At 37.6% G+C, this 144,179-nt stretch overlaps 1 protein-coding gene and 1 long non-coding RNA gene across 5 annotated transcripts; one reads left to right on the forward strand and one right to left on the reverse strand.

Annotated features, from left to right (window-relative positions):
• The first annotated feature begins 17,681 nt into the window (after positions 1 to 17,681).
• Positions 17,682 to 108,544, forward strand: LOC100889572 (rho GTPase-activating protein 7). 4 transcript variants are annotated; one of them, XM_003723338.3, is made up of 15 exons: positions 17,682 to 19,177; positions 34,166 to 34,237; positions 45,091 to 45,172; positions 52,046 to 52,106; positions 65,326 to 67,015; positions 68,122 to 68,494; positions 84,413 to 84,478; positions 90,313 to 90,432; positions 93,536 to 93,768; positions 94,265 to 94,390; positions 104,012 to 104,145; positions 105,816 to 106,160; positions 106,493 to 106,656; positions 106,978 to 107,103; positions 107,565 to 108,544. In XM_003723338.3, the coding sequence occupies exons 1-15, from the start codon at positions 19,048 to 19,050 to the stop codon at positions 107,854 to 107,856; spliced, it is 4,014 nt and encodes a 1,337-aa protein (XP_003723386.1). In that variant the 5' UTR covers positions 17,682 to 19,047; the 3' UTR covers positions 107,857 to 108,544. The 4 variants fall into 4 exon arrangements, with proteins under 4 accessions (XP_003723386.1, XP_030836721.1, XP_030836720.1 ...); XM_030980861.1 differs by lacking the exon at positions 17,682 to 19,177 and adding an exon at positions 31,535 to 31,680 and having other exon boundaries at positions 107,565 to 107,856; XM_030980860.1 differs by lacking the exon at positions 17,682 to 19,177 and adding an exon at positions 31,991 to 33,466 and having other exon boundaries at positions 107,565 to 107,856.
• Positions 38,118 to 39,597, reverse strand: LOC115922268. The gene is made up of 2 exons (XR_004063397.1): positions 39,298 to 39,597; positions 38,118 to 38,801 (listed from the first exon to the last, which is right to left on the reverse strand). It is a non-coding gene; the product is annotated as an uncharacterized LOC115922268 (long non-coding RNA).
• Positions 108,545 to 144,179: the final 35,635 nt, after the last annotated feature.

Genomic DNA, 144,179 nt, shown 5'->3' on the forward strand with positions numbered 1-144,179 from the left:
TGATGAATGTTTAATATTGGACTGGATGAGGGGGGGGGGGGGGTTATAAGCTATTGTTCCAAGGAGTTATCACAGATTGCAACAATATTACTAGATATCATAATAAGTAAATGACCAATGTCAAAGTAATTCCTTGCTGAAGTTGTCATCATCATCATCATCATGCTGCCCATATACTTTTGGACCAAATTTGTTCACAGTTTCAATTGAATTTTTATAAACACCCACATTTTTATTTTGTTCAATTGTATTATTGAGGGTCAAAATTTTAGTAGTCTTCCTCGTTATTTCTTTAATGTCCATTTACAGTTTTTGCACTAATACCGACTTCCAGCACACTATTTCTCCAACAGAGTGCTTTTAGGAATAGATTTTGATTTCTACTCAATGCTGCATGCAACTCTAACTGCTACGGCTGTTTACTGTTCTATGTGATTGCCTCTCATTTGAATAGCTCATTGAAATCATTGATCCCCACAATATTTGTGGGAGAGTGAGATACTGGGAAAATCTATGAGGGATTTAGGTAACAAAATTGTTTGTCATTGAAATGGTTCCGGTCATTTGAACACCTTAATTGGATGCTCTAGTCAAATTTACTTAGCATATGTCTGATTTATTTGAGGATTTTTATCCCATTTGGAATGAAAAAAGTTATCGATGTGAATAACTGGAAATTGATTATTATCTAAATGTTTCTTTTTGTCACATAAAAAGTGACTCGCTTATCTTTTTTGTCAATTTAATTTGTAGTCTGTTTACCTGCAAGATATGTTTTTTTTTTCCTTCTTCATTTTAAAGAATGTAAGTTGGTACTAGCTACATGTAGCATCACACATGTATAATTTACAATAGTCATGACTTCATCAGTCATCCGTGAATACTCGTTTTCTGAGGGATTCGAATAAGCACGACTACAAATCCCCATATATCCTGCATATAAAAACATGGCGTTGAAATGACTGCTGTGCACAATACAGATAGCTAGGGACTCTGATAAGGAGTATCATTGAATTGAAACTAAAATGAAAGAAGAAGAAAAAACGATTGAAATGCAACAGGAATCTTTGGAATTTTACCCCTCCACTACTGTAGGATGTATCACTCATTTCACTGAACCTTCTGGGATTCCTAGTTCTTTCTGTCAATAACTTCCGGTTACCATATATCTAGTCTGATCTACATCATGTAACTTCTGTCTGGGTATGTTTTAAAGGCTCTAGAACTGCACCTCAAGAACCAAAAAATGACTAATGATCTAAATTATTGAAAATGCATTGTATATGCAGTATAAATGTTCAGACATATGGAAATGTGAACAGAACTGTGGAAATTAACAGCCTCATACGCCAGAAAATACATGTATGAATGAAAATTGACAATTTCGTTCACAATTTTTACCCAATTTCCTCCTATTTCTGTGCCCATTTGCTAAGCTAAGAGTACATATTATTTTTAAGTTATTAGGCAGATACATAAAGTTTGGGTAGGTTTGAGCATTCATTGAAAAAATGTCAAATTTTGTGAGAATTCTGTTTGAAATTGTAAATGTCTAGGCCTGCCAAAACGTCTTATTTCTTTTGAATATTTCTTTTGAACTAAGCCTCATAAATAAGTTGTCTAGTTTTGTAGCGGTAATCAGTTTTGGTCGTTGTCATCTCAAGTTGTCTGCTTTGAAATCTCGAGGGCCTGCCTTCTCGTTTTAGTTTTGAAATTAGAGCTCATGCATTCCCACAAGAAGAAACATCATATGAAGAAATGAACTAGATAGAAAAAAACGCTTTTGATGGCTGGAACCCAAGAAGTATAATACGAAGTACACCCTTTCCACTTCCTTTCAAAACTAGCATCTTTAAATGATGTGTATACAATTTATACATGTACACAATATTTCTTTGTAACTTGGTATATATTTAAACATCCCCCTCCCTGTATGCGCCCCTTTTGCCTCATGGTTCTATTACAATGCACATGTAGCATTCTCAATGCATCATTACAGTGCTTTAAACAATGTTTTCCCTTTGTGTAAATGGGACCTAGGATGGTGAAGAAAAAAATTGCAGGGAGACTTCCAGAGAGCATTTGACTCGTCGGTATCACATCTTGCCCAAAGAATTCTCAATTTCAGACAATTTGTGGGAGTTTTAGTGGGAGAATTAGTTTCAGTTGCGGAAAAGCGGGGGCTTGTTGAAACTTTTAAATGGAGCATGGCTCAAAATTGACATGTAAGAATGTTATCAGTGAACTGGGTGCTCCCAAGAAACTGGAATGATAGACGGGATGGAGTTTCTTGATTTTAGATTGTGATTTTGGATGTGAAACCATCCAGAAATTGTGGAAACAGGGATTTAGATACATGGGAAAGTTGTCAAAAGTATCTTTCATCTTCTATGATATACAGATAAATTGTCTCTGATGCAAAAATTTGCCTGAAATGTTAGATGACTACAACAAAATTTCTTGCAAATTTTCTGCTTGTTTTGCATGACTGGCATAGAAAAGATATACAAGGAATATGCATTGTTATGTCTTACATGTATATCAGTGGGAGTACACATTCGAAATATGTTTTAAAAATCCTTTTAATTTGTAAACATTTTAAACTTTATTTGACGAATATAATAATAATATATAATATTAATAATAGGCATTTATATAGCGCCATCTATCTAGACAATTCTATTCCCAGGCGCACAAGAAAAATAGAAAGAATGAGAGAGTTTGGATGAGTGTCATAGTGCCAAGTACAGGTATTGTTAAACAAGGTAACGTATTTACAATTAACAGAAAACTCTTTCATTGACTGACAATTCTGGGGGTCACTACCTGTAGCTGCTCAAGACATTGTCATTCAACAGAACAAGAGGCTTCAGTCAGAGCTATCCTCCGTGCAGACTTTCAAGTGTTTTCAATCTTTTCTGCGGTTGTATTCAGGGATTCAAAACGATTTCAGGGCTCAATTTGTCATTGAATTATCCATGGTGTGGAGTATTGCTCTGTCGGTGTTTTGGATCAGAATAGAAAAGAAGAGAAAATTGGAGATTATGGATTAGAAAAAAAAGAAAAATATCAGTGGGTTCACATTGTTATGAAGTGTCCATGAGATGGGGGGTATTGGCCATCAAGCAACAATGAAAGATCAGATGAGGATCGAAGGGGAAAAAATGAGATGGAAGCAAAGAAAGAATGAGAATAAAGAAGATGAAGATGCAATTAGTGTTGATGAAAGTGTGTGTCATTGATTACAAGTGTGACAAAGTAATGAAATGGGAAATAGCAATGTTCAAGGAAGTTTGATTTTGTTTTTAAATTGAGTCCCTAACTGTTGTTTTCACCTATACAAATGCTTTAGAGAGAGAGAGAGAGAGTTTCATAACTCTGGGAACACTCATTATACATTTTCTTACATACTTACAAACTCATTGTTCTGCATTTGTAGTCTTTAAATCGTTCTTGTTGTCTGTATGTATAAGAAGTGCCTTTTCCAATACCAAAAGCAGGAAGTGGCTTTACAGAAGGAGTTTACTTGAAACTTTTGCAGCAATCCCTCAAAGGAAAAGTTGGAGGAAGTTGTGAAGTGGTGCCTTACAAAAATGTTATCACACAGAAACGTTTTTTCTGCATGAGTTCTATCAGTTGCCTTCTTTTCTTCTGTCATTGAGCATTGAGGTTTTTTCATAACAAAAGAGAAAGCAACTTCTGAATGAATTCATTTGACCAGTTGTAAGAGCTCACCTTTTGAACTTTTATTATGCTTTGCTGAAGGCATTACATTGGTTCTTTGATGAAGTAGACCTGAAAAGTTTCATGAAACTGTTAGAATTCTCACCTTCGTTGTTTATCTGTTTACTCTCAAAGCGAGAAATGCGTAATAGTATAATAGTCTTGTTTAATATTGCCTCTAAGTCTGAAAAGCTGCTTTCTTTAATTATGGTATTGATGGAAAAATAAGAAAGTTTTGTGATTAACAGCATGACTGCAGTATTTTCATATTGACATGCCATTTTTACACAATGTACAAGGAAGGATTGCTGCTTATACATGTAGTCTATGTATTAAACTTAAAACCCTAAACCTACCATTCAGATGTGACTTCTGATAGATATTTGTGTGCTTTTTTATAAAGCAACAATCACACAAAACATAGCTTTGTGCATAATCTATATGCAAAAATTACAATCATTTATTACATGTTTGTAATCAGAGTATGATTTCTATGTACTATGGAAAGGGGTATTGAAATTTGCCTTCAGTTGATTTTTCAAAAATCTTTGAGATCATGTTCAAGGTACATATCCTTTTTGTTATTCAAGAGAAAATTGTGATGAACCAATTTTGAAATAAATGATGAAATAGGCCTTTTTAAAAATCTGATTCTTACACTACAAGGGGAAAGGAGAAAGCTACACATGTAGCATGTGTGTGGATATCTGTGTGCTGACTGTATGGTATTTGAGCATAGAGGGCACTCTTTCATTTGAGTGTCTACTCTCAGCTTGATGCAGAGCTCTCCAGACTTGTCTGTAAAAGGAAGGCCATTTGTGCCAGTCCATGATTGTATTGTTTGTGTGTCCTTATTACAACAGTCTCTGGAATTACATGTAAATTCTGGACAATCATTTGACTTACTCAATGGTAGATTATAAAGATTATTTCAATATCATTTTGATGCAACTTTGCTTCATATGTATGTTGTGAAAAGTCTTACAGCATTATAATTCAAAGATTTTTGTAAAGACCACTTTCCTTCTTAAAGCATTCCACCATTTGTATTGTGTATGAATGCAGCTGGAAAAATAATTCTGTGGACACACTAAAATCTACCAGACTTCTGTTTTTGTTATTCAGGGTTATTCAAACTGGATACAACAATACAAAAAGAACACATAAACACAGATATGTAGATAGGAGACTTGTGGAAGATGTGACAAACAATAATCAACTTGACCCATAAACGGTGCCCTTGATATTCTTTATTCAATGCTGTAAGGACAAATTTATCAAAATATTGGTGAATCACTGTTTTCATAATTGTTCATATATGTTCCTATTTCAATGCATCTCAAGAATCGGTGTTTTCCTTTTGAAGCATAACAAGAGGGAAACATTGATGATTTTAACTCCTTGGTTCATCTGTTATTCTTTCTATTTTGTGAGTCTCTTCAGAAGTGTCATATGTCTGTCTCCCTCTCTCTCTCTCCCTTGCTCTCCCCTCTCTCCCCTCTCCCCTTCACTCTCTCTCTCTCTCTTCTCTCTCTCTCTCTCTCTTTCTCTCTTTCGCTCTCTCTTTCTCTCTCTCTCCCCTCTCTCTTTCTCTCTATCTCTATCTCTCTCTCGCTCACACACTCTTTGTTATCTTCCTGATTCTCTAAGGTTTGTGCATATGTGTTATCTCTTTTTTTCTTTTTCTATCTTGTTCTGTCTCCCTCTCTTTCTCTCTGTTTTCAGTGTTTTTCTCAAATATGCTCTCTCTCTTTTCCATCTCCCTTTCTCTCTCTCTCTCTCTCTCTCTCTCTCTCTCTCTCTCTCTCTCTCTCTCTCTGTCTTTCTCCCTTTTCCCTCTGTAGTACAGTCTTAGTTAAACGTTTCCTTATCTGTTTCACTCTTTTTTTCTTCTCTCTAGTGCTGTCTCCCCCTCTTTCCGCCCACCTCTCTCTCTCATAATTAAGAAACATGCATACCTGGGCCCTGTTTCATGAAACTAGTTTTCAATAACAAGTAACAATGACTGTTATAAGCTACTGAAATTGTGATATTTGATTGGCTGAGAGATAATTTGCCATATAAATTTAGCATTTCCTATTGATGACAAGTTTTATGAAACGGGGGCCCAGATCAGGCATGGTAGACACATTAAATATGATCCCAACATGTAATAAACATTAAAGGCCTATATTAAAACAAAAGATGCTTCAATATTATCTGCCAACAGCCAGAATGATATTAAATTGTATAATTTAACACAATCTTAACACTCTTCAGACTTTCAAGGTATGAAATATCAAATTCAGCCTTTCTGACACCTTTATACTGGTACCTTTACTACAAACCTTTCATAACATGAAATGATGCAACCAGCAGTTTTCTGCTAAAAGTTCATTAATCGTTGACCCCATCCAATCATATTTTTTTTTTAGAAAATGTGGGAAACCCATAGGAATGTTTCATTTGGGATCATCAATTTGGAATTCCATTGATCAATATCAAAAACATATAATGTAGTTGTGTATTTCATTGTTAAAGTCATTGTCAATGTCAAATCTTTTGCGGAAAACACACTTTTCCTGAAATAACACATTATTCCTTTTTGCCAATGATTCATTGTTCGTAAATCTAAACCTTGATGTAAACCATACATCCTTTTCACAAAAAATAAATGAACAATAGGATGACACTGAAGTAAGCACAATGTTTATTTTAATGTTGGAAGATTTTTAAGTATTGATCAATTAATTTTGTTGTCTTTGTTTGTTTCACAATGCCCTTCTCTCTTTCAAAGAAAACATACTCAAGTAATCACTGACGTGACTTCCGGGGGGAATTCAAATTTAGCGGAAAAATTGAAAATTAACACTATTCTGTTTTTGAGAGCACTCTAAAATATATCAATGTTCACTTCAATATTCACTACTAGATTACTAGATCGATCGTGTTCACTGATGTGAATTCTGGGGAAGTGAAAAGTACAATGACAATTCCCTCTGTTTGAAGTTGAAGTATCATCTGTTCAAATGGCCAAAATTTCATTGACATTGACCCTTACCATTTAACAAAATGATTTAATTTCTATGGTTCTGATAAACACGCTATTTAAACCCTCATAAATACTGGTATTTTATTTCCAGAATGTGAATGGAAATTGTGAGTCACGTAGGAAAAACTTTTCAAACATTTTTACAAATTCACATGATATGAAAGTTAAACCATACAGTGCTGTCGTTATGCATTGGTATTGAATCTATTAAAAGCTCAAGCCAAAGCCTCAGCCATAGGCCCCTTTTACACATCCCAAACTCCATTTTGAAAAATCACGGATTTTGGGGTCTACCATTTACACCACAAGAAAAAGCCGTTGAATATTGCTCATACAGGGGCCCGTTTCATGAAACTTTTTATCAATAACAAATGCTAAATTTCTATGACAAATTTGCTCTCAGCCAATCAGATGCCATGGTTTCAGTAGCTTATAACAGTAGCTTGTAACTTGTTATTGATATCAAGTTTTATGAAACAGGGTCCAGATTTTTTAGTGAGGAGTGTGCATGCGCGACTCTTCAGTTGGTACGGAAGTGAAGAGAGTCATGTGAGCAAAAATCGGTATCTTATTGAAGTTTGCTTTTACACTGCAAATAAATTGGTAAAACTTTGGCAGGCTTACCAAATACCCACACTTCAGAGCCATGCAGAGGTGTTTTTGGTGTTGTATTGTTGATTTTTTTGTTGCTGTCTTGTTTGCCAGTAACTACCGGTGAAACACTGGAATGTGAGAAAAATTTATGATTTTAGGTTGCAGTGTAAATGCAGCTATTGTTTTTGCTTTGCTCAGGTATTGAATCTGAAGCTCAATTGTCCAAGGTGTCGGCCACAATTAATTATTATTTCAGTCTTCCAGTAACCTTCAAAAAAAGGATATGGTTTATGGTAATGCCAGACAAAGGCATTTCCTAATTTCAAAATGTCTGATTAGTATTTAATCAGTAGATATGCCCTTGTGGAATATACATGTACGTACATTGACTGTGAGTTCATTTGGTCAGAAATCAGTACATGTAGGCCCTTTTACACAGCCCACTACTCTGCATGCGATCGCACAGAAGCGAGGAGAGTAACATGACCAAAAACCTGATTTAAAAATTTTAAAAAAAAATTAAATTCAAATGATTTTATTTTTCATGCAAAAACATAATACAATGAATAAGTATATTACAAAAAATATACAATGAACCAACAAATATTGTAGAAATAGCACGAGAAAAGAGGAACTAACTAGAAGCAGAGCTTGTTGAAGTATAAGTTCCTCAGATGCTGTTTTACAATATATCTTGAACAAAGTATACTTATCATTCACTGATGTCTCGAGAGCGTGCATTTACATTCCCAAAATAATGAAATTTCTGCCTATGTTTAAAAAAACCACACTCCATAGGTGTAGATTTTTTTATTCGGTTTTACATCGTGTTTGCTGGTAGTTGCCAAGGGCACACACCGGATCATGAGAAAAACAATGATATTTTCCTTGTACTGTTAAAGGTAAAGACCAGTTATTGTCATGCGATTGCATTGTGAAAGAAACGTTGTGGAATCGATCAGAAAAGGTTGATCATCTAGCATCTAGCATCTGCAAGGTTCTGGAATCATCAAAATGATAAGAAATTTGGCCCATTCTTCGTAAAGTTACAGCACTATACACAGAAAGATGTATATGGGACTACCCTATATCTCTCACAGACCATGAGAGAAACAAATTTACCAAATATATGAATTAGTAGGTGGTTTCCCGGCAAATTATTTATCATCATGTATTAGTCAAAACATATTCTTTCACATGATTGGTAATGAGAGCTTCCATTTCATTTTTTGAAATTGGGACGTTTCCAATACTGGTCTTTACCTTTAATGCAGCTAGTGTGAACTTTTTGGTGTAACATCATTAATCTTGTTTGTTCATCACCTTTTTGTCAGTTTTGTTCAGGAAATGGATTATTGTTATTTACAGTGTCTCTAAGAAAAAAACTGAACAATGGTATATTCCGATTGCTGCATCCTGGTGTTGTATAGGGAAAATGGACCGACTTTCTCATTAGTTGAATTGCCGATGGAACTACATGTGCTATCTATAGCCATTTCCAACTAGAGGTCCATTGAGTTGCTGCTTTATTTCACTTCATTCTCATACTGCTGACTTAAAATTGTCATCCTATTTGTATAAAAAGGAGCAACTTCTCAGATGCATATTGTGATTTATCATTGTCTTACTGGAGTAATGATTTGTAGTTATTTGCCTTGCGTGAAACAAGTATTTTTCAGTCAGGATTTGATAAAACGATGGAATATTGAACTCAATTTTTGAAACGGCGATGTGAAAAAAGTGTGCGTTTCTTTACCTGTTAGAAGTAGAGAGTGGATGATTTCGATAATTTCAAGACACCGACAGTCATCTGTTCGTTGAAGAGAGTTTCTGTATTTCTAATTTACGCTGTGGAAACGTGCTTCTATCACAAATCGATCCTAAAGAAAATTGTTACCAAAGGAGATCAAAATGCCTCACCTTAAAAAGAGAAAGAATATGATTTTGAGAGGTAAGTCCGGTCTTGATTGAGTTCTAACAAAACTACATTATTTCGTCAGTGACTGTATATACATGTAAATGGTACTTGGACTAAATCTATGAAATTCATTTTTGTGAAAGAAATCGATCCAAGAGTGATTTCTTTAAATTAAGTTGTCAGATGCGCTTTGAAAACAAGATTTTTGGTTCTGTTTTCACGTTTTTTTTTTTCTTCTTTTGTTTGTTGTTGACAAAAATATTAGTTTTATACACTTTAAGCATAATTAGGCAGGAGCAAGGGAACTTGAAGCGTATCTGCCATAGTTTACAGGAGGGATTAGACTGCCCTGCAAGGTCACTGGACAGGTGGTTATCTCATTAACTCAGCTCTCAGTTAACATAAGAAAAAGAGGATCATGGGGGACCAATGGTCACCGATTAGGCATGGTTTGTTATATAGAGGGCGCAAGTAGCTACAAGTAGTGCAGTGGGCCTTTAAGATTATTTGATAAACTGTCCTTTATTGTATGATATTCCATGAAATTTAGGTTTAAATGCCCGTTCTAACTTCTAAGAGTATTTTCCTTAATGGTGCAGGCCTATAGATTTCTTTATACTGTTTTATAATGCGAGAGGGACCACGCACTGCCTTCCAACTGCACAGGAGCCTTTTCACTAAGAGTCAGAAGAAAGTAAACTGCACTAAGGCAAGCAAAAGAGTCCAGTAAAGCGGCTTAACTGTCAAAAAAAAGAATGAAGAGAATTAGAAGAAACGCTGAATGGAAGAACCAAAAATAACTGGTGCTTGTTGCCTCTTGAGATTTGCTTTAGAATTAAGTTAAATATCTTAGGTTCCGCCTCATTGGTGTTCATAGTAAGCTTTGATATTCTTTGAGCTGTGTAAGATAACTGGGTTATTATTGCTTTTGATACCAGGGGTTGGCATCATGCATTCAATCTCAGAAGTCGTTATGCGGGCAAATTTGCACACTAAAGATTAGAAAATGGCAAAAATATCACTTGTAAGTGGGTGTAGTTTTATTATTCCCATTTTATTGTTGCTATGCAGGACCATATATTTAAATGGGTTTTCCGATTCGCTTCATCAAGTATTTGTCTGCATGATGTAAAACATGTATAGGTGTATGGTTATTTAGACATCGTAGACGGGCATTACAATTCTCTCATGTAACGCAAGGATTGCCTTTACCCATGTTACAAAGTTACTTTCGTGAAATTATTCTGATTTAGGCGTACTGTACCTTAGAGCTTAGAGACTTCGGTGGTAAGCGCTTTATAAGCAACGTTTTTATCATTATTATTATTATTACCTTATAATAAACTTATCTATATTGCTTACTTTGAAAAGGGAACCACATGGGCAGTGTATTAAGTCCAAGGGAATTAGAGAATCCAGTAGTTATTGGGTTTATCCCTGATAATGCAACACATCTTTTCACCAAGTTTCATCTTCAACGCAATAAAATAGTTACTACCGGTATACAGTAGGCTTGCGGGTGCACCATGTGAGAGAGAGGGAGGATCGAGGAGTCCTGAAAAGGACTCTCGGTAATCTTTCTTGAGGGTGTGTAGTCCTAAAAAGGACTGTTGGTGTAGTCTTGAAAATGACTGTTGGTTATCTTTCTTAGCTTATAGTTCTAAGGAAAACTATAGCGCTTGTTTATATGTTAATTTTGATGTGTTTTATTTACCGTAAGAAATTTTGCCAGGTTCGTTGCTTTTTCCTCTCTTCTCTTTTGCTCAATGCTCTGTAATGGGATATCAGATTTAGCACTCCAAATCCTGATTAAATCCTTTCATACCCCCAATCACAGCCTTTGGGGTCAACATTGCGAAGCTTATCATGTACTGCAATAAGAAAAATCTCTTGCAGTCGTGTGAAAAACGATACAAAACATTCAGATATTTAGCTATCAATTACAGATCTGTGTAGCCAACTCCACTTTCTGTCCGCGTCTGTCGACTCTCCCATTCGCGTTCATTGCCCTTCTCCTTTCTGTATTACTTGTATAAGAAGTTGTGGTGTTTATTTACAGTCAACATGTTTTGCCCGCATTGGAAAGTTCATGCGCAAATCAGGATGTTTTGAAATTCTATATTGGCATCGGAAAGGTTTCGTCAACTTAGTGAGCGTGAATTATGTCAAGACACTTTCTTACATGCCTACATGGAATATATGCACACCTGTACATGAGGATTGTGGAGCATGTGTTCCTATGGGACTTTGGGGGAGTTTTCTTGAAAAATAAAAACGCCTTTGCCAATGGTGTCATGCGGTGTCTTTAAATCATCTGGAAGATCCATTTTCTTTCATTTATAAAATCATCTTTAAGTTCAATTTACCTCAATACCTATGAAAATTTCAGGGAGGTTCTTCTTGTGAAAAGTTGTGTTATAAATTTGTGACTTTTTGGGGAAGAGAGATTTATAATGGTATGCCACTTTGGCAGTATAATATTGTGTAAGATCTGATTCTTATATAGTTGTTTGTTGTTGAAAGCAAAGAATGTTTTAAAATAGCCGTGTTTTCAAGAAAAGGGCTTCTTTGCCTGTTTGTTACATCCAGAAATAGCTAAGCAAGAAAATTCAAATTAAATATTGATAAAGTGTGACGTCAAGATCCTAGGCAGGTGCTACATGTAAATCAAGAATATTTCCAGGGTCTTCTCAGTCTCCAGTGAGAACTTGAGTAGTTTTGTTGCATATATATTTTGATAGAGTTTGGTTTATGAAGATTCAGAATTTGAGAAAATTTGGAAATGAGAGTAAGAATTGAAATTTATAAAGTCTTGCATAAATTCGTCTGCCTTCTGTATTTCGTTATAAGCATTAAATTATTTAATCTATACTGAATGTCCCTGGACGTTTATCGGGGCATCTTCTTTCATAAGATTGGTTGCAATTTCTATTAAATCCCTTTACCGAGTCTGAAAGTGTCTGAATTTGGAGACTGATTGCAGTCGGTCTGTCTCCGATGGGTCACTAGCTCTTCCGCAGTCTATGGATATTCCCAGTGACGTCATATGTGCATCATTCCAAAGCGCTTTGGGGATAGGAAACCCTTCAAATGTTTGTGCGGCTTCCAATGATCGTAATGGTAATCTCTTTCTATTTCTGACCAGGGAGACGATGCACAAGAGGTGTCTCCATTTCACATCTGATACATGAGGCCTGTCCTCATCGGCTCGAGATTGCCAAATAGCCCGCTATTTCTCATTTGGGAAATAAGCCCGAAGTTACAAATCGCGTCCTCACAAGCTCAATTTAAGACTCAAGCTCAAGATATTTTGCTCAACGTTCACGCATAGTGCGAGTCTTTCGGGCTGGTGAAGACGCACCGGACAAATAGCGGGATATTTTATAAACTAGCCCAAGATATCTTGGGATGATTATCTCTACCAAATATCCCGCTAATAGTTAAAAAAGCGGGATATTTAGCAATCTCGAGCTGATGAGGACAGGCCTATGAATACCTACAGGGGATACCAGATATGGGAACACTGTAAGAAATGAAAGATAACACAATGTTTTTAAAGTATGCCATCATGTGCCTAAAACATAGTATGAGGCATATGAGCGGCAGTTCCTCTCTTTACACAGGTGATGGCAAACTGAGTGAATCGTTTGCAGCATAGAAAATTTTCTATGCTTAGTTAAATAAAATCAATTTAATAATCCTGGATTCATATACAGCTTTACTTTTCATATATTTCACAGTGGTGCCATTTACCCAAGTTAATTACCCAAGTCTTCAAAGTATGTGTACTCGGGGTAGGGTACGCCAGAATTCTAGAGCAAAAATGCTAACAAATATGCTTGTTTCGAAAATCTATAAAATCACGCCTCTGGTTATCTTTAGGGACTGGGGAATATTAAAACATGATTTTAAAACGGCATCTAAGGAGATAAATCAAAAGAGTAAGACCCCATCCCCTCCCTTACTCTATTACAAAGATCTTGACAACCAACCCAGTAGTAGACTATAGTCGGACTGGCTTAATTAGTATAATATGACTGCATAGAAGTGGAATCGCTTTTAAAATGTGAATCGCCCTCGCACTGTCCGGACAACCTTTCCGAATCACCTCTTGCGTGAATCCCCCAACACCATTTTGGTTTAATTAACAACCAACCTCTATTTATGTCTTTCTCGCATCTCCGTTTAGCATTGTCTAGTCCAGTCCTGATCCTATATTTAGAAAGCTGCATCCCTCCCCTGTGTTTTTTCTGAAGGAGATTGTGAATATGTAATTAGTAGTGTGTTTGTGACTGAAGTGTTCCAGAAATAGATTTCTTTTCTCTAATTAGTCAACAAACGGCCCTGTCCTGCTTACTACGTCAGTAAAGAAAAAACCTCTGATTGCCCTTTCTTTTGTTACATGTTTGCAGGCGCGTCTGCTTTTGGATAAATTTTAATTCTGAACTTTTAAAATGATATTTTAGCTTGTTTTTCTTCAGAATGTTTTTTGTTTGACAATGTATTGTAAAATTAGAAAAGGATTGAATGTGAAAGAAAATATTACTTAGAAAAAGTGTTGTATGCATCTGGAAGTTTTGAAAGTAAAATTTGTGTACAGAATTTGAAAAAAGGATGAGTTTTTTAAATTTCAGAATAGCAGCATGAACACTCATTTGAATATTGTAAAAATCTTTTAGAATTTGACGCATTCTAATATGTAGTACATGACTTAAACTTCCTTAGGGTCTGCCTTTGGCACTCGCCCAAAAAGTGGGAGCTTCGAAAATCAATTACGCATGAAAGATTACAGGATTAAAACAAATCTTCCAATTGTTCTGAATCAAAAGGGAAAAATTTGCTGGGGTCAGCTTGTCTGTTGACAAAGCCCTCCCCATTGTCTATCGCTATTAGGAGGCAAAGGGAGATTAAGGGCAGACCCGTTTCGTTAACTTTCCAAAATTGTCTCATGGGTGAGAAGTTACTTCGAGGAAAGTGCAGTCATCATTGATCCCTCTCGCTGTTCTCGAATTTGTTGGTAAAACCCATTAATTTATTTGTCGTTTCTTGTGCCAGAACAACCTAAGTATACAATAATAGTGCACTTCTTTTGCCAGCACAGGAGGGAGTTTTTCCTCGGAGGTTGAAGATAGTTCAGGGAAAGAAAAAAACATCACTTCAACCCCTCCCCATTCATTCATTCATTCATTCAATCAATTTTGGAATTTTTAAACCCATTAATTCATTTGTCACACCTCTTGTACCCTAATTTATTTTGTTTATCAACACAGCAGGGAGTGTTTCTATCAAACTTTTAACAAAAATGTCTCCTAAGTAGGCAGATACTTCAGGAAAGTAAAACCATCTTAGCACCCTTCTCCATTCATTCATTCACTTTAGGAGTTGTAAACCCATTAGGTCATTTGTTCCATCTTGAACCAAAACAAGACAAGTGTACTTTAAAGCTAATGTATTTCTATTATCTGAACAGCAGGGAACATTACCATTGTCCCCATATACCCTTCTAAATTCTTACTTTTGACTCAGGAATACTTGTAGAATCTGTTTTGTACTGTAGGCCCCTTATTGGTATTGGTATCAGTGATGACCCACTTCCAAATCCATCCTGGGGGTGTTTCACAAAGATCATAAGTAGAACTTAACACTAAGTTGGACTTAAAAATTATGGACAGCCATTGGAGCCTTAAAATGAAATATATTCAAAAGCAGAAATTCAAGTATTTTAGACTTTTTATAAATGCCACATCCATGACATGAAATCTCCTTGATGATAGAAAATATGAATGATTTGAATCAACATTTTATGCCTTTCAAAATAACTTTTACAAAATATTTTCAAAGATGCTAATGGCTTTCCATACCTTTTTAGTCCAACTTTGAGATAAGTTCAACTTAGGATCTTTGTGAAACACCCCCCTGGAACGATAAAAAAATCAATACTTTGGTGTCTAATTGACCCAGCATTCTTTTCTACATTGAGTGGGAACGGAATGTGATCAATAAAAAGAAAAGAAACAACAAACAAAGGAACAAATAATCACTTGTTCGTTTATAAAGTGCCTGTTCAATAAGTTTGAAAGAATTTTTCTAAGTTGGTATGTTATGAGGGCCGTGGGGGATCCAGTGGGCACTGAGTGGTAAATGGTAAAAGTTGTCCATGTTTCACTTTTTATGCCTCCGTTACGAAGTAGCCGGAGGCATTATGTTTTCGGGTTGTCCGTCCGTCCGTCCGTCCGTCCGTCCGTCCGTACGTCTGTACGTACGTCTGTACGTACGTCCCGTTCTCGTGATCACGTTATCTGAAGAATGGATCAATGGATTCCTACCAAACTTTGGTCATATATGTATCTAGCAAAGTCGATGAACTGATTAGATTTTGGGGTCACGAGGTCAAAGGTCAAAGGTCACAGGGCTCATTATGTATGCAAAAACAGCTCGTGATCGCGTTATCTGAAGAACCGATTGATGGATTCCTGCCAAACTTTGGTCATGTATGTATCTTGTAGAGTCGATGAACTGATTAGATTTTGGGGTCACGAGGTCAAAGGTCAAAGGTCACAGGGCTCATTATGTATGCAAAACGGCTCGTGATCGCGTTATCTGAAGAACCGATAGATGGATTCCTGCCAAACTTTGGTCATGTATGTATCTTGCAGAGCCAATGAACTGATTAGATTTTGGGGTCACGAGGTCAAAGGTCAAAGGTCACAGGGCTCATTATGTATGCAAAAACAGCTTGTGATCGCGTTATCTCAAGAACCGATTGATGGATTCCTGCCAAACTTAGGTCATGTATGTTACTTGCAGAGCCGATGAACTTATTAGATTTTGGGTAACGAGGTCAAAGGTCAAAGGTCACAGCGCCCATTATGTATGCAAAAACAGCTTGTGATCGCGTTATCATTAGAACAGATTGATGGATTCCTGCCAAACTTAGATCATTTATGTATCTTGCAGAGCCAATGAACTGTGTAGATTCTTGGTTCATAAGGTCCAAGGTCATGGGCTCATTATGTATGCAAAAATAGCTTGTGAACGCATTCTCATTAGAACTGACAGATGGATTACTATTTAACTCTGGATATCTTGCAGAGCCAATGAGCTGAGTAGATATTAGGATCATGAGGTCAAAGTTCAAAGGGTCATATATGTATATGAGAAATTGTTTGTAATCACGATATTCTGAGAACCTGTTAATGGATTACAATTGAACTTGAATTTGAAAAATTTCTTCTGTTTTGGTTTGTAAAATTGCTCTATGACGGAGGCATCATTTTCGACTGCGCGCAGTCGAATTCCATCTAGTTTACATGGCATCTGTGTTACACCATGATTTCTTTTAATATATTTTGGCAATTTTGTTATTTTATTAGTCTGTAGAGTGCATTTAAGTTCTATAAATGACATACAATGTCATTTGAATACTGTGAAATATTTTTTATTCATTTCTAGTCATGCAGTTATTCAGGTTCTTTTGTGAAAACAGTCATGTTCAGAAACTTTGAGAACAATTACCCTGGATGAAAGATTCCATATAACCTGGTGATGAATTCAGGTTTTCATTTTATATCCGTGTACGATAGGCAAGAAGCTGCCTTAGATTGGGGGGGGGGGGGCAAATTGCCACTGGCCCCTTTTTTCCTATTTTTCTCCTTTATTTTCTTCCCATTAAATGAAGCTACAGAAAAGTTAAAAGAATTTTTAAATGCAATTGTGGGATTGGAATTCAATGATACCGTCTAGCCTTGATAGCTCTGGTCATTTTTAAATCTGTGGCTGAAACCACAGATTTGTGTGATTCACTGGTTTCCATGGAAACATGAAGTTGTGGCCAGGTTATATGGAGTCTTGAATACAGGATAATTGCTCTCGAAGCTTATGCATATAATTGCATACAAAATATGGAGCCTACAAGAGCCAGCCAATGGGTGAATGGAGATTAAAAGAGATATTTTGAAGAAGAAAAGTTATTTTTAAAGGTTTCCCTTTCATCATATAGTATCAAACTTCTTCCTCAATTTACAAATGAGTTAGTTTTAAATTTTGGAGAAAGAATCTGTCTTTATGTGCCATTTACATACTCCAAATGAATAAATAAAGGATTTTAACAAAGTTTAGTTATGAGACGGTCTTTTGAGCATAATTCTCATATTCAAAGGAGTGGGGGATAGGTGGAGACAGAGATAGAGGAGAAAGAGGAAGGAAAGAAAAAGAAGTAAGGGATGATGGGAAAAAGCTTATCTCCTCGTCATGTTAAGCTCTATTGTTGGGCCAGTTCCCATTGTTGGTCCCCATCTTCGCGTGAAAATACTTCCAAAGCAGTGGAGACAGGTGGAATGGCACTTCATTCACTCATGCTCCTTGGAGCGTGAACCCACAACCAATTCATAGTTCCCGGCATGGGCGGGTGAGCGGGCACTGCTAGCTGCCAAAACCAACTTCCTCCATGACAAGTGGGTGAGAAGGGGGAGAGAGCAGGAGAGAGAGACACTTAAAGCGGAGAGAAGAGAATAGCTGGAGAAAAAACACCTTGCCTTTTGAGTGGAAGGGAAATCTTTATCCCCTTCTTTTTTATCCCACTGGCCCCAGCTATTGTGGAACGTCCATGTCAAAGCAGACCGCATTATAGTGCAAAGAGCTCTTTTTGTTCTCCTTTATACCGGCTCCGATACTCCTTCATACCTTTCACCGGTATAGTGAGTACCCAAACAGTTTGGGCTGAGTCCTTCTGTGTATTGATAAGCATACACAGTGGACAACATTCCAGCAGCTACTGAAAGTTTTATACGCCTCTTGTGGGATAGTTGGCTTGGCGAGGAACACCAGGAACTTTACCTAAGTAAGACAGGAGGGGGTGTGTCCTGTCATCAAGCTTGTGGTACGTTACTTCTTTCTTCATCATCGTTATTTGCTGTTCCAGTCTACTGCCCGAGTATGAAGGATTGTTGAGGGGACCCATTGGAAACAGTCAAAATGCAGACTATGGCATCATAAAGTAAAGCTCTGTCTAGTACCAGACAGACTCTCATGGAATTTGTGCCATTTTGGCTATTTCTAGGACAACTGAGCTGCTGAGAACTTAGATCTGAGGAGTAATACCATAACAATGCCTATGAGTTTTGTAATGACATTGTATCTATCCGAGGCCTTCAAGTAATAGAGACACTACAAGGCAAACCTGACGGTGATTCACAGTCTGCTATGTGGACATATGGAAAGATAACACCAAGAGAGCAAACACCACCAAGGATATGTTGGAAAGATACCCACCACATTTATGCCAACTGTGACCATAGGGATGTAGCTCACGTACACTACGGTGGAATTTCCTCTCCATTGTAGCTCCTCGCACACATGGTTTAAGTTTCCCCCAAAGTAAAAATTCTCAGGCACTCTGCCTTTGGTTCTGAAACCAGAACGACCAAGCTCAAGTTCCACCCAGTTAGCAATAGCAAGTGGGAGTGTCTCTTTTCAGTTGTATTTATCATCGAGCGGCGTGAGAATACCCCGTCGTCACAAGACCGAAGTCCTTCATTATTCGCAGCCTAGGGATCAACGATAGAACCTCAAAGATTATAGTTCAGCCAAACCGATCCAGGATTTTGGATTTGTGGACATTGGTTTTGGTGGGCACTGCTTATGACTCGTTTTCCTGCATGCAAATGTGTCTATGAAATTCATGTTGGAGGAAATTTATAAATCATTGTGGAAAATTGGATCCATGTTTGGAGTCCAACAAAGATTTTAGTTGAGGAAATCTTTTGAATTGGTTTAAGATGCAATGTTCCTGTCCTGTCGTGAGAAGATAGAAACGGACTTACTCCTGCCATGCAAGTGTTTGCCTGTCTGGAAGATGGCATCCTATAAAAATGTTCGTTTTCTGAAACGACTTCGCATGCGCTACATTGCTGGTAAGATCAAATTTAATTTGTTAATCATTGTGTAAGTGTGCCATCTTTGATTCATAATGAAATAAATGTCTTTTGAGAAGAACTTGATTGTTCAATTTGTTAGTATTTCTGAACTGTTTATCATGGAATGCGTTGGATATATTTGTACTGACAATATTCATTTTTGCACAATACACAACTAAATTATTCATTTTCTACCTGTACAAATCAGGACATATTTGTACCATTTGTTTTGTATTCATGAATATTCATGTATGTTTCATTTAAATGTAAGTGAACCTTTGACAAATTCTCTTTGTTAACGAAAGTTTATTAATTTTATGACAGGAAGTCGTGTGGTCAAATTTAATTAACAACATGACAATTACAAAAAGCAGCACATGATCTAAAATCAATATTTCGTAGAAGAAACGCTTGATCCGGATTGGAAATGTAGTCTAACCGGGCAAGAATGTTTCAATTATATGTTTGCATCAATCAACACAAGGGAAAACCAACAAACAATATCAATAAATCAATGTCTACACACGTGGGTTAACATGACTGTCGATTCATTCACCTCTGTGGCTCTCTCTTCTTTGTTTTTAAAGATCTGAGCGCTATATGTACATTGTGCACCACATATTACAGAATGCATGCATATATTCAAGGGTAAATAGTGCATCCACATAGTATTAATTATAAATGCAATCTCCTTGCTTTAATTTTAGCCTGTGATACGTGACTAACATGTACTTGAATGGGTGTACTTGATCTCAAGGACATGTCGAGAACCGGACAATGCACGTAGCTAAATTGATCTCTCTTGTAACTTTGGCTGGTATTTAACCACACGGCATGATGTGCATTATTGAATTGTTCTCGCTGCATACACCTGTATGGTCTAGGTAGAACAGCTTGATATAGATCTATCCTGCATGTATATATGTAATACAAAACATGTGTGACTTTGTGACAAGGCTAATCGTGCATGGTCCACCTGTGTTCGGTTGTATCAAGGTTAAACTTGGAGTCATGGAAATTTGAGTGGGTGGGAAGTGTACTTTTTAGAATAAACTGAATAGTACCGGTACATCCCTATATGTAGGCCTATGAGGATCAGACACGTAGATCTATCGTCTACAATATAATTTGTCTTCAGTTTGTCCTGGTTTATCTATCAATCTTATTATCCTTATTGTACCTTTTTTTAGGATGTCTTTCTTGTCCTGTAGTTCGGGACTGTTTCTCTTTTATTTCTGTATACCCCCCCCCCCCTTTCACTTACAATAAAATCTCCCCCCTCCACTTACATGGACATGTATGTCCTGATCAGACATAAAGTAATAGTTTACAAGGTAGTACTTTAAATCATCGTCTGTTCAGAGTCAATAGGCAAGGCCACACTAACTTTTTTTCATAGGGGGTATTGATCACACGTTTTAGGGTTTCCATGCATGCATAGGGCCCCTGTTTCATTTGTGATATTCAGGGAGTTCAAATTTGGGGGCCCATGAATGCTGGATGCCTGCTAGTATCGAGCCCTGCAGAAGGACGTTCACTGATGATAAAGGCCTATAACCTCCCTGCCACCAGTTCACTCTTCATGTGGGGGGGGGGGGGGGGGACGATCATGACCCTCTAAAAATGTAGACTATGCAAATTATTCATTCGGTTTCATGCTCGTCTTTGCCAAGGGGGGCAAAAATGGGTCTAGCCGAAAGTTTGGAATATTTGTTGGCGACAAGAGAGTAATTATCCGGACACGCTTTTCAATCTCACGGGTGGCGAGGGTATAGACCCATCATTGAGTATGACGAGAAACACTCGGAAGGTGGAATGGAGTCTGGGGAAATTTCCCTGGTTGGGGTAACAGCACAGCAAGAGTCCAAGCAGTGAAAGTATCAGGTGACTTCAAGTTTAAGTGGTTGTGCCCTAGATGCTGGTCTACAACACGTACTTGAAAATATCTGTCTAGAGTGAAGCATAGATAAGCTCAATGTAGAGATGAGACGGTATCCAAATTTTAAGAGATACAAGTATGGCAAAATGAATTGTAAAAAGTAGTCACTTTTGTTTTCATCACAATCAAACAAACAGTTTTCATTTACATCATGGCATCGGACAATGATTTGTGCTTGCAATCTTATTTACCGGTAGTTTAATTTGAATTGACAAACCCTTGTATTCCTGAATTAAAAAAAATTAAATTAAAGAATAAGATGAGAAAGATCAATCGGTGTTGATGTTTACATCATTTGTTTAACGCTGTCTTTTACAGAGACAGAAGGTAATTTACCAGGACGTTTGCCTATGTGATGCGATCTGTGCTTAATCTAATGCTTCATATAATTGTAATAAGTATCAGTGCTACTCCAATCTTGTCATATTCTGTAAATAGGAAATTAAATTTCATTATGTGTAGGGAAAAACAACTAATTATTTATTCAAGTTTGGGATATGACCCGACATAGCCTTGCTGTGCCAGGAATATTTCATTTGAATCCTCATTGTGATCATTTGTGTTGATTCTTAAACTCATTTTGATGGGTGCGTTGAATCGAGTGATGGTTTGACTTGATTGCTTTTAGCCTTATCCGTGATTACATCAGGTTGGGCGCATTCAAAGGTCATGAATACCGTGGTATAACATGTGCATTTCTCCCGTTTGTTTTTTAAACATATTGGTGCATTGATAGGGTTTCTGTTTATTATAGCTGGGAGTTCAGTGTACTTTCCTTGAATGTTTTCTGCATTATAAAGACTCCATACACTGGTGCTTATTCGTAAAGTTTAGGCATTGATATTTTTTTAATGTGATTACTACAGTGATCACCGATTCTTCTTGATCCGGCTCGCTTATCATGAGCTGTCTTGATTGCTGTGACGATGGGACTAATCAGGGATTAAAATCCTAAAGATTTAGATTGCCGGCCTTCCCATTTGGGATAAAATGTCTTCAGATGTCTCCAGGGTTTGATCAATGTAAAAACTGTTAGGAATGACATTACAAGTTTTTATGTAAATTTTTGAAAGTACAAACGATGTACATGGAAGCCTAGAGGTTGGGGGAGGTGGAGAAGGATTTAAAATTCAAGCTAAAAAGGTAAGTTCTGGTAAATTGCCTGAATTGTAATGCATTACTAATGGATGGTTCCTGTACGGAATCATGTATGGGAACAACATAATTCAGTAGCCAACATGTACCAGACTTTGCCTGTGATGTAAGTCGGTTACTTTCCATTATAAATGTGTGTTATCTATTCATGAGACGCAGACAGTGGACATCTACTGTCTCCCTGAACAGACAAGATACTGTTTGTTGTTGTTTGGTTTCAATGGCGTTTTCCATCCTTGTTGGATGATTTTCATCATGTTTCAATGTCAATCACTTTTGTTGCCTTAATTGCCTTTGCCTACCAATTACTTCTTGTCTAAGCTTCTATAGGAACATTAACGCTGGCCCCTTATCATGATAAATGTTTGACTAGAATAAAGAATGAGAATGAGCTCGATCATGTGATGTTATTCCTGTCATCACTGTGTGATAGTCCCAATGGATTATAGTTGAAGGGAAAAGACAACCCCCTTTTGGCCCACCTTAACTAGCCGATTGAAATCCCCTTTTTATCCATTGGCAAAGGCCAGGGATCCATTATTTCCTTATCAAAGGGAGAAGAAACCCCATCTTTCACAGCTCAGGCTTTAATTCCAGAGCCAATACGGATTAAGACTGACTTATGAAAAGGGATAGGGGTTTGCGGGATTAAAATGGGAGGAACGCTGACCCGCTAGAGATTATAGTGGAGGCTCATCACTCTCAAAATTGTTATTGAAGTTGAACAAAGAGAGAGTTGCCTTTTCAGCCAGGTGTCATCTTAGGCCCGTTTACACACCCCAAACACTGTTTTGAAAAATTATCGATGTTGGAGACAACCATTTATACACTACTGCCAAAACCCATAAAAAAGTTGCTGTATGCAACTACCAGAATGTGAGAAAAATTGATGATTTTTGGTTGCAGTGTAAATGTAGCTCTTGCCTACTTTCACATAGGCAGGATATGTTCACACGGAACGGTCATAGTTTTAAACTCAAAGTTTGCAAAACGTCAAGATCTAAAGTGGAATATGTTAGATCTTGGAAGATAGATGCAAGGGAATACCTTATCAAAGTAATGTTTAAGTTGCGTACATCTCTGTACTGGTCATTTTCCATCCATATCCCACATATATTTGCATGTTTTTTGTGTATTATAATAATGATGAAAATGTGTTGCATGAGACTGGTGATATACTCAACAGACAGAGTCAGGAATAAGCTGCCTTACATAACAAATACTAGCAAAGGATAAATTTTTATTAATAATGAATAATGAGGAGAAAGGCGTACCTACACTGTAAATGACCTGTACTTTTTAGGATCATACATATGACTTGGTAACTCATGCATAATATTCTTTATCATTCATGTTGTTTCCTTCGATCGTCCCCACATTTTGCTTCCTGCCACTCCTTTGACTCACTACAAAAACAAAAGGAATTCAAAGCTTTATCACAACATAGCTTATGAATGAATCACGTTTGATCCCCCCCCCCCCCCCCCCCATCCCAATTGCTTTTTTTCCCCTGGAGAAATTGGAGGAATTATTCCAATCACAACCCACATCCCCAAATTTATACATGTGGGACTACATCAAGAACATAATAGGCTAAGCATGGACCTGGGCTAAGTCTCGACCTTTACTCTCTATATTTCTCCTCAAGCATAACATGTATCCCTTGTATGTGTTTAATGAAGCAATGAAAGCCCCTTTGTTAGGAGCAGACAGTTCTTTGCTGGCTTGGTCATTGTCTTCGGTCAAGAACCACTCTGTCTTCGAAGAAAACAGAAAAATGGATCATCAGGTGTCATTACATGACCCCATTGTTGCCTGTTTCCGGTTTTCAAAAGGACTTGATGAATGGATGGGGTTTTAGTCTTAAAGGGATCGTTTAACAATGTTAAATCTGAGATACACGGCCCTACGTGTTATCAGTGTCTGTGATATGGTGTAATATTGAAGCCCTAAAAAAATTGCGCTTCAAAATGATCCAGAAGTGCCTCAAAAAAGTAAAAATCTTTGAGTGACCGGTTTTACCATACTCGTTTTCCCCAATAGACTGTAGTGTTATGAAAACCGTCAGGCGAACGGTTTTCAAAATTTGTAATTTCAATCATAAATATCTTGATAATCAGACAGGCGATCGGCTTGTAAAAGTCATGGGGTTCCTGACTGACCTAAAGGTTTATAATTATCATTGCATCATAAGCTAAATCCAGAATGTTATTTCAGAATCTGAGACAAAGTTACCGGATCCCTTTAAGGGAGATTGGAGGTTGTGACAGTCGACCACAAGCTTTGTAAAGTCAAGATATTTTTAGAATGGAAAAATCATGACAAATACTGTAAAGATACCGATACATGGTTATCAGACCCAACAGTATTTCTCATACCTTCATAGTACTAATAGATGAAAAGCTATAAGCAAACATTGTATTATTTTGTAAAATGGATTTGTAACCCGATTCCTAGTCTTACTTTTACCAAGGAGGTACCTTCTTGCTTTGACCAAGATGTTGGCATGACATAATGGCCTGACTCGGACTCCAAAAATATATTATAACTTCCCAATATCAAGCAAAGATGGTCAACTTCATGACTAATAATAGTGTTGGGGTTCTTGACCTGAGGATTTTTATGTCTGATTGACTCTTTTGGGTTTGTTACAAAGCGCCTCAAACCACATTTTATTCACCGGTTATGTCTATTTATCCAGTGTGTTATTGTACACGCTATGTGGTAGGTAATCTCCCTCAACCAAGGATTTACATGATGAGACGAGAGAGAGAAAGAAGAGGAGGGATGGAGAGGGGGATGGAGAGGGAGATGGAGAGGAGAAAAGGAAATGGAGAGGGAGTATGGAGTCGTAGAGCAACAGAAAATGTTGAGAAAGATGAGGAGAGAGAGACAGAGACAGAGACGGAGAGGGAGAAGACAGATAGAGAGAGTGAGAATTGAAATAGCACAGAAAAAAAGAAGAAATATATTTGTGGGGGAGTGGACGAAACTGACACAAGAAAGAAAATGACTGAGAAAAGGATATGAATCAACATGCATTGAGGAGAAAAGGGTAGCATAGATATGGTTATCATGGGGTCATTGACCTCTTCAAGAAGGGTCACCGACCTGGATAACCATTAGACTTGACATAAGACCACAGCCAGAAGGTCATAAGTCACTCTATTGACACGACCCTCTGTTGTTACATGATAGGAAACAGAATTTAACAGTAGCCAGCCATGACTTGTTCTGATAATTGAGAGATATTGAGGGACAACCAAAAAGGAAACAACAAAAAAATGATTGGCATATATATATATCTGTGATTAGGATGAGATTAATATTCTGGTTCCAGTCGCTATTTCCTGTCCTTTATCAGATTAGTGGTCAGAAAAATAAATGTTTGTCGACGAATAATGCCACCAGAATACAAGGTTTAGGGTATCAAGTGACATTATGGTAGCTAATAGGCAAAAATTACAAAATATGATATCAGTTCGCTGATAAATATTTTGTAACTTATGTAAATTATATTTTGCACAGTGGAGAAAGGAATTAATATAAGATAATGTAATGAGAAATGGAAACATGTAAAACTTGTAAATCATATCCTAATAATGAATAAATTGAATTTGTTCATTTTATTTTTTAATAAATGTTGTTGTTCCTCTCTCTCTCTCTAAATGTACTTCCTCTCTTTTTTTCATATCATTGTTCCGCAAACCTTAACAATTATGGAAATATTAACTTGTTGCATTCACTTAATGGTGTAAACATCTTATCTGCTGGCATCCCTAATATGCATGCGTAAACACAAATACGCACAGACAAATATCTGTTTCACATATTAAACATGTAAACAACATATTTTTATCGTTCCATAGAGTATTCCTTCTTATTTCAACTTTCTATTATGCACCTTCCAGAGCTATTTTAAATCCAGTACAAGCACAAAAGTGTTTATTTTATATTTATAACCTCTATTCACTGTAACATATATGATATTCAATAGCGTTCCTCCTTGAACCACCTTGACGTAAACAAGAAAATGCTGGAGGGATGATGACGAACAAGTCCCCTTTTTTTCTCACCCTGAATAGAAGCATTGTGTGATGGATGTCATGCTACTTGGAAAAATGAAGGAAAATACAGATTTTTTTCTTCTTCTCAAAATAGAAATATCTGATAAACACATAGGAGAATGATGGAACAGCATCGGAAGGGCATAAATGTATGTTGCAGTGAAAGAAAACACATTGGAGTGGAGAGTAGTTAGATTTGGTGAGGTTTAAAAGAGCTCTGAAAATTATAGCTCTTTTGAAAATCTTGAAACATTTTTTCTCATACTGGAATGTTGTTTTCGTTATTTGGAAATTTCCTCTAGCTAATTATTCGGTATGTAGGGCCTTCATGCATCTCTACACTTTTATTCTTTCTCTTCAGAAAGAAAGAATTTTGTGTTTATTATAAATGCCTTGTTTATTACAAATATTACATTGAAGAAGAAAGACAATTAATTCCCATCTTATCCTCAAAACGTTATTTTCTCATGAAATAAACTTATAGCAGTTTCTCATATTCTGGTTTTACAAAATTGAAATTTTCCCAAATAAATGTTGATATAGATTCTCACTGAATTCTCACAGGACCCCTAAAGATGTATTGCAGCATCCATTTGAAAAACGCTGGTACAGTGTAAGGACAATGAGAAATAATTAGGTCATATTCATTGAAGGCTCTGCATATGTTCCTCCCCAGTATTGTCCAATTCTTACTGTATACATTTATTGTCCTATGTGTATATATGTCACCTAAATCAACTTATTAAAAGGATAAGATACATGTACATGTAGGTCGGGTGTACCATAGTCTTTGCTTTCCTTATCTTTGTAAATATTTGCCTGTACGTGTTCCGGAAAGGTTTGTGGACAAGGGCGATATTCATATGAATTTTAGATGCCTATCACTTTTCAAGCGTGTTCCGCACCATATTTTCCTCTTTTTTTTCTTATGATAAAAGGCCTTACTAAATTATTCAGTAGTGTAATCATATAGCTGTATCCAAGTTCTGTTTTATAAGTTATTATGTAGGGATGTATAAAATCAGCAAATACTTGATCCATCCACACTATCTCAAATTTCAATACCACTTTTTATCTTGGGTTCATTCAAAGTGAAAGAAACTAAAAAATGGGTTGTGAAAAGTTGTTGTTCCTAAATTTTTATTCACTTTGTTGTTCTGTAAAAAAAAAAAGTGCCAGACCTTTTTAAAATGTTTTACTAGCACTCATCAAGACCACTCAACGACTGACTCTCTGATAAGAAGCCTTTATCCACTGTTATTCTTAACCCCACTCATGTCTCTCAAGAAGGCCTAACTTTACAAACAGTGAGATGGAGATTTGGGATAAAAATCCATCCATCCAGAATATGGCTTGAAGCCTGAAAAGGGGGGGGGGACAGGGTAAGGGAATCAGGACACAGGATTTGTTTTCCTTCTTTTGTTGATCAATGCAAAAGTTGTATAACGTAGGATCATGTTTAAAAGCACAGTATACATTAACTAAACCTAGAAATAGGGCGTAATAGGCCAGATAAAAACATTTCTAATTGTTACTCGAAGTATACAAGTATAGCGCTTAGATACTTTGTTGGTTAATGATTTATAAAAACACCGTTATTATTATTATTATAATACTGTACTATTGATCAGTCAAATACAAATTTTATCAGAGATCTGGACACTTTCCCTGTATTTTATACAGATGTTTAAATATTACAGAAAAGGTTATTCATTCAAGCTTTTCCTGTGTGTCATACAACTCTGTATGTATTACAGAATAGGATATGAATAATGATGCTGAAATAAACATATCTGTATTCTGTAGATTCTTAAATCCCCAAGTCTTCATTTTATTACAGATGTGTTTGTAATTAGGAAAAGGATATTGTAGGAATAATTCATTGGAATCAATAAACGGATCTCTAATTTCTTGAAGTCCTGAACCATTTCCTGCATTTTACACTTATGTGACATCGTCAAAAGATGCGAAGGTCAGGGTCAGTAAAGCCCTGGATATCCTGAGCTTCCTGCAGTGATGTAGAACTAGAAGTATGATTCAAGCAAGACATGTCATAGGATATCCTTGTACATTACTTGAAGAAACTCTTCGTCGAAACCGGATCAGGAAAAGTGATAATCCTGATATTCACTCTGAGTAATTGTTAGTTTCATTGCAATCATTGGTTATTGTTTCTTGTTAGGATGACAAATCATCTTGCAATTCCTTTTGCCATAGTTTGTTGTTAAAAATGTGTTCTTCTTTAGGTTTTTTCTGATCTAGGGGAGACAACTATCTTCCCTTTCTTGTAAAGCTCAATTCAAGATCAATCAATCCAAATCGTTCTATTGTTCATTATGTGAAAATGAAGATTTTACATAGGATTTAGATTCCAAAATTCAGTACCGGTATGTTTAAATGCCTTTCCTTATTATTCACCTTTTGCACAGTAAAAATATTAGTTTTTTACTTGTACATTTCAACAGCATCTCATTGTTTACAAGTAAAGAAATGGGATTTAGATTCATGGCATTCTGAAAAAGACAGTAACTGCTACAATTACATTCAATGATCTGATGTGAATTGAGTATTCTAGGTTGCTTTATAATTGGTTGGATAATTTTCATAGTCTTCCTGGTTTTTCTCCTTCCTCATTTGAAATAGGGTATTAGCTCTTTTTTATTCTCAATTATATGAATTAAATATTGCCCTTCTGGCTTCAAACGGGTCATATTATGATACCAGTAAATAATTAAATGAATCAGTCATAAGACAGTTACAATTTTTCTTGGAATTGGATTGCGTGCATTTATACCACCTGCAGAAATCAGTCTACATAACCTTATTCACAGTGACGATGGTTTTTATGGCTTTATCCATGACCGATTGGTCTTAAGACAAAAGAAAATGAAAGAAGTCACAATTTATTAATTTCTCAAGGGAATGATATTGAAAAAGATGGAAAGTGCATTCGGTCATGTTAATGACAGTCACTGATGCCTGACTGTGGAAAAAACAGTTAGTTATAATAATATCTGTAAAGCATCTAGAGACTAGCATTCTTCATTAAATTCTATATAAATCCAGAGTTATTATTTATTATTTATTCAGTAAACCATTTTGCCTTCTAGATTTTGGACATAAAAGTGTCACTTTGCTTGAAGCATCTTTAGCCTTTTGGCGAGAGAGAAAAAAACAAACCTACAAAGTTATTTTGTTTTCCGCTAATCCACTGTGGCCTTCTGTACCCCACATTTTCCTTTCATAAACAAGGCTCTTCTCTTTGAACTTCCGTTAGCACTTTTAATAACGTGAACAAAGTGCCGAATAGGTTCCTACCCACGACCCCATTTACATGTACATGTAAATAACTACACGATGTAGTACAGGGTCGCTTATTAAATAAAGGTGATTATCTACTAGAGTACACAAAATGTTTCCTGTTTTAGGATGAAGGTCACTTGCCATTGTTTTAATTACATGCAGAGGAGTTTTTTTAGAAAAACAAAAGGTCTCTGCAGAGGTGGGCTTTTTCGATTTTTGTTTTGTTTTGTGTGTTTATGGATAGTTGCCAAGCAACTTCCAACAAAACTGTAGAATGTGAGAAAAACAATGTTTTTTGGCTTGTGGTATAAAGGGATCGTGTAACAATGTTAAGTCTGAGATTCACGGCTCTACGTGTTGTCAGTGTCTGTGAAATGGTGCAATATTAAAGCCCAAAAAAAATTGTGCTTCAAAATGATCAAGAAGTGCCTCAAAAAAGTAAAAATCTTTGAGTGACCGGTTATACCATACTCGTTTTTCCCAATAGACTGTAGTGTTATGGAAACCGTTTGGCAAACAGTTTTCAAAATTTGTAATTCCAATCATAACTATCTCGATAATCAGACAGGCGATCGGCCTGTAAAAGTCATGGGGTTCCTGACTGACCTAAAGGTTTATAATTATCATTGCAGCATGAGCTAAATCCAGGATTTTGTTTCAGAATCTGAGACAAACTTACCGGATCCCTTTAAATGCTGCTAGTGTGAGGTCAAAGACCTTCTGGTTCTCATCATAACATGCATTGTAGGATAACTGTAAATGCAATAAGGATGTAAGAGCTACATTACTGGTATGTATTTTAAATGGTACTGTAGTAACAGCACTCTGCCTTTCTCGACATTGTAGCGTACACAAGGCAATGAATTCAGATTCTAAAATGCCCCTGCCTATGATGATTTGATTTGAATTCTTATTTTAAGCCCTACTTACTACTTGAAGCTACATCCTCCCTCTAAAACAATGCCTAAGCAGTGCCTGTTGGTCCCACATGATCCCCTTTTCTCATGTTAATTTAGAGCTGATTTGATGAGATAACCTGTCAGTTACTTTTCAGGGAGGTCTAATCCCCCTGGCCAAACTAGTGCAGACAGGCTTTAAATTCTTATTTAAAGAATAAAATCATCTGTTCAGAGCCAGAAGGGCACTACCTCTCATTGAGCAAAAGTTCACCTCTCTTCTAAAGTTCTGCCTCTCATCAGACTGACATACCGTGTCACCTTTACAATCAATTTTTTGCCAAGTATGGTATTCAAAGAAAAAGTTTGATCAAACAAGAGTCATGTCTGCTGACATGTATTCAAACTTGACCCAAGGGCAATGGGGTTTGCCCACAAACTTGTGGTTAGCGGATGACTGACAGATATCATTCAGCTGCGAGATATGGCACCATCTTTCGCCTTTACGTCAAGACTTTGGCAGAAACAGGACCTGAAGAATGCAAGCCTACATTCATCATGTCAATGCTCAGAATGTAGGCTGACAGGAAGTCAGGAACCTAGAACTGGGGGTAAAGTTGCTTACCCCCACCTGAATTTGTTGGAAGCCACATGAACATCATATAATGTTACCTTATTGAGATTCATGTAATTGAAAATTTGAATAGAGCTTAGTTTTTTTTAAGGTTGATTTATATGTAAAAAGCATTGTAGGAGATAAGGGGTGGAGGCAGTTTGCTTGCTTTTTTGGATGAAAAAAAATGAAAACTTAAATTTAAAATCAGATGGCCTATTTTCTTTCCGACAATGAGAAATTTGTGGCTGACTTGTTAGCCATTTGAGCTGGTACCCCCTAATTTAACTTGATCATGTGATGACCTGACAGTAACCACGCATCAAAAGAATGTGGTGGTTCATGTTTGTGTAACGGAAAGGAACATAAGAGACTGGCCCACCCTTATATGTAGTTTTGTAGAGTGGCTTGGAATACTGGTCGATGATGAAAGAGGTGTTTTGTTAGTACTTCAAGTTCCAACCCATAACATTTCCAGTCGTTCACCGACCTTGTGATTCATAATGATACGATTCGGAACACTAAAGGTTGGTCTATTGCCCTGTCTCTCTTTCTGTCTCTCACCCTCTCTTCCCATGAATGTGTGGCTCTGCCATTATTTATCTTTCTGTTATTTTTCCCGGTTATTGTTGATAGTGTGAAGTTTGTGGCAATCAAAATATCCTCTCATTGCACGTTGCACTTGGCGTCAGAGTCAATAAAAGCTGACACGGTTCATGCCGTTCAGGATTGGCGCGAATCTGGCACAATACTACCCATGCTCTTCAGCTAGCTCGCTTGTTTGTTCATGTACTACGTAAGAAATCAAGAACCTTTGAAATTCTCTCTCTCCGGTCATGTCATAAAAATTTGATGACCCTCTTGATGGCTTTCTGATTACATAACAGGAACTGAAGTGCATGACTTCTCCAGCTGCATTGAATATTCATTGCCATACATACACCAGGTTATTAATAGGAGATTGAACGGACCGACGGAGAGCCATTGTTGCAGGCAGTGACGACAAGGACGATAATTATCTTGGATCACTCGATATCCCTGGTTACTTCGCTCAGCAATGGCACCAACAAGCAGGACTATTGTTTGTTAATTTACTCTGGGACTAATTAGCAAGGCTTGTTGTTCCATTCTTGGATGGCAGCTATAGTTACTGCAGTGTGGGTCCATAGCTGAGGATCCATTTACAGGGGGACGACTCTGGGAGGGACGGACGAGATAAGACCGTGTTGGTTGCCTGCCTGTCAAATAGACCCTGATATCGACAACATACTGTCTTGTTTCTGGTCCTGCATAGTCACGGAGGAAAGATAGATATGAAGTGAAGTGTTTGCTGTCAGGATTAAAATGTCTTGCTCACTGTTTACAAGAGTTAAAACTGTAGCAGCCAGGAAGCGACGGTTTTAGCTTGAGACCAAGGGATGGGGGAAGCGTGTGGCTGCTTCTACAACCTAACCCAAATAGCCTAATGACGCTTACCGTTTTGCAGGACTAGCAACGTGCTCGGTTCAAGTTTGGCGCGAACATGTTTGAAATAGCATGGACCAATTCCTTGACTGAACCAACTTGGTGACTGGATCCCTGGATTCATATTGAAAATCGTTCCTTTGCTTAATTTTTATCTTGTGTATGCGACTATGTGCATGGACTCTTCAAGTACCTGCAAGTACATTTTGTACAGGATTCAATACCATTTTCCAGCTCTTTGAACTATTAAAATGTTCCATGTTGCGACTAGCCAGATTTCTAACTAACAAAGTGCATGGATGGTCTAAAGCAGACTAGCAGATATTGTAATTCATTTGAATAATCGTCTGCATTATAAAAAAAAATGGCCTCCAGTAGACATAAGGCCATTTTGTAGAGGAGATATTGCTCAAGATGTGCATCGTAAAAAGAAGCGAACAAAACAGAGAAGGACGTCTATTTCTATGCATGGTCCCAAACGTTTCTTTCATCCGTTCGGATATCATGTCAACAGAGCAGAAGACAAGCCCCTATTTAGCTTCACTCTAGTGGCCTGCGAGCAAAGAAAGTTTTGAAAGCAAAGGACTATTTTAAGGAAGAAGTGATGCTTGAAGACAGAGAAGTCTCTCAAGAACTGAAGGAATATTTACTCCTTTTGGGGGAGAAAGATAAATAGTGGTTGTTTTTCTTTGAATGTATTCTCTAAAAGCTTGGAAAGTTTGTAAGACTTTGTGATGGCTCTCTACACTGAAGGACACGAGCCCAGTCGAGTGGCTCTCTTTCTCGAAGCTGCGCTCCTCAAATGTCCAACAGGACTTAATCGAAGGCTGGTCAATTTTAAAATAAGAGGTAGTTGACTTGTATCATTCAATAACCTGTCTGCATAATGTCTACATACAGTGAGGGCCTTTGGGAATCACATTAGCAATAGTGATTAAAAAGGCTAGCTAATTTGAAGTATGTAAATTCTTGCTGCCTGTTGACTCTTCTTTCTCCTTGTTTATTCAGTGATTCATTGAATAAATACTGACATTTTATTCATTCCTCTGTATTTGTTCAATCATGTGAACTAGATTGTCTTCAGTATGTCCCTAATAGACATTTGTTTTATATGATTTTCATTGAATATTTTGCAAAGGATTAGCTAATTTGAAGTATGTTCTTGCTGCCTGTCGACTCTTCTTTCTCAGTATTTATTCTGTGATTCATTGAATAAATACTGACATTTTAATCAATCTTCTGTATTTACTCAATCATGTGAACTACATTGTCTTCAGTACGTCTTGGCCTCCCAATAAACATTTGTTTTATATTACGATTTTCATTGAATATTTTGCAAATGATAATAAACAACAGTTTATTCATTACCCCAAAAAATCATGTATTGTCATCATTTTTTTCAGCTAACACTCACAGATAAGATTGGGAAATTTGTTCTTGTTCGTTGAATATTTAGACTTGAAATCAATGAATTATCTGTTCAACTATTGTAATTTGTTCTTGATCTTCTTCTTAATTTTACTTATTTTTCTTTGTGTCTTGCTACAGAAATTGAGGCTGCAGATACATGCCAATGGCTCAGAGCAACAGGATTCCCACAGTATGCACAAATGTTTGAAGGTAAGTGCTCTTCAGTTTGCAACTGATCTCAAAATGGTCCAAAATAATATTTTCATGAACAAGTTTGGTTAAAAATTGCTGTGTAGGCCACAAATTGAAACTTTACTTTACCCCGAGTGCATGTATACACAAGTTTATTAGCAGAAATAACGATTCCAAAATGGATGTATATATGTATTCATTCACGTTAATCCAAAAATTAACATTCAGAACGAAAAGCATGATTGCAATTACTTGGGAAAAGTCAAATTCAGACCATTTCAATAGCCTTGTGCGTCACCTATTGAAAAGTGCAAACATTCTGAAGGACGTATTGCGTAATCCTACCAGGATTTCTAAGGGACATACAATACAGTATTAAAATTGCAATAGAGTTAATTTGGGGGAAATAGCTAGATGCGATTGTTGTGAAAGTAAATGTGTGTTGTGCACAGTAGTTATAACTGACTACAAGTAATTCATTGTTGAAATAGTTGTTACATATATAATTTATATATACATTGTGTTTCATATTGTACTGTTGCCCAGGTCGAAAATCCCATAGAAACCAGTAGAGAAAACCAGTACAGATTTCTAACGGTTTCTAGTGGTCAATTCTCTACTGGTTTCAATATGGAAAGTGGCGCTTTTTCCATTAGAAACCAGTAGAAAAAAAATCGTACTGGAACCAGCAGAAGACCAGTAGAAGACCATTAGCAAATCCTAATGGCACCATTAGGAGACCAGTAGGAATCCCAACTGGAACCATTAGGAGACCAGTAGGAAACAAGTACAAATCCCCACTGGAACCAGTAGGGGACCAGTAGAAATCGATATAAAAACCATTAGAAGACCAGTAGAAAAGAAGTGCTGGAACCATTAGACAAGTAAAAAAGAAGTCATGGAACCATTAGGAGACCAGTAGGAATCCATACAGAAACCATTAGGATACCAGTAGAAAACCAGTAGAAAACCCCAATGGAACCATTAGGAGACCAGTAGGAATCCCAACTGGAACCATTAGGAGACCAGTAGGAATCCATACAGAAATCATTAGGATACCAGTAGAAGACCAGTAGAAAACCCTAATGGAACCATTAGGAGACCAGTAGGAATGCCAACTGGAACCATTAGGAGACCAGTAGGAATCCATACAGAAACCATTAGGATACCAGTAGAAGACCAGTAGAAAACCCTAATGGAACCGTTAGGAGACCAGTAGGAATCCCAACTGGAACCATTAGAAGACCAGTAGGAATCCATACAGAAACCATTAGGATACCAGTAGAAGACCAGTGGAAAACCCTTATGGAACCATTAGGAGACCAGTAGGAATCCCAACTGGAACCATTAGGAGACCAGTAGAAAACAAGTATGAATCCCCAATGGAACCAGTAGGAGACAAGTAGAAGACAAGTAGGAATCCTCAATTGAACCACAGCATTGGTTACATTACATGGTTGACATTTTTTTGATCAGTTTAAATTCTACTACATCAATGCACTTCCAACACAGTACTCCTCACAAAATCTGCCAGCCCTTGTTTGTTTTTTTGTACTTTAAAAGGGCATGCTGGTCTGCAAAGTAGACACGAAAATGACAGGAGCTGGCATGAAGTTTGCTTCCAACACAATTAACTATTTTCTTGAGGTTCAGCCATTTCTCTCGCAAACGTCTGTTAACAAAAGACATCACAATCAGGTTGGGTCATCTTTATCATATTTAACACTTAACAGTGTATCCTTTAATTTTCTGTCAGAATATCATACATCATATAGTGATTACAATGACATCAACGTTTAAAAGCAAGGTTAACAGCTTAAATGAAAAAGGATTTTTTTTTTTTTTTACACATTTCAACAACAGAAGAAGAAATATTAAAAAAAACAATGTTAAATTGGCTAATTATTGTCTAGAAATTATGGCCAGTTTTAACAAAGAGAAATCAATCTTGAAAATTTGGAGTAGATGTTTAAAAGAGTAGGTTTGGCAATTTGCAATAGTTATCTTACGGTAGCCATCATGAGTAGAAACAATGAGAAATAGTTTTTGCTGAGAAATTTCGTTTGTAATTTTCCACCATGGAGAATAAGTTCATTTGCACAAATTTAAGTACTTCATTCATGTATATTAAATAGAGAATAATTCACAAATGATTATGCAAAGCATGATTTTGACCTGTAGATTGTCATAGTACATGTAAAAGATTGATATGAAGTTGCAGCAATTGGAAATGTAATATTGTGTACTACATAATATAAGCCTACTACATTCACAAGCAAAACAAATTCATTTACGGTCTTACTATTTTGACAAGTGCTGTGATATGCTGTTCATCAATAAATGTAACTTGATAGTACAGTGTATTATGACAAATTATGACAAATCGATAAACAAATGAAATATGGTCCATATTTAAGAAGGGTTTGAATTTAAAAATGAAATAGATTTCATAATTACGAAAAATATAAATGGTGCATAATTCTGGAATTGAAAAAGGGGCGTTAATAACGATATTGAAATAGGGTTCATAATTCGGCAAATGAAATGGTATTATTTTGAATATGAAATAGGATTCATTATATTGACGGTTCGTAATTCCAAAAAGGATAAAGGGTTCTATTTGCATTTTCAGAATAATAAACTTTTGGAAGTATATTGAGCCCTATTTAATTTTCTGAATTATGAACCATATTTCATTTTTGGAATTACGAATCCTAGTTCATTTTCAGAATTAGGAATCCTACTTCATTTGTAGAATTATGAACCCTTTAGAATTTATAAAATTATAAACCCTCAGAAAACGACATATAACAGTTCAAAGATGATTTCCTATCCATATGAATACATGTACTGTACATAGGTCATTTTCGTATTGTAATCAAATTTAATGAATACGGTAGGTCCTTGTTAAGTGCCTCATTACCAATTATTAAATTCACCTGTTACGAATAAATGTATTTAAATAGTCAGAATACAAATTGAATACATTACGTGTTGCTAGTACTATAGGTAGGACAAACATTATGTCTTGCCCTACCTAACAACACATAATGTTTGCATATCGCATTCTGACTATTGAAATACAATTATTCTTAATAGGTGAAAGAGATAATTTGTTCCGCGGCACTTTGATTTGATTTATAACGAAAATGGCCTAATCACATTATGTTACATAGGGCTTACCCTTTACACTTTTTAAAGGGAAATCCAACCTTAACAGACAACTATACTTTTAAAAAATAGCAAATTAAATCTGACAGAAAATAAGGTGGTTATGGATTGTTGAAAGCTGTAATCACTAAACCTAAGGGCATTTTAAATTGGCTGAATCGGTAATGTCAGTATGACGAGCTGCTGGACTACTTTCCCATTTATTTCAACACACAAAATGATTTAAATATTTTTTTTCTTCAAAATGTATGATTCACGAGTGGCTTTTCTATGTAGAGGACCTGTAATAATGTGCTATTAATAATATATTTTGAGTAGTTCTCAAAGGGAGAAGGCACTTATAATAAAAAGAGAATTTATTATATTTCATTAACAAATGGGAGAGTTGTCCCATGACTACAGGTGTAATAATAATAATAATAGTGGGCTCTTGTGTAGCGCTCATGTCAGTCAGATTTGAACCTCCTGGCGCTCCCGATTATTACCCTGGCTTTAGCACGGCTGCCATACGGCGCTCTAGCATTTCATTGAGATATGCATGGATTTAGTGATCTCATATTTATATATTATCACAAGTCCCTTTATATTGGCCCGATTTATTTCAAACTTTCGCCTTTCTATTTCTCTTATTTTTCAGCTTCCATTTCAATGAACTTATTACAAGGGTTGGATTGTCTTTTAAAGCTCGTTCAGATATGCTGGAGTTGACATAAAGTTCTATATGCTTTACATTTCTATATATTATAATACAGAGATCACTGAATATGCGCAGTCCAAAATATACAAAAACATGTAGGTCCTTTGTTACCGTTCTCTTTAAACATAAAACAAAACTGCAGCATTTTTGGAATTTTTTGGGCGGTTCACGTGCCATACCTGAATAAAGTCTTAAGTGCTTAATATTGGAATCAATTTGTATTGCATCTACCTCATTCAATTTTTCTCTATTACCAACTTATATAATTTGCCACAGGTTTTTAGGAATTGACATTGTGATATGAAGGGGGTGGGGTCGAGTATGAGACTGATCTACTACATAAGCATTATGAAACAGGTCTACTTCATAAATAGTAATAACAAATTTATGCAAATACAGAGATCTTTTACCCAAAGTGTTAATATGTATGTTTGTAAACCCTGGAATTCATTAAAATGGCAAGTGACATGAATGGGCATCTCAGTTCTACATCTAAGCTATTCAGGTTCGTGGCTATAACTCACTCCCCCCCCCCCCCCACCCATCTCTCTCTCTCGATATCTCTATAATGAAGGGGAAAGTAACCTCTGTGTGTGTGTAGACCTCATTTTGGAAATATTCCTCTTCAGCTTGGACTCATGGTTTAGATGTTGGGTGGAATCTCCTGTATAATGCAAGTGCTGCTTGATCCAGGGTACATACACGCAAAGAATTCTAATGCATGAATATAGAGCAAAAAGAAAGGAAAACAAATTAAGAAAAACTTTTATCCATTTTAAAACTAGAATGTAAACAATGAATTAAATAATGAATTCTGTCAGAAAAGTGCAGTTTCAAAGATTTATCAGAAATAAAATAATCTCTCATTGCTCACAAACATAATATAAAACATACCTTTGCATTTTAAACATTTGTTGTCAATGCAAACGTGAATCAGGATTTTTTTGCAAATAATTATCAATACAATTCTAGTTTGCTGATGAGAGTAGAATCCAAGCTCTATTGCTAAGGAGGGAAAAGAACACTGTTTGAAACTCACAAAATATGGTCGGTTATTGCAATATACCTGCAGGTTTTAGTGATTTAAAATTAATTGAATTTTATATATTTGAAACTTAGGAAAAATAAGCATTTCGAATTATAGTGTCATGATCAGGGAAAAATTAAAAATATATGTACAGAAATAATACAAGTACATCTACACAATTACCGATAATGGCTTCAACTGTGTCACGTGGCTGCTGAATGCTGATCCAGGAGGTTGAGAGAAAGTAGCATTTTCTGCATGGTCTCACGTCAATATAGGCCTACTGTGTCCACAATATGCTTTGAATCCACTGTTTGGCAAAAGATGTCAAAAGATGCCTACAATTAATAAGAACAAAAATAAAGTTAAAACAAATTGAACGGTTGATGCATGTGCAACACACATACATGTAGGCCTACTACAAACTTCTTTGTACAGCCTGCGGGGGAGGAATTTTGTTTACCATTTACGGGTCTAGCTGTTTATTTCCAGATGACGGCTTCTGTTTATATTGTGCGAAACTGCGAACACACCATAAAGTGATTAAAGCCCCCTTCCCCGCTTGTCTTGAAATTAGGGTGCGTTGCAGAAACGGAGTACCGCCTTAACGCACTCTTTCGGGATAAACGCGGGGGGGGGGGGATGGCGGCTTGTCTGATTATCAAGATATTTATGATTGGAATTCAAAATTTCAAAAAACGTTTTCCCCAATGGTTTTATAACACTACAGTCTATTGGGGAAAATGAGTATGGTAAAACCGGTCACTTAAAAGTCAAAGATTTTTACTTTTTGAGGCACATCATCAAGTTCATGATCATTTTGAAGCGCAATTTCGTTAGGGCTTCAATATTACACCATATCACTGACACTGATAATACGTAGGGCCATGCATCATAGATTTAACATTGTTAAACGATGCCTTTAAAGCCATGTGTAGGTGAATGCACAAACTTGCATCAAGATCTAACATAAAAATACATGGATGGGACAATACAATACATTTCTCATCTTTGCGGCAGGCGTTGAAAGCACTCCTAGTAGACACGATCATACATTAATTACTACGTTTCAAAACAGAAAACAGTTACTGCACATACATGTATTGCAAATAAATTAGGTAAATCTAAGACTTGCCCATATTGAAGAATAGCTGTTGAGGATAGGAATGGCTGTCTTGCTGTCTCGTGTGTGTGTCATAAGGCATGGCCTGGCTGAGTACACGCACACACTGCATGCATTGATTACATGTGCACACACACACAGTGCTAGTGTAGCCCAGAGAGATGCCAGCTGTGCATGTAGCCGTTTAAAAAAGGCGGCAGTCGCATTTTGGGGTTTTGGGGCTTGTATAGTCTTGATCAATATTGCAGACCTTACAGGGCATATGTCAAGATGTACGTTGCACAATCTGTAAAATAAAACTATTAATATAATGACTAATGACATTTTAGAGTTTTTCATCCCTGTTTTGGGGTTTTTAAATAAATATAGTCAGACTGATTCAGAGGCGGCGCTAGATCTTACTGATTTATATTTGTTTCAACTGGTTTTCAAATCCATTGACATGGGCTCGATCTGCTGGTTTGTACAGGTTTCTAATGGTAATTGACTTAAGATTTTTACACCCATGTTCAAACCATTAGAATCTACTGGTTTCTATCGGATTCTAGTGGTCTTCAAAACCGTTAGGCTCTACTGGTTTTGTAAAGGTGTCTAATGGTTTGACTTAAAATTTGTGCATCCATGTTCAAACCATTAGATCTTACTGGTTTTTATTGGTTTCTACTGGTCTTCAAACCATTACAGTCTACTGGTTTGTTAAGGTTTCTAATGGTTTGACTTAGGGTTTTTACACCCATGTTAAAACCATTATATTCTTCTGGTTTCTATCGGATTCTAGTGGTCTTCAAAACCATTAGGCTCTACTGGTTTTGTAAAGGTGTCTAATGGTTTGACTTAGGATTTTTACACCCATGTTAAAACCATTAGATTCTTCTGGTTTCTATCGGATTCTAGTGGTCTTCAAAACCATTAGGCTCTACTGGTTTGTTAAGGTTACTAATGGTTTGACTTAGGATTTTTACACCTATGTTAAAACCATTAGATTCTTCTGGTTTCTATCGGATTCTAGTGGTCTTCAAAACCATTAGGCTCTACTTGTTTTGTAAAGGTGTCTAATGGTTTGACTTATAGATTTGTGCATCCATGTTCAAACCATTAGATCTTACTGGTTTCTATTGGTTTCTTCTGGTCTTCAAACCATTAGGCTCTACTGGTTTTGTAAAGGTGTCTAATGGTTTGACTTATAGATTTGTGCATCCATGTTCAAACCATTACATCTTACTGGTTTCTATTGGTTTCTTCTGGTCTTCAAACCATTAGGCTCTACTGGTTTGTTAAGGTTTCTAATGGTTTGACTTAGGATTTTTACACCCATGTTAAAACCATTAGATTCTTCTGGTTTCTATCGGATTCTAGTGGTCTTCAAAACCATTAGGCTCTACTGGTTTTGTAAAGGTGTCTAATGGTTTGACTTATAGATTTGTGCATCCATGTTCAAACCATTACATCTTACTGGTTTCTATTGGTTTCTTCTGGTCTTCAAACCATTAGGCTCTACTGGTTTGTTAAGGTTTCTAATGGTTTGACTTAGGACTTTTACACCCATGTTAAAACCATTAGATCCTACTGGTTTCTATCAGATTCTAGTGGTCTCCAAAACCATTAGGCTCTACTGGTTTGTAAAGGTGTTTAATGGTTTGACTTAAGATTGGTGCATCCATGTTCAAACCATTAGATCTTACTGGTTTCTACTGGTCTTTAAACCATGACAGTCTACTGGTTTGTAAAGGTTTATACTGGTTTTACTTCACAGTTCCTCCTGATCACCATTAGACTCTAATGGTTTCTTGAAAACCAGTAAAACCATTAGAATGTCTCTACTGGTTTCTACTGGTTTCTAAAGGAATTTCGACCTGGGTGAGAAGGAAATAAATGTTAATAAATACAAATACAAATACAAAATTCATATTCTTAACGGATATAGGTGTGTTATACACAGTTTTCAGATTGAGGAAATGCTACCTGAGCCACTTGGTTTGCTTCATGCAAAAATGTCTGAATTTAATTTTTAAGGTTAGAAAGAATGCAAAAACCCCAGCGGCAGTCCCAGACATCAAATAAAAAGTGCACATTTATCAATCTATACTCTCCTGAAAAAGCTCCAAACGTTTGGTAACTATTATTGCCGGTCTCATTCATATGGAAGTTCATCAATACCAGATATACTTTTCAATCACGGTAGCTGTGCTTTGTGCCTGTTAGTTTGGCAAATAGAATATATTGTTATGAAAAATGCACATATCTCTTTCTCCATGTCACTGTGCTAGCTATCCCCCGTATCAATGAAATTCGTTATAAAGGTATTTCACGGGTGATTTGTTTGGAAATATGCGTTTTATGTCAGATTTATTCCTTTTTAAATGGCAATGGAGGGGGGTTCCTATAGTAGGTTGATCATTAGCATTATGGAATGATTTATTGTGAGCCTGGAGTGCCTGGGAGGTACTATTAATACATGGCTAGTGATTTCATTTTGGTATACATGTAGCCGCGACAGTTCATTACCTTATGAATGTGCAATGTACTTGTATCACCCCTGGACATAATTGCTGCAATCTTGTCCAAAACATGTTTGACAATGTGAAAAGAAGATCTTACATGAGATATCATTATCATACTATTTTAGAGAAAAACTCTGGTATTAATACGAAACACAATTCTGCTTTGATCCTTGTAGATTATAGTCTAGTGTAATTATTTGTGCTGTGAAAGCCCACCCCCCCCCCCCTCCCCGACCCTCCCCGACCCTCCCCCCCCCCCAAAAAAAAAAAAAAAAAAAAATCTCAAGGTTTTCAAATTTCTAATGGAGCATTAATTTAAGAGCAAAAATGTTTCACTGCATGTGTATTTTTAACTTGAGACAGGCCTTCATATACTTTTTGCTCGACCCCCTCCCCAAACCAACAAAAACTTGCATGTACATATTTAATGTAGCTGCTATAATTTTAATGAATATATAATCTTGTTTAAAAAGTACTTAATCGTTATGTAGTGCAGACAGGTTTACACTTTATAAACTACTTAAACTACTTCAATGAATAGACAAGTTCAACTGTTACCTAATCATCTTTATTAGATTTTTTGTAATCATATCATATTCCTAATTAACATTACATTTCAGAGATAAGCCATTTATACAATACATACAGCAGTTATGATATTTGACAACATAGTCAATATGAATGTGATCTGTAGAGGGCAGCAAACAGCATTATTGTATATCATGAACATACTGATAGTCTATTCAATGCAACATACAAGTTTGGACAAGTGGTAATTCGATTTGAATTTCAGTCACCATAGAAGAGAACTTTAAAGGACAGAAATAAAGCAAATGAAATGCAGTCTTTGATTCATCTGACCTAATATTCTTGAGAAAGTTGAGATGATGGTTTTCTTTCTCCTCTTTCACAGTATATTTACGATTTAAAAGATAAACTGTTTCCTCTTTCACTGTATATTTATGATTTAAAAGATAAACTGTTTCCTCTCTTTACTGATTGAAAAGCACTCTATCAAGTACATCAAATGTAAAACAGATCAGATACAGATTTCTTTTAAAGCAGGTGCGCAAACAAATGAAAACAAATGAAAACAAATTAGTATAAAATGTACCGGTATTCAAAATTGTGCCTTTTCCCTATTTATAATCTCCTCCAAGTTGTCCCTTTTTTCCTGCTTCTTCATAAATGTAGATAAGATTGTCTAGCTCTGTCATCATAACTGACTCATAGAATCTGATTTATTGGTCTAAGTTTCAGTTATTACCATAAAAATAGATTCCCTATCTATATCCTTGAACCCCCCCCCCCCCCCAACTGACAGAAATATTTAAAGGTGTGCCACAAATAGATCTTACCCCTTGCTAAGAACAAATTATGGTATGTTTCAGTTATTCTTTTGATCATGATCATAGGGGATAGAGAACAAGTTTATTTGACCCCCTGCTCGCATTTGTTCATAATTCTGGTCGCACAGGTACTATTGCAATAAAAGAACTCAGGTATGCAGTCACAAATACTAGAGAGCAAGAGGTCAAAGATGAACTTATAAATTGATCAATGAATTTTTTTCTCCTTTAAGTGGCCACATTCTGATCCAGTCGTTTAAATTTTAGTTAAAGCTGTTGAAAAGAAACCGGGATGATGCTATACCTCTGAAATGTTTGTCTTATTCCCCCCCCCCCCTTAAAATTCTAATAATAATCTTATTATGTTGTGTGAATGACCGGTGTTGGAAGCTTTTCCAGGTTTCTTGAGAATTTCGTAACTTTGAATGTGAATACAAATAGTTTATCACAAACTGTTCTCCACTATCAAAGCTTTATCAAGTCCTATGGGGTGCTGATAGATCATTTTTGAAGGGGGAGGGGGTGATTAACCAGGAAAATGAAGGTCATCAATTTAGGGGATTTGCAATCAAGAGTAGAACATTCAAAATTTGAAGACAGGATTTTTTTTTGTTAATGGGGGAGGGGGGATGAGAAAGGTGTCCTATCACCAGGAATAATACCCCATACGGCATAAAACATTAGCACACCCCCACCCCCCCCCCTCCCTCTGCCTCTCTTTGATAGCAGGATGGCAATGAAACAGAATTGTTCTATAGCTTCTTTGTGGTCTGTTATTTGAGGTAAACATAGTGTTACCAGTATGCTGTTTGGGGGCCTTCATGTGACAGTTTTTTTTCCAATATCATTTGTGGGATTTCTTTAAGAGCCCTGTTGCATTGTGCATTCACCTCTCTCCTCCTTGTATCATTTTATTTAGAGGTTATCATACTTTCCTTAATCCATATTACTTGTAATTAATTCCCTCATTCAATTATTTATTGATGTCTTTTGTTTTGTACAGAAGGACGGTACCCAATAGACTTGGAGCTAGTGCAGAAAGACCATGATTTTTTGGACCAGGATTTGCTAGATTCAGTAACGAGGTGAGTTAGCTTGAAATCCATTGTCGATATTAGCATATATGACAGATAATCTCGTACTTGAAAGATATCCCTTTCCCTTTGAAATTTTGATAGTTGATTATTGTTTCACCTGACAACTAAGAAAGCATGTATATGGTTAAGTAAGCAACCGGGGGACCGATGGCTTTAAGTCCTCTTTGACGGCCTTGGTAATGAGGATTCCAGTTTTCCAGTGTTTCCAAAACTTATGGTAAATGAAATATGATTATTTTTGTTGCATGAAACTTTTCGCTTATCTCAACCACTTGTGAAAAAATCATGAAAATCTCTGGTTTTTATGGTATGTGAGTCATTGTGTTAATACGGTGTGGTTATAAACAGTTGTTCTTTTATAGCAGTGTTTGTGTGGTTGTAAAGTGTGGTAATAGTATCTACAGTTGAGAGCTAATTAGCATAAATGACAGCAACAGAACACCAACATCCACAAGTTAACAGACTTCCAAGTATCACCCAACAATAACAAAGCTAACCTTTATACTAGCATGTCTATCTGCAGTTTGTCCCAATAACCTTTCACCATAAAGGAAACCTATGTGAATGAAGTAGCAATGTGCCAGTTGTATCACTCGGGGAAACTCAGCCCTTGTCAATTTCAAGGGAAAGAGGTCCTCCTCATAAGATAAGCCCTCCATTTGACACCCTGGTGTCTGTAAACATTGCACCCCTCCAATGCACTTGATCACCTATGCTGACCCTCTTTCCCTATTCCTCTCTTCACTCTTCCCCTCTTCCCCCTTCAGACTACCAAAATTCATTGTATAGTTTACGAAAACCGTATCAATTTTGAAATATACCGTAAGTTTTTTTTTTTTTTTTTGTGGTGTGAATGTCATATAATGAAACGTCATTCATGTATAGCAAAACAGATGTTTGGGCAGTGTTTTGACTTCGGAATGCAGACCCAATTAATTAATCGGGGTTCACTCGTAGTGTGAATGCATAAGCATACACCAAATGTATGAAAACGGAATATCATGAGTGTACTTTGATGATTGACCTCCTTTTAGCTAAGCTGACAATTAACATTTGACAACTGACCTCTTTAAAACAAATTTCATTGTAAGGATAATATTTCATATCTCGTGTCCACACCCATTTGACATTGTGATGATTCTCTATACGCAGTTTCTTTGTACGAGTTTTGTATGAATTTCCTACCGTGTGAACAGGCTGTCTCTCTTCACCCCATGACTTTTGAAGATTCTCACCTGGATTAAGCTTAATCCTTGAGGGGGATAAAAGGAAACCCTAAAGTAATTAGAACGAACCAGGTGAGGAGGGTGTGACGTACGTCTTTGATGACCCCCTTGTTCACCTCAATGTCAGCGCTAGCATCAGGAAGAGTGAATCGGGTCTATATAAAGAAACCAATTATGGAAGTTCTGCAAAATCTTTGGATTAGGTTCATTGACAGAAATGAGGTAGATCGTTTCATCGGATCCTTCTGAGATTGAATCAGATTGAATTTTTATAATGGTGTCATTTCAATTCAACAGGTGAAATCCACAAACATTTTCATGACCATTTTTTGAAATGTGAAACACAGCAAAAAGGAATTTCTCTTCAGACATTTAAAAAAATAACTTGATTACAAATCACTTTGCGTGAAAGATCTCATGTTGTCCTGTCAGGCATTTAGGATAGATTCATTGACAAATATTGAATGAACACGATCGCAAAGACTTTCAAGAAATCAAATCGAGGGCAATTTCTGTATCCTGCTGTCCATGTATATCCCTCAGAAATCATATTCAGATTATATAATATCTTGGCCCTGTTTCACCAAATTTGTTATTGATAACAAGTTACAATAACTGTTACAAGCTACAGAAATAGTGGCATTTGATTGGCTGAGAGCAGATTTGTCATTGAAATTTATCATTTTTTGTTGATAACAAGTTTGATGAAACAGGGTCCTGGTCATTCAGTAGGTGATGGACAAGGCTAGTGAAATTGCCGAAAAAGTTTGAGTATATATATAGTCTAAGCATGAAGCGACTGATATTAGGAGGTCAATGCATGTTTGGGGGAATGACCACTGACCAGTGATGCATTGGACATAATCACCTCATTATCTCAAGCCACTTTAACCGATCAAAAGAAAGAACCATGAGCCTTTAGTTTACACTGTACAGGTGTATTCTTGCTCCACAAAACATTCACAAAAGAGCATCGTCATCACCATTATTCTTCAGAGTCCCTCAATTCTCCAGTGTTTTTGTTATCCTCTATTGACTCTTAAATGGGTGCCAATAGCATTTCCATTGAGATAGTAAGCCAGGAGGACAACGGGTGATTATATAGATCCTTTCATGAAAAGAATGGAGCAAAAAGGAAATCAATAGAACAAAGTAAGGATTGGGTGATTTGTCCCTATTGTACGGGGCCTATTTTAAGAAACGAGAGATAAACATAACCCCATGACCACACTTAGATTTTAATAATTAATTAGTTTTCAATCTATTTTCTGTGTATTTTGTGGTAGGATGCTATCTAACTTATATAGAAATGAACAACGAGCAGGTACCATTCGAATTGCATTTCAATTCCAATTCAATTCAATTTTATTTTGTCCAATAATGACATGGAAATTGTGGGATTTTACATTCAAAATCGGTGAAAAATATGACATCGACACAATGCAAAAATATACATGGTAAAAAGGCCTTAATATTGTCAGCTTAACGTGAGTACACAGTACCCCGGTCCCTGCACACCCCTATAGGATGTACTTTTTAGCTGAAAATAAAAGTGCATTGATACAGCAATATATAGAAATTCATCATATTGATAAAATCAATTGTTACTTTTTGAACAGAAGTGGTTCTTATCTGGTTCCTGTATGTTTTGGTAAGGTACCGGTAGTCATTTCCCGTATTTGTCATTTAAATGGTGTCATCCAAGGCCAAACTATCTTGTTTTCTTTTGAAAATCTAGATGCTAACATAGATCATGAGTAAGATCATGGCACTTTTGTTGTTTAGCCTATGATACAATAACTGTAACCATGGTTACAGTGAACGGATGTTTGTCCTCTTTTAAGAGGTCTGCACATTAGACTACCAGCATCAGATGAACAGACTCCCACTCGTTGTTTGTTGTTTTTGTTTTATTTTTATTTTGTTGAACTCTCAAATGAAGTACTTGCGTGGGATGCAGTGCCACTGCCACCACAGTGCTGTTTTATTATCAGCAATTTATGAGAACTGGAAAAGTATCCATCGAATGCCTTCTCCTCGAGTCGAGATAGGGCCGAAGCATCGCCCACCAGATATTGACAAGAATTCATGTCCACGGCGGGGGCAGCAACATCGTAAAATTATCAGAAAATAATGAGGGCTGAATGCAGTAAAAGGTGCAATTAAAATAGAAATGACATTTAGTCAAATGTCAAATGTGAAAATGTGAAAATGTTCAAGGATCTTGATCAGTTAATTTGCCCACATAAGAGACAAGAGTCATTCTGATTACGGTAGGTTTGGAGGTACTACAGTCACTAATTTGTGAGGTACAGTGGTCTCACCGGAAAACAAACTAATTTCCTTTTCTTTTGTCTTTCTAAACTAGATTTCCCTCAATCATTTTTATGTTATTCAGCTACCTGTATACATATACCTATGATGAAGAGAAAATTGTACTGAGACCATACTGAAAATTGTAAGATGAGAAAAAACGACCACATATCTACTTCCTCACATCTACTTCGTACATCTACTTCGTGAGGAAGAAAAAGAACTTTTCCCTCAATTAACCTTGTACACAAAGACCCATTAACCAACCTTTCCAGCGAACAAGTCCATTTGACTGCCAAAAATAAAGATTAGTTCTTCTTTTCTAAGAATAGCATGCAATATGACATCACTCAGTAGGTCTTTCCTCTTCATCCAAAAACAAACCTCAAATCCCTGAATGCTGAATCATCAAACTCATCAATTCCAGTCATTTTGTCCAAAAACCATGAATGGAAACCATGGAGGACCCCACGTAGAGTATAAATTACTGCCCACTCGACCACAAAAGCCAACAGACTTCCAAAGTTTGGAACCCTCAAGTTTCGGCATTTTATTAGGTTTTTAATAGCTTTTGTTAGCAGTTATCTTGAAATTTTCTGGCTGGAAAGAGATTTCAGCCTTTGTTACAAACAGGTGGCTTTGTTATAAGCCTGATTGTTCACTTGTTCTCTGCTTATTCATCTGATGTTTTGTAAATGTGTATGTTTGTTTGTTTGCTTGTTTATCTTTGCTACTTGGTTGATTGAGCAAATTGGTAATGGCTAAGGACCTTTAAAGATAACTTGACAAAAGGTTGTAAGGAGAAAAGGGGATGATGAGTAGATTAATAATGAATCACACTTAAACTTAAGGTTTGCCTTTAAAATAGGCTTTTACTGAAACAGGCCATCCTTTAAAAATGCTTGAAGGTGAATGGCCTCTTTCAAGAAAAAAAGAAAAGAAAAAAGAAATCTCATTGCTGGCAGCACAAGCAAATGCCAATCATCGGAGTGGTCAGTAGTGTGAATACTATAAGTAATAGATCCATCATTCCTACTTTATTATGAACTGCTATTTGAAAGTACCATTGACAAATTTGAATGAAAAAGAAAACATAAAGAAGTCATACATGAGTAACTGCAAGTAGGTACATTTAATCTCTTTTTTCTAGGTTGATGATGATGTATTGTAAATAGCTGTAAAATTTGATTGTTACAGAATGATAGAAAATGAGAACAAATCGTCCTTATTTTCACGAAGTGACGGTAGTGAGGAAAATCGTGACGCAAAGTGAATGCAATTTTTTTCACTACCGTTACTTTGTGAAAACAGCGACGAAATAATTATTTAATGATTCATTTTGAATATTTGAATACCGGTAGTCATAAATTGAATATGCAGGAATCATTTGTTTGTATTTGTTGTTATATTTAAAATTTAATTCTAATTTCTGGCATTTTTTTAAAATGTCTTTTTGCTTTAAACTGTACTAGATAATACTGAATGATTAAATCCCTCTTTCAAATTGCATGTACTGGATTAATGAACCCCCTATCAGTGACCACAATGGACTAGTCCACTCTCTGGGGTTTTGTGTGTGCAAATGCAGAGAAATACATATTGTGTGTCCAAGAGATTTGTGTGTGTGTTTTTCAGACTAGTCTGTGTGTCTTGAGAGGGGTGACCCCTTCCCAAGCCCTTCAATCCATTCAAGTGCCCACAACAAACTTTTAGTAGTCTACCTCGGCCGTAGTACCAGCCTCTATTAGAAAGTGTGACAGTATTATTTTTCACATACTTATAATTATGGTCCAGTGGTCCAGACACAAGTGAAAGTTCCTTTCAGATGAAAACATTTCATATCATGCAAAGTAGCATGTACCTACTAAAACTCAATTCTATCATTTTTAATACTTTGAAATGTTTTATTTCATCTTAAATCACTAAATATGTTCTTTTATATTTTTGAACATTGAAGTACATACAAATTTACAAGGCCAGAAATGTTTCATGTAGCTTTTGTAAGAAGCTTCTACAAATTTTGCACAAGTGGTCTAGAGTCGCAAAGGTATCAGGTTTTGTAGTATGTCAATGTAGGCCTAAAATGTAGGGTTTGTGAGTGCTGAGTCTCCCTGTGGATATATTCAAAGGGCTTCGGACCAGCTTATTAGGGTTCTAATCCCAGCAGAGGCACAAATGGCCACCCCTTTACCCCCCCCCCCCCCCCCCCCCCCCCCCCCCCCCGGTAAAAACAAATCCTGGAATAAATGAAGTGCCATCCTTTCAATTGTATGTCACAACCCGTCTATGGCCAGAGTACTATAAGGGCTTGTAAACATGCAGTTGAGCATGTTCATATGGCAATGTATAATACGACAAAAAGGTACCAATATGCCCGATGGTTAGGAAATGATAAGAATAGGCCAGAAGAGTCTTGACGTCTGAGACTATTATGTAAGCACTCCACTGCACTGTGTAAATCAAGCCAACGGAGCGTGTATGTGTATACCCATGGAAGCCAAACACTGTGCTGCGAGCACCACAACCCTACACAACTCATTCACTGTTCAGGTTTGACGGAGTTCAGCGCTCGCCCACCACTCTCTCGCATTCTCAAAGTCTATGCTCCACGGAGGACAAGCAGTGCTCAGTCAGACGCCAGACAAGGCACAAGTAGCAATCATCTCACTGTTTCTCTTGCTATCCTCCTTACTTCATGCGGTAGTACTATTAGGAGAACTAAGTTACCCAGCGGTGGCCAATTGACACCTTGAACAGTGTGGCAGTTTAGACCTCAATCCTCGGTGAAAGAACAATGTGCAAGGAAACTCACACACGGATCAATCGGAATATAATATATATGTTTTATTTCTGTGAAGACATCAACCTGGGATTCGTGAAAGATTTTTTTAGCTGTTCCTAAGTTGGGATATTATATTTCGTGTTCCATCTTATCTGTGTGCCTTTGGATTATTGCTGATGATGATGCATTTGTTTTTATTTCATGAGAACAAGGTGACTAATTGATTTGCAGCTTTTAATCTTTTTCAATCATGAATAAATTGTACCTATTAAATCAAACCATTGTTTCATTGTTTGACTTATTCAATACCTTTCTAAATGCTGAATTGTATATGTTCTATCCAATTTTCGACACAGAGGCAGATGATGGATCATTTATAATTCTGATTGTTCAATTGAAATTTTATTTATCTAATATGAATTTCAGTGTTCATTTCCCTTTGTCATTTAAACTATTGTGTGCATATTTTTAAAAAAATGTTTGGCCATTTCACTCATACTTGTTATTTCTCTTTTTTATTTTGTTTTCAACTATTTGTAGGAGACTAAAGATCCTGAATAAATGTGCCAGCATGAAAATAGAAGCGCCAATACACAGATCTGTAAGTATATATTTTCAATTATTATGTAGACGTGGCAAGCCCTAAAATTTAATTTTATACAACAAAATCATGAAGTGTATAAAATCTGCCTATTGTGTTCTGCACCATCATAAACCAGTCACTGAAAGAAATCCTTAAATGTTGAACACTGTGAAGTGCAATTTAGAAAATGACATTTTCTGTTGAACCTTGCAAACTGGAATTTCAGAATCCTTAAATGTTGAACATTGTGAAATGCAATTTAGAAAATTGCATTTTCTGTTGAACCTTGAAAGCGGTAATTTCAGAAAATGACCTTTTCTGCTAAAAAATGTAATTTATAGAATGACATATGCTCTTCATTGATTTCTGACGTGTGCACGTATTCTCATCGATTATGATATTGTCTAATTGTGTGATATTCCAGGCTTTTTTCCAGCCAATATATTGTTCAGTGAATGCATCACTTTTTCACGTGTGGAAGTTGTGTCATGATACTAACAGCTGCAAACACAGATTCCAAACTTCTGACTGTAAATTATGATATAAAAATTCATGACCTTGCGCCTGTAAAGCTTCTGGCTTGCTGTCTGCCATTGACATTTTTTTGAGATATGAAAACAAAAACTGCATACTAGCAGAGATTCATGTATTTATTTTGGATATTTCCCCAGCTCACTTTGCTGTCATTTTAAAAAAAACCTGAGGCAGCTAAATATTTGTATGGTTGCATCAGCATATAGGAATGCATTTAAATGCACTTTCTGGTATGAATACTTTCTATCAAAGTATCCGGCTGTGTTTGCTATTTGCTTAAACCTATACTGTGCTGTGATTATAATCCTGTCGCTACTACACTCCCAAAACTCGCCTTTTATATAGAATGATGGATATGCATGATTAAGACAAACAATACTCTTTGGCATCCTGCGGTCCTGGCGTTTTGACTGGACAGGAAGAGGACCTTAAAGGGAACGGGGGTCAGAATTGTTTTTCTTTAATAATCCTAGCGGCCAGAAGTCAGGTGACCCCCCACCTGCCCGGAGTCAATGAAAACGAGGTTTTGTCTCGGTTTTCATTCTCGCCGGTGCGTGAAAAATCATCCCAAAGGTCCAATTTGCAGCTCTTTTGTAACACCTCTCTTGCGGTATTCCTACAATTTTATTTGAACTATTTTCAGAATTACAATCATGCCGATCAAAATCAGAGGAAGAAGAAAACAATTTTTGTTGTCTTCCCGCTGTTGTGGCATACCGTTCGTTTTGAATTCCCCATGGTCATACAGGCAGTCAGGCAATGGGTTGCTGTACTTTGAGCCGACTCTAGTGTTATGGTTGTATTTCTGTAATTACTTAGTTTTCTATCCAGGAACGTGGATTATGTTTGTATTATCTAGCTTGATAACGGATGAATCGGGCCTACTTGAATTTCAATATTAGTGCAGGCCTGCGTCTTCGGACTTGTAGTTCTTGCTTCATGGAACAATATGATTGTATTGATATTTGGCTTCCTTTTCAATAGGCTGGCTCTTCTCCAAAACTTTGTTATAAAAAGATTATAACATTTGTCAGTTATCTTATCTAGAAAATTAGCTGTGGGAAACGAGTAGTCCATGGACTCTCTCTTGTCAATACATGTTTAGCTTTTTTTCAAAGAACTCTCGTTCAAAGATTTTGAGCAGCTATTTATCATACTTTGGAATTTCTCTGGTCTCTTTTTATCGCTCAACAACCGTGAAAGTTTATACTGGGAAGTGAGTTAAGCAGGAGGTAAAGAAAACCCAAAGGTATTTTTAAAGCATCCTATTTTATCGGCTCGTTCAGCTGCTAGTTATCGTAAAGGGCATCGTTGAACTTAAAGGTAAATGTTTATGAATGTTCAACTGCCCCAATGTTCCAACTTTGAATGAAAATAAAGGCAAAGTAAATGCCCACTCCCTCCCTGTATAAGATTCCAATGTTTGTGCCGGCCTTTCTGAAGACATTGTATGATTTCCATATTCATTATCATGGTCACTATAGTTTGAAAACAGCGGCAAGAATATAAATGAAGCCATATAATAGTACTTTCAAAGAAATGTTTATCAATATCTATTCTTACTCTTCAGAGTAGTAGTGCATTGCATTTATTTTTTGCTTTAAAAAAAAGAAAAGGAAATCAAGGAAATAAAATGACTTCTGAGTAAAATCTTCTAAGTTCTACGAGAGTAATACCCTGTTTACTTCTCGGATAAAAGTGCAATGAGTCGAATGCCAAGGGGTCACCCGGTATACAACTTTAAATGCTCAAATGGAATAAGGGTTTCTCTTTCTCTCTCTTTCTCTCTGTCTCTCTGTCTCTCTCTCTCTCTCTGACTGAGTATTTGCTTGTAACAGAACTCTGTATTTGAAGTCGTGACAACGGTCACAGCCTGATTCAATAAACTTTTCTCTCTCTCTTTCTTTCTTGAACTTTGACAAGAGTGAATGCAATCTAGATATCTAGTGGTTGTAAAACATGGGATGTCTCGTGGGGGTGAGTGGGTAAGGCGGGTTAATTAGGTCTATCCCTTGTCGTCTTCCAGGTATTACAGATCAGCGACATTGGTTAAATGTTTAGTATGTTGATTGGAGGCACACATTCAAAGCGGAGTAATCAACATACAACATTGGAATGTGTTTGTCTTCTCAGAACACGGTCATAGAGAGTCTTTTCAGGTAGCTGTTACAATGACCCCTCATGCAAATCCAATCAAATCCAATCAAATGCAAGGATTTCAGTAGCTTACATGTACATGAAGTATTGTATATTGTTAATGAAACAGGGCCCCAAGACTTCAAAAAGGTTTAAAGGCTGGCTTTACTAGTTCGGCCAGAAGGGATTAGACCACACAGCGAGGTCACTGACAGGTGGCTATCTCATTAACTCAGCTCTCAATTAACATAAGAAAAAGAGGATCATGGGGGACCAACAGGCACCGATTGGGGAAGTTTTCTATATAGAGGGAGCAAGTAGCGACAAGTAGTACAGTGTGGCTCTAAGATAATATGAGAGTTTGTGCATGATGTAAACTTTAATGCTCCATGGTAATCAACTCAGCAAGTGTACTTTTTGCTGGGGCCAGTGGAGAGCAATGAAGAGCTCATATTTCGGTAGAAAAGTTTGTGACCCTACCCCATGCCAGGCTGCGTCTCTTCAGAACCATAAGGGTTTCCCCCACCTCGCATGAACCTGGGTAGCTTCATCAGACACGGCCTACGTGCAAGCTTTTCTGTTTGGAAAGTAGAGAAGAAGATGAGAAGTCTCAAAGTCACTTTATCAAATAATTATTATATCCATCCCCTGCATTCTCACACCAGCCAAGAAAATACAAATTTGATCTGTGCACTTTTCTTCACTGTCTTCACAAATCAGTAAGGTTTTTCAAAATTGTAAATCTCTAACCAAATGATTTAAGATATTATGTCAAATGTAAATCATCACCTACAAACCTTTGGCCCTAGATCAGTGAAGATTGATATTCTCGAAAGAAAGTACCCAGTAAGCCAATTTCTTCATCAAGAAAGGTACTGTACATTGCAGGTTTTGATTACCTGGTATTATACATATAGCACTAAAAAGTAAAAACTTATTCACTTCAATTCATCTCTGAGTTGGAGACATTTTGTTTGTTTTAGTTAAGAAAAGTTGTTGAAACAGTCAAAGTATATGAACATTGGACATTTTGTTTGATGCAGAAAGGGGATGGTCAAATGCTAAATTGCAGAAATTGCTACTTGTGTTCAACTGCCATGTATTGTTTGCAATGAGAAAAGTTTTCTATATTTTCCCCGTCTCGGTTGATCAAAGGGGGCTCCGGTCGAAGCGGCCTACTTCAGTCCCTCCGCGGCTTGGGCCATATGGTTGGGTCACCAGGGGGTATAGGGTTATAGGAACCATGGGGTTGTGGGTAGAGGGGTAAGCCGCTAATAAGCCATGTCTGTGTTGAGATCAGCAATGGAGATTGCAGTGCAGTTTGGTATGGGCATGGACCTACTACCATGGTATGGGTTGTAGGGTTTGTTGGTACCCCCCCCCCCCCCCCCCCCCCCCCTCCTAATAAATCATGCAGTCATCAGTTCATTATCTAGGATTTTTTTTAAACTTTTGGCTGTGATAGATTTTCCACAATTAATCAAATTTTTATATTTTTAAACGATTGCCTTGGGATTACAAATATATTTTAGTCTATACCCATAACATTTTGTTTTTCTGTGTAATCTGTAAACAAAAACAAAAACAAAAACAAATATTGATTGGTGTTTGCTCTTTACGTTTTACAACCATTTTTAAGTCTATCATGCAATTCTGTTGCTTTCTAAAGAGCAATGTCCTATCAAAGGCCTGACCAGTATTCTTTTTTGTAAAATGTACAGGTAATATTCTTAGTTTAAAATACTTCTGATGATTAAGTCATGTAATCTTTTAGTTCACCTGAAGTTACTCTCGAAAAGTCTTCATGTTCAAATACTGGTACATGGAAGTACCTGAGGTGACTGACCTTAATCACTTTGATATTCAAATAGAAATTGACACATGTGTTAAAAACTGGGCTGTTGTTTAAGCCCTGCAGCTTAAATACTTGTAAAGCTGTAGAAGAACACTGAATCGGTTTAGATCGCTCCAATCATGTTAAACAGGGTTTGATTAACCCATCCTGTCTCTTCCGCGTCTATCATTGTTCCTACATCATCCACTCCGCTGCTATCCTAACCTTGCTTTTGAATCGTATTCCATGGGCATTATACCTTCCTTGAAGAAGACGAATGATCAATCAACGCGAAACGGCATCTGATCCTTGTCCAAGAAGCGGGATACCCTCGAGCTGTGTCGCTGATAAGGATCTAGGCCAAACTTTACCAAGACTAAGATAACTTAACGACAAGTTCATCATTGAAATACAAGCGTAATCGCAAGAATTACAAGAAATGATTGATTGGATATCGTTAAATGGAAAACGCTGCAAAGCCAACTAATATCCAGGTCAAAATTTTGAGGGTTTTACTCAAATTGTGCCAAGGTTCTTCATCTATTCTTCGTTTCTTTATTGATTTTTAAGAAGACAATGGCAAAGTGCTTAGAGTAAAATGTTAGTGTCTATGTTCCCTGCTTGCAAACTAAAGAGCTCACACAAGATTATTTATTGTCCTTTTCCCCCTCTTTTAAAAGAAGTGAGCTGCATTAATTTTGACTTCTGTGTATTGTGCTTTAAATTGAATTTTTTATGATTGGTAATCCATGCTATATATCTTTTTACCAATTTCTTAAGAAAGATGAAAAGAATCTCATGAATACAGGATTAACCCTAGATAGTACATAGTTCATATCGATCAGAAGGAACAAAGGAATACACTTGAAACCATCCTTTTAAAAAAGTACTGTTCAAATTGAAAATGGGCTTGCCACTGTTGCCAGAGAAAATTGAAATGCTCCAATTTGATGATTCTGAAGCGTTTTGAGATGTCAAAGGTTTCGAGATGATCATTCATCAAAATTAACTTCTTAAGCTGTCACAATTATGGAATCGAGATAGCTCTGTAGTGCTGCCCTTAATGTCTGTGATTGGAGGTCTGACGATGCTCTCAGGAGCCTTTGAATTAATCATTAATAGGGAAAAGTGGAGAACCCTCAAATGTTTAAGGTAATGTAAACGCATTACAACTTGTACCATATCACTTTAAACTTCAGTGAAGTATGAACCATACATTATTTTTGTTTTGAAAGACTTCATTCATTGGGATATGCTGGTGATGTTTTCTGTTAATATTTGATAAATTTTGCTACTGATTATCTCTATGCACCTAAACAGGAAACTAGCAGTCCTATATAGGTCTTAAGAGAGTAATTTTTTTCAAAATGAAGGACACATACCGGTAATTGATAAGAATTTGTCATTATGCCTCAAAGAATGATCATTAAGTTTGCAGTACTCAAGAATATACAACACTCTTAGAATTAAGAATCGTGTATGAAAAATGCTCTTGTCAAAAAATATTTTTCCTCTATTTATTTCTTCATCGTGCTTCCGGAAGAATTTCAGAAGTTCTTAATTTGATGTCACTAGGCAGAGTAATATTTCATTTATTTTTGGTTCAAACATAAAGGGCATTTAGACTTGAATATTAAATAACAACACGAGGCGAAAGCAACTAGCTCCTTCAGTTCCGCAGGTTGAAAAACAAAAACAGGGGGAAAGCATGTGCCGTTTTTACTCATTTATGAGAGAGCAGCTATTCTGATGTTTCTCTGAGGTAGATGTTACCATGGCAACGGAGGGTGATTTATTTTGAGATGGCATCTTCACCCTCTCTAATTGCTGTTTTCAAGGCTCGAATCTCAATGGAGATGTATTTTAAGATATTGTCGCTATTTGGAGATTCACTTTGTTATCGAGTAATGCTGATTAAGTCATCATTAGCACTGAATGGAGTGGGCTTGGTAGTAAATTTTGTTTACCAATTATGTCTTCTTTCTTACTTTGACTTGACGTATTCTTAGGAAGTGATGTTTGTGGCATGTTATTATGATCACTCGTTAGAACTCATTGATTGTTAAACAGGAACCATTTTGACATTTCAGTTTTAATAGCGGAACATGCTTGAAGTTCCAGAAAATTACTTTAAATGCACATAGTACAAGTGTATGGAATCAACATTCAACTCCCTCACACATTCATTGCTTCCACAATCCACATCTATTTCTGTCTTGGATGGACTATCCATTTGGTGTGAGTCCTATGACGTAAGGAATTGGAAGAAATCTGGACTGCATAACTTGTTTAATAGTGGGAATGAGCACCCACAAGAGCTGTATGATGCGATTACCGGACTTGCACTTGGAACAGAACTCCCATTGTTTGCGTAGGACGTCTATCTCTAGAACAGGCCATCGTTAGGCCGACATTAGTTGGTCTACCGTCTAGTGCCTATCATCTGACATTGAAACATCCAAGAAATATTTTGCGGGGCTCTTTCATCATCAACTAAGGCCATGTCCGTCAGTTTCAATCTTGTTTTCCAGTCTTCACTCAGCAAATTCTAGTGCTCTAGCTAGGTTTCACACCCTTTGTGTTTTACTCATCAAATCTAAAGTCTGACCTGAGCAGTTGAGTGATGAAGTCTAAGCATAAGTATACATCTGGAAAGTCAATCGTTAGAACCTTAATTTGTTCGTCTGGTAGCTTTCAAGCTTGATGAACTTGGTAATCGATCAGCAAGGTTTGGGAATTCGATCAGAAGGCTTCATCCCATCTACCTAAACATTTTCATGTTAAGATCCCTGAAAGCCTTCTATCCCCCCACCAACGACCTCGTTACAGTTTACATAGGATTTGTAAGACCACTCCTCGAATATGCCTGCCCTGCCTGGAACGGAGCATTGACTATCGCCCAGTCCAACAAGATCGAAAATGTTCAAAAACGGGCATTAAGAATTATATTAGGTAGATATTACATATCCTATTCAAATGCCCTATCAATGACCAAGCTTCAAACTCTCCATGCTCGCCGAGAAGAGCTATGTCTCAAGTTTGCCCTGAAAGCACTGAAATCCGACCAATCAGACTGGTTTAAACTGAACGCCAGCACCAGAAACACACGGAAATCACGTATCTGTATAGAACCTAAGTCCAAAACAGAACGTTACAGGAAAAGCCCAGTCCCATATCTCACCAGGTTACTCAACAACGCATAAATTCCCCTGATTCCTGCCCGATTCCACACCTCTTATTCAAATCGTATGCCTTTTGTTGCTTTTAATACTGCTCAACTTTATACCCATCAACTCATAAAGATTAGTGCATGTAATCCACATTGTAATTAATGGATACACTTGAGTTTTTAACTGTCAAACTGATTAATTAGAGAATATATTTTTTATAGTTACGCACGTTCCCATGTACATTCTATGTCTTTACATATTTAAAGTTTTTACGCATATATTATGTTATTGTCTTAGTAATGCATGATTGGTAAATTGTACTGTTTTTCTCTGAAAGGGAAACTTTGTATTTTACTTTGTAATTTCTTTCTAATCGCCTTTTCCTTGTCGTCTTACTTTCATCATCATTCCGCTTCTCCATGTCTTCACAGTTCCAACTGTTCCATTCTTCTCATTCCACTCGCTCCCTATCTCCCTCTCCCTCTCCCATCTTCCGCATGTCTTCCTGTTTTTCTTTCTAACTTAACTCTCTCTCTCTACATCGTTCTCTCCCTAACCTTTTCTCTCCCTTTCGGTAATTGTTTAATCATGTTTCTATGATAAGTCCTTATATATTGTGTAGCTTTATAGACATTCAATGTGCATTACGGTTCGAAGTTAAACAAATCTTCAGTACTTACTTGTTATAACTCCATTAATCAGCCTCAATTTATATTTAAAATATGAATATTCCTCACTTTACAATGATTACAGAAAAAAAGTAACGCCGAATCTATTTTATTTGTTTCGTCAATTTGTTTGTAAGTAGGGAATATGTAATAAGTTATGATCTAACCGACTGTGTATTATGTGTACTTGTCCATATTATCTAAGTTTGTTGAAATGATTTTTAATACATGTAAAACTTGCAATGTAATTTAGCTTTCGAGCTACCATTTTGAAGTTGTCTAATAAAAAACCATTCTACTACTCTACTACTACTACTAAACAAAATACTTCAAATTTTCTTTGTTTGGGAAATCTTCTATTTTGAACCACTTCAAACTCAGAATGATAATTAATGAAAGGAACCTTGTCGATTTACTGCTACTAAACACTGAACAGTAATATCCATTTGAAAGTATAAGCTCAAGTTTAGCGGTGGTTGTTTACCTGACTGCTAAGAAAGCATATTAAATGCTTGTTTAGTAAGCAACCAGAGGACCAATGGCATTAGGTATGAATCAAATCTTTAAAAATGCTTGTACCAATGGCTTTTGGATTGGAGAAAGTCCTTGTACTCTTTCATTACTTCAGCATTAGAGGATATTTGTGAAAATAAATCATTTATTTAGCTTTCCTATTTTAACTAGATATTTATTGCTCCAGAATGAAAAATTTAATCTACAGAATTTAATCATCTTCCAAACCAAACTGCTCGTTATTGTATTGCTTTTATTATATTAAAGGGAGCTCCACACGAGTCATTCAATCAATTCATTGGCTTCGTCCCTTTTATAATAGACGAATTTCCATCCCTCAAATTACATTAGGCAACCTTACCAGTGGATGTACAGATGGTGGGCCGTTACCGGAGGATTGCCTTGCCGTCTCTGCATGCTCGTAAATTGTAATTTAGAGAGAAAATTAGATTTACCCCAAAGGGTTGCTTTTTTCTTCGGCATGCAGTCCTGTTGCTGCGCTTTGTGGTCTATTAAAAACAATGGAGGAGATATCGGAAGGAAAAGAACTAAATGACGCTCCTGGGGCATGTTTAGCTGATATATTTAGTCTGGTTTCTCCGTAGAGGACGTGTAATGAAATTGTCTCTTGCGGGTTATTTCGGAATGATGCGTCATTGCCAGGTGGAAGAGTCAACAATACAGTCTGTGCCAACGGTACCAATACTCTTGGGTCTCGTAAAATCTCAAAAATTGTTATAGATGGATATCTAAAAATAATCGGTGGCTGTCCATGTATCCTATTGGGTATCGGGAAAGTTCACAATTCTTCCACCTTTTCTAATTTTATTTCTGATCCTACTTCCGTCTTGTATTTGGAATTTTATTTCTGATCTTACTTCCGTCTTGTAACTTGTGAAATGAGATCCAAAGTTAAAATGAATATAAGGTAGCCTTATTCTACAGCCTCATGTAGTTGCTGGAGCTAGAGAGAGATACAAAATTGGACTGAGGTTTATTTCAAGTTTTCAACACCCCTCCCAATAACAGCAACCCAAGAAATGGAAAGTGATCTCTGTTCAAAATGATGTCCAGAGGTTTTAATGCTGTAAATCAATGAACTACACTGTACGTAGAGATCGAATCCCATTTGGCAAATAAGGTGCCCTCAATCAAAAAGTGGACCCCCCCCCCCCCTCGATGGGACGGTTGAGTCATGGTCAAAAGCCTGCTGTCTTTTCAAATAGCGTCTTTACATGAATGAGGGGTGAATATCAATTCTTTGTTCAGCCATTCATTTTGCTTGGAGGCTATATCCAGGCACCTGAAGACTCAAAATCTTCAGTTTACTGAGAGTATTCTAATCATCTCTATTTCTCAGCATTTTCACTGTAGGATGTTTATCCCCATCGATCAAGCTTTTGGCTGTTTGGATATTCAAACAAAGAGAGAAATCGGATGTCGGATTCTGCACAATTTCCAGGGATCTATTCACTCCTTGTAAAAAGTGCAAATGACTGTTTAGTTAAGTCCATCATATTTTGATTTTTTTTTTTCTGTACCACCCACGTCTGTGTTTGAGAAGTGCTGTGTATGCCCCCCCCCCCCCCCACTTTCCTTAAACATTACTAAAGAAGATTTGTTGTTGTTGTCCTTTTGCATCTCCTTGTGACCTCATCTATTGAAATAAGAAGATTTTGAATAAATAAATAGCAATAAATGAAAAAAGGAATTTGTCAGTGTAGAGACTGTATCTACATGTTTATCTACATTGTTCAATCTTGGTATGATATCCGCATGTCTCGTACAAGATTTTTTTTTTTTAAGTAAGACTCTCTTGGAAAGCATCACAAATTTTCATCCATCCTACCTGTGCCTATGATCAATTACCATGAATCACATCCCAACCGCTCATGGCCCATTTATTAGCATCCTAACCTTTAGGAGGAGAATTATATTGGGTCGAGGAGGCAATCGTCCAAATTGATTCCTATTGATGCAGTCCTTCTCTCATCTTCCATTCCTTCTCCCTGCTTTTCCCTAATTAAATACCATCCCTTATCAGCCTGATTCTGCTGTTAACCCTCTTGATACTGCAAGTTCATGTTGACATTAAGTTTGTACACACTGACTCTTCCAATAGTATCGCTAGAGTTAAACTGCTTTTGAATTTGTTTTTGTGTCTAAATTTTATGAGATACACACAGGTACCTTTATGATCGGGAAGAGTACTGGGTAGTTAAAAAGCTCAATAACCTCATAAAATCAATTGCCCTTTTTTATGGTAGCTGATTATTTATTTGGTTGTAAATTCCTTTGAATATGTCTAATTAACCACCCGGGACAAGTTACTTATTCTTGAGTTCTTGTATATAAAGAACAGATTCCCCCTCCCCCATATACAGGGATAACAAAAACAGATATTTGATTGAGTATGGTTTGTCATTAATATTTAGAACCAGAGTCATGAAATTGAAAATCACCAAAGATGTGGGAATATGCAGCAGGAACCTAGATATCCCCAGTTTCGTTTGCTTATGAATTGTATTCATTAATTTCTTTTCTGTGCTCGTTTAGTACAAGATTCAAGATTTTCAAGATTTTCAAGATTTTGGCTTATGTCAAGAGTGCAGTCCCCCTTGCCACCCTCATCTAATTTTAAAGAAAGCATTTGGGAATTTAACTCCCACAATTGAATAAAAAACAAAAGGGGGCCAAAAAAGTATCCTGAGATCATCTCATTTCACTCCTCATGACTCGATTCTGTTAATTGATCTGACAGCTTTGAGATGTCCTCTGGTCAAAAATTCAGACACCCTCTCATTACAAGACGCCTATGTGCCCTCAAATTGCAGGGCAGGCAGTTTTACTTTGTCACAGAATGACTTGATTCAAACCAGGTGGTTGGCCATGGCAATCAGTTGATTTCAAGTGATTTTAGGGAGAAATGTCAATTTCAGCTGTTCAAATATGCTCGGTTGGAAACAAGCAGTTCCCCAAGGTGACAAACCTGTCAGATGTTTGATTTCTACCTGAATTTGTCATTGCCACCTTCGTTCACCATGGGTTTCCAGGTATTCCCCCAAGTTTCTGCCCAGTCAAGGCGATCATGGCATAAAATGATATTCCGTGAAAGTGATTCACGATGAATCATGACTTATGCAGAGACTGCCAAGTAAGCAGAGTCTAGCAGACACATAAATCATTAAAATATGCTGTTTGCTGAAATTGCATTTACATGTATGTCTCCCTATTTGTTGCAACTACATGTACTACCCTACCATGCCAAATGCAAGTCATTGGCTAAATTATCTTTTTTTAGGCTCTACACTTTATTTTTCTATTACTCAAGGGTGTTGAATTCTAAATATACTTGTTAATCAAATCATTCTTTGACATTCTGCCAGGTAAATCATACATGGGAGGGAAATATCACACTTTTTTGGCAAACACAGAAACAACATTTGATACATGTAGGCCCCTAAAACATTTGTCTGGTGCTTAACAGCTTACTCCTCATTTCTAGCACAGAACATGAAGTGGTTATATTTGAGAATTAGTATGAATATTTATTTTTAATGCGGGTTGAAATATAATTGATTTAGGAAGGAAATTAATTATGTTCATTGTGCAAGTCATATGTGAAATGTATTGTGTACATATTGGGTGCTGTGTGAACCTGAATGACTTTTCCTGGAAAAGGCTATTCAATGCATAGTAACGCTTATATCTCAATTAGTGCCTCGAATATGGACGAAAATTGATTTCATGTGACACATTAAGCCTGATTACATGTCTTAATTAAGTCCCGTTAAACCCTCCCCCTAATTCTCCCTAAACCCTAGCTGATATTGGGTTTTAGCGGAGTGACTCACTGATCTACCACATCGCAAGTCACCGAGAGAGCAATTAGGCGTTAATTGGTGAAGGAAGATCAGGGGGCTGTAAGCAAAGTCTCGGAAGTTTTGGATTGCTTTGGTTGCCATTTTGAGCATGAATCTCTACCCGGATTTTCACATGACATGGATTTAGGGTTTGGGGAAGGAGGCATGAAAATGTGCTCAGTGCGTTAAGCTGGCAGATCTTGCCACATCTTGGCGATCTGCCGATTTGGCAAGAGGTAAACAGCGACCACGGAACATTCAGAGAATGTACCTTTTTGAGGTTGTAATTATAGTTCACCTACAACTGTAGTGTCCCTGAACTTGTTTAAATTGGATTATCTAGTTTTACGTGAGCTGTGACAGTGGAATCTATGTTCATGTCATCATAATATTCTGATTATTCCAAAAAGAATCAGGATGTTTGTGGAACTATCGATATGAAATTGTTGTGTGATTATAATGGAACCAGCAGTAAAATGGTCTTCATTTTCTTTTTCTCGTTTTATTTCATTTCTGCAGTGTGACGAATCAGAAGATGAGGACCAGTGTGCGATCAGTATCAAGTGGAAATACATGCGCAGCAGCCGACGATGGTCGCGACGAATGACCGGCGAGGAGTTCCCCGAACTTGAACTATCAACGTCGCCCCTCGTAGACTCGACTACAACGCACATACACACGCACTCGCGGCTGAACAGCAGTCACGAAAGTGTCACGACGACAGACAGTGAGCGAAACGAAGGGTACACAAGCACAAGCAGCTTTGAGAGTCCAGCTGTCGTCAAGAAATTGTACGTGAAGCGCTCTACGGACATAGCCTCGTCGCCATCGAGTCAGAGCTTGCCTGTTTCTAATAGCGGATATAAGACGTCCACACCTGTCGGATCTGATGGGAACATGAATGGGCCACGGAGTGCTATTATTCAGATCTCGTCTCCAATTTCAGTACGGAAAGATGCAGCATCTGATCTTAATGGACTACACAGTAGCAGGGACCACATGAAGGGGGCCAAGAGTTTTTTGAAGCGGTTGGACAGCCTCAAGGGGAGGAGGGGGCCCAGGGGCGGTAGTCACAGGCGGAAGCACAAGTCGGGAGGGGACACGCTGGAAATAAGTGGACCCATCGTGCAGGACAATGGCACTCTGCAGCGTAAGATTGAGTTGTTTAATTGTGTTGACTTGCAGACAGCAAAGGCCAGGTCCTACAGGTATCCGGCTAACTCACTGGTGACTCCGCCCGCTAAGAGGCGGAGAAACCCTAATGGAAGGTCGAACAATACCTCAAAGAGGATGGGAAGGGTGTTCTCGGAGCCCAGTTCGCCCACGTTGCATAGGAAATTCAGTCTTGATGTCTCCGAAGACCTAGAAAATGCTTTGTCTAAGAAAATCAACAATAACAATGAAAGCAAGAGTTGTGAGGACGTGTTTATGAGTGACATGGACGATGTGAGCATGGACATTAGAGACAATCGCATCCCCTCGGAGAGGAGTTCAAACGTTACGGGTACGACGGGTCGCAGCTTATTGAGTAGTAGTAGCAATGATTCTTGGCAAGGACAGTATGAAGGCGAGTCTGATGACTGGCCCTCGCAAAGACTTATCACATCGCCGCTCAACAGCTTGGAAGATGATGAGCACACTCCACACCGGCTACGTAGCCCGAGCATGTACGACAACATGCCCCCGGCACTTCACTCTAGCCTGGATAACCTACCCAATGCTGAGATCGAAGTGGCCGAAACGGAACTCATGCGGCAAATCTACAACCTCAAGAACATCGGGCACTTGAATGACCCACTTGCGTTTGCACCATCGACGAGACGAAGCGTGAGCGTCTCCACGTGCGAGGACATCAGCGGCTCACATGTCTCGCTCAACAGAACAAACAATAACCTCAATCAAGATGTGGAAACTGAGAAACTAGACATCTTGACAAACATTAGTAAGATACTCATGAAGGAGAAACAGCTTGTGGAACCTAAAGGAGGAGCATGCGTGTTGGCTCCAAAGCCGGTTGTCAAGAGGGATCGCAGCAACAGTCTACCCAACGCTGGACCGGAGGGTATCAGGGAGAGCATGCTTAGCAACGAGGTCGATCTGGAGCTGGAAGCAGAGGTCATGGGACTGAGCTCAGAGCTGGAGAGACTGCTGACAGGGATTAACGAGAGCATTCATGAATTGGAAGAGAACATCAAGAAAGCAGAAACAGGTAAGTGCCCCTCCTCGAACCCCTTCCACCCCCCCCCCCCCCCAAAAAAAAAAATTCTATGTAGTTGAGTGAGATTTTCCCCACTGTTTCCATTACCTTTAAATCAATGAAATGCACAAGGAAAGTATTGATTTGTCATTGAGAGTTAAGTTCATTTTCCTCAATCCATAATCATTTTAGAATGTTATACAATAGAGCCTGCATGGATATTCTCAATGTAACTTAAATTTAACAGTGCCTAGTTTCATTGACAATTTGAAATACAGGCTGTTTGCCCGCCAGCCAGTTACATCTGTGCCCCTCCTTATAAAGAGTTGATATCAATTGTAACTTATTCGCAACTACGAACATACATGTAAGAGATAGGAGACTGCAAACTTGTGATTGATTGGAGGACTTACAATTGATTTGGATCAATCGTAACTCTTAATAAGACGGGGGCCCTGGTCATTTAAAGGGTACCGTTACTCATGCAGCATCTAAAAGAACTCTTTCCCTGACTTCCAAAATCGTTGTGATTATGTCAGGGCCAATGAGTGAAGTAGGTTGAAGGGGGCAGGCAGGCAGGCAGGCCCTTAAACAGCTTGTTTCCTTCAGAGTTTAGAATTGCCAAGGTCTTAATTGATCTGATGTGAGGGTATGTGTGGGTATACCGGTATAGTGATGTCACTGCTTTTCCTGGTTGGTAGTTCGCGTGCGGATGATAACAAAAGTACAGAAATTTACCTTCATAAGAGGGTCTTGGTTGATGGGTGTTGATTAGTTCAAGGCCATACATGTAGTTTGAGCGTCCTTTTTGCATGATATTGCAACCTTTTTATGACATAGGCAAAGAAAGAAGAAAGAAATGAAGAAGATCTTTAAAATTTCATTCATTACCCAATTTACGTACATAAGGAATTTAATTTTTCTGTAGTTTCAGCAACATTGTCATTAATATCTGTATTTAGGGAGATCCCCAGGTTACATCATGTGCTTTAGAGTTTACCAAGTTGTACAGTTTTACTGTAAAAACCGAGTAGACTGGGTTCTCTTGTTTGCTTTGAACCGTCTTGCATGTGCACGTTTGAAAACTTTGAATGTATATTATCATTTGGTATTTGCAGGTGACAGCAGTGCCTCTACAGCGTCCTCACAGATCTCCTCCCCGGTCACCTCCCCGGTCAACTCCCCGGTCAACTCGCAGGTGTCCTCACCCTACGGCTCGCCCCTCCCCTCCCCGATCACCACGCCCGACTTCAACCACAACAAGCGGGAGGTAGAGCACCAGGACGACACGGGCGTCGGCCTCTCCACCGGGCAGGACACCACCAGCGAGCACGACACGCCGGCATCGAATGAGGAGGAAGACGAGGAGGAGGAGGAACAGAGGACCAAGTCACAGGAGACGACAATCAACGTCAAGACCGGTAGCGGGAAGTCGCCCTGGAAGGAGAGGAGAGACTCCGGTGTGGGGAACTCGCTGACGAGACCCAACAGGTAAGCTTCATCACTTGCTTGGCTTTCTCTCCCGAATAAATAGCAGTAGCCTCATTTATCATTATATGACCTATCGAGTTGTGCTTTATATGAACGTGAATGGAACATCCAAAATGAAAACATTGTAGGAAGTTTGATCAAAATAGGTGCAGGGACAGAATCTTCTTCTTCTTCTTCTTCTTCTTTGGGTTAAGTCTACCTCCTTCGCAGTTGAAGATTCTTGCAGACTGATGAGTGTGTGTGTGCTTACGAGAGCAAGGTGTATGGTGCAATGCTATTTACATGGTGCAAGTAAAAAGTTCCCGGACTTAGTTGCTGCCTCCCGTCAGGCATTGACGGAAGGCATTGACGGATGAGGCATATACTGTTTCTGATGGCAGGTTGTTCCAACTCCTCACAGTCCTGGGAAAGAAGGACTGCTTATGCTGCTCAGTTCTTGAACGGAGGACTTGGTAGCTATGTGCATGGGCAGTCCTGGAGGGTCTTGTGACAGGGTTGATGTAGGATGCTGTGTCGAGTGCTACAAGGTTGTTGTGGATCCATGTGAATCCATGTGGACTTCCAATTTATCAAATGATGAATTGCTGCTGCCTCCTGTTTTTTCATCACAGTTATTTACTGAGAATTTTGTGTGAATCTCAGTATCATTTCAATAGTTTACAACTGTACATCAAGTGCTTTGTTATGTTTAGTGTACTTCAATTCTGGACAACATATTAAATGCTTGTAAGGAGTACAGGATTATGTTTTAACTTTGTACAGACAAACTGCTTGAAGTTATGGTACCCCCCCCCCTTCCTCCTGATTACTACTAGTACAAGTAGGCCTACTTATCTGGTAAACATTCCCTTGTCAAATATGAGTGGATGAATTATAGGTTGAAGTATGCTGCCACAGAATTAAGAGTTCAGCCCTTCCGACCTTGCACCCACATCTAGCTTCGCCAGTTATCTTATCATGGCTTTATGCCCTCCCGCCGAGAAGGATCTGAAGTTCCCTTCCTCCCCGCCCGCCACCAGGATTCAATACTTCCACTCGTCCCCCATGCGGGGGTTCAATTGGCTAACTACATTCCCTGGCTGTTACCAGAATTAGGATGCCACATTTATCTGGCTGCTGGTGGCCTCCCTGCATGTCCCTAATGGATGGCTCGGTGAGTCGCCCACTTATCCCGGGGAACGAGAGAATCTGTCAATCTTCTGTGCAGACGATCGGTCTGATGACGGAGCGGTGAAGCGGTGAATGGTAGGCCAGACATGTCTGCCGTCATCCTCATCTATTTTTATAGGGTAGTCTCAATTTCTGGTCATACAATGTAAAGTGGAATAAATTTCTCATCGAATCCAACAGTTCAAAACCTCAAACAAGTGACTCGGGTAGAAAATGTACTATAGCAGATAAGTCATACCAAAAAAGGAAGAAGGAATCTAAGCAGTTGGGCTGACACCAAGGGAACACATCCAAAATTATGCATTTTCGTTAATTTCAGCAAATTAGATTTTTGGCAAAGTTTGGGTAAACAGGGGCCTGAGCATGCACACAGAAAGGAGAATATTATTATGATGCATTGATAAATTGCAATACCTTCTGTCTGAACTGCTGGGAACACATGTTTTCACTATGAGAAAAAAAAATATTCCTTCACACTTCATGCTTTAGTAAGGGAGGGAATAAATGGACAAAGCAAAGTCACATTGAGGCTTTGTTCTTTGTCACCATTTGTGCGGTATGAAATAAGATGGTAAAGCCATCACGGATGGGAGTCGGTCAAAACATCCTCTCTCTCACCTCACCCTGCTTTATGAAATGGAATCGTTCCTTGATCAACTCATCCATTACCGGGCCAGATGGGGTGTGAATTCATCCATACTCTAACCAAACAAAACTTATTCAATATTGGATTAATAAAACAATTTTCCTCGATCTAGAACTCTGTCAGTCCTTTGAGTTTGAATGCCCGGAGGCTATATAGCATTGGCAACTGTCCTAAGTTTCTTTTCCCTTGGTACTAGATTCCTGCTGTGGTCCAGCACCCTGGGAATGTCCTCACTGCCTTAATCCAAGATCTGTAGGGTGCGTTCAAGTGCGACACTTTTTCATCCTAGAAAAACGGTTTTCAAAGACGTTTAGTTTAAAACACAGTTGCGCGATTTCAAGCAATTTTTCGTTGGTCGTAAAAATAATTGTGTTTAAAAACGCAAACATGAAAAGCTGAAAAAAAGATTTTGAATCGCGATTCTGCAGAATTCTAACTTTTAAAAAAATCGCTTGAATGCACCCTTGTACCCATATATTTCTAATTTCTAATGATGCAGAGCCCTATGATGTAGGCTAAAGATCAAGCCTATTTTAAAGCTTTAATCTAAAGTTAGCAAATGAAACTTCACTGCATACCGATATACTCCTGAGAGCCCGGACACATAGACGCTATTTGATATATTTTGATGCAAGGGGAAGTTTTCAAATTAACGCCATGGTCTATTATTAGAAACGGAGTTGGATATGTACTTTGAGGCAGGTAATTTCCCTAATTTTATGATATAAGTTTATTCCCCAAAGATGTGCTGGGCCTCTCTCAGAGATTTGCACAGGAAATCTAAGCAATTACAGATGGGAAGTTTATATGGCAGAGGTGTTGGGAATCGCAGTATTTATTTTACATTCATGGAGTCTGTCAGTGTACTAGGAAATGTTCAAAACACACAAAACAAGTAAATTTGGATAACCATTCAAAGTTTACCACTTTGTTTCTTGATTTACCATGATGTTTTAAAAGTAAGATATAAGGTTTTAGGTATATAACCTTGTTCTTTGAATACCGAGTTATGGTTATCAGGGGGAAGCCCTTTTCAAAAGAAGGTGTTCCTTGTCTAAATATTATTTGGTACATAGATACATGATGTATTGGTCAATATATAACGGCGAAGGCCGGCTTGGACCTAATGTAATTCATCAATTAGAGCGAAATCGTAGGAGGGAGTGGGGGAGTTTGTTGAACGATCGGTGACCTGCCGTCGACCCTCGCCCCCTGCGAGTTGGCCCATCCCTCGGTCAATCATACACCTGCTGAGAGGAGCTAAAATTGGCCCTCAAGTGCACCCCTAGGATTGGACCTGTCAGGTGGAGAGGGGGACGCATGCACCTCAAACTTAGACTTGGAGCTGGGGTTTGCTTGCTTGCTTAACCTTTTGAATATTATGGAACCGTACCAAAAAATAGGCCAGAGTCTGTAGAAAATGTGTGGGTGTGGGTTAAATACAGGGTGTTCCCACTTCATTCCAAAGTGTATGTACTTGTCCAGTTTGGTCAATCTTGACCTTCCTGAATATCTACAACCACCTCATGAAATAGGAGTGGAGGGTGCTTCACCCCCCCCCCTTTTCTCTCTCTCTCTCTCTCTCTCTCTCTCTCTCTCTCTCTCTCCTCCCTCCCTCCCTCCCTCCCTCCCTCCCTCTCTCTCAAGAGATAGCTATATTTAATGCCTAATTAAGCTAGGAAAGTGGGAATTTGCAAGATTTAGCAAAGATACTAAATGAAAGATACGAACCAGCTGACCTCCCTTTTTTTTAAATCCCAGGTACGATAAAGCTTAGTTTGTTGAAGTTCATGAAAATGTAAGTCGAGGTCCTCGATTGAAGTCATTTGGGATTCAGTAAAGGGGCTTCCTGCTGCTTTCCAAATCAAACATCCCCAACCAGAGAGATAGTCGGTCACTCAGGAGCACGTCTGGGCAATTATCATTACGAGTGTTTCTCTTCTTCTCCTACGTTCCCCCTTCCCGACCCCTTGTCGTGGGCAGACAATGATTCCTTCGTTCTGTAGAGAGAGGCGACAGTGTTGCATGCCCCGGGTTATTAGATTTATTAAATCATCAAGCCATTAGGGCGTGTTGAAGATTTTTCTTTGATACTTCAGTTTTTTATTCTCTGAAATTCATCTGAACTTGTCACTCGTTCCCGAAACAATATTAGCCGAAATACAACAGACTGACTAAGCTAAGGAAAGTAAGGAGCAAGTTATGAAGGAATTGTAACAAATAGGGGTCATTTTACACAATCTGGGGAGTTGTCGCCAGGCAAACAATATAGTTTAGTTAAAAATGAAATAATGGCATTTTTATTATTCAATTTAAAGTCTTCACACGTAAGGAAGATGAATACGAAAAAGAAAAATTGGATTGATTTTGCTCAGGTCAAAGCAGGTCACATAACATTGTTAATTTTTCAACTGTTGAATCTAAATACAATAGAAAGATTCCATATGAAACTCCCCCCCCCCCCCCCCCCCCCCCCCATCTTAACCTCTGTTCATCCTTTTTTCACTCTAACAGCATAAACAAATATCAAAAGAAACTTATTTTATCCAAATTACTTTCTTTTTTGTACTGATAAAAGGAAGGAGTGTTTTCATAAAGTGTAGACAGTATGACCTGTCCTATTTACAAAAATAAAAGTCACTCCTCTCTGTCACTACCTTAGTTTGTCCTCGTAAATAATCAAATACTTTAAATCAAGAATCAACAGGTTTATTCTCAATATTTCTGCAGTTTCAATAGTTTGATTTTCACATTGACCTTCTAAAACTAGACTGTTTCGATCTAGATTTATTGTGGTTTATTTATACCTCTTGCCAAAGATAAATCAGGTCTTTACCCCCATCCACCAAGCAGTCCCAGAATCCCAAATGCTTCGTTTAACCACCACAACCATCATCATTTTATATTTTCTGATCACTAGGGAGCAATTTCATTACCCAAATTCTTTTTCAATTTGCCAATAAAGGGGGTGGGAATTGTTTTTAAGCAGTCCCTGATTGATGGTTGTTTCCCCCTCCCATGTGAGCAATGATTTTCACTCAAATTTCTTTAATATTGAACTTGACATTTAGCAGACGTTAAGATGACAATTGCCTGAGGAAGAGCTTGCTATTCTGACAAATCTTGAGTTCTGATAAATTATAAAATTGTACAATTCACACATAACCCAGTGCTCATAAGTTACACTAATTCATTAGTACAAACAGGGATGCCAGCTTTTAGGCAAAAGCCTGAATTCAGGCCCTGGTGAGTTATTTTCAGACCCTAGTTTAGGCATTTTTGTGTACAAAATAGCTCATTCTAGGTGATTTTCAGGCCCTCTGATCAATTCTAACTGGCATCCCTGTACAAAGTATTTGACAGCCACCCTGTAACCACGAGTGAATCCACGTTCCCTTACTACAAAGTAATGGTGAAGTTTAAAATATCGACCTAATGTTACGAGACTGCCTGTGTGAACCCAAGCTAATAGGTACGTAGTCTTGGGCAATTACCAGTCTTCTGTTTTCCTTGGCATTCTCCCAGCATGGATAACATCACTTTCCTCTCTGGCTATTTGACCTTTGAACCTTCAGCGTGTAGTTGGGGTTATGGTCTGGGGTCACATGAGGACAAAGTCAGGGCACGCTGGCTTAGGAGTGGAAAAGCATTGACCTATTTTGTGAAAAGAATCCCCGCTTGAAGAAAAATATAATGGTATGCCGACACCTTGTGCAACTTACAGTAGTATTGTGTGTTAGCATTATTTTTTTGCACTTTTGTTTTAATTAGAAAGTAGTCATTCTACAAAGGAATGGTGTCTTTGAGATGTAATGGAGACACAATAATTGTTTTTTGAAATGTTTTTCACTCAAGCCTGAGCGCCCAAGTATTCATATACTTCTTAGATTTCAGTAATATATATTAAACCCTTTAGACATACTGCAACATACCTTTCAAAGTTGTCAAAGTTGTATGTTTAGTATATTTCAAAAAATATGAATTAAACATACTTAGGGACCAAGTAAGTTGTCATTTGATGGCAGGTGAACTAGGGATCACTGAATGAGAAAAACTGTTTTTTTTACTCTTGCTTGAAGGTAACCTGGTAGATATTTCAAAGAAAGTTAATATAAAATGTCAAACATTATAACCTCCATTAAAACAAGTGAAGTATCATATTTCCTCTGATAAAAAATTGCCAACCATGACACCTTGAAATGTTCTATTTTTATTATAGATTTTCATCATTTGTGCCTGTAGTATGTTAAGAGGGAGGCTGATTGTCATAGGAGGCTTTTATCCTTGTGAAGATAAAAGTCAATTAAAATCTGGAAATTGAGATCTATCTTCTCTCAAGTTTCATCGCCCTTTTTTAATTTCAACCTACAAATAGTCTTCATAGCGATTTGAAGATAAGACATCTGTTTCTGGCTCACAAGAGATGATACTTCAGTTAAAAACCCTCTCTCTCTCTCTTAGGGCGCGTTCATGCTTGATTTTGACGGCCAGAATCAGGCATCTGTTACGCGTTTAGTTTAAAACACGGTTGCGTCTTAGCTCACTTTTGTAGAATCACCGAAAAACGGCGATCACGATCGCCGATCGTAAACTCACAAAAAGATGCGTTTACAATTTGTAAACGCGTTTAAATGGGGTCAACGCACTGACCTCTAGTGGGTCTACGTAGCATGCACAGTGAAGGTTTGCGAATCCAGCTGGAAGACCAATTAAGGCCACACACTGAGAATTGCCTGGGGGAGCCAGAGAAGTAAGCATGAACACTACATCGTGGAACTGCGATCACGATGAGCGTTTACGATGAGCGTTTCAGATCGCTCATTCTGCCTTCAAAATTTAAGCATGAACGCAGCCTTAGTAGCATGAAAACTAATATCGTACCTGTAGTTATAGTCCTTGTACATCTTGCATCATTTATCTTTATTTGGGTTTATTCCCTGAACCCGATGTTACACTGATATCTCTGGGACCTACTGTAAAGCCATTTCTTGGGAAATCAAGACAGCATTTCAGTCGACTCAGAACTGGCTCCAATCTGATCCCCCTCCAGGTCCCCAAGCCTTTAGAAAAACCAGGAGGAGAAGAGAAAATATTGAAGAATTCAAATCACTGGTTTCCATGACGATACATGGTCGAGCCGTGTTTTCAGACCAAAGGCTATTCAGGCTTGAAACCTCCTTTCTTTCCCTCCCTTTCCCTCGCTTTCCCTCGCTTTCTTTCAAGCAAAACCGAGATTGTAGTAGTTGTAAGGATCTTGTTCGAAAACATGTAATTGTTCGAGAAGTCAACCTCGCTTCCACCTCTCATTTTCGTCATTCTGATTTTGTAAGCGTGATTGTTGCTTGTTTCGAACAACTGGGGCGTGAAATAAAAGACTTCCTATGGGCTGTGAGGTCCTCAACTACAGGGGAGGGTGGCATTGGCAAAGGTTCAAGTTTTAGAGTTGTGTAGCATGCGTGTCGTATATATATTTTGATATTATTTGTTGATACCTACAGTTGGTTGTAGTATAGTTGCTACAGAACGTTGATGAGTCATTGTTTGTGGTATGCAGGAGAGTAGAATTTCGGAACTTGTAAATAAGCATCTGTTTAGGTCATGGCAGGTACCGACTTGGTGTATTGCAATGGGGAATTTTATTTCTACACTATTATTTGTGAGAGAAAAGAAAAATGTCTTGTTTCATTGGACATAAATGTTAGTCTTAATATCTTTTCAGTTTAACATTTGCAAAAGGTTTAAGGGTGCAGAAATGAAATACAATATATATTTTCATGACCTGAGTGCATGTACTACACAAGGTTAGAGTCAATTTGTATGCTTATCCCATAGCAAGCAGAGGGTTTGTCACGCCTATTTGTAATCTAGAACTCGGAAATTAAAGGAAAAAATTATCGGGTAAGTGAGAGTGATAAGAAAGGGGCTCCAGTTGATCGACCTAATTCTCTCTGCAAAATCAAAAAATAGCTTGGAGGGGATTAGCTGGTCTGAGGGAATTACGGTTGGGTCCCCATTATTATAGCACTTATCGAGTTTCTCGCCCGGGAATACCGTAACCTTGGCCCATGCATGTCGGCGGTGTTGGTGGTGTGTTGTTGATACTGGTGTAGGACATGGCTCTCCCTTGTTATAGCCTTCTAAGACTTGTAACACGTTGGACAATATGTGGGAAGGGGAGGTGCAGAGGTGATCAATAACATTGTCCATTTTGAATAAACCAGGCTGTAAGACCATCGGGGAGACTGTGCAGAAGTGATTAATAACATTGTCCATTTAAACCAGGCTGTTAGACCATTGGGGAGGCGCATAGGTGATTAATAATGTTGGATTCAAAGCAAACTGATTGACCACTAGTACAACTTATGAATGTCTGTTACTTTGAAGGATGTCTCTCTGGATGGATGTATTTTTTTTTTGGGGGGGGGTGGTAGTAAAGAGTGGTTTAGCTCTGTTATCGAGGCTCCTGAAAACTCTATAATAAGAACCAAAGTAAGGAGCTTCTAAATGTGGACAAATAATAGACCTGCAAACTATATATGGGGATTAAGCTGTAAGGTGTAGGTTTATGGTAGTGTAAGACCCAATATTACAATCCCTTCATTCCCTTAATAACACAACACCCTTTAAAACAGTACTTTCTTAGTAGTGTAAATACATGCAAGATAAGCACATTCCATTAGAGTATGTCATTCCACTTTCTACTTAAAAACAACCACTGACCATAGCCATTTATGGTCATGAGGTCTTTATGTTTAATTCATTAGGGTTAATGTTTAATTCATAACATTGACCATGGCCAAATATGGTCTCACATTTCTCATGTCAGACCATGGCTTGGACTCTCCCAAAAGTATAAATAGTTTGTGGAATCAATCATGTGGGTTCTTCAACTTCTCGTCCTCACCACCTTCAGGTGGGGATTGGACAGCGATTGCCCCTGCCTATTGTAGGCATACACAGAGGGGTCGGCTACATATTATATTAAATAAAATACAATCTTGAACTATATATTATTATTTGTTTCGAGTCATCTATTGATATATCTAGCTAACACTCATCATAACCACGCTACCAAATATCTACAATTCGGAGTGTTACACTGGTGGCAGCGTGAAGCGGTATATGCCATCCTGCTCGGAATCTTTTTTTTTGTATGAAATGTCATACGGATCATCAACATAAGAGAAAAAGCGGGATTGTTTATTGGACTCGGTCATAGACTGTGCTTATTATTTGCTGAAGACTTTTTTCATCACTTCAGTTTTGTCTTCAATCTACATCTATTGGTGTTCTAACATTCCTGCTAACTGTGCTTGGTGAGAGGATTACTTCATCGAAGACCATTATTTTCCTGCTACTTGCTACTATGTGACTTCTCCTGCAAGCTGGATGTCTCTACGATATTGTGTGAACAACTTGTTGTTGTTTTTAAGTTCTTCGCCTTGTTGATATTTTGTTAGGGTGTCCGGAGCCTAACTGTTGCATCTTTCTCGAGGGATGCCAACTCTCAATCGTCATATTTTTCAAATGTACATGATATTAATTTGTATTTTCATGTGCTATATTTGAACATCTATCATTTTTTACTGATGTTCTGATTTTATATGGTCTATTAGCCCATATTAATTGTATTTGCCTGTTTACCATGCTATACACAGACTTTTGTTTACATGTGTGAACTTTGTTATTTTGCCTTTGTGATATTGATTGTATGTTTATTGCTTTTGCTTTTATTGGACATGTTGATGTGTCTCTATTATGGGTTGGCACAATGACACACACAGTGTTTCAAGTCCATCTCCTTGCCCTCCGCTTTTTGTTACCCTTTACTTTCCAGGTGCTACGTCACCTGTGCCTGCCCTCATTGACCATTCACACCCCGTTTCATTAGTCAATGAAAAACTTCTGAACAAGTTGCCGTGCTTGCGGGAACTTAACGTTTACCCTCCCGCACATTCTTCTTCCGTCTATCCACTGGGTTGTATAATCACTGCTTCTCATTTCCTAGACCCTGCATTTCCCGTGTCCTGTGAATTCCACATTGCTAGTGATATCGAGCCACTTGTTATTTTAGGTAATGACTATTTCTCTCGATTAGCTTCATTGTACGATTTTCACATAGACAACGTTTCTGGTATCTCCCTCTCTTCCCTCCTATACGACTTTGTATCTGGTCTCTCCTTTTCTTCTGTTCGTATTTCTTTTCTTCATCCCAGCTTAGTATCCTTTCTAGATCCTTTCTCTGACTGTCATCCATCTAACTGTCAGAAGACTTTTGTTGACATTCCCGCTGAACAGATCACAACCTTCCCGGAGCCTTGCTGTAATACCCCCATTCTTTCTCCCACTGATTATGTTTCCACTGAGATTAACCCCTCATCTCTCCCAACTGATGCCCACCTGCCCAATGATACCCCTTCACCGAAGCATCCTATCCATGCCCCTATGTCCCTCGATCCAGTTATAGGGACTGTCCTCTTGACACCTCGTTCGGCAATTGAGTCTGTAATCAGAATCCCATTGCTATTTCTCCATGTTTCGAGGCTTGCCAGAACACCAACTCTCTATCCACCATCTCCTGCTTCACGGCTCCCCTCCATCCCCGTAACCCTACATTCTAATATCCATTGCCCTTCCTTACCTCATGGTCCAGGCCCCCCTTTCATCCCATATTACCAGAAAGAAAAAGCTACAACTGGTTAATGACCCTGATTTTGTCTTGATCTCGATTCGTCTTTAATTTCATTACTCCCATTCATCGTATTTAAGTTTATTACAACTTTGATTTGGTAACATTGGCTTTAAACGATGATTATCTGTACAATCTCTTTTCTTCAGATATGTTTAACTTTTAATACAATGGTGAAACACATTGAGAAGTAATTTGTAATTTGAAGGACTGGCCATCATCTAAATTCTCTTTGCCTTCTTCTGTTTCTGTTTCTGTTGCATTCAATGTATGTGAACACAATTATGATTCGCCACCACCCCTCTCTATTACAACCTACAGCTGTGATTATCATGACTTTCCAACAACATTAAAATATTGTTGGATTTTTCAATGTTGATATTTTATTTTGTCCCCCTTTTTTTATCCACCTTTTTCTGCAAGAGCAATATTGCCTACATTTTGTTTTGTTAGCTTGGTTTACCCTACCTTTATCATTTTTACAGATTCTGTTGCAAGGATTATTGTAGATTAATAATATTTGCCATGCCCTTGTATACACCTGGCAAATTATATCTTGTTATTGTCATTTCAACATGTTGGCATAATTTCTTTGTAACATGTTTAGAACCGCACTTTTTCCCAAATTTGTATAGAAATTTCATGCAGCATTATACGCCTGTGCTTTACGGTTAATTAGTTTATAATGATATGTGAATGTATTATTAAATTTGGTAGTTGGCTTAATAACTAAACATATTACCGCTATATCGGTGTACATTTCATGTTCATCCGATTCTCATGTATGTCTCATGAACTTCATTCGTTGTCATGTTTCATGGGTATTAGGTTCCACAATAAGATAATTTTATTTCAATCAAATTTGTGTTTTTATTCACCAAATCATTACCTTGTCAGACAAAAATAGCAGGGAATAATTCATGTTCCACAAAGTCATGTTGAACATATTTTCGGCTATTCGATAGCTACCTAGCTACATTCATTTTCTTTATGTCAACACATCAGTTTTCATTGTGTGTTTATGTTTTTGTGATATCGGCATTTTATGTTTTACTGTACCGAGTTATATTTACATGTTTTTATAGATATGGCATAGAATTTAGGTATGCTTTGTTTTGCTACCGATTTTGCTTTTCATTTATAATCCATATTATATTCTAGTCTTCAGTGTATTTTCATTTATGTGTTCCATTTTTTTGTTATCGTATAATGGTACCTCTCTTTGTAGTTCAGTTGAGAATTTAGTTCAATGGTTTGATTTTATTAATTGAAGTTTATGTTTCCAATTATAACTGCAGCATAATCACAGTTTCGTTTTCCCAGTAGGTCAATTAAAATACTGTTTGTCATGATAAGTTCAAATTTATATGAGTGGATGACTCCACTTCTTCTTTAAAAGTAGGATTTTTGTTTTCAAACAAAAACCAGCTGTTGTCATCTTGATCATTTATTACATGTACTTCCAACCAGGAATGTATACTGGTCAATCTGACCTAAGGTCATGAGTCATGTTGTGGTAATGTCTATCCGGATGGTAATAATTCCCCTAATTCTGGTCCAGAGTAGGCTACATTTACATACAGTACATGTATGTATAATTAATTGAGTTTCTTTTAGTCAGTGCTTTGGTATATCACTTTTGTTGCTGTATGCACATTTAATTGAAGTTATAGTATTTTATATTTTAAGACTGTTACATACTTTGAGTAGTTTGCACTATTTCCTTACACAATTATTCCATAAGCCACAAGTCGGTGTGATTCTTCCATTCGCCTGTAATTGCAAATAATATTTTACTTTATATATTTTTATATAAATATTTACATGTCAATTCTATCGCCTCTGATTTTTTAAACGAGGACGTTTCTTTTCGGTAGAGGTAACTATATGTAAGACCCAATATTACAATCCCTTCATTCCCTTAATAACACAACACCCTTTAAAACAGTACTTTCTTAGTAGTGTAAATACATGCAAGATAAGCACATTCCATTAGAGTATGTCATTCCACTTTCTACTTAAAAACAACCACTGACCATAGCCATTTATGGTCATGAGGTCTTTATGTTTAATTCATTAGGGTTAATGTTTAATTCATAACATTGACCATGGCCAAATATGGTCTCACATTTCTCATGTCAGACCATGGCTTGGACTCTCCCAAAAGTATAAATAGTTTGTGGAATCAATCATGTGGGTTCTTCAACTTCTCGTCCTCACCACCTTCAGGTGGGGATTGGACAGCGATTGCCCCTGCCTATTGTAGGCATACACAGAGGGGTCGGCTACATATTATATTAAATAAAATACAATCTTGAACTATATATTATTATTTGTTTCGAGTCATCTATTGATATATCTAGCTAACACTCATCATAACCACGCTACCAAATATCTACAATTCGGAGTGTTACAGTAGTCTTTGTAATTTTGTGAAGGATCCTTGTCAAGGTATGAGGAGAGGGGGCTGGGAGGGGGGTGTCAACATTTGCAAACCCACTGAACTATCCACTGCTGAGAGCCAGAAGGGCATTACATTTTGTTCAAATAAAGTAATATTTATGTGATCAAAAAAGAAAGCAAATGCATACAGTTATTTCCCTTTAATATCTTATGCAGGTTTTAAATGATTAATGACTGGTCGTAATGTAATTCGATACCTGGCCCTCGTTATGACACATTAATTGCCCATTGTAGTACGTCTTGACGATCCAATTTGATACCTACAGTACCTGCAGATTGCAGTGAATGCCCATTGTGACTTCAATGATAGAGGAATTAATTTCATTTGATAGGGGCATTAATTTGAGAAGGTCAAAGACATTACATCAGGGTGTGTACTTTTTAGCAGAAACCTTCATGCAGGTGTGTCTGTTTTTTTTTATAATGATTTATAGTGTTCAGATATCAGTCCTTTGTCCTGTCCCTCTCCACTTTTTTTTGGCCATAAAAACACTTAAATATTATTGAAAATGATCTCTATTTGACAAAACTAATCCCCTTTATTGTGTTCTGTACTGGTTTTGAAAGTCCATTTCTTGACAACCTTGGTCACCTTTTATCTTAGTGGACATTGCTATTGCACAACAGTAAGCAGAGTCACATGACAAAAAAACGGAATAGTTCACAGACGCTTTGAGAATGAGCATTTACACTGCAAAAATCTGCAAAATTTCCTCCGGCATTAAAAGTCTAAAAAAACTCAATTTGGGTTTTTTTTTTCTTTTCATTGTGTTTCCCTGCATGTAAGCAGATAAACTAGGAATCACGTGGAGTAGAAAAACGTGACCACTTTATTAACTGAAAGATACAGGTACCCTGGTGTGGACCACTTCATAAAAAGGTGGCCGGTGTATTTACCAATGGGACTACACAAATGTCATTTACCTTCCTCCCCCTTTTCATTACCCCACAATCCAAACCCTATCGCTTTTCACTTGGTGCTAATATATACTCCCCAAAGAAAATGATTCTGACCCTGGCTATTCTCTTCTTTTTTTTTACTTAAGGATTCTTTCGCATTTATGCATTTTATAATAGCCTTCAAGATTTGCGAGGATAAACCCTTGTAAGTCTTTTTAATGAACACAAAAGTTAATCGTATCCTTTTATTTCTTCAGATTTGTAAATGTTTATTTATAGGAAGATTTTTTTTGTTGATTTTTTTTTTTTTTTTTTAGTTATCTGAATGTATTTCTTTTTACTGCAATATAATTTGAGGTTGACCCTTGACAAAAACCTAAAACAATGTTCATAAACCATAAGCATACAATGGCAAATGATACCTGGACGAAACCTGTATGTGCATGTGAAAAATTGAAGCTTGCATGAGGCTTGTCTAATTTTGCAACAAATAGAGCGACGGTTTAATCCTTTACTAGAAAAATGCTAAGCTTAGACCTTCTAAAAATAGGTGTATTTTTTATTCTCATTCTTCAATTTCTGAATGGAATTACAAGACTAAGCTTCAAGTTAATGGACAGTACCAAAGTTCAATCATTTGGTGGAAGAAAATAGATCCTGTGAAAGAACTCCCCTTGACACTTGACAAATTCTTTGCCCCACGTTCAAGGTTCGTTTGATGATGGGGGAAGCTCTGGGGTCGAGGCCATCATGGTAATAGTTCCTCTCACACCTGAATGTGCATGGCAGGCTAGCTGATCAGCACTGAAGAATTACAGTCACGTAAAGGTGTTAATTGCCCTAGAAATTGTGTCCTTCGAAAGTGCAGAGTGACTATGTCAAGTTTGATATCGTGGTAGGGGAAATTTGCAGTGTTGTGCTGTTTATAGAGAAACGGCTTTGTGGTTTAGTGTAGAATTCCAGCTATAAATAGGCAAGGGTAAATAATGTTTAGAAGTATGAAGTTTGGCATGACCTGAAATATGGCTTTAGTTATGTTTTCCAGGCAATTATTCATGAAAGTTTATAAATCTTTCTTTTTAATTGAGTTTATGCTACAAAGGAAGGAGGATTGGGGGGGGGGGGTAGTATGGATAAGGAATACTATTGATATTTTTGTGACAAAGTAATTGTGCAAAAACAGTACCGGTATCTAGATAATCTACATTGAAAATTATCTTCTTTTGAGACCCAATATTCCTTTAAATGAAAGATGTACAGGAGGACTTTCACTTTGGGGATATGCTACACCCAACATGCATTTTGCATTAATGATTCAGTTTTATGTCACCTTCTTTGAAAATGATGCAAGTATACAAGCAATTTTCCTAGCCCAAGTATTGAATTCTTCCTCTCTTTCTGAACCTTTCGTGATTGTGCCCTAAGTTGCAAAAGCATCATGCGTAAAACTCATTATGTGCAGGCATCAGACAAGGTGCTATGTGGTGAAGCGCTAATGGGCCTTGTAATGAGAATCTCAAATCGGCATCCCCACACACACACACTCGCCACATGTTCAGCATTCTCTCAACGTCCATGTGACGTATGTTTGTCGTAAGGCATCATCACCAAGTAAATTACGCAGGAGATGAGAAAGACATATTCTAAAAGAGATGAGGTGTGATGCTGGTGGAAGGATGGAGAGCAGAGCAGAGCAGAGAGAGAATGATAGAAAACATTTGAATGAAGTAAAATAATATGGGTCTATTTTTTCTTTTTCATTTTTCCTTCTTCCTTCAGCGCGTAGAGATGTCAACAAATGTATTATGCGCTTTATAAGAACTGTACTATTATCATTACTATACAAAGTAGAAATGGGAGGGGTAGAGAGAGAGAGAGAGACAGACAGACAGACAGAGAGTGAGAGACACACGCAGAGAAGGGTATAGAACTTTGAGTATTGATGAAGGAGAAGTTTAAGATAGCAAATCTTATTCCATCTGTTGAGATTTATTTGTGATTTATTTGTTAATTGTTTTGTTTCTTTTGTTGTCATTTGTATCCATTACAGTGCCAGGAGACCAAGAATAAGATGGCACAGTTTCCAGAAGTCTCATCGACCAAGTCTAAATTCCAGGTGAGAATCAATCTCTTCTATTCATATTTGTTGTCAAATGCACAAGAGTAAGACAACACATTAAACCAAATATAACTAAAAGCAAAAAACTTCACACACAGTTCATATTTGCTGTAACAGCAACCTACATTCACAAACACTTTCAAATACATTCATCACACTTACCGGTACTCGAGTGATATAAAAAAACAGCCGATCAGACTGTCTGTCAACATGATACACAGAGAGGAAATAAAGAATATTGGGTCTACACCTCTGCTGGAAGGAAAATAATGGAAGATCCGTGGATGAATTTGATTACATTAGGAGCTTGATGTTGCTCTGAGAGTATTCCCTCGGACACTGATATATCGCTTTGACGTCAGCGGGAGAAAAAGGGACCCTGACGCCAAATGCCGCAAGAATTCAAGGGTCTATGAGATTACAGGCATGTTCAGATCGCCGGTAGACCGATAGCATTTGCTTTAATTATCTTGTGATGTTTCATTCTCAAAATGACAACTTTGTATACATAGGTAAGTATGTATGAAAGAATGAAGAGTATTGGAGTGTTCACTTGATAACTTTTAAGCACTACATAACTTGTGCATACTGCATTCTACAATATTGTAGTCATATATATGACTACAATCTTGTAGAATGCAGTGGAGGGGGACGTTAAATTCCACTCTATATAGAGTGAAATTTAACGTCCCCCTCCCCCCCCCCCACTCTCTTCACTCTCTCTCTCTCATTTTCTCTCTCTCTCTCTCTCTCTCTCTCTCTCCCATCATTTCCACACTTGGTTTTAGTGGTTTGCATACCGATGCTAGCAATTTGAAATAGATTTCATTTGGTTTTGCCCATTTTCTGGAAATTCTATTTGAAATGATTTGTGGTATTACAAAGATATGTATAGTGCCTACCACAATTTGTCATTGAAAACTGAATGCATCCAGTTTCAGAATTTTAGATGTTGCTATTGATACTTGGTTAAACTGATATCAGCAGAGTTATAAAAGACAAGAGTTGAGGGTTGGTTGTGACCCTTTTCTTCTTGCAGATTGGGGAGTGCCTGGAAAAGATTGCTTAGAAGTGCTAAATGTTTAGAAATATTCCATTAAATCATTTGGTTGGAATGCCATTAAGATTGCTTGCTTTGAAACGAGCTTGTGAAAGTGAACCAGATGACCTCTATTTCAAGCCTCTCGAGATGCAAAACATGCAGTTATTTCTTTATTTAGGGAAGAAATTGATGGTGCATAAATCAATTGTGTAAAGCAAATCAAAATATCTACTTGACAGAAACGATAAATATTCTACAAAATATGATATGGCTCAACGTTCTCAATTCCTATCATAAAATGTTGAATAGGCTGAAATTTTAGCTCTATCGAATGCTGGATTAATGCATGTTTAAAATGTTCAATGCCCTTCAGAAGCAAGTATCCTTATCCATTCAAATACAACATGTAGTAGATGTTTTGGAAGTGAAAATCTGCAAATATTTGTATAATCCCCGAGATTTCTTGATTGAATTTTTCAACAATGGTAGACAGTCAAAGCATATTAAGTAAAGACCAAAGGGAAAGACAAATGTATCCATTCCAATATTTTGTAAGCGAAAAAACCAAATCTGAGTTAGATTCTTGTGATATCTAATTATATTTGCAGTAATAATGATAGACAGGGTGATCCTTACCTATTGTTCAGGGGGGAGGTGCGATATAATCATTCATCCCCCCTGAACAATAGGTATTAAGTGAGGATCTAAGCTGCTGATGATAGACAAGTAACAACAAAAGCACAAGACAACAATAACCCTTTGCCAACAGGAACTGGGTTGTTCTTGTACAAAGCCAATGGGAAGACAGCAATTAGAAGTCAAAGGGTTTAGAACAGTCTGCAGACTTTGAAACAAGTATAGTTTAGTTGTCTCTGTTGGCTTTGAGTTTGTATTCAATCAAATTGTGATGGAAATCATGGGAGCCATTTCTCCTTGATTGATATGCATCATTGAGACAGCAGACAAAGGCTGCACGATGATGTCACCGTGTATTGCAGTTCTTGCTTCTTGCATGCAGTCTGTATTTCTGTGAGTATGTTGTCAAATTCACCTCTGTTCTGAAGCTCCGAGAGCCAACCTGCAGTTGTGGCCCCACTTGTGCAGTCAATCAGCAGGAGTATGTTTTGTTGTTTTCATGACCGAATGTGAGGGAAAATAAAATGTGTCTGTTTCTGCACATTGTGCTCCCAAGGATGTGGCATGAGCCCCTGACTTGGAATGTATAGTCATGTAGACCTATACATAATCAGTCACGCACCCCAAAGGTGTGCTGGAGCTCATCCCTGGATACCTGGAAGATCTTAGAGCTTGGAATGTGAACAACCTTCTGAAGTCTGTACACTTTTACTGTAGGCCTGTTTTTATCAGCTTGAGTTTGCCAAATAACTCGCTATTTTATCTATCCCGATCGCAAATTAACCAGTTAATTTGCATCTTCATCAGCCCGCAGTTGCAATTAGCTGGCTATTTGGTCAAGAAATGTTGTTCATGTTTCCAAAATTGCCTGATATTAAGGAAATAGCAGGCTAAGTTGCACCCGTCCGAGCTGCTTTTTATGAGCGTATCGGTCTGGTGAAGACACAATTTCGAGCTTCGGGAAAATATCCAGAGTCTTAAAATTACAGGCTATTTTGCAATTTTGGTCTGATGATGACAGGCCTACAGTGACTGTCTTCCATTGTAGAATTGACCTTGTTCATTCAAAGAGCAATGCCTATGGAGAAGAAGATAATATTTCACATTTTCAGTGACTTGATATTTTGAAATGTTCTAAAGACAAGTGAGATTTGACACTTGATACTATTAATGATGTTTGGAAAGAATAGAGGACTTGTGAGATTTTTGCTAGAGTTATCATCCCAAACAGTATGGGGATAGAGTTGTTTGAAATAGGGAAAACTCTGGAGAAAAATAGAAGTGATTCCAAGATGGAGATGAGGCAGATGACAAGGGTAAAGGGTTGGGAGGGATGATGGTCATTCGTTTTCCATTCATCATCTTAACCTTTTAGGAAGATGGGGAGAAACTGTGAGAGTGGAAAGTGGTGGGAGGTAGACAAACAAGGGAGGGGGCTGGTGCAAAATAGTTGATTTATATGACAAAGATGAATGCAGATTTTGAATAGGGATCCAGTCATGATGGAAAAGGGGTGGACTAAAAGGAGGATAGATGATGTATGATGTTCATTCTGGCTTCTGTATTGAAATTGGGAGAATGGAAAGAGGTGGAAGATCTAGACAAACAAAGGAGGGGGCTGGTGCACGATGGTTGAGATGAATGCAGATTTGGAATGGGGATCCTGTCATGATGGAAAATGATGGGAGTGCATGGTGAAAGGGGAGAAAGGGTGGACTAAAAGGAGGGAGAGATGATGTATGATGGTCATTCTTCATCGTGCATCCATCATCTCATCCTCCAATTCAAAGGCCGAGTAGAGAGCTCATGATGGAGAGAAATGGCAAGAAAAATGAGGCGCAGGAACGCTAATCCAAACATTCTCAAGAAATATTGGCAAAAAAAATCATTGGAGGGGAGAAAGGTGATGTTGGTTTAGGATAAAGGAGTTGGATCCTTAATCCCCTTGGATTGATGGGTGGATTATCCATGAAAAACAAGAGGCCTGATGCGGCCTCATGAAAGGTAGGGATCACACCTCTCATATTTGAGGTTGGGTCAGATTTCACCAGTCACGTTTGCAGATCGAGTTTGAGCGCTCTTGATATCACTGCTTTGTGTCACCTTAAACCATGCCGAAAAATTTAGTAAAAAGGAAATTGTTAACATTCTTGTAAGTTCTCATTTGAACAGGTGATACTTATCTGACTGCAAAAATGTAATATAAATGTTATCATTTATTTATTCAATTCAAAAAAGCAAATTTTCAACATATTGAAAGCATCCTACACTGTATAGGCATATACATAAATTACATGATATGAATAAAATCAAACTAAATACCAAATATGATGTCAATGTATGTGCGCAGTATGTATCTTGAATAGGAAACTCATACATGTAAGTTAAATCTTACACAATTCTTTATAAAGATTTCAATTGAAGCACGTCATAGAAGTGCTTATGTGTTTTTACATCAATTAATATTACAAAAGACGCCACAGTGCCCCAGACAATATGCATTATGCACCATTAGCCATTGTATCAAACGTCATCGGAAAAAGCTTTGCCTGAAAAGCATCAGTTGTCATGCTCAGCTGTGGGTCATATGATTTAAGACGTGTCCAACACCAATTATCTTGTTCTTTCCTGCACTAGCAAAGACAACTGACGACACACTGACGTCAACACAACACATGTTCATCAGTAAGCTCATCTAATGGCGATTGAATGGAATCTTTCATCCATTAAAGTCCCTGACTTAGGATTCAATCCACATTCTCGATTCAATCATGAAAGAAAATTTATATTTTTGATAAGTTGTAGACCATTCTTTTCTTCCCTTTGTATGTTGTTCATCTGTTTCTCGATTGGAAATGTTTATCAAGTTTCTGAAATCAATTCTGCTTCTGTTTTCTTCAATTTCTTCAAGGCATTCTCTGAAATCTTATTGCAAGGTATCATCTTTGTAGGAATTACTTGAGGCCATTGTGGGGGATGTGTTATGCTCAAGAGTTGTGACGATTATTATTTTCTAGTTTTGTATAAATATGAAGTCTTAGACAGTTTTATCTAGAAACCATGAAAAACAAGTCGCAGATGGTGTTGTGTTTGTTTCACAGACAATACAATGTACAGAATGTAATTCTTTGAAATGTTATTTGACATTGGGGCAACGTTCTCTCATTAGTATAGGCCTATATAACACTGAAATCAGCTTATGTATATCTTAGCTGATCTTGGTTTACTCCATCATTGCTTCTAAAATATGTTATTTGAAAGAACACGAAATGTAACTTGATATAATAAAACAATTATTAGGAAGTAACTTATTTACGACAGCTGTTCTAAAGTCTAGCTGGTTTGCCTGAGAAGAAATCCAATCAAATTCTAATACGTGTAATATGTGATTGTTATGTTTAGCATTGATCGTAAACAATAATGATATGATATATCCAGCTAGGGTAATAGTAATTGAAATCTTGCGATACGTGATTCATATATGATATCATCATAACATTTCATATTTGAAATACAGTATCATCATGAATCACTATGTTGACAATTAGGCAAGATCGAGCACGACAACAACGAAAGTCATTTGGATTTGTATCACGTTAGGAAGGAAGCAGGAAATATTTAATATGTTCCTGAGGGAAGCTCCGTGAACATGATGATATCCGTGCCATGTTGTTATGCGACACTGAACAGTAATTAACGACTTCTGGGTAAGGGAGATACGAGATTCGTATCACGCCTTTGTTGGGTGTAGATGTGAAGTGCTGATCGCCGTAGGACAGGGTTTTACAGTTGGCAATCGCTTGCGTTATGTGATAGCGAACAGTAATTACAAACTACTGTTATTGGAAAAAATACAAGATGATATCATTTTAGTCCCCGTAATACAGGGCTTTTTTGTCATACAGGAAATGAGAGATGTTTAAAATATACATTGTGAAGAAATCAAAGTAGAAATTCAGTGAATAAACAACATTGACAATGCAATCAAGTCAACCAAATGGAGATCTGAATACAATATGCAAATGCCTTTTATTTACTTTTATTACTAATATGAATTGATGACAAACTTCTTTTGTGATGTATATTCATTTTATAAACAACTTCAAAATTCACAGTTCTCAAATGTGTTTCATCATTCTCTTCTTCAATGCAGACCTTTCCAAGTGAGCAGTTTATCGGTCGGCCAGCTGATGATCCTTCGCAAGCTTTCGCTCCTCAAATTGACCGCAGTGATGGAGCGTTACTCGGTCTCACATCGGAGTGGGTGGACATGGTAAGAATGATCACCAAACACGTTTGTCTTGACGTTCCCGTTAAATATTAACACAGCACTGTAGCTCTGGGAAATTAAAGGCCCACTTTTACATCATACTATTGTTGTGATTGTGTAATATGCCATTAACCCCCCCCCCCCCCCCCCCCAAAAAAAGGGGGGAACAAGAAAGAGTAAGACAACAAGGAAGAGAAGCATATGCAGCTCTTGAATTACCATTTAAATATCAACAGAGCACTGTAGCACTGAAAAATCAAGAAAGAATTAAATTTAATCTTTTACACTATATTATTAATATGATTATGAAGCAAGGAGCATGCTTAGCTACTGCAGCCCTCCCTCCCTCCCACCCCCAAAAATAGAAAGACACTAAGGAACAGAAGTCTGTGGCAGTAGTGAAGCAATATGAGTTTGCCTTTGGATGCTTGAATCATCCCCCTCCCTCCAAATAAAACAAATAGAAAAAATACTTCTAAGATGTTCTTTCAAGGCTATATTTTCCTTGTTTTAAAGAACATATTTCTTTCCCTTTTGGTGGCATATTTATAAAGTCGATGAAGACAGTTGTTTAGCGAGGGAGATGCCATCCACCATTTCTTTCATTTTATAAACAAAAGTTGCTTTAATTGAAAGGAGATACACCCCTCCATCCATGCCCCACTAGAGTTCCCTGAGCAGGCTAACCATGTAGGTTAAAGCACAACGAGTCCCTTGTCACCTACAAAATAATAAGAAAAGGAGAGAAGTGTTTCTCCATACTTGGAATTTTTCCTGCAGTGTCCATTTCTTGACCTCTGCGTTGACCTGGAGGTGTTCGTTGTGTATTCAGGATAGTGCAGTATTGTGTGAGCTATAGCGTTACAGACCCAAAGGGCCAATTTGAAAGGATGATTTCGAATTTTTCCTCTAGGGACTTGAAAGACAGGTGATTTAATAACGGGAAATGATATCCAAACATGGAGGTTAAAGTTTCATCAGAATCCCTTGTGGTATCCTTAGCCTGGGAATTTTGGCTTAGAGACCTCCTCACCCAACTTACTTGTAGAACTCTGAGAGGTTTTTTTTATGTGTATGTGCATGTGAAGAACAGGATAATAAAAAGAACAACAACTCGCAATCTCACTCAAAATATTGACTAATCTTTAACTGTTTTAAAGACCAACAGTTTTACGAGAAAACCAAACTTTGAAACTCGGCGAAATCTGCCCTCAACAATTCTTCAACTGCATGTCACAAGACATAAGTACTCCAATTTCTCAGTTCTCAAGTTCAGTGCCACCCATGATTAATGGTGTAATGTTACATATAATTGATGGTTCCTTCAAGCGCACTGTGCATGTATGTGACTAACCCATTAGAATCCAACAATTTTTGTTTTTAATACTTTTGAATAGACCAAGTAATTCTGTGTGTGTAAGTGTAGATTCCATTTGCCATAAATCAAACACCCTCTCTGCATTTTTAACCAAGTAAAATAGCAATAAACGCTGATTTTTTTTCTTCTTCTTCAGTTAGACTAAAAGACATAGAAGGTGCTCCAAAAAAATGAAAGGATAATATGCAATATAATTCATTACAACACGAAACCATGTGGCTCATCATCATCCTTTTTAGAACGAGAACGTATCCTTTTTTTTCTTTTCTTTTCTTTTCTTTTTTTGGTTATGTACTACACTTACAAAATCAGAAAAAATAAATCACAAACAACTGAAACCATGTTATTGGAAAAGCATCTTTTTATGTGTTCTGTAGTACCATGCTTCACATATCTGATATTAAGGCTGCCTTCACCTTTCTGCCGTTATGCGTGGCTTCTAAAAAAACATGGCTTCCAAAAAGCGTCTACATGGTTTGCGATGACGAATGATCACTTCAATTTGGGGCAGGTTAAAGATAGCATGCAGAGGAAATTGCTGGTGATGTATGGAAGATTTCAGCAATTTGTTTAGGATGTGGAGGGGGACGGGTCTTTGTTTAGTAGCAATCATCTTATCATGAGAGAGGAGGGGAGAGGGAGAGGGAGAGAGAATAAGGGGGAAAATTGGTTGAGACAGGATGAGACAGATAGAGAGAAAGGGGAAGAAGGAAAGAAAGAAAGAAAGAAAGACAATTGGAGGGGAAAGAGAGGGTGGCAATCGAAAGGAAGAGCAGATCGAGTAGGTTAGGGAAGCAAAAACGAAAGAAACTGAAATGTGAGAGAGAAGAGAGAGTGAGTGATATAGACTTTGAGAGAGAGAGAGAGAGAGAGAGAGAGACAGGCAGACAGACCTAGAGATAGTCAGATAACCAGAGATGAAGACAGAGAAAGACAGAGAGAGAAAGAGAGAGAGAGAGATTGGGAGAGGTAGTTGTACAGAAATTTCACCTGTAGGGGTAATACATGTAGGGGTAACTAAATGAAGAGGCTTTAATAGAAAATTTAAAAAATATTTCCAGCAGGAAAATACTTATGGGAATATGATGGTAAAAAATCATCCAAACCTGAAGGTACAGTTGGGGAAAATATTCTTTTCCCTCTCTTTTCCCCCTTCATTTCATAGATAGGCTGTCATACAGCTTATCTATTATGAACCATGTGAAAATAGCTTGGAGCAGTTTTATCATGTCAACCTTTCCTGATCCCATACATTATGCCTTCATCCTACTGTCATATGAAATGCCACCTGTCCTATATTTTAGAGGCCCATTATAAATTTGAATTTCCTTTGGTTTCTTCTCCTTAGAGGTACCATTTAACCCTGTTGTAGGCTTTAAAATTCAAGTTCATATCTCCCATAGTGTTTCGATTAGTAAGATAACTTCTAAAGAAAACATACACAATATAAAAATATTTCTCTAGAATATTGATTTTTAGATAGCTGTGGCAATATTTGTAAATATTTATGGCGATTTTCCCCCTAAAATTGTATAATCAAATAAATTTGTGCACTTTAAAACATTTTTTTTTTAAGTTTCAAAGTTCTTTTTAACATGTCCAGTGGTAATAATTTTGCTAGGTAGAAATATTACATAGTGCCTTTCAGTTTCTAGTTGGATGACTTTGCTGTTTATAAGGAATTGCTTCTCATACCATTTTCTTTTATTCTCTTCCCCCTCCCTCCAGGATGGTGCCACGTTTCATGAAGCGGACCAAGACGGCGGACATCAAGGACCGGTTGGTGTTTGGTGTACCCCTCCTCTACCACCTCCAGAAGACCGGTCAGCCCCTCCCCCAGACCATCCTCTACGCCATGCGCTACCTGAGACGCCAGGCCGGCGAGGCCGTGGGGCTCTTCCGCAAGCCCGGGGTCCGGTCCCGCATCCAGGCGTTGAAGAAGATGAACGAGGCTAACCCTGGTGAGGATCTATTCGAGGGACATGTGGGGGTAGGGGGTAGGGGTGGGGTAGCGGTGGAGTACAGGTGCGGTTGGAGTAGGGGTGGGGTCAGGGTATGGGGTTAAAATTGGGAGGGAGGGGGTTTCAGCAGTATGAGCCTCCAATGCATTTCTTTTATAAAATGTATTTCTATTCTTCCGAATCAGTAATACCTTTAAGGCCCACTGTACTACTTGTGGCTAATTGCTCCCTCTATATAGAAAACAATGCCTAATCGGTGACCTTTGGTCCCCCATGATCCTCTTTTTCTTATGTTAATTGAGAGCTGAGTTGATGAGATAGCCACCTGTCAGTGACCTTCCTGGGTGGTCTAATTCCTCCTAGCCAAACTAGTACAGATTTAAACCAAATCTATTTATTGCAATCACACTAGTTCTGTCTACATGAATTGAATTACAAATATAGATTTATGAATAGTCACTTTATACTGTGCTTTTGTGGCCCATTTCTGTTCCAGACACACTAAGCTACGACGGCATGATGGCCTATGACGTTGCCGATATGTTGAAACAGTACTTCCGAGAACTACCAGAACCTCTGCTTACACCAAAACTTTCAGAGACCTTCATCAGCCTCTTTACCTGTAAGTACAGAAAGATGATTTGTTCAGAAGCAATCTTGACCACAGTTCAATGCAATATTTGATACAGTACATTTGTTCAATGCCTATTTTGTCTATAGGGCTTCACAAAATGCTCTTGCAGGGTCTCCAAATAAACCCTAAATTAATCTAGATATGTAGAGATCAGTTTTGTTTGAAAAAAGGGACAGTATCAAGAGGTTATCAAAATGTCAAAATTTCACTTTTCTGGTCATTGACTGACATAGATTATAACAATGCAAGATGAGTCTTAAATGAACCTCAATAAAGATGTGAGAAACTTGTATTCTTGAGACATGATCTAGTAGAAAATTAAGATAATTAATAAGATCAGTAATACACCCACAGTATTTGTCAACATATTTTGTTTTGAAAGCTTGTTAGTTTGACATTTGGACTTCAGACTTTGTGGGATCAAAACCCTTTATTAGCTGTACACGACTTCCAAAAGCTTGTTAGGGATCATCATTAACTATGAAACCATGAAACTTATTATGAGCATCTGCAGAAGAAAATGCCTCTTAACTTGTAGGTTGTAAACAATCAGTGAAGCTTGTTAGGGACCTTGGTAATAACTATACTAACTTGATAGCAAGGACATATTCAGATGATGGTAATGACATGGATCTGTAAGACTAAATCCGACCGTAATCTTTAAACATCCTGTGGAAAGCATGCTAGAAGTTGTTGTTAGGCTTCATACCTTGGACGAAGAATTCGAAAATATTTAGATGAACAAGGTTGTTGGGATCTGTATGATTGAAATCAACTTGTTATTTGTCTTTGTTAGGCTTCATGCGGTAGATGGATAATTAGAAATATGTACGGTAGCTGAAAAATGCATCTGTAGGATTTAATCCATGTCTGCTACATACTCTAGTTTACTTCTCCATAACTGCATTTGATTGGATAGACCTCTCTCTCTCTCTCTCTCTCTCTCTCTCTCTCTCTCTCTCTCTATCTTTCTCCTCTATCTCTCTCTCCCTTTCTCTCTCTTTCTTTCTCCTCTATCTTTCTCCTCTATCTCTATCTCTCCTTTTCTATCCCTATCTCTCTCTCTCTCTCTCTCTCTCCCTCCTTTCCATTGTCTCTTGATGGTATTGAATTTCCAAACAAGTTTGTTCCATGAGCTCAACTATCCAAGAATCACTCATCAATGTAGCACTTTGACTAATGGCCGGCCCCTTGAGCTAAAGTAGAAAATTAAAACCAAGTTATTTTGGGCATCTCACAAAAGATCTCATTTGATAGCAGACACACATTTTCCAAGTGTTTTTAGATGGGGCGAAGAAAGAAAATCTAAACAATGTTGCGCTATATGTGCGTTTTTTAATATATTTTTTTGTCGGCTTAATGTAAATTGTGATAGTGCTCTGCATTGTTAACAATTCTCTCGCCCTACTTTGTATTTGGAGAACAGCCAAGTTAATATTCCCCGCATGTATCGTTTTCCGGACAAAAATATCCATGCTTTTTTTGGAGAGTACATGATATTGAACATACTGTTAATTAGAGATTAGATTGTTAGCGCTAAGAGACTTTGGTGGTAAGCGCTTTATAAGCACAGCTTTTATTATTATTATTATTAATTATTACAAATGATTGTTCTTTAGAACAATTAGAAGTCCATGTAATCTTTCTAAATTTGAATTGTTTTTGTATTTCAATGAAATGTATGTGAAGAGATATATATGCTGTGCACGTGCATGAACATGTAAAGCAAATAACAATTATACAGGTCCTTGTTTGGGTATAGAGAGAGACACACACACAGAGGATGTTTTAAAGGGAGATATATTTTTTTTTTTGGGGGGGGGGGGGAAGAGGAATATTGTAATAAGGATTTCTTGATTGACAATTTGTTGTATTATACTAGCAAAATGGGTCCAGTATGCACTCTTAAAATGTTGTTTCAACATGAAAAGTAAAGTGTGGTCATGTAAAACAATGCAACGCTCCCACCCCCATTAGTTATCTCAAATTCAAATCAACTGCTCGATCATGATCACGTACATTCTAGGGTGCGTTCAATCGAATTTTCGAAGCTAGAATCACAAACATGAATCACAATTCAAAACGCCGTTACAAAAAGCAAGGTCACTGCGGTTTGCGTTCAAGCGATTTTTCATCAACGCTGATTCTAGCTCATTGCGAGCCAAACCACTGCGCATCACACTGCGCAGTATGGCCCAGGAACTTCGGCGCGCGCTTTCTGGAATTGTTTACGGCCGACTGTCGACTGCTGTTTTGAGCATAGATCCAATAATAAGACAAAGAATGAGAAGGTGATAGAAGGAAGAAACAAAGAATAACATAAGGAAAGACAGAAAGATAAAGTCGATAGAATGATTAAAACAAAGAATAACATAAGAGAAGATGATAGAAGGAAGAAACAAAGAATAACATAAAGAAAGACAGAAAGAGAAATTGATAGAATGCTTAAAACAAAGAATTACATAAGAAAAGGTGATAGAAGGAAAAAAACAAAGAATAACATAAGAATAGAAGGAAGAAACAAAGAATAACATAAGGAAAGACAGAAAGAGCAAATGATAGAATGATAAAAACAAAGAATAACATAAGAAAAGGTGATAGAAGGAAAAAAAACAAAGAATAACATAAGAGAAGATGATAGAAGGAAGAAACAAAGAATAACATAAGGAAAGATAGAAAGAGAAAGTGATAGAATGATTAAAACAAAGAATAACATAAGAGAAGATGATAGAAGGAAGAAACAAAGAATAACATAAAGAAAGACAGAAAGAGAAATTGATAGAATGCTTAAAACAAAGAATTACATAAGAAAAGGTGATAGAAGGAAAAAAACAAAGAATAACATAAGAATAGAATGAAGAAACAAAGAATAACATAAGGAAAGATAGAAAGAGAAAGTGATAGAATTATAAAAACAAAGAATAACATAAGAGAAGATGATAGAAGGAAGAAACAAAGAATAACATAAAGAAAGACAGAAAGAGAAATTGATAGAATGCTTAAAACAAAGAATTACATAAGAAAAGGTGATAGAAGGAAAAAAACAAAGAATAACATAAGAATAGAATGAAGAAACAAAGAATAACATAAGGAAAGATAGAAAGAGAAAGTGATAGAATTATAAAAACAAAGAATAACATAAGAGAAGATGATAGAAGGAAGAAACAAAGAATAACATAAAGAAAGACAGAAAGAGAAATTGATAGAATGCTTAAAACAAAGAATTACATAAGAAAAGGTGATAGAAGGAAAAAAACAAAGAATAACATAAGAATAGAAGGAAGAAACAAAGAATAACATAAGGAAAGACAGAAAGAGCAAATGATAGAATGATAAAAACAAAGAATAACATAAGAAAAGGTGATAGAAGGAAAAAAAACAAAGAATAACATAAGAGAAGATGATAGAAGGAAGAAACAAAGAATAACATAAGGAAAGATAGAAAGAGAAAGTGATAGAATGATTAAAACAAAGAATAACATAAGAGAAGATGATAGAAGGAAAAAAACAAAGAATAACATAAGAATAGAAGGAAGAAACAAAGAATAACATAAAGAAAGACAGAAAGAGAAATTGATAGAATGCTTAAAACAAAGAATTACATAAGAAAAGGTGATAGAAGGAAAAAACAAAGAATAACATAAGAATAGAAGGAAAAAACAAAGAATAACATAAGGAAAAACAGAAAGAAAAAATGATAGAAGGAAAAACAAGGAATAACATAACGGAACAGGCCACGATGGTATAGTGAACGCAAATTGCATGCAAAGCGGGCGCGCGGTTTTTCCCAAACCGGAAGAGGCTTCGTCATACAATCATGATTGAGAACTCCGTCCGTTCAATCGAATTTTAGCGACCGTGATTCTTTTGAATCATGATACAAAACGCATCTTTTTCAGCGTTTCATGTTTGTGTTTTCAAACACGTTTATTTTTACGACCGACGAAAAAATCGCTTGAACGCATTGCGTTTTAAACTAAACGTCTTTAGAAACCGTGATTCTAGGGTGAAAAAGTGTCGATTAAACGCACCCCTAGACATGTCTTTCACTATATCAAGGTGTGTGGGTCACCAGATGTAAACATACCATGTGTCATCAAACAAATGGAGCCCTAAATATAGCCATGTTCATGTTAAAAGAGGATCTGCGGCATAAACACTTGATCTGGGTTTGAACTTGGCCGTGTGCCTCGCAAAGTTTTGGAGTTGCCAATTGGTTCAAGCTGTTTGACTCGGCTCCCGAAGAAGCAGACTTTCATCTTCTGCACGGCGGGAGAGCAGAGATCGACTTGGAGATAATCACTACCATTTGCCCACCCCCTTTTTCTCTTTATTTTCTATCTTTGGTTTGGTAGTTTCCAGCTTCCGTGATTTATATTCTCTTTCTACTTGTTTTGTATCTGTCATTCCTTTTCTGGGCAATCCTTAGCATATGTGTTCATGTCTTTCTGTCTTCTTTGAACCGTTTATACTTACATTTATTTCCATACACTCTAATGTTTCCCCTTTCTCCTATTTGTTCCATTCTTTATAATGCTCCTCATGTTTTCCTCTGCTCTTCTTCTTCTTCTTCTTCTTCTTCTTTCTCTTCTTCTACTTCTTCTTCTTCTTTTCCTTCTCTCCTTTTCCTCCTCCCTCTCTCTCTCTCCCTACTTTTTTTCCACCTTCGCCATCATTCATGGTTCCTCATACTTTTCTCACTTTATGTTCTGCCTCATTCTTTTTTTCTTTCTTTCCTACATGCACATGCCTGCTTCAACTCATTTCTCTTGTCTCTCTTCATACCTTCTTTCCTTCCTCTTCCCATCTGCCTGTACCCTTCACCCTCTAGCTCTCTCACTCCATCTTCTTTTCAACCCTTTCCACTTCAGTTCAGACCACACACAAATCCCTCTCAATCGCCTGTTACATCTGTGAGATGAAATCTTTCAGGTCTGATGCTAAGTATAAACCCAGTCTGTTTAGAACTCACTTCAGATTGGCATCTGAAGGAACTAATGGATTATTTGGATTGAAGCGTTGCGTATCGGAACCATATTTCATCTTTTCGAGAAAGAAACCAACCGGGCGGATTCCATATTGATAAGTCCAAACTGGTGGAGGCCACATGCAAGTTTAGGGGTGGGAAATAAAGATAGATGTGACCTTATTGCGAACAGTAGGCAGAAGTTGCCGGATTTGCAATGTCTTTGACTGATCTGTTGTCTGTTCTGCATTATGAGATGGGATTATCTCTCGCTGAACATCTTTATCTCATAGAAAACCTAAGTTCAAGCGGGATTCAAGCGGTTTAGATCTAAGGTTTTTTGTCTGCATTATGAGAGGGAAACTCTGTCTGAACTCCTCCTGTGATAGAATGCAAGGGGTAGATCTGTAATGACTTACATGTAGATCTACCTTCTGTTTTGCATTTTAAAGGGGGAATAGTTGGTGTTAGTCTGAGCCCTCCCCACCTGAGGCTGAGGGATTTCCTCCATCTTGAGGTCATAGGTTACATGTCATACCCAGTAGTCTGCATGACTTAGACAAATTATTATAAATTAAACTAAAATGAATTATAAAGGCAAAGGCAACCCTGTTTGTATCTAGTACTTTGCAATGCAGTCCTGTATGAGCCGTCTTTCCAGAGGTGTATCACAAGTGAGAGTGAAACGGGGCAATGCAGATTAGCCATTACAGCTTATTTGAGGAAATAACTAATACAAGTGCAGGTGCATGGAAGCAGAAAGTCTGACAGGAATGTGGTTAACAACAGAAGAACAAAAATGAATTGGGGTTGCTCTTCATTTTATGAGAATGAATCATCCAAAATTGTTGTGGTTTGTGAGAATTACATCACCACTGCATCCTACTTCTTCCAAGATTTTTTCAGAAACCCTAAATTGAGTCTGCGGTTGTTGAAGGAACAGGCAGGGGATGACTGGAGATATCCCTGGTTTGACACCTGGGGGCCCCCTGCTTCACCCTCAGGGGTCACGACCCTGACTTTGACCTTTAGCCCACTGATGCTTGAAAGCCACCGTAGCTGATAATAGTCTTGGTGCTCCAAACTCCCTTTTGTTTCTAATTGTATAGTTCCAACTCATATGACTTGTCTTGTAAGAAGCATAACAGGTTCGATCTCTTGAGTCTTGTCGTTTTTACTTTTTCAGCATTATGTAAAATGATTTTGAATAACAGATGCAGTAGAAGAGAAGAGAGCTTTTAAGTAAAGGCTTGATGATACTCCAAAATATCTGTTTAGAAGACAAATATCTAGAAACGAGCAAGTCAGTGTCATTTTTTCCATTTACGCAAGCATTCTCCAATCCAGTGTAGCAATGCGTTGTCATGGTGATTTTTTAATCTTGCTGATGATGTGGAAGTTTACTTCTTCAACCAAGCTTCCATTCTTCCATTCCAATTATTCATTTATTGATTCTTGTGTATGAAGACCACGAATTTCCTCTTACCCACTCTAAATTTGGATGAAGTTCATAGAAATGGGGACACCCCTTCAACAACAACAAATTGATGATGATGAAGGACGAGAAGTCATTGACCAACCACAAGAGTGATGATGATGAGAGTTCCCAGAAACAGGGACGCACCTTCCAAAACGATGAAGAGGAGAAAATGAGAAATAAGATAGGAGGAAGACATTGACTGCCCTCTCAAGAGAGTGGAGAGAATCTAAACAAGGGAACGCTCAGTCCTCATCTATGACCAGAGGCTATTTGGTTAAGTGCTGTCTGTAGCTGTGGGAAAAAGAAAATAACAAATCAAGTTCAGGATGGAAGACGGAATTGATAGGGTGTTTAGGATATGAATTTGCCGCAAATGAGCTCGTTTACGACTTAATGATGACTTTGGTCTGGAGAATCTAATGGCAATCACAGCATGCACGGCCAGGCTAGTACTCACTTTCATACATTGATGGGTTTTTTGTAATTGTAAGATGATGGATTCTTGCTTGTAGTAGGCAATACAATTTTCTGTCCATTTTGAATGTTTTTCTTTCTTATACTTTCTTGTACATTCCCCCTTCTGCTTATCTAGTCCCTTTATGGTAGTTCCCTGTACACTTCAATGTGCATCAACATAGGACATTCCATAGCATTATTTCGAACTGCATACTATCTAATATATTTACTAGGTTTCTTGTCTTTTCCTATTATACTTGTAATCACCAAACAAACTCTCTCTTGCCAACCTGTTTCTTTAACCCTTCTTATAAGTCTTCTTTTCCTTTCTCTTTCATCTTGTCATACCTTGTGACGTCGTTTTCTTCTATTTTCATAAGATTCTTGCAAGAAACCTCCAGAACTCAGTTAAGCAGAAGCCCATTAAGATTTACTATCAGCAGACAGCAGCTAAATATAGCTAATAGTCCTTCGTTATTGTCTGTAAACAACTCACCCGTTAATAATCGTATTTTCTTTCCTTTTGTCCTGGCCCTCAAAAGGAACTTTTTTTTGGAGTATTTTGATTTGAGTGATTGCTTCTTACGTTACTCGCTTGAATTCATGTAGGCTATGCTATTCTAATTCCATTCTAGTCCCATGCACTGACTGTTTAGTAATCGGGGGATGGTTTTAAAAGTATTGAAGGGGTTAAGGTATATGAGAAGGAAGCCTTTATTATACAACACAGATACCCTTTCCCCTTGTTTTTCTGTTTGTTTGTTTTCATGGAGATGGTTTCAAATATTCCTCTCCTCGGAACAAAAATATACATTGAGCTTGTTGGCAACGGGTTCGCAGTGACTTGCTATTTCATCCACCTAAACTAGAATCACCATGTGAACTTTCGATGAGGGCAGATGATCGGAAACGAGTGCTGATTCTTCTGCCTGCCGAGCCTATCCAGCCGACAGATAGCGAGGAAATAGCTTGTTGTGAGCTTCGTTGCTATTCCTTTCCCCTTTCCTAATCAGATCAGGAAATGCCACGCTCCTGAGAGCGCCTGGAATCGTAATCGCTCAATTTGAGTTGCAGAAGCAACCTGGGAGTATATATGCGGTGAACTCTGGGAGGGAAATAGGTTGCAGGGATTGAGCTAGGGAGAGGGAGAAAGAGAGGGAGAGAGACACTGAAAGAGATGTATATCTACTAATATCTAGAAAGAAAAATGTTTGGTTTTGTAAGAGAAATAAAAGAGGAGTCTGTTCTGAACATAACAAGAATTGGAAATAAATAGAACAAGATCTAAGAAAAGCAACAACAACAAAAATCGAAATAGGGATATAAAAAAAACAGTTACCCTAACCACAGAGGCATCACTAAAACATTTTGAATCAGATTTAGAGGCGCTAATCTAATCTATAGAAAACTCTGTTATAAGCTGAAAATGATAGTTTAACTAATACAGAACATTAAGTATGAAATGCTTGCACATACTAGCCTGTTCCGATCGATCAATCACCTAATTTGAAGAAGTTTGTGAATGATGAAATAAGAGCATCTGTAAAAGTGCAGCATCACACTTCAAGGATGCACATCTGTAGCCATCTTCAAGACCTGGCATAGTTTTCAAAATGACGTTATCTTTGGTATGTCCCCCGGACCATGATTGGACCTGTAATAACCTACCTCCTAGCTTGGACATCACTCTGTTCCCACTGCCAATGAACCGTTTGGTCTGTTCAGACTTCAGAGCCAGAAGGTCATTGACTCTGTGTTAAAGCGTAGGAGTTAATGCCATTCTGGCTCCAAGCAGAGAAAAAAAATCAATACACCGACAGCAGTGGGAACAAACAGTAGGGTTAGGTTGCCTCCAGTACGGTTCTAGCACCAACCTGCTATACAGAATTGTGCCACTTGAATAAAAACCAAGCAAATTATTCATAAAAAATAAAAAATCGCTACATCTTCATTTCTATGATACTCTAAATGAATTCATAATTTGACTAGAATTTGAACAGAGCAAGAAGTGATATGATTTTTGTCGGCTCGTCTTTGAAGCGCGAGGATAACAATACTCTCCAATCAGCTTCAAGAATGCGGTCAAAGGCAACAGGGAATATGTCATGTTGAGCCGGACAATAGAGAATTTCCTGCTGTCAGCTCAAATCTGTTAAAGTTGTCGTTATGTTTAATGGGTGAAGTCATTGACATTGACATTGACATTGTAGCATGTGTAAATTCAATTTCCCTCTATTGAATCTATTACTTCTGCTGCTATTTGTTTACATATATATTTTTTGTAAAAGAGAGTAAAGAAATGGAATAAAAGTGGGTGAATAACCTGAACTCTGCAAATTTGAAGAATGCAACGTGATTTCATGGGTTATGATTAAGAAGACAAAAACATTTGTAGAGACATTACTCAATTTGTCTAGCATCATTCAATAATGACCGTTGTTAAAGGCCGTCTGTACTAGTTTGGCTAGGAGGGATTAGACCACCCCGGAAGGTCACTGACATGTGGCTATCTCATCAACTCAGCTCTAAATTAACATCAGAAAAAAAGGATCATGGGGGACTATTGGTCACCGATTAGGCATTATTTTCTATATAGAGGGAGCAAGTAGCTACAAGTAGTGCAGTGGGCCTTTAATAATAACTTCAGTATCTGAAGCAATTCCGTCCATTGACCTAGCTTTACCATCTCATCTTCATCTCCTTCCAGCATCCGTTCCCAAGGAGCTGCGTGTCCCGGTGATGCAGGCAGCCATCCTCCTCATGCCGGACGAGAACCGAGAGGTCCTCCAGTCGCTCCTGCTATTCCTGAGTGACATAGCTAGCCAAGCAGACGTGAACCAGGTGAGTTCTAAAGATGCTTCCACAGAAACAGCTTATCAACTACTTTCATACGGATCGGGCTAACTCGGACCCGGGTACAACTCGGCCCCGCTGCGAAAAACAATCATTTTGTCATTTTAACCAAACCCTAACCCTTACCCTAAGCCTTAACCCTAACCTTAACCCTAACCCTAAACCTGCAAAATATGACCGTTTTTTGCAGCAGGGCCGAGTTGTCCCCGGGTCCGAGTTAGCCTGACTCTCCTTTCATACCACTATAAAGATGAAAATATACAAGTTTTACATAAAGACAGACACCTTTTGGGTAAATACATACACAAAATTAAATGTATGTGGAAGGGATTACTGCTAATTCACAGAGCAGCATTGTGTGATTATCTTTCACACAGAGCACAGCATCCTTCTCACTTTTGGGAGATGAGTTTACCGTATTTAAACTTGTTTTTAGAGTTTCAAACATGGACACTTAATACCATTCATGGAATTTTCTATGCAAAAGGGAGTTCTACTGTAATTACTATCAAATTAATCTTCGTTTCACACAGACCGTTATTAACATAAATTTTAAAAAAGTAAGGGAATCCTTCATTTCTTAAAAAGCTGTAGAACTTGCATGATCAAGAAGAAAGTTTCAAGATCTTCACAAAGGTTGAGAAAGTGTTATACTTTTATTCTCTTCTTCGGGTGTGGGATTGCAAGATATGAGAAAAGCTTAATCGTGTAATCCGTCATTCCAGCATTCTGCTGATGATAAGCCATGCCTCCTAAGACCTAATCCCATCCGATCCCTTGCGGAGGGATTGAAATGAAAGCCCGGATAAATCCAGAAATGCAATATCGAATAGTTCATGGCATTTTGGGAGGCAGATCCTCCCCTTCGCCTCAGTCAAAACCTGAATTAAATCTGTTAAAAGTTAATAATAAAGCTGCAAGGTAGACTCTGATTCTTTCATTTGAAATGGTGAAGGGATTTTTGTCTCAATTAAAATTAGAATCTTTGGTGGATCAAGGCTGGGTGTAAAATTATTGGCTCATAATCAAGGGTATTATACAAGTAATACACCTCCAGGTGATTAGATGAAAAGAGAATCCCCAGACAGTTGAATCCCCTCCTCCTCCTCCCTATAGCAGTTTAAATCGTGCCTGCCGGATTTATTCAAGTACGAGTGGGCAATACACCTGGACATGTGCTTATCGGCTTTGGGAGGGGAATTTAGGATGAACTCTTCAACCTGAAACAAGTTCAGACTTCTTCGTCCTCGTTTTTTTTCAAAAGGTTTATTTTCTCTATGATTTTGTTTGATAGATCGTTTGGAAAGGGTATTGACCATAATGTGGCATAGACCCAGTTTTTCCCTTTGAATTTGTTTGAATAAAAGGAATAGTGTACCATCTTGACTGTTTTTTTGGCCTGTCTGTTACAATGAAATGAAAGGCAAAACCAATTACAATGTCCCGTATATTAGCCAATTAAGAACATAATTGTAGTGTTGGAAAGAGAGATTCTGATTCGATAGAGATAGCTTGGAAGGTACTATTCATTGTTGATTGTTGATTGTTTTACCATGCAGAACATTAGTGTATCATTTAGCCTATACTGAGTGATTCTTACTTGAATCCGGTAATTGAGGAGACAATTGATTAACACATCTTCTCTGTTCTCACTCCAGATGACTGCGTACAACCTAGCCGTCTGCTTTGCACCCTCGCTGTTCCAGCTGAACTCGGGAGAGAGCATGCGCAACCCCAAGAGTCCGCATCAGAGGCGCAAGATGGCAGGCAAGCCCGACCAGAAGGAACTGATCGAGAACGTAGCTGCCAACGAGTGCCTGGCGCTCATGATCAGAGAGTGCAAGAAGCTCTTCATGGTACCGGAGGACTTGCTGGCCAAGTGCCATTTCTCGTACATGGATCTTGGTGAACCAGTCACACTAGAAGAGCTAGGGAGGAAGAGGAATGATGAGAGCGGGGACTACAAGAGCTATCTGGAGAGCTGCATCCAAGGACTTCTTAAGGTGAGAGAATGATGATGATGATGATGATGATGTTGATGTTGTTGCTGTGAAATTACTGTGAAGCAAGATTGTAAACGTAAATAGAAACAACTATCCCATATGGACACAATAAAGAAATGAAATGAAATGGATGACGACGACGACGACGGCGGCGACGGTGGTGGTGGTGGTGATCATGGTTACTCTGATGATAGTGATGATGACAATAACAATATTGATGGAATGGGGGATGGTGATAGCGTTTTGTGGATAGGAATATTTCCTCTCAGATTGATATGTCCACCTTGGAATTCCCACTTCTAAAGCAATTTATTCTCTATTTTCCTTTGCAGGAGTCGAGAGAGAAGTTCAAGGGTTGGGTTTCCTGTCCACCGGTAGACAAGGTGGAAGTGGCGTATAAGAAGGTCGGCGACGGCCATCCGCTACGCCTCTGGAAGTGCACCACCGAGATCAAGGCCCCACCCTCTGTCATCCTTCAGAGGGTCCTCAGAGAAAGGTAAACATTAGAGATTTTTAATGCAGAGAGAAATGAATGAGGTAGGAGGACCTTCAAAAGCATGTTATTGAGATTGAATTGTTGATGCTATTACATGAGGAATAGACACATAAAAAAAGGGTTATTACTATGAAAAAATCATAACATGGCATTCCAAATTCACAGCAAAGTAATGACCTCCATATTCTAAAATACTTGATTCTACATTTGCCAGTTAGTTCTTTCATATTGATTTTGCCTGCTTTTTAGCTTTAACAAATCCTTCAGTTGTCTTATTGAACCTTTTTATTTAATTTGCTTATCCTTCTCTTTTTCTTGAAGGCAATACTGGGATGAAGACCTGCTGAAGTGGCGATCTGTTGAGAAGATAGACAACCAGACTGAGGTCTTTGAGTATGTTGTCAACTCTATGGCACCACATCCTACCAGGAGCTACACTGTCTTGAGGTGAGAATAAAACTGCTGTCCAAAGATTATTTTTTCTTTTCTTGTTTGGTTCTTAAATTCCAGTCTATGTTTATGTCTGTATGAATGATGAAACAATTCAAAGAATGATATTATTAAGGCATTAAAGACAAGACATTGTTTGATGCACCAAGATATACTTTTGAACTATTTTAGATACAGATTTTTCCACAGGAAAGTACTTAATAGTTTTTTTAAGGTGTGTTCATTCAATGACTCTGCCCACTCCTCCCTCAAAAGAGACCTGTCGTCCCAAGCTTAACCCAGTGAGGAATTGTTATCAGAGCATATTTTGATGACCCTCTTCTCACCGAGAGCTTGCAGAGACTTAAAATTCTCCTGCAGTCATTTTATTACATCCTTTACTCCTCTGTTTGAGATCATTATCATATTGAGTGCCCAAATTCATGAATATGTGCTTTCTGCATTGATCATCTATCTAGGTCATGGAGGACCAACCTTCAGAAGGGAGCCTGTGTCCTGGTGTCCACGTCCATCGAGCATCCAGACTCCTCCTTAGTGGGTAGCGTCAGGGGTACTGAGCTTGCCTCCCGCTTCCTCATCGAGCCTTGCGGATCGGGCAAGTCTCGATTGACACACATCAGCAGAGTGGACACCAAGGGCCGCACCCTGGAGTGGTACAACAAAGCGTATGGACACCTCCTGGCCCAGACGGTAGCCCACATCCGCAACCTCTATATCCCTCCGGGGACAGGACCTGAAACCAAAGTCTGAAGGCCCAGCACCTGGGATCAAAGTCTGAAGACCCAGCGCCCTGAAACCAAAGTCTTAAACTATTGGGAAGGCGCCCTTGGCTGTTTGTTGTGTCTCCGGTGTGAAATAAGCAGAGCTTGATTGATTTATTCTCTGTGGTGCAGAAGAAATGAGGGTTGGTTGTACAGCTCACGGCTCGATGGACTCTGGTCGAGGAGACCAACTGTAGGGCTAAACTGGGAGGCTCATCGATAGCAGCATGACACTAGCAACAGTATCATCAAGGCAGAGACAACTCTTGATCAACAATGTTTGCGACTCTGATGTAAACAGTATGATCTATTGATCGCTTCAACAGTAGCGTTATGATCTTTGGGTGCAAACAAGCAAAGGGAGTGTATCTGCTCCCTCCCCCTTTTTTAACAAATATTTACATGAAATCTTTTGTTGAGGTTTCGTGTACATCTTTATTTAGTTGAATTTGGTACCAGTCTTTGTGACATGTAGACAGACCTTGTCTTAGGAAATATACAATCTTGAATGAACTAAAACCCCTCCCTTACAGCTCTCCTAATGAAGTACGACATTATTGTATCATCCTCAATCATTTTGGGGGGAGAACTAAAGTATAAGAACACGTCGATTGGTGACCACTTTACATCGGTGAAATCTTGTCTGTACTGTACTTTTTCACCATCTGTAGAACCTCTCGGATCCAGAGACATATTTATGTGAAATAAAACTGTCCACCACTTTTTTTGAGAAATTGTAAACGAGCGGAGAGTTGCACCACTTGTATCGGTGCCGAGTTAAAGATAACAATGTCTGTAATTTGTTTAATGCCTATATTTCGTGAAATACCAAAGAATATTCTTGATAGAATTGTAGCCATGGGGGAAGAAATGTGTACATTTTATTGGTTTTTACTACCCCTCAAAGCTGGAAATACATGTATTTTGTCAAATGTTATGGAAACATTTTGACGGAGGGATGTGATAGGGAAGTGCTACCTAATTGATTTTTTTTTTTAAAGTAGAAATTGTCTAATCTTGTATTCTGAAGTTTTTTTGTATACCTGAAAACAGTAGTTCTATATATTTTATAACTTCACAAGTATAAAGAGACGAAAGGGAGAAAAATTGGGTAATGTAAATGGGACATTTGAACATTTTTTTGTATTAATGTTGAACAATAAGAAGGAGTCATATCTAATCTATGTGTGAGAAAGTATTGAATGAGAGAGAGATATATATCATGGAGCGGGATTTAAGAGATGATGATTTGATTAATATCATTTTATCGTATTGTCTTGTGTTTTGTGTTCGTGTCAAAGATTAGAATGTCTCGTCTTGACTGTATTTTAGAAGCGGAAGATGTGCTCGTTACTTGTTTGTTGACAATAGTTTGTAGGATATTTATTTGTTTTAACTTGATGGGGAAAACACATATGCATTACAAGTGTGCAATTATATGTCAACCGGTATGGCTTTGTGTGGATGGCTACAGTCCCATATATAATGTTTGGTGTACATGTGTAACACCTCCCATGCTGGCAGTGTATTGTTCAAATCTACGTATATTGTGTTATTAGTTCATTTTATTATTTTTGAATCTAAAACTAATGGCAGCGGTAAATAATTACATAAAGATAGTGAAATTCATCTTGGTATGGACAAATGAATTTCAGAAAAATTTCAGTACAACTTGCAAAAGATTGAGGACCTCCCTGTCAACTTCAATGTGGTGTTTTAGATGTGATAGGAAGTTGAGTGTAATCAAAACTCTCAATTTAGTTTAAGCTTGATTATTCACTGAAGAAAAGTGTGTTTCTTTGTGCCAAGACAACTCATAGCCTCAAACCAAACGGCAGATATACACATGACTTAGTTCATCATCTGTACAAACCACTGAAGATATTTCACAACTGCCCGTAAGATATTCTTCACCATAGCTAACTACTCAGGAATATGAATTTTGTTTTTACAAAGTGCAGTGATTGCTGAAACTCTGCGCATCGTATGCAGCTGTGTATAGTCCAACCCTCTAGTGAAAACTGAAGGGATTTGTAAACTCAGATAATTAATCGGCGATTACAGACACTTACGTTGTAGTAATTTCAACAGCTAATCTAATGCCATTGCACCGCAAACACTTACTACATAATCTACACCAATGTTTTATTTCTGTCTCATTATTAATAGAGGCTATGGTTATTCATACTATTTATTCAAACTACATGTTTACCAAATAGTTTAGAAAAGTCGTTTCAGAATTTCAGCCTCTTAACAATGCCTGAAACATTCTTTTTCCAGGAAAACATTGAAGAAATGTCCATCCTAGTAAAATACTCTAAAATACTCTAAATTTTCTAAAATGTGTAAAATGTTAAAGTTAGAGTTATTTTCATTGTTTCTGGTGCAGATTTTGTAAATTTTTGTTTAAAAATACTCTAAATCAGATTTTGACTGGGTTAACTCTTATGTAGGTTAGGTTATGACAAAACCCTTTGAAGAAAAAAAAAAGTATTGGAATTTCAGCACGAATGATAGTGTACTACACGTATCAATTAAAAACACCATGCACTTTAACATTTAAACTTGATATATATGTACATTCTCTTTCATAAAAAATGTAACCCTTCATGGTATAAACATATGATATGATGTAAATCAAATTTATATTTAGGGCAGGACAATTGTATTTCTGATGGTTATGACGATTATTTAACTTGGGATTGATTCGACAAATTTATGCGAAATTAAATTTATTTTGGTTGTGCCATTTTCTGATTTAACTTTTGTGGACATTTGGATTTGGGAAAAACAGATATAAATTGATAAAAATTCATTGAAGTGAAGTTACTAAATAGGTGCTGCATTTTTATTAACATTAATCATGGTAATCACAGTACGGTAATTAAAGAAATTTAACATGATCAGGAATTGGTAATGAAGTATGATTTAAACTACATGTAACTACTGCACTTTTTATTGCATTGTATTATCTAAGAGACTTTACTCCAACAGTTTAATAGTGATATTCACTTCTTAAATATTTCAAGGATTTTAACGATTTACATCTCCGAATAATGCCACGGAGAGGCTCCAGTTCTTTGTGTCTTTCTCTTATATTATTTTCTTGTTACTTTCCAGAATTTCTTTAAACAAAATACCAATGTATGGTGTACCAATCTTGCCACAGTAAATGCAACCCAAATATTGATTTTACTGTAAGTGATGATACCAATTAATTTGCAAGTGAAGAATTAATCATTTTGATGTACATACAAGAACATCATGGAATGTAATTCTTTATTCTCATGTTTTATTTTTTTTAATTAAGAATGAAGAAATAGCAAAAGAGGTTTTTATTTTTCTGTTCTTTATTTTTAAGAAAACCCTACCTCACTTAATAGTCTTTTTAGTGTGCTCAGTCTTTGTATGCAAATGTCATCCTGTAGATATATCATTATCAACTGGTATGTTCGTAACACAATTTGTGACAGTTTCTGTGTTTGTGTTGTTCTGTTCTCGTTCGTCATGTCAAGAGTACTACTCGCATCAAAGTATATACCGGGTATTTCATATTTGTCTGCTTGGGAATTATCTGTCTTGTCATGCTGGGTTGTTACAACTATACATTACACCTGTATTTTACACTGGTGTAATATGCAGTGTTACACTTTGTGTCACGCTTGGTTGTTACACTAATACCCTTTTCACATCTATTTTTCTTAACCCCGGACTATCCTTAACCCCATACTATCCTTAACCCCATACTATTTTTTTTGCTGTTCACATCTATTTTCTTAACCCCGGACTATGTGCTTAGCCGGGGTTAAGAAATTTCACGCGATTCACACTACGTTCGCCTTAGCCCCGGACTATTCGATAGCTCATGAATATTAATGCTTTTGCTACCGCGCATGCGCCTTTCGACTAAATGAAGGGGAAAAACCCGCGCGCTAAATTCAATATACAGTACGGTACGTAATAATTTTAGCTCGCTCGTGTTGTGTTATCCAGCCTTGCGCAAAGCGTTTTCCCTTTATTATTTTACCGATACAAATCAATTACCCATTTTTCATCCAATTCACTTGATAAATTTACCTACGTAAATATGACTGATAATGATAAATGCAATAACAAATTATGAGCTACATGTTCTTTCACTATTTTTTTAAATCAATTTTATAATAAAGATTTTTTCATAATGACCTCTGCCTCGTAAAAGACTAAACGTCAATACAGAGAGCATGCATGCGTAACGTGAACTGCATGCATGCGTAACGTGAACTGCATGCATAGCGCGCGATAAATGCAAATTCACGACCACACGACCACGCTGTCTGTGATTGGCTGTTGCTTAGCCCCGCTTCTCCTTAGCCCGGTTCGGATTCACACTACGCAGCTTAGCACCACAATTGCCCGGCTAACCCCGCAATTGCCCGGCTAACCCTGCTATTTTGCAGGGCCAGATAGTCCCGTACTATTTGTGGGGTTAGCCCACTTTGGCAAAACGTAATGTGAACAGAAAGCCGGCTAAAATTACCCCGGGTAATTGGTGGGGCTAAGGAAGGAATTGGTGGGGCTAAGAGCCCCCTTAGCCCCACCTATTTCCCGGGGTTAAGCAATATTTGGTAGATGTGAAAAGGGTATAACACTTTGCACTGGTAGATGACAGTATGTTACGCTGGTTTAACATACACTGTTGTACGTTACACTTTTTCTAACCCTGGTACATTATGTACAATTGAAAGTGACACTGGCTCGTTAATTCAAACATTGCACTCGTGTGTAACAGTGTGTAACACTGATGTAACATACTATGTTACAGTTTTTCATTTAATAGGAGACACTGGTGCGTTACACCTAGATGTTATACAGGGAAAGATGTTTAACAGTAGTAAATTGCACTTTTATGACATAACATGTTGCACTTCTCTCAAAAATATGCTGGTACTCTACCCATGGTTAACACCAGTTTGTTATTCTCTGTGTGACTTACCATAACTCTGTTAATATGTAACACAGGTGTGTTACATTGATACGTTATTCTGTCACACTACTATGTTACACTGTCACACCAATCCGTGCACTCTCCTCCGGTGTGTCACATCAGCACATGTGTGTTATTCTGGTATATATTATTTTCTTTTTATTTGCACTAAAATGTATGTCTGCCGAGGGCTGGAAGGGCGATAACTCATATACTTGTACACAGAGTTAACGCTCTTTAGACTCAGAGAGCAAACCATTGTAATTTAGACCTATGTTTCAACAGTGATCTTGCCATTTGCTCATGAAACCATGTAAGTTATTGCAAATTGTAGATATAAGAATAATGTGGGATATATACACTCTAATTTTGTTTCATTTTAATTATTATTATTGGGAATTTTTTGCAACTACTTTTAATCTTGTTAAATATCCTTTTGGAGTATATTATGTAGTCTTAAAGTAAACCTTTTCTTAAAACGTTGATATTATTGTTTCAGGTATGGTACACTAGTTGCTCGTACATGTAGAGCTTTTTTGTATTATGTGAGTTGTATTTTAGTGAGCTGGCCTCGGTTATGTAGATGTTATGTGACAAAACTTTTCATGTTTTTTTTTTTCTTCTTGTAATTTTCTAAGTTTTTGACAAAGTCCTCCATTGTTAAGGAAAGGCACAAGCTAGTATTACAAGTGGGTACATGTAGTATACTCTGTGTTTGTACCTTCCGTAGTGAATCAAATGTATTTCTGACAAAAATGGAGAGAAATTATAGCAAAATGAAGACAAAAATTATAATAATAATGACCATATTGATTCAGAGTTTAGATCGAATAATGAGCCATAAATTAAATTTTAATGCAAATTATAGAAATTTATTCATTTTAACCTCAATTTCATGTTGCCATATTAGCCTTAGTAAATTAGAATTTTAGATGGTAGGATAGACATTTAAAGGTATTTGTTCATGTTGTCACTGATGAAGTATGAGAGACTTGATCGTTTAACAGGTTTTTCTCTCTCTTGTATGTCTTTCTGTGTTGGGACATGCTCGTAAGGAGCGGTCTATCCCGAATCGTATCTTATTTCAACAGCCGATATATCTTTCATTTCTTCTCATTTTTCCTTCGAGAATTGTAGGTCGTTTACCCTCATTGTATTTCATGAATATATCTAGATGAATTGTAGGGCAAGCATTTCCTTTCTTTTTCTGCAGAGAATTAGTATTATGTTACGAGGAAAGAGGTTGATATTTTCAAGTCAGAATCGTACCTGACTGTGAAGTATGCTCTTCCGCATGCGACCTAGTTCAATGCTTACACTCTATATGTATGCGGGAGAGAACTGGTTATAATGGTGGAGAATATTTAAAGCACATCTTATGTCTTGGTGAAAATTGTACATTAATTCTATCAAGTTATCTCCTGTTACTTTAGCTTCGTCGTTATCTATGTCTATACTATTTTGTACTTTGTATGATCGTGGAAACGCAAAACACTTGTGTGTTTTTTTGTAAATACATGTATGTCATTTTATGGGCCATACCCTGCACACAGGCAATATATCCCCTATACTTGTATCAGATTATTATTATTATTAATATTATTATTATATATACATGGCATAATAAAACGTGCTATCGTAAAAATGGAAAATATACCAGGTTTGCAGGTTTGTTGTTTATATCGAGGTGTGCTGTTTGTTGCGCATGAGAACTTGGATTGAAGGTGGCAGCATGTTTGCTTTGGGTGAAGATGGTGACATGAGGGTGTAATGGAGGATTTGGGAAATGAGGATGATGGTGATGGTGATTGAATGATGATGATGACCATGTTGATGGTGATGACGGTGGTGATGATCATTGTGATGATGGTGATGATCTTTGTGATGATGGTGATGATCATTTTGATGGTGATTATGATGATGATAATAACAATATTAATGATTATTAAATGATGATGATTGTGATGATTATCATGGTAATTAAAATGAGGATAAAATGGTGATGATGATGAGGATGATGATGTTAATGGTGAAGATGAAAAATGATGATAATGCTGATGAGGATGATGATGCTGGTGGTGATTATGATGGTGATGATGTAAGTACAACTATCGAATAAACCTCTCAAAATTGTCCATTGATAATGAATACAACGCCTCATTGAAGATATCAAATTTATAGAAAAAATCCATTAAAGCTAAAACATGGTAATCCAGAATGATGAACGAAATAATACGAGAATCATTAGCGATAAAACAATCTTTCTTGTCAAGTCGATGTACACCTAGCAATCGATGAACGATAGATGGGGCTATTTAACATTGTAGGCCACAGAATAAATTATGATTTTTAAATTCAGCGAGGCTTGCGAGATACGGGGCGCCCTGAAAATTGAAGCAGAGTTCAACATTTCATCAGTTAAGAAAGAAAGAGACAGTGTCGGATCAAGTGATTAACACTTTTACAATATAATAAAGTAATTTTCACGAAACTATAAGATTCTGGATTGGCCCGATGAAAAGTGATTCCAAATTTTTTTTTTTTTTTCTTTTTTGACAGATCATGATCTCTAAATGTAGAAAGCGTAATAGAATTTTTCAGTGTGTCCAAACTTTCAAAGAAGATTTTGCATTTCCAATTTTATTTTTCAAAAAAATGGATTTAAAATTTAACTTTAAAAAAAAAAAAGGCTAGCTTGTCCGTATTAAAATGGATAACGGTGAGTAAAGTTTTAAATATTCAATTTCACCGAGCACATCATAACGCACTAAAAGAGACGCATGGAAGAGAAATGTAAAAAAAAAAAAAAAGATGAAGAGAGGGGGTGGGGTAGAAGGAGGGTGTGGGAAGGGAGGTGGGAGAATTGGAGGGGTGAACGGAAAAGAGAGGGAAAAGTTGTGAGAAGGGGATGTGGATGGGAAGAGTGAATGAGAGAGGGGCGATGAAGGGGGAAGGGTACGTTTGGCAGACGCGGGGGGCGGTAGTTTAGTGTTGGATAAAAACGGAAGGGAAGAGCACAAAATAATGCCAAACGAAGCAGAAGAAGAAGTATGGAAAGGAGTGATAATATAAAAGAATCATGATTAGGCCGACGTAGAATGGATATGAGAATGGTGATGGAGAGAAGAGAAGGAGAAAAGAGGTCTACTAGGGAAAAGTTGCTGACGACGAAGAAAAGGAAATGACTCATAGATCAAAACCACCCATTCTTGAGACTGAGTAGACCTATTTGAGCGGAAAATCACCATTTTCTACAATAATTCTTGTCAGTCTGACTGTAATACGAAATTGATCCCCGTCAATCTAGCGAGGGATAATGCTTTACTCAAAAACGTCAAATCTTTCGCGCCATAAACATTAACTTTGGATCAAATTGCGTTTCACATTGACCTTCGCTTTCGCCATCGTAAAGAACTCGTAATCTTACCCGGCTTTAATTTTGAATACCCTATGATGTTTGTATTTAACTGGTATAAAATTCAATCGAGCACAATTAACATTCTTTTACGGTGGAAACCGCAATAAATCGTTTATGAATCTCGCTTCGGTATGGTATTGAACTTCTATTATTGCCCCTTCAACAGTCAAAAGTCATTGAAATGTCACCAATTCTTAACAGAACATCTGAGCTTAAAGGCAACATTAGCTTTTGGTGACGTCTGCAATTTAAATGGAAACACGAATTCTTTCAAATGCAGGTTGATCAAATTATCTGCAAAATATATTTTCATTTCAAATGAAATACATACTTCATGTTTGTTATTAACTGTATTATATGGTGATTTATTACTTTCATATTTGTTATAATTGCCTTCAGCTTGCATTAGATTTCAACTGCGTTATATATTATTAGGCGACATATGTATACCAGAAGGGCGTTTAAGTTTTTGATTAAGAATACACTGTTTCCCAAAAAACTTGGAATATTTTTTTTTCTTTCCTCTGTTCATTAAATTAATGATTGAGACAAGTTCACATTTTGACAATTTTTGTAAGAACTTAAAAATCTTTATTTATCAATCTTTGTAGATCCATAAACTGTTGAGAAGACACAACTTTATCTATCAACAATAAAGCATCATCGTCACCCTCATCATCATCATCATCATCATCATCACCATCATCATCATCATCGTCACCGTCATCATCATCATCGTCGTCGTCGTCATCATCATCATCATCATCATCATCATCCTCATCATTATCATCGTCACCTTCATCATCATCATCATCATCATCCTCCTCCTCATCATCATCGTCACCGTCATCATCATCATCGTCGTCATCATCATCATCATCACCATCATCATCATCATCATCCTCACCTGCATTGTCAATATCATCATCCTTGTAATTTATATTTTCAATTACTTATCCATTCTGCTTTAATGTCTTAATCTATTTAATGAGTTTTGTCTGGAGCTGTCATATTTTCAAGCAATGTGCTTACAATGACAGTCCTTCTTCCGCAAATAATTGTACATGACTATAATGTTTGATGAAAATTAGTATTTATGACAGTTTATCATTTCGTTTTTGAAAAATTGTTATATATATATATTTGCTTATTTATGATTCACTGTGAGAAAAATGCTTATTGTAGTTTATATAACTATTGTTATCAAAAAACTGTATATACTTAATATGAATGTAGAAGAAAATCAAATCAAATCAAATCAAATATTGCCGAAATCATATCATGAAATGACGTAAGATTTTTGTTTAAGCTCTATTCGCAACACTGTTTATCATTTCAATTGAAAGACATTTAATTCCTAGCTAATTCTTTTTTTAAACTGTTTTGAATGATAGTTTATTACTTTCATATTATAATTGCCAACAGCTTGCACAGTCTCTACCCAGTGTATGATAGGCTAAAATAATTGTGTGCCAGAGGGATGTCTACAGAAACCAAACATGCCCAATGGGAATTGCTATTATAAATTAATTAACGGTCATCAAAACCTTTGGGTAAGATGAAGTTAAAGGAATAGTTGAGTTCTGTTTTCAGACCGCAATATTGTCTTCAAAGTGCATGGTTATTGCTCGTATTCTTATCTATGACATTTATAGTGCCCTTTTAGAACCTAAAATTGCTATGAAGGTAATTTTAGACCCCAAAATGTGTGAAATTTAGCCAATACGATCATACCAATTCAGCTCCACTTTCCCAAAAACACGGTGACCGTTAATTAATTATTAAATTAGAAATAACAATACATGAGCCGGCTAATCCTGGGTGATAATCATAAGCAACACGAAAATACTTTGTGGTGGTACACAAGTATTAGAAATTGTTATATTTCAGCCGTCTCTGAACCGATTTTGATCAAACAAAGATGATTTTGTCATTTAAATATTATGTTCTGTCGAATTTGACACTCAGTTTTTCATTATCTCACAAAAAAATTATTTTGTGTAGCGCCCTCCGCAACAGAACTCAACTAACCCTTTAAAGGTATAATATACATGATTAGTTGTTCTGACATCCGCATTATATCGGTATTATAAACACGATCGCAAATATTTTCAATATAGTATTGACTATTGCATGTTCCATAGAAATCATGTTTGGATTTAGTAATACGACATTGCCATGTTCGCAAATTTCAATAGAAAACGCGCTGGCTATTAAAAATTGCATTAGGTTGATTTTTCTTAAGTAGTTGATATCGGGTTTATACTTGCTTTGTGCAATATGATTACATTATAGCGCTGACTTCATAAAACTACATTTTGTACTTTTCATTATTAATAGAACTTCAGTGAATGATATCAACGAATTGGGATATCAAGTCAATCCGGGGGGGGGGGGGCTGTCAGCTCTTGCCCGAATTCATTTCAAATTGTTATATTTAGAAAGCAGGCCTGTAAAGTAGACCTTTTCTATGGTGATACCAATATCGTCATAATATAGGCCTATGTACGTATATTTTGTTCACTGAGGTAACATGCAAGAAACATCGAAACACAGATCAGAAAGATAAACCTTTCTGCCCAATTATTACGAATTTCAAATTTCTATGTGGGCTGCAGCCCCCAGCCCTCCCCCGCCTCATACACCAATGATCATCACTTCAATACCCTTCTCGTGACTTTATTCTGGATTCCTATATAGCAGGTGTATACCTTCGCAAAATCAAAAACATTTTTTATGTTTCACGCTTGGTTTGCCTGAGCGATGCAGAGAACGATTTTTCCCTTTAAAGCGACCGCGTCAAAACCGAAATTCCAATCCCAGTCGGACCATTACGAATCCGAAAATATTTACCCGTAATTCGATTGATGAATTCAATTTTACTATTCTTTTTTCCTCCCTCATATAGTAGCTCAGAACCTGAATTGCGATCCGGTTCGCTTACCAATCATAAATGGAATAGGTCGCTCATAGTTGAAACGCCAGCGCTCTTTACATTTCGGTTGCTATGTGCAGTCAGTGCATTTTTGTCCATTCACAACGAGAAAGGAGCAACAAAATTGAGGAATTTATGATTGATTTCAGTAACGATTTGTCGCTGGTTTTTGAGGCTCGTCATAATCCTGGGTTACCATGGGATCCTATCTCTTAAGGGGATTCCTAAATTTGTTCATATTTTTCTTTCAGGATTGACAAAGCGCGGCAGCGGCGGTGATTTCAAGAAATTGTGTTTGATTACTGACCCGCGTAAGGTCCCTATTGACCCCGATTAATTCACCGTGATAGAGAGAATTTCATATTTTAGCGTGGACGTCTGGGCTTTATTATTTTTTTCGATGGATCTTTGTAACATTTGTGTAAAATAGCGTGCATTGATTATTTGTGAATGTGTAAAAACCAGAAGGAGTTAAAGCGCTAAGGAATGTTGGAGTCAAACTAGGCCTAGGTGTGATTTGTCACTCGAAGGTAACGGACAGCTCCTGGCGAACTGAAGTATCCATGGTAACAATATTTCTCTTTTCTGGGACAAATTTTCTTTCATTGAGACAAAAAAAGAAGAAAGATAAATCAAAAAGTTGATTCAGAATATCTTGGCATTGTTATCATTGTGATTTACTTGTGCATAATATATAGGTCACAGTTGGATATGAAATAGTGATACTACTGTGAACTGAAAAAAGACCACTATCAACAGATTAACAGTTTTAACATTTAAACAATTGATATATCCAAGGCATACCTCTACCACTCATTTCAACTGAACTATTCGGTGTAGGTGGACTCCGACGAGAGATTCGTGAAGTTTTAGAAAGGACCGTCTGAAATCCCCGAAGTTGTTCAGGTTGTCCGGCGGAACCTTTAACGTATCTGAAATTACATCGTTCTGAAATTACATCGTTGATGAATATTCATCGTTTAATACATATTCATGCGCCATTGCGTCGAATCATTCATGTTGCCTTTTTCTATTCAACTTCTGGGAAACTACCAGTGAACTTTACTAAAGTTCAAGGAACAACGTGCCAAGAATTTGAGTGAATCGAGCTCAAGTTTAACAACCCATTTTACGAGTACATTGAGACGCAATACTGTCGATAGCTTAAAAGCCAACGTTTAGAGCTTGGAATTAAAATCACATCAAGTTCGCCAAGCAACGAGTATAATTGGAAAACTACTTGTTTTCATATCGATGGATTTTGTTACACAGTATCCCGGGTGAACTTCATTTTTAACATATTATTCATATTGTCAATGAATGATATCCACGACATAAACAAACCACAGGAATTCTCCCGCGGTTTGCCGATACCACTTGCCAATAATTTTTGATTGACATTTTCAATAAATACTTTGGATGTCGTCATCGTTACATGTGTCAACTTCGTCGTCATCATTGGATTCATCGTCATCTGTGCCGACATCATTCCCGTCATCGCATTCGTCTGGAGAAGCGATGTCGAGAGCAAAGAGAACCCGAAGGTGAGTTTTTCATTTTCTTTTTACAATTTTATTTTTAAGGAACAAGGTGATGGACGTTTTCATTTTAGTCAAAACTTTAATCACCCATCCTTGTCGAACATATTTCTCATTTTTTTAAATCATTTTTTTTTGTGTTTTTGCTGCTTTAAATTTAAGCAAATATAGCTTGGACCAATCGTTTTTTGAGGCGGCACTTACACCAGTGCATACAGGATATACCTCTGTGATGGTTCACTTTATCAAGACAAATATAGAGGCTGGGAATTGAATAATTTCCCATTTTTAAAAGTTTGTCCTTTTCCAGTTCTTAGTCATCTTCGTGTATCTCGATTCACCGTCTTCACATCTACCGTTCATGATGATGAGTTGGTGTTTGATGATTGTTTTACCCGAGTGCTAAAAAAAATATGTGTATAAAAATTATGTTTATTAGTAAGCAGCCAAGGAACCGAGGACTTTAAGTCCCCTCCGAGGGACTTGGTAATGAGGGCTATTGCCTTACTAAAGGGCACGAGCGCATTGAATTGGTTTCGAACCCGGGAGCTCCCAGTTACGAGACCGCTGCTCTACCACTGAGCCATTGCGCCTCGTTATAAAAGGTAGAAGCAAACGATGAAACTGAATACAGTCGACTCTTGTTTATATAATTAAATCCCCTCTATCCCCACCACCACCACCACCACCACCAAAAACATCAACAACAACAACCTTATCATCATCATCATGTTATGTTTTTTTTTAAAGCAGTTGAGGGTTAAAAATGCCTGTTCACCATGCCAATCATATTCTATTTCTAGCCATGTTGTCATGGTGGTGGTATTTTGCCATCTTTCTCCCAAATATGAAAACATATTTTTGTATAATTAGAGAACCTAAACCAGGTATAATGATATTACCACCGTCCATAACAGAACATCAATGATGATAACGCCTTTAAGAATGTTCGCTGTATACCCTCTCGCCGGCCTTGTTCTCGATTCGTAACTCTCCCGCTGTGACCCCTCGATGAAAGTTCAAGTTGATATTCCATTTACATTCAGATAATGCGACGTCATCACAGCGCGCCCGATGCAACATTGCTATTGTTATTGTTATTACAACCTTCACGTACTGATACTTGAACTATTCTCATTAACCATTCACATTAAAGTGTTTGTACAGGTTTGCGGTATTGTAGCACCCCGCCTGTACCACATGTTAGGATATATCAGATTATTATTTGCATTGTATGCTTGTTTATACACTGTTATTATTGTGATGTGTTGTTGGTAATAGATTCAAATTCAAAATTCATGATTAAAAAAGAAGGTAATAATAATATATACTTATTTATAAAGCTTGAATTTTGGTGATAGTCAACATTCTCAATTATAGAATGGTGTTTAACTGTTGTTGTTGTTGTTGTCGTTGTTATTTACTCTCCTGAATATAGTAGACTACTGAATACAACCTCTAGTTTTTTTTATATAGTTGCTCTAACAGTGGAATTTAACTTAAAACTTTCAAAAGTTGCCTATAATTATACAGGATAACACTATATATTTCCTTGTTATTCTGACCATTTTCTTTCTATATTGCCTTTAATTAAAGACAACATTTTGATCAATAATGTTTTGAAGGAGACGCTACCGGCGTCACATCCATTGTCAATGACTTCCTTTATAAACAATACATCGTTATCTTTCCAATGTGACGAAAATACCAGCATAATTCTAACTGTTATCTCAAGGTGACAGATCTGCGCACGTTTATGTACGAAGTATATTAAAGCCCCACTGTACTACTTGTAGCTACTTGCTCCCTCTGTATAGCAAACAATGCCTAATCGGTGACCCCTGAACCTCTTTTTCTTATGTTTATTGAGAGCTGAGTTGATGAGATAGCCACCTGTCAGTGAATACCCTGGGTGGTCTAATCCCTCCTAGCCAAACTAGTACAGACGGCCTTTAAAGGCTAGTCACGCTAGTTGAAGACATTGTGGATTAACTTGCTTTCCTTTCATTTTCCCAGGTTTGTAAATGTTGGAAGATATTTTGTTTAGACAAAATTGCGAACTTTCATTCATCCATGACGGTATCCAACATGTATCGACTTGTTTCTCTTGCTATTCCCCTCCCTCCTGATATGAGCCTTGTTTTGTTTTGTTTTGTTTTGTTTCGATATCATCATTCAGAAATATGTTAAATATAATGTTTGTGATAAATAATGTTTTTACAGCGCATACCACAGGAATGTATGATGAACGGAGTAGGTGTCCATAGTTTCAAAAGAAGTGGTCTGTTGTTGATTCACTCGGTATGAGAACGGGGCCCTGTTTCATAAAACTTCTTATCAATAACAAGTTACAATAACTGTTATAAGCTACTGAAATCGTGGCATTTGATTGGCTGAGAACAAGTTTGTCATAGAAATTTAACATTTGTAATTGATAATAAGTCTTATGAAACAGGGCCCATGTCTTACGAGAGGGATGGAAATATCTAAAACACATCATCATTATGTCTTATTCATTCACAAATAATGTTGTAATGGAGAACTGACGCAGAGTGGTGTATCGTTGATCGAGTAATGAGGGGAGGGGATGGATGAATGCGAACATGTGTAGCGACCGATATGGAAGGGTGTGTGATGGGGGGGGGGGGGGGGGGGGGGGGGGTCATGTCATAGCATTTTCACTCCCATTTTCACGCCTTTTCTCTACACCCCATATCCAGCTTTCCTGTTATCTCGCTCTCTCTCTCTCTCTCTCTCTCTCCCTTTCCCTTCCCCACTCTATAACACCTCTCTCTCTCTCTCTCTCTCTCTCTCTCTCTCTCTCTCCCTTTCCCTTCCCCCTCTATAACACCTCTCTCTCTCTCTCTCTCCCTCTCTCCCCCTCTCCCCTCTCCCCTCTCTCTACAAGAACATTCGACATATCTCATATATTGCCGTTTCTTTTGGTCTTACCCCCTTGCAACCATAACCTGTAAACAAACAATAGTTTTGTTCAAGTAAACAAAAATTTGTGCAAACTTGCAAGCTAAACATTCTCTTTCTTTAAAAAAAAATCCTAATGAACCGCTAAGTTCACTGATCGAAGTAAATAACTTGTTTACGATTTATCGGCATCGGCACCCTCGTGATTTTATCATGGGCCTATCTTTCATTCGATCCTTTTTTTCCTGCTGCTTTTGTAGTTTGGCGTACGATATAGTTATCTTTGTGTTGTGTTTCCTGTTTTGAACGACAAATTCTTAGTCGTCCAATCTCCTGTGTCCAAGCATTGTAATATACAAATGACACACAGCAGTGAGGGCATTAGTAAGAATTACCCAAACAAGGTACCTTTGGAACAGTCTAACACGCCCGAGGCGATAGCCGAAGGTGTTTGGACTGTTTTGAAGGTACCGAGTGTGGGTAATTTTTTTTTTTTTTTACGAAATGCCCGAACAAAATGATGGGTATTATTTGTTTTATAGATTATGTTTTAATTATTGTATAAATTGATGTTTTATAACACGATTTTTGTTTATACTAATGACCGGTCATTAGTCAAAAATACGTGTTAGGCAAAATACATGCCTGGTCACGTGTACGCTCTCAAACAATCATTTGATTAGGATCCACGTCATCATCTTATAATATTCTTGATTTAATAAAACTTAGTTTGGAGGGGGCGAGATAATTTCTAACAATGAACATGTGCTCTTTATTTACAATGTCACCAGTGTCATTACCATTATTACTGTTGGAACTCTGTCAACATTTGTAAATGGTGTAATGTGCAAGAAAATCATAATTAAGGGATCAGATTTATTTCAAGCTGAGACGCATGAGGTACCAAATATTTTCACAGAGCACAGTAATATCGGGATAATTTTCATGATCCCACTCTCCTCCCGATTTTGGCTGGCACACACCCTGTACCCTCAAACTTGAACACGAAATGATTAAGAATTTCACCAAAAGACATTATTTTCAGAACTTTTATGTTCCTATTTCTTTCCTATCTTAGACCATAAATAATGTAGAGAAGAATATCCCACTTTTCTTGTTTTCATCTGCAGAAAATTATTGTTCTCTAATTATGCATGCAGTAAATATTTTTTGTGGCAGGTTCACCTCCGTGTGTAGAGGTCAGTGGTGTGGATAAGTGACTTTATGAAGAGAGCCATCTACGGTTTGAGATTGAACAGTGGTTGTGAAGTGCTGAAGGAAAGCTAAATGAAAATTGTACAGTGCGGTATCATTACATTCTGCCAGTATGAAATGCGTTCAGATTTTAAAGAGCAGCGATGGAACTGTTCCTTGTAATACATTACTACCCAACAATCAGAAAACTTGGGTTTAAGAATGATAATGACATTTCGACATCTTGCATGCTTTTGTGAATTTTGGGGTGAACTTTTGTAGTCAGCCAGAACAGTAAAATCGTAGACTTATGACTTATAAGTCAATGTAAAAAACTATTGAAATGATAAAAGGAAAGAACAAAAAAGGAGAAATGAGACGAAGGAGAAGAAGAAGAAGAAGAAGAAGAAGAAGAAGAAGAAAAGGAAGGAAGGAAAGGATGAAGAAACGGATGAGTGACCTAAGTAAATGTTGAAATGTAAAAAAAAAAAAAACTATTGAAATGCCAAAAGGAAAGGACAAAACAGAAGAAATGAGGCGAAGGAGAAGAAGAAGTAGAACATGAAGAAGAAGGAGGAGGCGCGATAGCTCAGTCGGTAGAGCAGTGGTCTCGTAATCCGAAGACCCGGGTTCGAAACCAAGTCGATGCGCTAGTGCCCTTTGGTAAGGCATTAATCACAGCCATTAGGTTAATGGCTCTGAAATGGACTATCCAACCGTTTTATCATTCTATCATTGTTATATAAGTCTTTGATTTTGTTATATTGTGTTATTGTTTTTATGATGATTTTCGGAAATAAAACAAACAAACAATCCTCATTACCAGGTCCCTCGGAGAGGACCTTAAGCCGTCGGCCGTCTGGTTGCTTATTAAGAAGAAGAAGAGGAAGAGGGAGAGGGAGAGGAAGTGGAAGAGGAAGAGGAAGAGGAAGAGGAAGAAGAAGAAGTAGAAGAAGAATGTTTTAGAAGGGTACGATATCGAGGGCCGAGGGGTACAATCCTCCACAGACATGGTGATTAAGCATGAAATGCGCCCGTCATTTTTTTCTTCAAATATAGAATCTCAAATGGAACAAGGGGTTCGAACGTCTACTAGATAAAGGCCCCACCCGCCACAATACATGCACACCAGACAGCAGACACAAAGCTATTTATTACCGGGCGATGCACCCAGTTCAGGAGTTCAGGAGTGAATAAAATATGAAATGTTTATGAAACTCAAATGCACAATACACCTGCAGTACTAAACATCAATCAAGATCGTTCGATGCTAAGTTACGCCAACTATGGCTTTTCAATCTTGGATGTTGATGAATACGCCCGGAGATCATGAAATCTTCTTTATTTGTCACCCTACCCTTTTTTCTCCCGTCTTTAACCCTCCATGTTTACATTATCCTTCAGATTAGTCCCTTTTGTAAAGTTGTGTATTTTTTTCTGCATGGTGAGCACTTTCGAGGTGAATATTTATTCTGTGCTATTTAAAGCATTGTGTATTTCTAGCACTCGGATGCTGTTTATGAGGGTTGGTTTCATTCGTTGGATTGTTGCGTATAATAGTGGAATAATTTGACTTACGTGCCTATACGGTCGAATAATTGCGGGTTCGGATTTGCAGTGTGGCAATAATACTTCCTTAACTTTGGAGTTTCATAACTTCTTAACTTTGATTTGACTGCATCATTGATACGCGGCCTATGAGAACTACCTCGTTCATGCTTTTCTTCTACATTGGACTTGGTCACAACCAAGATTGTGAGCTCGAGATTGTGAAAACCATATTATAGTCATCTGAAACAGTGAATATTGTTTTTGAACGGATCTTGTTATGTATTGTACTACATCAGAACTTGTGGATATTGAGAAGCTAAAGCGAGCTAGAGAAGGTGCATGAAAGTCAATTCGTCTATTTTAATCCGAATGCAAAGAAAAGCAATTAAAACTGGTGGAGGTATAAATTCCAGGGGACCTACGGCTCGATGCTAAGACATTGGCGTTCTGACATGGACTCGAACCCCATTCTAACTTTGCCATCCCGTTTCCAAGACCGTCGAAAAGCGTTTTTTGTGCCTTGAAAGGCCTTGAAAGAAACAGAAAGGCTTCGAAAAAAATTATACATTTAACTGGACCTTTTCTAAACTAAATTGATGATCAGGATTAGCCTCATCGCTTGCTTGCCCGAGGTTTCCCTTGTGATGCTTGATGTTGCCCATTGATTCAACATACTTCCACACGCCGGGATAAATGTATGCTTTCAGGAACAGAAGACGATTCAGACGCCATAGTCATAATAGTCATGATTATGATTCCGGGTAAATATTTTTTTAAATACCGAATACAACGATAACGTTAGAAACAGATCAGATCAGGGAGGTGAAAGAAAAGGACGCGAAACTCTTGTAATTTATTCAAACGCATTCTTGAGTTCTAAAGCGTAACAATGGGATGTGTAACATTCCACTTGGCTTTGAAGTTCCATGCTCCGAACCGCGCTTCCACTGCGGGGAATTTCGGAAGCCAGGCACCAGTTTTACATTTATTACAAAATATTAAATTACCGGCAAAATTTCAGTGTAAATCAAAAACTTTATATGGGGATTTTATTGGGAATAGTGCATCAAACAAATTTTCAAATTTAGAACTCCGTCCTTCCTTTAATTTGTGCGCCAGAGTTGGTAAAAGAAAAATTACATCCTGTCAAAAACTCAATATTTTAGGATGATGCGCTAATTTGTGCATGCTTTAATGTCCCGTTATTTGATCCATGATTTACAATCTTCAATAACATTAAGTTTGCTAATGCGTGTTTTCGCGTGTTTTTTTGTATTTTTCAAGTTTAAAAAAGGATGAAAGTACACAAGTTTGTGTTCGCTTGTTCTACTCTTTACACATTCAACAATGGATGAGAAATCATTGGAAGGGACAGCGAACAGTTGCAGTGATAACATTTTCTGATGTAGGAATTCTAAATCCTGAAATTTCATGCGCTCTTTTATCTCACCACCTGGTCAACAGTTGCAGATTAGCGCATAACTTTTCGGCGGCTTGGAGCATGGGGTCAAAGGAGAGCGGCTTGATTCCTGTCCTTCTCTATCACGTCCCTGATCAGATCTACTCATACCAACTAAGGCATATTCGAAAATGTGATTTCGTGTTTTTAAAAAGAACAACAAAGCTACTTGCCACAGTAAGAGGACACATTTTTTTTTTTTTTTGGTCCCAAAAAAATCGCAACGACTCAGCCGACCGCTGAATAAGCGGGGGGGGGGGGGGGGGGGGGGGGGGGGGGGGGGGGGGGGGGGGGGGGGGGGGGGGTAAGAGGACACTTTTTTTTTTTTTTTTGGTCTCGAAATTTGGAAATTTGACATTTTGCTCCGTTGGGGGGGGGTAAGGTCACCTTTTTTAGGTCGGCCATGGCAATATTTTTTTTTTTTTTTTTTTTTTTTTTAATAATTTAAAAAAAAAAAAAAAAAAAAAAAAAAAAAAAAAAAAAAAAAAATCCAAAAGGGGGGGGGGGGGGGGGGGGGGGGGGGGTTTTAGGTTTTTTTTAGGGGGGTTTACACACAAAAAATTTCCAAAGGGGGGGGGGTTTAACCCCCAAACCCCCCCCCTGCGTACGCGCCTTGGTAAAAGACAAATTACTTGATACTTTATAGTTTGTGCACACCACAAAATGAAACGGCGGAGAGTAATTCTGCAGCTAGGTATTTTCGTAATGTCGCCCTCTTGCGCTTGAGGATACGACATCAATGGGATATGCCATCATCAGGTATGACCACTCAATGGCAGATCAAAGATAATCTGGCCGGCTTTATTTTTTTTTTTGGTCGGGGGAGGGGGGGGGGGGGTGGGGTGAGGGGGAGAGTTAGCTTGATAAAGATGGGACCAATTTTAGCATATAATTTTGTTTCAGTTTGCTTTTATTTTTAATCTTATTATTTATATATTTATATTATTGTTACAAAGACAAAGAACTTTAGATGGTTTGTGCGCACCACAAAGTAAAAAGGCGGAGAGTAATTCTGCAGAGAGGTAATTTCGTAATGTCGCCCTCTTTCGCTTTAGGATACGACATCAATGAGATGCGATTTCAGAGCTGTACCAATCCCCCCCCCCCCCCCACTTAGTGTTATTTAGGGTACGCATATACGTGTTCCAACCGACCCCCCCCCCCCCTTTTCAGCAAAAGTCCGGTGTGTAAAGTCAATACGTTCTCGGAGTGGGGGGGGGGGGGGGTACCAAACAGGAGGTGTGTGACCACTCAGTGGCAGATCCATGATAATCTGGCCGGGTGGGGTGGGGAATTAGCTTGATAAAGATGTGACAAGGAAAAGAAGACAAAAATACATATAAATATTAAGATGATGACGTGCGTACGAGGGAGTCCGAGTGACCTGATAATGAGGATTAATTCCTTACCAAAGGGCACTCGCGCATCAAATTGATTTCGAACTGCGGACCTCTCGGTTACGAGACCGCTGCTCTACCACTGAGCCATCTCGTTCCCCCTACTTTAAAAATATATAGGCCTAGCGAGAAATATGCCTTCAGTTCTTGGAAGCTGAACAAATTTGAATAATATTCATTATAGTACTGTAAAATGGAAGGATATTTAATGTTTTAATAAAATGATGATTGTTCTATAATACAAGGCCAAAAAAATATATATCATCAACACAACAACAACGATTACAAAACCACCTCCAGTCTTTGAGTTTTTTTTCATGATGCATTTGCCGCTGGTATTCGTATGAACTTTGCGTGATTTTCTGATTACTAATGACTGTTCAACCTTTGGAAACCTGCCAACATTGTATTAAACGATGAATAACAAGTTTCAACCTTTGAATTTGTTATTTTGTGACACGTGTTTGTTCATGAAGTCAGTTGAATCTCCAAGGCCAGATATATTCATTTCAAAAGCTATACTAGCATCATGAACAATAATTATTTGAATAGAGATTAGCTTTGGGATGCGAAGATATGTTGTTAATTGTCAAACTTCTTAGGGTACATTGACCCAGGTTAACGACTTAGATTATGGTTGCATTTCATTGTATTCCAAATTCCTCGATATTTATGTTTATTTGACTTTATCTATTTATTATACGTTTCGCCGGAGCTAGATGAAATTATTGTATATGGTAATTATGCATTTTGTCTGATCTGATCTCTTCAGTGAATTTCACCCAGTGTTTATTGATTAAAACAAAATTATTCGTCACCATTTCACACAAGATTACAACTTCACTTTTTACCAAGTAATAATTTCACAAAATTCATATTTTTTGCTGAATCATTTCCCATGACTGAAGTAAATAAGTACACGAAAGAGTTCATTCGCCTTATATCTTTGAATAGTACGTTTCAATGTATTCATTACTTATTTATTCGTTTAAATTCATATTTGATTTTTATCTAGCACTTTATGTCTTCATTATTAAGCAAAGTAACTGAGATAACTTTATCCTTATCGCAGCTCCCCCCCCCCCTCTCTCTCTCCCCCCCTCTCTCTCTCTCTCTCTCTCACGCGTGTCCTCGCCCCCTGTACCCTTACCGTTTCCAGCACCCCTAAAACATAATCATACACAAAAACCAATGTAAGAATACATTATTCAATACACCTCAATACCATACATGCCGTTACTGTTCAGATTAAAGAGGAACATTCCTCTTTTGGGAGAAGATAATTATCATTTTAATGCAGGTGTTCCTCTTCCTGTACAAATTTGTCTGTAGTATTGAATAGGAGAGTTAGGATTGTTCCTCTTTTTTTGAAAATAGCATAATTTGTACAGATTTCTGATTTTCAAATGTTGGCATGTATGCAATACTTTACCGAAAACAAACAAGCAACAAACCAACACACGAACGAACTCCATACTGATTCATGCCAGCAATTAGCTTATTTTGATTTCAGTAATCATTTAAATGATGCCAACGCAATCTTGCAGGGGACTTGTCAAATAAAAAGACATCATCCTCAAGTTCAATGTGTTAGAACACTTTAATCCATCAGTCCTCCGTTTTGTTATGATGTATTTTCCAAACAGCGCAGGTGTGTATATTTTGTGACCATGTGTTTATACATAAATTCCGCGAAAGCTGCAAGAGTCCGTATCATTATGTTTGAAATATCCTGCTTTTCATTTTATGTGAATCGTCTAGTTTGTGGTTTATTTTGATGTGTGAGGTGTGTTTACTGGCGAAAAAGAAATTAATGTCATCCTCGAATACGGTAATCTTCAAAATGAAAAAGAAATAAGCTCATTATTGTTGTATATATAAAAAGATGTAGTTTCATGTTTCCAACCTAGTGCCCTTTGCGTGTAAATGAAGAATTCATAACTCCGTCTCATATCAGAAATCTTTTTTCTTGAAATCTTGACACAATAATATCAAAATTATATTAACTCTGTTCAAGCCTTTTATGCCCTGTGCATGCAATGCCCGAAACCAATGTTTAGTTACGCTGTGTTTCATTGAAAAACATCAGCTTGATTCTAGGTTATATATTTCCATGTTTGTAATCGGGATGAAGGGGGGAGGGTGGGGGTGCGGGGTGGACACAGAAGTTCAGAGTGGCATCATCTTACATGACTTGTAAATGGCACTGGCATCATTGCGGTGGAGAGGGGGGGGGGGGGGGGGGGGGGGGGCACCAGTCTTACAAAGTGGGGGTGCCGGGGGGGGGGGGGGTTCGGAGGCCCGTCAATGTTATTTCCATGGTCAATTTGTGCTAGTCGTGTAGTCTGACAGACTTTCATAATTATGAACAATGGCGTTTCATAATGTAGCACCGCACAACGTTGGGGCCATAATCAAAGCAACGTGGCGGGCTTTTAATACCAGATTGACCTTTCGAACAAAGTTCAACTTCAAGTGTAAGTGTTTCACAAAAGTTAGGAGTTGGAGATTTCCGCCAAAGAAGCACGTCCGGTGTCATTTTGAGACCTTTTGGAATTTCCTTAGAGGGAAACAAATATCATTATATTCACTGATACATCTGTTTTTACTTTATAATATCCACTAAACTATGTACTGTATAATTATCTCAGGGTTTAGGGATGTAGGATTACATAAACACGTATAGGCCTATATCCCTAAAAATTGTACGACTATGTTTTCTTTAAGATTAATTCTAAATCCAATATTGATTTACACATAATGTATCTTGGAATGAATAATTCAAAATAATTTGTCTCACCTAATTTTCAGCAAAGTATTCAGTTGATCTTTTACTTTTGTTTTGCATAATGATGAGCGTTTCAATTCAAAAGACTGACACTTTCATAAAAGTGTGATTTTAATTTCTAATGATTTCGTAGAATGTAACTTCTTATTAATGTTAAGTTTCATTTGAGGTGTTTACACTTGTACAAGCATTGCTTTTTAGTGGACCCCTCTGTTTCCAACATGTATTTCTTAAATTTGTTTTAAATGATTATAATAGATTTGTAATGTTTTGTTGAAAACATGAATAAATTTGAAATCTTGAAGTCTTGAAATATTGTTTGTTTTAATCGATAATTCTTTTATGATACATTTTATACACAGTGCAATTAGCCCCGGACTTCTACTTGAATTGACTTAATATTAGTTCGATAGGAAAACATTCCCCCAGGCCCCCACTAAACATATTAATCTTTCCCGGACGTATGATACTGTTGGGTTGTTGGTCTGTGTGAAAGTCTAATACTTAATTTGCACCCAATAATATGAAAATATGAATGCTAAACAAAATATTATTCATAATTATATTGGAGTTGAGACGTCAGAAAGTTAAACGAACATCGGGAAGGTGTGAGCAATATACATTCAAATAATGTTACTGATGTATTATTGGATTGCAAAAATACACAGATGGTTTGCGCTGATGAGAGGCGGGAAGGGGGGGGGGGGGTGGAGGGGGGGGGGGGGGGGGTTAACCCTAGCATGACTTTTGTAAGCTTATACGTAACAATATTCATTCAAATGCTTTTCGCTTCAGTCTGTGAAAGTAAAATACCCCAGAAGAAGAACAACAACAACAACAACAACAATTGACGGGCAATGGAAACAGGTCTTAGTAAAGTAGTGCTTGAAAAAACTTAATCCGAGCTTAATCAGTACTAATCCTGTTTCCTGAATAACTGTTAACAGTAAGGCCATTTATAATCTCTTTGGACTAAAAACTTTTAACTTGGTGTTGTAAACAGGGGTTGTATAATGCGCGTGTAAATGGCTGTTACGTAATCTTTGATTGTGAAATTAAGAGCTCAAGCGGCGGTATGACTGTAATTAGCCATGGCTTCTGCGTCGTTTGAGTTTGAGGAGAGGTTGGAGCCAGAAACGATTATGTATGCACCTTTTCAAACATTGTAGAGGTCTACGTTTGGTATTTTCGAAAACGAGGGAAAGTTTTGTTCAAAAGCAGCCTAGTTTGAAAAAACTTTGGTCTCCCTTCGAATTTAAAGAATAAGTTTTACATTAATAATATTAAGAGTTTCAGTATGTGTTTTTTTTTTTTTGAGAGAGAATACTAATATCATTCAGCATGTGTTGGTGCCCTTTTCCATCTTTTCCATAACAATCGAAGTTGTCCCTCCAAAGTACATAAATTATACCTACATTTGAATGAAAGAAATAGGGGGGGGGGGGGAATAAAAATGTATAGAACTTTCACTTTGGGGAATACCCCCATCGAGATTTAACAAAAAGCAGCGGGTAAAAATGTAGGCCTATAAGTTCTTGTTTAATGTACAAAATATCTTTCGGTGAATTATTGTTTGTCAAAATTAATGAAAGAATAGAGAACAAATGAAAATTCCCAAGGACTTATTTATTCGGCGTCTCTGAATCCGGAAGCTTGGTGCCGATGAGTTTCAGTGACACCTTTTGGAATGTTTTCAATATAGCATAGATCTAAAAGCATCTAAATTCTTTCACGTATTTAAAACAGATGCGAAAAAATAGTTAATTGGTTGGTTTTGGAGAAAAGAGATACGTCCCCCACCAAAAAAAAAAGGAAAAAGACAAAAGAAAAAAGGTATTAAAAAAAAAAATCAAGTCTGAAAGTTTGACAATGAGATGAAAAAGAGATGCAAATAACTTTTCAGACCACAAAAACAGAACCCAACCACGATAAGGTAACTTGTGTAACCCTGGGGTGGGCGTTACCAAGCTGAGCTCTTTATCTTGTACTTATCCCCTGGCTAACAGCACTCTAGTTACCCTCCAACTGTCGTCAAAAGCAGACAGCAAAACCCAGCCAGCGAGCAGTTCGATTGGAGTTCAGTTCCAGTTCGGTTGTGGAAAGCCCTCTGTATGTTGACGTTGGGTCATGGACCAGCAGACCGCGTAGCTCTTTAGAGAAATAGTCATCGGTGTAAAGCTCGTTCATAGCATGGAGAAATACTTCTTGAAATATTACCAAAACTCTCACATGATTTCGATTTGTTCTAGATAAAGTGACAATAATTTTTAAATAAATATTATATGTTATATTTTAAATACAATTCAAATTCCTTTTATTTCTTTTAAATAAATAATTTTAAACCATGAAGGGGTTATTTAAAAAGGCTAAGGAGCACTACAAAGATTACTATCGTCGTGCGTACATGCCACCTGCACAGTACTGTTCACCTCTGGATGTCGAAAGCGACGAAGAATCAGACATTGACAGGTAGGAATATGACATTTTCTCTCAATTTTCAGCCTTCTTATTGAAGTGAGGTTATCTGTAGACAACACTGAGACATTCTCTATCGAAAAATGTCATTCATAGTAGTACTGGTAACTGGTAAGTAGTGTATAGATCTACAGTCAAAGGTTTCCGTGAGAAATGGTACTGGTAGCGGTACCGGCACAGCGCCCAGCGCGATGTTTGTTATTGTTGTGGTTTCTCTATTTCCTACATGTGAATATGCGGATACTCCCGTAATTTTTACGAATGCGGAATGAATGAATATTGGAAGGTACGTTTGTGCATAACTGGGAGATTATTATTTGGGGGTACACCATTTTTGGTTTTGAATAGTCGAAACTTGAGAATCCATTAAAGTTTTAAAAAAAATGATTTTGAAAGCAAAAATTCCACAAAAAAGAAATCAAACATGAGTCGATCGCGCTGATCTCCGAAAAGCGGAGGGACAACAACAGAGAGAGAGAGATGTCTAATTGTAGATCTAATTACTCTTTTGATGAATGATATTTTGAAAAAATAAAACTTGATAGTCCAGAGATGCCAAGTTCAAAGGTCTGCAATGCGTGACATTTTCTTGATTCGGCGCGCAAGCGCGCTTGCGAGGGTATAACACACCTATAAGGTATAGTGTTTTTTTTAAATCTAGCGCGCACGTTGTGCGTGAGAGCATTTTCAGACCCTGAAATGCGTGACACTTGGTAGCTCTGATAGTCTTGAATTCGATTAAAGGCAAAATTATTTGGATGGTACAATGAGAAAGTCTCAGAGTTGTTGTGAACTTGGCTTTAATGATTAATCATGTCATGATCTTGACTGATCTATTTCCTATCAAATCCTACAGAAAAAAAAAGGTGACAAAGTAATTTTGGATCCAGGTCACTGTTTCCGTAGCTGACAGAATTTTGAAATATCACCAAACTTAAAAGATAAAGGCTGTCCGTGAATTTGGATATCCACACCAACGCGACGTACAGTGTGGTTTCAAGTGAAGGCTGAAGCTAGCTCTAACCCAGTAGTTGAGTCTACATGTAAAGCGTTTCGAGAGGGCCTGCGGTCCTAAAGTCCTGAAAAGGGCTATAGACCTATTATAAGGAACTATTATTATTCATTATTAATTAATCTAGTATTGAGTCTGCTTACATTTCTAGCTGTATGTGAAGGAGGAAACAAAACAAGAAATACAATTTTAAAAAGAAAGAAAGAAAGAAAAATGATCAGAGACCTGTAATAATGTTTATGAGAGGCAGAAAAGATTTAGTGGGGAGTACGAAGAGAAAACAAGAGAGAGGCAGAGGAAAATCACATTCTGTGACCACACACATGATTTAGATTTACAATATACATGTAATGTACTGAAGTTTAGCATTGTGAGGGAGCAGGGCATAAGCTATGGTAGTTTACAGCATCTCTCAAAGAAAATAATCTGCAAATTCTGCATCCACAATGCACCTTGATTTACAGGTTGGAAACACTTCTTAATGATCAATTCCAAAGAAGATTGATGTGTTATGCCAGTGACATTTAAGAGTGGGGGGTGGGTGGGTGCCAAAATGCCCTTTCCCTGTGTTTATTTTTTGTGACTGGGTAAAGATCACCGGGTCGAGAGATCAGCGGTTCATGTATTTTGTGAGCTTACCAAGAACAAGAGTTGACAGTGATGGAGTAGTATGTGGCCCACACCTTGTACCCTTTGAACATGAATTGAAGGGAATTAAAGATGAAGTTGAGTTCTGGTCATGCGATTGCATTGTGAAAGAAACGGTGTGAATCGACCAGAAAAAGGTAGATCATGTAGCATATAAGAATTTGTGTGTATTGCAAGGTTCTGGAATCATCAAAATGATAAGAAATTTGGCCAAGTCTTGGTAAAGTTGCAAACACTGTACACAGAAAGACATAATGGGACTACACGAAAACGGACGTAAAAATCCTACCCTGGATTTTTTACGATGTTACATGACATATTTAGAATATGAAGGCATTTGAACTTTTGAAGAGCCATGCTTTTCAGGGAACATGTCTTATCTGATGTTCTTCCACACTTGCATATAAATAAGAATGATAACGCTCACAAATTATTTTTCACCTCTTCCCAGAACTCGACTTCTCTTTAACAGCCTCCAGCGTTACATTCTGCAAGGCTACTTCTAATTTTGTGTACAATGAAAGTGTTTATCAACGATTGTTGAAAGCTAGTGTTGCCAAGTTGTGACATCTTCAAGTGGAACTTGTGACGGCATCAGCGATTAAAATCCTTGTTTCAATTGACCATAATACTTTTATAGAGATTATAAATATTTGTCAGGAGTTCTACTCCCCGCCTCTGTGCTATATCTTGGTCAAGTTGGCTTTGTTTCCCCTTGTGAAATGGCAGCTTTAAAAAGAGTTTTAATCACCTGATGAAATGATGTTTATACAAGTTTGATTACTATCTACCCGGTAAATCAGTCAACTTGTCACGTTTCAAAGAAATAAAACTTTGGAAGACAAAAACTCTTGAAGTGAGAGTTATAGAGGACAATGATCTCAAGTTCAGGTCGGTATTGTGAATACAGGGGGTTGTTGCCAGAATGGGGGAGGGGTTTGGTGGAGTGCTACAGTGTGATAAATTCTTAGCCCCAGCCCACCCCCTTATGACAAAATATTGTTTGGGCAAATTAGAAATTGTGAGGACTTCTTTATCTGCTTCTAAAATTTTCAGAGTTCTTGTGGTAATTTTGATATGATTCCCCCCCCCCCCCACATAAAAACTCAAAGACCCTGTAAAACTATTTTGTTGTCTTGCAATCCTCTGGTTCTATTTTTCTTGTTGAAATGCTCATGCAACTACATGTACCTGTATGTACTTACCGTGTTTAACAAAATATGCATGTTTATGTCAAATTACAATGTTGTGCATCATTATTCTAGAGGGGGGGGGGGGGGCATACTACCAAATAGTCATGATATGTCAGAAAAGACTATGAAATAAGCTATAAAAAATATATACCGGTACTCAGAAATGACGTTTGTCATATTTTGACAGGTTTATAGACATGTCATACAACTCTCTTTATGGTTCAAGAACTTCATGTCCTGTCCATGTAAAATCCAATAGGAAGAGTTATGTCTGTGCCAGCAGTGAAGTAGGCTTTGGGGAACATATCCTGGGTGTTGAATGTTATGATCGTCTCACTCTGTGTAGCCTATATATATACATGTAGTGCATGTATGAACTATACTGCGTTGTTCCTACATTGTCAGTGGTAGATTGGGGTGGGGGGGGGGGGGGGGAGCACAACCGTCCCTTGCTACACCCCCCCCCCCCCCCGAAACCCTAGTAACGTACATGTACATGTACATCCAGTGCAAAAATCCCACACATTTGATCTACCGAGTACCGACAGTGTTTTAATGGAAAATCTTTTATAATCACCTCAAAGAACAGTATTATTTAACATGCACAAAGTGGTATTACAGTAGTATTGGCTCACTTGGCTGTCCTGTAGATACATGTATACATGTATGTAGGCTTACATAGGACGACCGGAGACCAAAGCAGACAAAATAATTCCAAAGACCATGACAAAACTTGTTTTGATACCACCAATCCACTACCAACGTGTACTACGCCTCAATCCAGTACTTGGCAAAAAGCAAAAAGAATCTGGTGTTTTTGTCTGAGATCAAGAGCTAAAGCTCTGAAAATAATCTTGGAGTGAATGAAGACGTGATGATTTATGAAGGGTTTGATGCAATGTGAAGATTGAGATGCAGCCCCACTGGCCCACACAGACAGGGTCATATTAGGTGCCTTTGTTTGCTGTCAATAAATGCCTCAATGCATGAATAACTGCCCACGTTCAAAACAGCGAAAAAGAATTAAAGGGGCAGGGGCCACTGAGTTTACCCCCCCCCCCAAAAAAAGGGATTCTTTTGTCATAAGTTGTGATTTGAATATTTAAACAGTAGTTAAGTTTGTAACTTTGTGGAAAATGAAATACTACGGTAGTCATAATAGGATTATACTATAGGTGAAAATGTTATTGAGGCTGCACCCCCCCCTCCCCCCCCCCCCCCCCAGCCTCAATAAGGAATAATGTGAATTTGTTCATATTTGTTGACAGTGATTTTTCTGCCCCTAACCTTACATCAAAACATGGATGAGTCCATCTAAACTTCATCAAAACTTCCACCATCGAACTCCAAGTGTTATGTCCTAGACTGCTGCCCCTGGCAAAGATTTCATGTTTCATGGGCATAGTTGAGCCCTAGAGGTCATGGCTGCCTCTAGACTGGATGAGTGTTCATATTGGATTGTGTTCGGGTCAGGTATTAAGCGTACCCCCTGGCAAGTGATCGCACCCCCATTCCTCTAGGTGTTGACAACTGAGGGAGGTGTACACCAGCTTATAGGGGCTGTTCAGGTAGCAGAAAGTTTATGTTTCTAATGTCTCATGAAGATAACATGCATGTTTTCTTTGTAAGCATGAAAATAACAGTCAACATTTTCTGCCTTCTACATGTATCTCTCTCGGGTCACTTCTTCAAATTTTCAACAAAATTTGTCCTCAAGTCTCAAGCAAGGAGAAAATACAATTCAAATCTACGTCACCTGATCAGGGGGTGGAAATGGAGCTGTATTTTCATTCAATTTAGGGCATTTAATTGCTCTGACCCCCCCCCCTTTTGCTCTTTATCATGACATCCTTTGTTCCTTTATATAATGTGGAAGTAATCTTTGTGGTTACATACAAAACTTTGAGTAGACAGTATTGCAGTGTACACTTGAAAATAATAATATATAAAAGCAGGATTGAGAAGAAAAAAAATATAGAAAAAAGGTCAAAGTCAGTCACCTATGCGTATGTCAACAGTTCTAGTCAGGTGGTTAGCAATCATTAAAACAGAAAGCTGAATTGAAAGGCACTGAATGGTTTATGATTTGATCTATTTACATATAGCAAAAAACATTCACAAGTCATTGACTTTATTTGTTTTGCAGTCAGCTAGAACCGTTGGAATAACTCGAAAATGTGCTATTGTATGGAAATGTATGCACAATCATTGAGAGGGCTGATGTTGAGGGTCATACTGGTATTGTTTTTTTGAATACTCAATCTTATTGGTACAATTTAGTTTTTAGTCGATGCAAAGTCATTGAAAATAAGAAACCTAATCCTAAATACAAGGAAACAAGGAGGGCCACGTGACCAAAATTGGAATAATTTTAAGTTTTTTTAATTTGTGTTTTTCGTCGCGTTTGCCAGTAGTTGCTTAGCAATTTTCGGCGAAACATGGAGATGTGAAAACACCCGAAGATTTTTGCTTGCAGTGTGAATGCAGCTATTCTTCCAAAGTTCAAACTCCCCTGAACACACCCTAATTTGGCGAGGTTCCTAGAGTTCATGTTTGCTGGAATGTTCAAGGCCATTCGAGTTAAACATCAGGTCACACGAAATAGAATGATAAACATCAACATTAAAACAAAATTCTCACTGTACAAGACGTGGGTGAGAAAATGTTTTTATGTATGGATTTCTGTCAGGTTAAAAAAAAAAAACTGTACTGGTGTCTTTATTGTTAATGGTAAGAGTCTTTCTTGTAAGTGTAACCATTTACAAGGTCTATGTTTTTACCACCCCCCCCCCCCCAACAAAAAAAGAACAAGAGGAGTGTGCACAGTGTGAGTGTCTATACCTGTGTGTGACTGTGTAAAAAGACCCTCCCTGCCAGATTTAACAGAGACAATGAATAATTTGAACAAAATATTAATGAATATAAGAGAGAGGGAGACAGAGACAGATAGACAGACATACAGAGAAGGAGATTGAGTTGGAGATAGAGACAGAGATATATACATGTAGATGTAAAGGAAGAGAGGGGGAAAGAGATAAGAGAACAGAGACACAAATTAGGCGGTGTCACACAGAGGCCAAAAATCCGGATTTTAGTTATCCTCTTAATTGCTGTCTGTCATCAATTATCCCATTAAAAATCCTTTAACGAAGCAAGAAAATTCTCCCTTGAAAAATCCTTTCAAGGGAGAATTTTAAGGGATTTTTCTGTGTGATACCGCCTACTGATGCAAACAGAGACGAGAAGAAAGAGAACTGGAAAGAGAGAGGGAGAGTGGTGGGGGCAAGACTGGATTATTAAAAAAAAAAATAAAAAAAAAAAAATCAATTTTTGAGGAGGATTGGATGACTGAGGTCACCTAGAGTTCAATACCTCCAGAAGATCAAGTCTGCTTCTCCTATGTCACATTGTTGACTTCCTAAGACCACTCCAAATATTTATACCCCCAGTCTATATTTCATATTTTATGAGGTTGGATGGATGTCTCAATTTTTTGATGTTCTTGAGCTTGTTATCTTATGCCAAGAACCAAAAGGACATTACATGTCAAATATACATGTACATGTATACATGATTGAGAGCCAGAAAGATGTTAAATCAGTGTTAGCTCTCACTAGATGATTAATGAATGTGTAGTTATAAATTTATAATTACATGTAGGCCTACATGTATGTTGTATTCACAATTTCATTTTACTGGAAATTGCTTGTTAAATGATTTAATCCCAAGTTACATGTATGTAGGCTTGATATTGATGAGTTTATCAATAATCTACTTTCCCACTTGATTTTCTTTTAAAATTATATTATTATATTTTTCTCTTTTCTGCCCCTTTTTTTCTGGCCTTGTGTTGGAAAGTTCGGAGTTCCGGTAGACATTTTTTTTCCTTACCCAGTGTAATGTTCCTAGATCATGAATCAAATTTTCCTACAACCTCTCAAAGTACCTAAGCAGAGATTCTTTCTCCACTCACCGGTACTTCTAAATATATGATTCCCAATTCCTACAGACATATTTAGTTCTCTACTAGACTACATGTATCTTCCCGACCCAATAGAATTCAAGAGATATTTTCCTAAATAGCGTGCTTGGCTCTTTTGGTTTTCTAAAATTTTGGAAGGTGTTCATACTTGTTTATGAATGAATACAGGAACAATTAGCAAGCTTTAATGATGTTTTACAGTAAGTGAATTGCTTATAAAGCCTTATATGGCGATGAATGTAAACAAGGTTTAATTACATCGTACATGTTTATAACGATGATCTACTTCCTCACTCCATGGTTTGACCATGTTTTGTTTAGGCTATTTCTAGGCTTCTAGCCATGCACACAAGTTCAGGCAGAGTTCAACTTCTTAAAGGTAAAGACCAGTTATGGTCATGCGATTGCATTGTGAAAGAAACGTTGTGGAATCGATCAGAAAAGGTTGATCATCTAGCATCTAGCATCTGCAAGGTTCTGGAATCATCAAAATGATAAGGAATTTGGCCCATTCTTCGTAAAGTTACAAGCACTATACACAGAAAGATGTACCCTATATCTCTCACAGACCATGAGAGAAACAAATTTACCAAATATATGAATTAGTAGGCGGTTTCCCGGCAAATTTTTTATCATCATGTATTAGTCAAAACATATTCTTTCACATGATTGGTAATGAGAGCTTTTCCAAGACTGGTCTTTACCTTTAATATATTCAATCCGTCTGGGATAAGGAATAGATGGGTTCACCAGTTTAAGGTCAAGAAGGAGATTAACTCAAAAAAAATCCAAGTTCAGAGGAGGATTTTAAAAGCCATTCATTCAGGAAATGGTCGATCTTGGTGGTTCCTTTTCTCTCAAGATGATGCTTTTAAACCATAGAGAGAAAGGTGTGGATGGATGATCATGGTTGCACTTTTGCAGACAAACATGAAGCCTGACTTCTAGCATACCGGTAGGTCCATGCTTCTGCTCTAGTATGCTTGTTCCGTATCCGGACCCCTACCCCCTGGACATCCGCCCCCTGGATAACCCCCCCCAGTCAACTACCCCCTAGGAAAACTACCCCATACATGTAGGGCAACCACCCTCTAGGACGACTACCCCCCAGTCAACTACCCCTAGGAAAACTACCCCCCTAGGGCAACCACCCTCTAGGACGACTACCCCCCAGTCAACTACCCCCTAGGAAAACTACCCCCCTAGGGCACCCACCCTCTAGGACGACTACCCCCCAGACAACTACCCCCTAGGAAAACTACCCCCAGACAACTACTCCCGGACAACTACTCCCGGACAACTACCCCCCCCCCAGACAACTACCCCCTAGGATAGTGTCTGGGGGTAGTTTTCCTAGAGGATGGTTGTCATAGGGGGTAGTTGTCTCGGGGTAGTTGTCCAAGGGGGTAGTTGACTGGGGGTGGTTAATCGGGGGAGGGGGTGGATGTCCAGGGGGTAGGAGTCCTAGAACCTGCTTGTTCTAGGCCACTCAGTTTTGTTTGTACTGAGGATGGGGGCTACTGCTCTTTTCATAAAGAAAATGTCAGAAGAAGGAGCAATTAGAGGTTATTTGGAGGGCTGTCAATTGGGTCTCTTTCAGTAGTTTGGGATGGTGGTCCTGACTGAAGTCAGTGTTACTCTTTTTGTATTATGCCTATTACATTTACTTAAAAACAGACCCCCCCCCCCCCCAAAAAAAAAAAAAAAAAATGGAAAAAAAATGGAAAAAAATGGAAAAAAATGGAAAAATGGAAAAAAATGGGGAAAAAAATAAAGAAACAATAAAAATAAACTAACCTCCTTTCCCCAAATGTAATAAATACACGGGCCCAAACACATATTGCACATGTTCAAATTTGATTCAGGTCCCCTTTTGATGAAGACAAAAAAGGTATGCTGTGGATCGAGGCCTGCTGCAAATTAATGTCCCCATAATATATCATCATGTTACATGATCTTTTCCCTGAAGCTCAGTTTTCATACGAAAGTGAGCATTTACCATATTTCATAGTCAGCAAAATTGGGTGTATGATACCGATTTATGACACTAATGGGTCCAATATTTATTGTACATGGATGCCCGGGTCAACATGAGGGCAAGCTAATAAGAAGCAAGGGCTGTTTTTATCCTCTTTTCTTCATGTGTCCGTGGAGACCTTCCTTGTCATTTTCGATTTTTCAGACCGATCAATAACGGCTTTATACTTTGAATGAATCATTGTCTTCTGCTTTTAAACTGGACCATAATTTTGCAAAATGTCTGAAATATTGTCTGCACATGTACCGGTACATGTGCCGATACATGTGCCGGTACATGTACATGTGGAAAGCCAAAGTCACTTTCAAAGTTTCTTCCATACATGTAGAGTGGATGTATTAAGAGCAATGTTTTACTTTAAGAGTATTACATTTATATTAAACATAAGGACAGTACGTGCGACGGTTCAGTTTTAAAGTGGAACTGCACTACTTGTAGCTATTTGCACCCTCTATACAGCCAACAATGCCTAAGCGGTACCTGTTGATCCCCCATGGTCCCCTTTTTCTTATGTTAATTGAGAGCTGATTTGATGAGATAACCACCTGCCAGTGAAGATAATCCCTCCTGGCCAAACTAATGCAGATAGACTTCAATTTTTAATTTTAACAGTTTTTTTGTATACACTTTTGTATCAATTCTTTTTTTTACTTAATTTTGTTTGTCTTGAAGAATGGGAGGAAATATTGAGCGAAAATTCACCCACTTGTTATAAATTATGAAATGATGACATGGTATTAATTGATTGCATGTATGTCAATGAATAACATGTACAGTGTATCTTCAAAAGACCTCA

Source organism: Strongylocentrotus purpuratus, unplaced genomic scaffold (genome assembly GCF_000002235.5).
Source record: "Strongylocentrotus purpuratus isolate Spur 01 unplaced genomic scaffold, Spur_5.0 spur5_scaffold_11, whole genome shotgun sequence".
NCBI lineage: Eukaryota > Metazoa > Echinodermata > Echinoidea > Camarodonta > Strongylocentrotidae > Strongylocentrotus > Strongylocentrotus purpuratus.

What these genes read in the sequence shown, in the direction of transcription:
- LOC100889572 (XM_003723338.3), top strand. Translation starts at nt 19,048, where the DNA reads ATGTTCCTGTCCTGTCGTGAGAAGATAGAAACGGACTTACTCCTGCCA. An exon ending in CTTCATCAGCCTCTTTACCT is followed by an intron (nt 94,391 to 104,011) that starts GTAAGTACAGAA and finishes ATCTCCTTCCAG; the next exon opens with CATCCGTTCCCAAGGAGCTG. An exon ending in AGGAGCTACACTGTCTTGAG is followed by an intron (nt 107,104 to 107,564) that starts GTGAGAATAAAA and finishes TCATCTATCTAG; the next exon opens with GTCATGGAGGACCAACCTTC.